The sequence below is a fragment of the Vulpes vulpes genome, chromosome 8, assembly GCF_048418805.1.
Source record: "Vulpes vulpes isolate BD-2025 chromosome 8, VulVul3, whole genome shotgun sequence".
Classification (NCBI taxonomy): Eukaryota; Metazoa; Chordata; class Mammalia; order Carnivora; family Canidae; genus Vulpes; species Vulpes vulpes.
In genome coordinates, this window is record NC_132787.1 from 51,180,429 (window position 1) to 51,297,982 (window position 117,554).

The 117,554-nt window shown below is 43.0% G+C and overlaps 2 protein-coding genes and 1 pseudogene across 14 annotated transcripts; 2 read left to right on the forward strand and 1 right to left on the reverse strand.

The window, feature by feature from the left end:
- Positions 1-4,480: 4,480 nt before the first annotated feature.
- Positions 4,481-18,881, forward strand: CELF3 (CUGBP Elav-like family member 3). Of its 13 annotated transcripts, none has more exons than XR_012003030.1 (14): positions 4,481-4,543; positions 5,249-5,354; positions 6,441-6,523; positions 11,731-11,779; positions 12,187-12,315; positions 12,456-12,535; positions 13,363-13,506; positions 13,669-13,810; positions 14,081-14,230; positions 14,585-14,650; positions 14,942-15,070; positions 15,333-15,476; positions 16,152-17,228; positions 17,888-18,881. XR_012003030.1 is itself a non-coding variant. In XM_072766508.1 (14 exons), the coding sequence occupies exons 4-13, from the start codon at positions 11,731-11,733 to the stop codon at positions 16,277-16,279; spliced, it is 1,158 nt and encodes a 385-aa protein (XP_072622609.1). In that variant the 5' UTR covers positions 4,484-4,543; positions 5,249-5,354; positions 6,441-6,523; the 3' UTR covers positions 16,280-16,290; positions 17,888-18,881. The 13 variants fall into 13 exon arrangements, 9 of the variants coding, with proteins under 9 accessions (XP_072622609.1, XP_072622610.1, XP_072622611.1 ...); XR_012003031.1 differs by having other exon boundaries at positions 4,484-4,543; positions 12,190-12,315; XM_072766508.1 differs by having other exon boundaries at positions 4,484-4,543; positions 14,945-15,070; positions 16,152-16,290.
- A 5,086-nt stretch (positions 18,882-23,967) lies between these two features.
- SNX27 (sorting nexin 27) lies at positions 23,968-100,507 on the reverse strand. The gene is made up of 12 exons (XM_072766512.1): positions 96,808-100,507; positions 69,987-70,218; positions 51,092-51,284; positions 48,879-48,943; positions 46,441-46,545; positions 41,017-41,095; positions 39,239-39,402; positions 36,615-36,704; positions 29,696-29,845; positions 29,257-29,385; positions 28,762-28,821; positions 23,968-27,847 (listed from the first exon to the last, which is right to left on the reverse strand). The coding sequence occupies exons 1-12, from the start codon at positions 97,119-97,121 to the stop codon at positions 27,800-27,802; spliced, it is 1,629 nt and encodes a 542-aa protein (XP_072622613.1). The 5' UTR covers positions 97,122-100,507; the 3' UTR covers positions 23,968-27,799.
- On the forward strand, positions 60,431-61,226 carry LOC112907790 (calcyclin-binding protein pseudogene; annotated as a pseudogene).
- Positions 100,508-117,554: the final 17,047 nt, after the last annotated feature.

The window sequence follows — 117,554 nt, forward strand, 5'->3', positions numbered from 1 at the left end:
CCCTTGGATGGAGGGGAGTTCTGCAAAGGAAGAAAGGTCCTTGCACTGACCAAACGGGAAAGGACTTAGGGGACATTCTGCCAAAGGTTCTCCCTCTTGAACTGACTATATATAGGTTCACTTGCTCCTCATAAACTCAATTCTCTCTCCCACTCCCAGTGGAACAGAGGCGGGGAAGGACAGTTGGTCTTCAAGGTATGTTCTTTGAGTTTCTAACTAAGAAAGGGAAGTTAACTAAGAAAGGGAACTGAAAATAGGCCTGGAAAGGGCAGGAGCCTGTCTGTCCACACACACACACACACCAGACCATGCCCAGCAGAGGCCCCCTGGGACAGGGACCAGACCTCCCAAGGGAGGCAGGTCCTTCAGATTTGAGAACAACTGCCCAAGGAGAAACAAACCTAGCATTTAGACCATGGTTTGGAGGGGGTCTCTCACTGGTATAGCTCTATCCTCCGCAAACACTGAGGAGAACAGAAAATGTTGGCAGTACCCACACCAGGAAAACACCACGGAAGATAGATTATGCAGTGAGCTACAGGACTCTTCCCAGAAATCGCATCCAAGTTAGTAATCATTGTGGCTGTTTGGTTTTTTAGGAGGAAGGGTTAATAGAGAGGTAGATAAGCTGCCATCTGTCACAAGTGATTTTTTTCAGGCAGGAGCAAAGGTTAATTGGAGGTGATAGTTCCTGTTGGCCAGACTTCTTTCTTCGCACCCCTCCACCCACAGAAAAGCTACTGGGGCAACCCAACTAGCTTAGGAGCTGCACCATCGGGGCAGCCCCAGTGGTGCAGCGGTTTGGTGCCACCTGCAGCTCAGGGTGTGATCCTGGAGAGACCCCGGATAGAGTCCTGCATTGGACTCCCTGCATGGAGCCTGCTTCTGCCTCAATCTCTCTCTGTGTTGTGTCTCTCATGAATAAATAAATAAAATATTTTTTAAAAATCTAAAAAAAAAAAAAAAGAGCTGCACCATCTTGGGATGCCTGGGTGGCTCAGTGGTTGGGCGCCTGCCTTTGGCCCAGTAGGTGATCCTGGAAACCCAGGATCAAGTCCCGCATCAGGTTCCCTGCATGGAGCCTGCTTCTTCCTCTGCCTGTGTCTCTGCCTCTCTCTATCTCTCTGTGTGTATCTCATGAATAAATAAATAAAATCTTTTTAAAAAAGTGTAAAATACACGTTGGATTTTGAACGTATAGTTAAAAAAAAGTAAAATATCTTATTCATCTTTATGTTGATGATGTTGAATATTTTGGATATATCATATAAACACGTTGAGTAATATTTGGGATATATCAGTTAAATAAAATCTATCAGTAAAAGTAATTTCACTTCTTTTTTATTGTGGCTACTAGAAATTTAAATTATATCTATGTCTTGCCTTATATTAAACACTGCTGGTCTGGACTGGCAAATCTATACACACACACACATGCATAAATATGTAAAATTTCTCCATCTTCCCATCCCTGTGCATAAAATAAGTAATGTCCTTCTTCTGCTAGTCTGTGGTCTTACACTTTGAGAATCAACCAAGCCTTTCTTGACTGAGCACTTCCCATGACACAAATACCACTATGTGTAAATAAGAGAGGCTACTTCTAACTTACTTTTGTTTTCTTACAGCACCTCAGTCCTCACTATCCCACATGGTATTGGCCTGTCTTACTTGCTATCTGAGGCAGAAGCCACTTAAGGAAAAGAAGACCATAGAGTAGATTCTTTATGTAGTCTCATGGTTTCTGCTGCATGTGGCTTCACTATGCTTTCAGTTGGTGAGGCCAGCAAGTGTTTGGGTACTAGCCACTCTGCCCACATAAACCACCACTACATTTTGCCTTTCTGAAAAAGATCCCAATTATTCATTTTCTAAGAATCTAAATTAGGAGTAGAGCTCTGCCTTCATAAAGTCAATCTTTTTATGTAGGGCAGCTTAGCATTGAGTGCAGAAGAGTAAGAAAGAAGGTGAGCTTGGGGATGGCAGAAAGAGAAAGGACCTTGGGAGAACTAGGGCTTGGAATCCTCATTTCCTCCTGGAGAGCATCCCCCAGAATGGGCCTTTGAGTTATAAGGCTCCCCTAACCCCACCCCGGAGTTACAGCACAGGACAGAGATGTGCCCCCAGTCCCCAGCAAGGATGGCCTGCCACAAGCTCCCACTCTTCCCTTAGCCCTGCCTCTCCTTTTAGATGGAAGCCTCCATCTGGGGACCACAAAGTAAGCAAAGGGTTGGAAGCATGTTGCTGCCTGCAGCTGTCTCCCCACCCCACCCCCATTGCTGATTGGGAGGAAGAACGAGGAGAGTTCATTATAATTCATTTTTGTAAATGTTTAATATCTCAATTAATGTGATTAGCCTCAAGCCTGAATGAGCAGCAGGGCAGCAGATCTGCTGACAAGACACAGAGTAACAAGATCAACAGGGCTGTGGGGTCTTCCTGGACTCCATCCTCAGAGGGTACGATCTGTTTAGCATCTCCATAAATACTAAGATCAGATTAGGAGGGAAGAAAAGGAGCAGTGAGGGTGGAGTAGGGAGTAGAAAGTTACTTTCCAGATGTGTTTGCACTCCTGGTTCCCTGGCACTGCCATCACGTGTTCTGACCACCCAGTACTGGGTCCTCTACCATCTCCCACCCCACCCCCATCTTAGTGGCCCAACTGGGGGGACCTGGGCATCCATATCATGAAGTGTAATTGTATTTACACACACACACACTCAAACCCAGACTAAGGAGGGATGGAAGGTGGTTCAACAGAGAAACAAGCAGTTGAAAGGCCATCTCTCACACAGGGCTCAAATGAAGACATAAGAGGAAGAAAGCCAGGCTTAACAACTCCTCCCATTCCCACAGGGAGCATTTGGTGTGGGGGTTAAAGTCAGGACTCAGGAACCAGCCTCCCAGGGACCCCAGTCTCACGGGACCTCAGCCTCATTGAGACCTCTTTCTAGCTGTGTGGCATTAGGCAAGCCATTTTATCTCTTGGTGCCCTGGTTCCCTTGTCTTTATTTGGAGGTAATGGTAGAACCTACATCATAGGGTGGTGCTGAGGGTTAAACAAATTAGTAAATATAAAGCACTTGGAACAATGTGCCTGGGACACCCTAAGTGTCATCTAAGGGCTATTACTATTACTTTTCTTCCTGAAGCTTGCTTGCTGTGATAGCTGAGGAATGGCGGCTGCTGGGATCCAGTTGGGATGCATTTCAGAGACACCAGTGGCACTGTGGAGACATCAGCCCCACTCTGGGGTGAAGAAGGAATGACGAGAGACAGGGCATCCCACAAGGACTGTCCTGTTCAGGAAAGTTGATGGCAGCAGGTACTCCCTGCCTGGAAGGGTACTGTGAGTGGGTCCAGTGCCTGGAGGAATTAAGCTCCCTTGGGATTAGGGGCGAAACAGATTTTCCATAAAAGGAATAGTTGTTCAGGATAATAATGGCCCCCAAATGTGCTCCCCCCACCGCTCTTGGCTACCTGACTCACTTTGAGAGTCCCACTCAAGGAACCTAACTGGGAGAGGGGGGGAAAGGGAAGAGAAATTGGGTTTCCTCTGCCCTAAACAGGAGCTTGCCAACTGTGGTTCCTTCCCCTAAAGGAATCAGGAATCTGCTCTTATCAGAGGTTCTTTGCATCAACCGTTTACTCAAGAAATAATTGTTGAGCAGCTACGTATGAGCAAGACACTGTGCTAGACCCCAAACAGTGAAATGTTGAATTAACCAGTGCCCTGGGCTTCAAGGAGCTTAGAAGTGCTAGCTCTGGAAGTCGTCACCACCGCCGCCTCCCTGCCCACGCACTTAAACACACAAACCACCCAGAGGGAGAGAAGGGGGCGTTGGCAAATGCCAGCAAGACATAGTTTTACTTGGATCCTTTTCTGGAAAATACACAGTTCTCTTTCTGTGCTCGTTTCACCCGCTCTCTCCTTCCCCGCCCCCCTTTCCACCTCTCCTCTCCGGGTCCTCTTCTGCCCTTTCCCCCAGGCTCTGAGACCTGTTCCCGCCCCATCTACATCTCCCTCCTCTCCCCACCCCCAACCTGCCCAACCGTTTCTCTGCTATTTTCTTGTCCCTGGATTCTTTCCCTGGCTCCCCACACTCAGTCTCCCCAGATGCCGGCTCCCCTCTCCTCCCCCTGCTCCCCTCTCCTGGGTCTTCGCTTCCAGCACCGGGGACAGCTCCAGCCCCCGGAACAATGGACCCCACCTTAGGGCTCCTCTATAAATTCTCCATCTTAGTGTTTTGCCCAACTCGTGATTGGGGAGTAAGATGGGGGAAGGGTTATTATCAACAGGACCAGCTGCTCTTCTGGGGGCGGGGGCGGGGGCGGGAAAGGAGTCAGAGAGGAAGGAGATAGAAAGAGGGCGTGGCTCTCGTCTGGATTGTGCGTCCCTCTCCAGGGTAGAGAATTTGTATTCCACCCCTGAGACTGACATCACTGATGTCAGGGGAAAGGAGGTGGGAGTGGGAGGGGGGTGTGGAGGGGGGAGGTTTTTGTTGAGGAGAGCGCGGCCGGAGAGCAGAGCTCCGGGACCCAGGTGACCGGGAAAGCAGGCAGCCCCAGCAGCGGGAGCAGCCAGCAGCAGCACAGGCCCGGGGACCAGGGTGGGGTGGGAGGGGGGCTGAGGGGAGGACCCGAAGGGGGGCGGCAGGGCGAAAGGGAACCCTAGAGCCCTGCCGCCATCAGAGACCAAGCATCTGGCATCAGGGATCTTCGGACCCAGCAGAAGGATCGGCCACAGGGGAGGTGTCTTCCCGGGAAAGCCGACGAGAGCTCCACCTGCCCCACATCAGGAGTGCCCCCCCCCACGCTGCTGGCCACCCCCAGCCCCCTTCTCCATCACCCTCCTCAGGCCCTTTCCCCGACTCCAGCTGTTCACCCCAGCTCCCAGCGTCCCTGATACCCCTCTGGCCCCCCAGATCTTGAGCACACTGACCCCCATCCTGGGATATTTCCAGATCTCGGGGAGGAAGATCATTTGTTTGGGCTATGCCCCCTGGTGGCATGACAGTGTCTGCCTAGACCCCTGACCCCTAGCCCTCAACTCCCTGGGCCTCCTTTGTGTGAAGCGCTGCCCCTCTGCTCAGCACTGTGGTTGGGGCCAAAGGGAAAGCCAGCCCCGGCTGGGCTCCGGCCCCCGCCACTTGCCTCCTCGCTGGGCAGCTCCCCCAGGCCTTTGGGCCCCTCCTCCTGGGCCGCCCCAATGAAGGAGCCGGATGCCATCAAGCTGTTTGTGGGGCAGATCCCGAGGCATCTGGAGGAAAAGGACCTGAAGCCCATCTTCGAACAGTTTGGTCGGATCTTCGAGCTGACTGTCATCAAGGACAAGTACACCGGGCTGCACAAGGGTGAGGGGTCAGGCCAGGCTGCGGAGGCAGCAGGGCTGGGAGAGGAGACTGGGAGGAAGGGAAGCCAGCTTGCAGGGCTGGAGCGGCTGGGAAGGGCTGATGTGGATGGGAAGAGTTCAGGGATAAGGAGTGGATGGAGGAGCCATAAGAGAGCAGCAGGGTGAGCAAGCGAGGACTCTGATGCAGGCCTCAGGGGGGCCTCCTGGGGGACACAGAGATGTTAGATCCCAGGGATGAGGGGGTGATGTTGTGGGTGAACTCAAAGGAGGATGGGGGACCAAGAGATCTGGCTTGGGAGATAAGGAGCCAGGCAGGGGTGTGTGTGTGTGTGTGTGTGTGTGCACATGCGTGTGTGCACACACGCCTGAGATTATTAGTAGCCTTAGACACTATTGGGGTGGGGGTCAACCTGGCAAGAATGGACGTGGACTTTGCAGGGAAGCTCCAGGGTGTGGATCTGGAAGTGTGGGGCAGGAAGTTCAGAGAGCCAGCCAGAGGCACTCCTTGGGCCTGTCCAGGGCTGTGTGCTCCTGCTAAGCCAGGTCAGGCCCTGGTCAGGACTTGGAGAGCTGGGGGGAGGGGCTGGGGGGCACTGCCTCCCCCTCCACTGGCCTGGGAACATGCAGGGAACTGCTCTTCCCTTTCCTTCCCCTCTCTCCCATGCTTCACCCTGTACCTGCCTCCTGAGGAGTTGGAGAGAGATGAAGAAATAGGGAAAATGGGAGAGGAGAGGGGTGACAGGGAGCAAGATGGAGGGAGGTGGAGGCAAAGGCGAAACGGAAGAGGCCAGCTAAGGAGGAAAGAAGTCACAGGGCACACATGCTTGTCTGGCAACCACAGGCCCCTTCTGCCCCCACACGAAGCCCCCTCTCCCAGTGCCACCACCACACAAACCTCCCAGCTCTGGGTCTCTGCCCTGAGCTCAGTAACCCAGAGACTCCCTCTCAGACACCTCCCAACTCCAGCAGGCAGAAGGCGGCAAGAAGAAACAATCCGTCCTCAGTCTCATGGTGGAGGGAATCTTCTAGAGAGGGGACACTGGGGACTCATCCCAACCCCATCTCCTCTGCCCCTGCTCCTCCTCAGGATGTGCCTTCCTGACATACTGTGCCCGCGATTCAGCCCTGAAGGCCCAGAGTGCCCTGCACGAACAGAAGACGCTTCCAGGGGTGAGTCCTATACTTATAAGGCAAGAGGGCTGAGAAGGACCCTGGAAGGGGTCAGGGGCTCACCACCTTCCTGAGACATGGAGCTTGTTTTCTACCTCCTCTCATCACTAGGAAGCCCCCTCTCCTTCTAACATTCCTCTTTCTTGCTGGAGATCCATTCTTCTTTTACCTGGAGAGAAGAAAGGCAGTGGTTAGCAGAGCAAATGTGACCTTTGTAAGGAGCAGATGCAGCCCCTTCCCCACTTCCCAACCTGCTCATGGGGCAACACTTAGGGAACGGAGCTGGTTGGGAGGCGTGGGGACAGACTCTGAACACCAAGTGTGTGGCAAAGTAAGCAGGAGGCACCCAGGCACTCTTGAAGGTGGGATGTCTGGTTGTGACAGGGGCGGCTGGTGCCTGCTGGACTAGCATCTCTGTGCTGGCTGCTGGGCTCTGATGGACTCACCTGGTGCCTCCCAGGGAGAGCTTTGGGCATCAGGGTGGAGCAGGGCCTGGGCCGGCCCGGGCTGGGGGTGCGAGCAACGGCATGGGTGGACATCATTGCGGAGGATCAGGCCTGACCCGCAAAGGTGTCCAAGGTGGCAGAGGTGCCCTCTGACATGGCCTCTCTCCTGTAGAGTCTGAGCTCTGTTGCTTTTCTTCTGGGACAGCCTTGCTGATTGCCCCAGGCCTGGGCTGACAGAGAGAGAGAGAGAGAGAGAGAGAATCTCGAGATGCCTCCAGCCATGCAGCCAGGGGGGGAAGGCTGTCCTGTTCTATTCCACTGTCTACCTGCTTCTGTTGTCTCCTGCCCCTGAGGCCCAGGAAGTAGTCCTGAGAGCTAACCCCATCCGGCCCTTCAGCAAACGTTTCCTGAGCCCAGCCTGGGTGCTGGAGACACATGTGTCACAACCTCTACCCCTTCCCCTGTGTGGGAAATGGGAAAAAGGGCTGATTCTCCTTTATTTCCTGGGAGGGAAATAGACCAAACAGATGGGCAACAAGGGTGGGGGCATCCAGGAAAATCGAGACCACTTCAGCTGTTCCCAACTTCAAGCCTTCGGTAGGTCTGTGACACCCACCCTGTGGCCCTCAGCCCTCGCAGTTCATCCTGTCCTAGCCGGTGGCAGGGTAGCTGAAGGGTCCTTGCCCACGGAACCGAGGACCCTCGGTGTGTGTGAGTAGGCTCAGGATCTGGGGAGCCTGCGTGTGCGCGTGCGTGTGCACGTGGCCCGGGTGTGTGGGTGTGGGCACACGCAGCCCTGGGAAGCCTGGTTTCGATCACGTCACATCTCAACTTTCCTTGCTTTCCTGTTCTCTGTGGAGACCCTGACAAATCGGTAGTTTTCATCTCCATGGCCTCATCCCGGCTTTTCCTGGTCTTGCTAGCAGGGGTGCCGCCTTGGCCTCCCCCCAGCTGTACCCGCGCTTGGGCAGGGCTCTGGTTGTGGTCGGCAGCGGCAGGCCTGGTGATGTGGAAAGGCTCTGCCTCCCGTTCCTGGGGGAAAAAAAAAAAAAAATATATATATATATATATATATATATACATATATATATATATATATATATATATGGGCCCAGGGAGAAGGATGCCTGGTTAATGATCAGCCAGCGAGCTCCCAGGTGACACCAAGGCCTGGGGGCAGGATCCAGAGTGGTCTGACAGGACCTCCAGCAGGGGATGGAGCTCCTGTCCTCCAGGAGCCTAGGGGAGCAGACCAGCCGTTTTGGGGAGCAGATGTCAGCGCCCACTCTCCCTGACCCTTTGTATGCCCCAGGTCTTTTCTCTGCCACCTGCCCTCCTGGCAGCGTTATTTCCTCAATTGTTCAGTGTGTGTGTGTGTGTGTGTGTGTGTGTGTGTGTGTGTGCCAGCCCTGTGGGAAGTTCTTCCTGCTATCTAATCTCCAAACCCTCCTAATATAGTATAGGCCTTCTTCTTCTTTTTTTTTTTTTAGATTTTAAGTCATCTCTACACTCAACGTGGGGCTCAAACTCATGACCCCAAGCTCAAGAATCACCCACCCCACTGACTGCGCCAAGCAGCTGCCCTAATACAGGCTTTTTTTTTAGTGGAGGCATTTAGCCCTCTCTCCTTTCTCCCCGTCTCTGTCACCAGTGCCACCATATCAGGATGATGCTTCCACAGCAGAAAGGAAGAATGGAGGCTGGGCCTGTGGCTGTCAAGCCCCATTTCCTTTTCTCCCTGGAGCATTCCCAGGAGGGGCTATGCCACAGGCCCCTGGATTCTTCCTGTCCCAAGGGTGTGGCCTCCTTGAGGTGGTGGTGGGAGGGACCTCTGCCTAGCCTGCCCGATGTGCTCTTCTTGGGCCAAAATCCCACTCTGGGGAATGGGCTGCATCCGCTTACTGTTGGTCAGTGAATTCTGACCCCGTGGAAAGGACTCTGTGTGTGTCTGGGACACTGGGCGGAAGGAAGCCTGAAGCCAGGGAGGCAGGCAGCAGACCTGTGACCTCAGGAGAATTAGATTTTTTGGAAATGTGAGCTCTTCCTTACAGGAAGAGCAGTGGGGTCTTTGCTATTGGTGAGAAGGATGAGGGCCTTATGAATGACCAGTCTGGCGGTGGGGAGCGGTCTCAGTGATACGTGGAATATAAATAGCCTCTTCTTTGGGAGGCCCTGGGGAGGGCTTATCACCTGGCTGGTGGTGGCTAGGGAGCAGAGGTGCCCGACTCCATGTTGCCAGGTAAACAGGGCCCAGCTGGACTCAGGGGAGGGGGCAGGTGTGCCGAGCTGAGCTAACAAAGACCGAGCTCCCCACAGGAAGTGCCAGGCCAAGGGGGAGAGCCTGGGCCTGGGTCACTAGGGGCCACAGAGGGAGGCTGGCTGTGAGGGAGTGAGGGGAGCCTTCTGTCACTGTGGTCTGCACTGCGGCCTATGCACTTGTGTGTGTCTTTGTGCAAATTCCCATCAGCTGTGGATATTTATTGAGGTGCTATTTTTGTGCCTGGGAGCCCGCCATGCAGCAAGGGAATGGCATTGATTCTCTCTGGACCTCAGGGTCCCCACCCGGACTAGAATAGCAAATACCTAGGGGCATCTGGGGAAGGGTTTAGGGTCAAGTAAGGAATTCCCTGAGGCTGTGGACAGACCCTAATTCAGTCTACCTCTGCTGTAGGGGTTATGGCTGGTGCTGAGTGCCCAGGGGCACTTCTTGATTGCTTTAGGGAGAATACAGAGAGGAGAAGGGTTCAAGACTGAGGGCCCTGGGCTTCACACACACACACACACACACACACACATACACACACACACAGAGGCTCCTGAGGAGATTGAACCTCCATGGGATAATCCCAGATTGCTGGAGGATAAAGCTGGGGGCGGATTGGTTGGAGGATTTGGGTGACTCTTCCCCACCTCCCCCAGCCAGCTGCTCTCAGATCCCTAAGTGGGGGTGGGTCAGGACAGGAGTGTCCGCGGAGGTGGGGCTTAGGTTGGATCCAGGGCTGGGAATACCTCACCACAGAGTCCAGTCAGTCACACTGACTGGAATGGTCCGTACCAGAGAAAAGGGTTGGTGTGAGAAAGGGCAGGGGGCATTTCTCTGTGTGAAGCAGACACACAAGACCCACAGCTGGAACTCTAGAACTGAAGGGAACCTGACTCGCCACCACCTGATTTGCCCCATGGTTGTTGTTGTTGTTTTTTTTAATTTAGATTTTATTTATTTATTCATGAGAGACAGAGAGGCAGAGGGAGAAGCAGGCTCCATGCAGGGAGCCCGATGTGGGACTCGATCCTAGGACTCCAGGATCATGCCCTGAGCCGAAGGCAGGCGCTAAATCGCTGAGCCACCCAGGGATCCCACCCCCACGGTTTTACAGATGAGAAAATTGAGGCCCCAGGAGAGAAGTGACTTGGCCAAGGTCACCTAGCTAGAGAGTGGCAGAGCCAGTTCTTGAAGCAGGGTCTCCTGACCCGCAACCCAGTGCTTTTCCTGAGGATGCCCGTAGCCCCCCTCAGAATGTAGATAAATGGTTGCTTTTGTTTAATATCTATTTTTGGTCACTGGAGCTCGGACTGCCCCCCGTCAAATGAGAGGGTGGAGTGACCATGTGCGGCCCCCATGGTCCTAGTCCTCAAAAGCCAAGTATTCTCAGACGCGAAATGCTGAGTCGTTCCCCTCCCTCCAGTTCGGAAGATGTCCCCTGCCCTAGTTAAGGAAATCAACCTGCTGGAGTCATTGCTGAGCCCTCTCACCAGACAAGAACAGAGAGTGGAACTGGGGGGTGTCTGCATTTCCACTGGAGACTGAACAAAGGGAGATGCTGCAGGAGCAAAGAGAAGGGAGAGCTCTAGAGAACTTGAGGGTACAGGGAGAATGTCAAAGGAGCATGGGACAGCAGCTCCTCCTTCAGAGCCCTCTCAGCTGCCAGACTCCAAGGATTTGATCTGGAGCAGGAAGGCAGGGAGGGGACAGTGTGGCCCTGCAGAGCCTGCTCAACACGAATCAGGAAGCTTGTCCTGAGCCCCTCCCCCACCTCCCAGTCCTACCGAATCCACCCCCAGCATACCCTGTTCCCACCACCCCCCCACTCCTTCTCCTGGTGTGTGGAGCAACAGAAGTGATGACGTCACCACGGTCGCCAGGGCGACGGGAGGGATAAATCAGGCTGAGTGGGCGGTTGCCATGGCGCGCATTCTCCCGTTGCCACGGAGACTGGGCATCTGCTCCCTTTGTGCTGCCCGAGTAAGCCTTCCCCCTGGGGTCACGGGGTGTAGGGGGGCAGATAGAGAAGCAGACACACCTCTGGGGGTCAGAAGGAAGTCGGGGCATCTGTGCAGTGGTTGAGAGTCTTCTTTGGGGCTCCTTCATGGAGTGGCCTCTGCTGCCCCTACTTTGTAAAATTGAGGCAGCTCTTGCTGAATAGCCCCTCAGTTGGGCTCTGCCTCAGGACCCATGTCCTATAGGAAGTTCCGTTCTCCCCCTAAAGAAAACATCACTTACCCTGGCCAAGTCACCTGGGGCCTCACAGCCTGGAGCTGGCCCCAGGAGCATCCTCCCTACATCCTCACCTTCCAATGCCTCTAATCCCCTCAGGTCCTAATCCTAAACAAGATGAAACCCCGATCCCTTCCTTCCCATCAGCAATTTAGGGCCTGGGGTTCACTCTCTCTAGCCCCTCTGCAGCTCCGGGCCTAGGGAGGGCTCTTGGGGGGGGTGTTCAGGGGAGATCCCCAGCAGTGCCTTCTCTTCTTTCCTTTTAGATGAACAGGCCGATCCAGGTCAAGCCAGCCGACAGCGAGAGCCGAGGAGGTAGGTTCTGTACCTTTGGACTTTGAACCCAGGCCCAGGGCTTGGAGCAGTGAGGTGCAGCCTCTCTTGAAAAAGAAAATCTGAGAGTTCCAAAGGGTTCCCAGTCAAGGTGGGGATTGAAGTCAGTGTGGTCAGAGGGGATGTCATCCAGCCCATTGTAGGGAAGCTGGAGTGCAAGTGCAAGTCCCTCAGAACTGGGCTGAGGACTCTGTAACTGTACCCCATTTCCCCCAACATCACAGATTTTACACGCTGGAAGCATGAGTCCCGGGGGAGGGGAATATTTGGAGCTCCAGGGAGTTGCTGAGGGTAAAGGGCAGGATTTCAGCCTGTCCCAGGGGGAATGGAGTTGGGAAAGCAGCCAGGGGACCCTGAATGTCCCCCTCATCCTGTGCCCTACCCCCCAGAAGACCGGAAGCTCTTTGTGGGGATGCTAGGGAAGCAGCAGACAGATGAGGACGTCAGGAAGATGTTCGAGCCTTTTGGGACCATAGACGAGTGCACTGTGCTCCGGGGGCCAGATGGCACCAGCAAAGGTACCTGGCTGCTGCCCCTTCCTCAACAGGCCTTCTGGCCCTCCTGCCCCTTCTCCACTGGCTTCTGGGCAACAGGACGTGGGGGCCCTTGACGGGGAGCACTCACCCTTTCCTTCTTGCTCTTGGATGCTCTACTCTAGGCTGCGCCTTTGTGAAGTTCCAGACCCATGCTGAGGCCCAGGCGGCCATCAACACCCTTCACAGCAGCCGGACCCTGCCGGTGAGCCCCACTCACATCCATGTTTTAGATGCCCGCTCCCCACCTCCGACCCCTACCTCACCCATCCCCTCCAGCCCACATACCCTGCACTCCTCTCTGGCCACTCTGTCTCCTGTCTCTTCTCTCATCTTCCCACCCCACCCTCCCTGGCTGGGCATCTGAACACTTATGCTCTCTGCACATTAGCAGATTGCACTGTGGAAGGGCTTTCCCGCAGAATAAATTTCTCCTACGGAGCTAGCCGACTCTGAAGCTCCCTCAGCAGATGCCCAGCAAGCATTTAGCAGGAACTTGGGCAAAGGGATGCAACACTGAATGGAGAGCTGCATTCTAGACTCTAGGATTCTACAACAATCCCTGTGCTTCGGTTTGGTTTTTATTTAGTGCAGGGTGGTATTGCAATTTAAGGCTTCTCCTCTGAGCACACTGTGAGGTTTGGGGTGTGGGGATAGAAGTCACGGTACAGGTCTAGGGCAGCTTCCTGGCAGACCAGCCTGAGACGAAACGTTTGCTGTGGCTTGATCCTCTTTGGAGGTAACTTCCAGCTCAGAATCCTCACAGAGAAGCCAGGGATGCCCTCTGGATTCCAGTAGGCCTTTCCCTTTTCAAGCACACGCCTTCAAGCTTCTCAACTTTTTCTAGTCTCTCACACATCCTGGCACAGGAGGAGGTTGGGATTAAAATCCTCCCGGTGACAGAGGTGCAATGTGGCTGTCCTCCCAAAGAAGCTGGGCCAGGAAGGGTAGAACTGAGGCCAGGCCCTGAGGGCTGTTGGGAGGAGAGATCCTGATCCTGTCCCTCTGACCACATGCGTGGCCCATGCCCAGGGTGCCTCATCCAGCCTGGTGGTGAAGTTTGCTGACACGGAGAAGGAGCGAGGTCTCCGCCGAATGCAGCAGGTGGCTACCCAGCTGGGCATGTTCAGCCCCATCGCACTGCAGTTTGGAGCCTACAGCGCCTACACCCAGGCCGTGAGCACTGACCCCTGGGGTGCTGGGCCTGGCCCATCCCTGTTTCCTCCTGGCATCCAGGACCAGTCCCCACTCTCCCAAGGCCAACACCCAGAGTTGGGAGGGGAACCAGATTGGGTGTGGGATACCTGGCCCCACCCTCCTCTCCTCCCCTTCCCCCAGTTGATGCAGCAGCAGGCGGCCCTGGTAGCGGCTCACAGTGCCTACCTCAGCCCCATGGCCACCATGGCTGCCGTGCAGATGCAGCACATGGCTGCCATCAATGCCAATGGCCTCATCGCCACTCCCATCACCCCATCCTCAGGTAAGACCCAGGCAAGGCAGGCTGGGTTGGGTGTGAACAGGACAGGTGAGATGAACTACCACATAGTGTGTGTGTGTGGGGGGCACATTGCTCAGGGAAGCCACAGGGTCTGGAAGGGACTCAGGGGTGAGAGTGGCCTGCTTCCTCCCTTCTGCCCTCAGACTTGCTGACTGGTCCTCTGCATTTGTGTGTGTGTGTGTGTGTGTGTGTGTGTGTGTGTGCATGTCTGCCTGCTTCTTTGCTCTGTCTTTGTCGCCTTCTCCTCCTTAGGAACCAGCACCCCTCCTGCCATCGCTGCCACGCCCGTGTCTGCAATCCCTGCTGCCCTGGGCGTCAACGGCTACAGCCCCGTGCCTACCCAGCCCACCGGGCAGCCTGCCCCTGATGCTCTGTATCCCAACGGGGTTCACCCCTACCCAGGTGGGGGTCTCTGCCTGCCCCCCCTCATCCAGCAACTATCCCAGCCTCCGCTCCCATTGCCGGTGGGCAGCCGTGACACAGCCTCCCTCTCCAGGCCTCTGGGTCATCAGGTCTTTCTCCTGCCCTGTCATCCTAGGGCAGGGATGCTCCTGCCCGCCATCAAGCTGAGGCTGAGTGAAGTCCGCAGTTGCATAGCCAATCACACACTCCACGCTCTGCCTTCTCCTCCCTGTGGCTCTGTGCATTTGCATGCTCTCCTGTCACCCCCGGGCCCTGGGAGGCAGTACCCACCCTCTCCGCCTGGCCTTTGCTCTGCATCCTGCCCCCCCTCACAGTCGGTGCTGCTCTCCCCAGCCCAGAGCCCCGCGGCCCCCGTGGACCCCCTGCAGCAGGCCTACGCAGGGATGCAGCACTACACAGGTGAGGAGCCCAAGCCCTGATGGGAGGGACTGTGTGGGACAGGCTGGCTTTCCAGGCTCCCTGCCAGCTGCCCCTGGCACCAGCTACCCCCTGGGGCTTCCTTCCTGGTCCTAAGGGACCTACTGTTAGGGGCCAGTGCCCAGAGTCCAAGTGGCTCCTTCTGTGGCACCTCTCTGCCCATCCCCCTTGCTGGCCTGGGCTGGATGTTGTGGGACTGGTCAGGGGTTCCTGGGGGCCAGGTTAGGAATCTCAAGACCACCCCCCCACTAGTTCTCTGTTCTCCCACCCCAGCAGCCTACCCAGCAGCCTACAGCTTGGTGGCACCCGCGTTCCCGCAGCCTCCTGCCCTGGTCGCCCAGCAACCCCCTCCTCCTCCCCAGCAGCAGCAGCAGCAGCAGCAGCAGCAGCAGCAACGGGAAGGTGTGACCTGAGCGCTCCTCCCAGACTGCTCCTCCTGGCCGGGAGCCCCCAGGGATAGGAGCGCCCTTGTCATGGGCTGTGGGCTCCCTGTCGCTCGCTCCACACCTGGAAAGAAAGCGAGTGGGGATGAGGTGTCTGGTGCCCCGGCCTGCATGCCATGGGCTGGGTTTGGAGGGTCCTCCCGGCCCATTCCCTGTGGGGCCCAGGCCCCAGGAGTGTTGCCCAATCACTGAGCTCTTCCTCTGTCTCTGCTGCCACCCAGGCCCTGACGGCTGCAACATCTTCATCTACCACCTGCCCCAGGAGTTCACAGACTCAGAGATCCTCCAGATGTTTGTCCCCTTCGGCCACGTCATCTCAGCCAAAGTCTTTGTTGACCGGGCCACCAATCAGAGCAAGTGTTTTGGTAAGAACATGACGATCCAAAAGATAAACTATAGCACATTTTTGCCAAACTCCAAATGTGGACAAGGTCCAAGACATCTGAAGGCATTTTTGGTCACAGTGGGCCCAAACTTTGAAATCCAGATGATCAAGAGTGGGAAAGAACCTTTCTTATCCTCTTGGCATCACATACTGCTGCTGCCCAGGCCCAGCTTCTCCCAAAATTGCAGCCTCACTCTTCTCTATGAGCACTGGTCAAATTCATGCTCCATGAGGCCTGGGAGAAGCTCAGGAATGAGAGGTCTGGCTTCCGAGAGGAAGGCCTAGGGAGCATAGTATTTTGCCTCGTCTTGAAAGGTTGCTTCAGGGGAGAGGAGCCTTGGTCTTCCCTGTGTGGGAAGTCGTGAAGGGCCACAAGGGGTGTTTTCAAAAGGCAGGTTCACAGTTCTCTGGGCTGAGAAGGGCTGCCCCTCAAAGAGTGCCGGAAAGAATGTCCCAGTGCATGTGAGTGGCTGCACTGCATTCATTCACTCAACCTACCCATCAGCAGCTACCCACCAAATGCCTGCTGTGGGCCAGCCATTCAAGATCCTGAGAGGAAGTTGGGCAGTGCCGGGGAACCAAAAAGCAGGTTCTGGCCCTAAGCACAGGCGAGTCAGGTGGGGTTGGGCTGGGCCTTATGCCCCTTTCATCTCAGGCTTTGTGAGTTTCGACAATCCGGCCAGTGCCCAGGCTGCCATCCAGGCCATGAACGGTTTCCAGATTGGCATGAAACGCCTCAAAGTCCAGCTAAAGCGGCCTAAGGATGCCAACCGGCCCTACTGAGGGCCCCCCAGGTGGGTCCTGTTCCCATCCTGTGACCTCTTCATCTCCCTCACACTGAAGCCAGGGCTCTCACTTGGACTGTCCCTTACCCCACGTCCCCCCAGCATCAGGGATGCCCACCCCACCCCTGACTCTGGGCACTTGAAGGGATCTGGTATAGCTCCTTCTGCTCTTTCAGTCACCCACGTCAGTCTCTCTCTCAGACACACATGTACATGTTTCAGTCACCAGAGTCAGTCTCTCTCTCACACACACATGTGTGCACACTCACACACACACACAGTGACCCCAGAGAGAGCCGAGTCTGTCTATATCTGTGTCCACTCCCCAGGTCTTCCTCAGTATCTGGTCTTGTTTGTCTGGTCAGTGTCCATGTGTTTGTGTGTCTCTCTTTTTCTGGTTTTCCTTTGGGTTGGAGTGGAATTAGGGGAGTAGGTTGGGGAAGTAAGGAGGCTGGTTTCTAGAATCATAGCTCCTGGACTGTCTATCCTCCTCAGAGGTGGGGACATCGGGCCCTCAGTGCCCTGGACTCCGGGGAGCATAGCCCGTGGACTCTTCTGTAGTGTAGACCCATGGGACAGTGGAGAGTGCACAGGATAGACTGGGGAAGTCCAAGCTTCAGGCCTCCTGGGAGCAGCTTCCAGTTAGGTGGAGAAGGCCAAAATGCTAGACGGCCTGCATTTCACTAACTGGGTCCCCTCTACCCATTACCCACACGACCCTGGCCTCATGGCCACAGAGCTGTGAGCTTTGGTGACTTTTGTGTTTGATCTCCTTTGGACCAAACCCCTGAAAAAACACAACCCAAGAACAATACCCACATTTTGTTTCTCCCCCTTTCCCCCCAATCCTGGCTGCTTAATCCCCCCCACCCTGGGGGCCCCCCTGCCCAGGGCCCGTGTCTATTGTCGGCCGAAGCCCCCACCCCGGACCCCCGCTCCGGGCCCCTGTAAGTCGCATGGAACGAGCGTGTTGTCTTTGCAGCCGATTGTTCGTTACTTGGGGAGGGGGCCGCGGAGGGAAGCGCCCCTCAGCCCAGGGTCAGGGCCGGGGGCAGCTCGCGGGATGTGCTTGGTCAACAGTGGTTGGTGACTGTGCTCTGTGTTCTGTGCGTTTCTCTCTTGCTTTCTTTGTTCCTTTCCGAAAAGGAATGAGAGCACGGTCTAGGGGCTGGGGATCCCAGCCCTCAAGTCTGCGGCCCCAAGCCCAGCCCCAGGTCCCAGCCTGGCTGCCCTGCTCTTCCTCCAGGTGTCCGTCTGTCTGCTGCCCCTTCTCCTTTCTCTTTGCTCTCTCTGCCTGCCTGCCTGTTGTCTCACTCCTTTGCTTCGTCCCCTCCAGTCCCTGTCACCATACCTTCCAGCTCTTCTCCTTCTCCTGGGCTGTGTGAATATCTCCTCTGGATATCCTTGGGTTTCTCATATGGTGGGCCGCTCCCTCCCATCCCCGCCAGCCACCACTGCCCCCGTCCAGCAGCTGAGGCCTTTCTGCCGCCGCCCTGCCTTCTCTGGGCGGTCCCCTTCCCTCCTGGTGGCTGCGTCCACCAGCCCAGCCACTCTTCCCCACCGGGGACTGTGGCCACAGCGTCACCCGTGTCTCCTTCCTTCACAGGTCTGGAGACACCAGAGGAAGGGGCACCAAACCCCTCGCCCCACGTGGTCCCAGCCCTTTCTGCACACCTGCTCGGGCCTCGATGGGGCTCTGGGGCAAAAGCTGCTTCACAGCCCTGGGGGAACAGGGCCGTGGCCCACTCCCACCACCCCGCCCTCCTGAAGGGCCTGTTTGCTCCCAGGTGCCCTTTTGGCCTTTGTGAGGGAGCGTGGGACAGGCCCGAAGGCTCCGGGGTATCTGCCTTCTGCTGGGGCTCCTGCGGTGACCTCCTGTGCCCAGCTTTCACACTCACCTCCCCACCAGCGGGCTTGTGGCCCTGGAAGGGTAGAGGGGCCTCCACAAACTCCCCACCTCACCCTTGCCCTAGCCTCTTCCCCATACTAGGGGTTTCTCAGAAGCTGGTTCTCAAACTCCCTACCACCCTCAGTTAGAGGTAGGATATCCCTGAACCCTGGGCTCCCAGCCCTAAAACTCACTGCCTCCCCCATGGGCCCCCTCTAAGGAGGGTGTGGGGGAGCCCTGAGGGCTGCCTTGCCACCAGTCAGCCACAGAGACCCTCCTCCTTTCATATGAGGAAAAGACCTCCCCAAACCCTTAAAAATGTTTACAGTCTCTGCTGGTCCCCTCCGTGTAAATACCACTACCACCCGTGCGTTATCCAGCCCGGCCCGGCCCGGACGCTGCCATCTCTCTTTCTGGGAGTTTAGACAATGTTTCCCTTGGATTTTTTCTCTCTTGATTTCTCCCTTTGGTTTGGGGGTAATTGGGTATTTGGGAGGATGGGTGTGGGGAGGGTTACAAGGGTTTATTACCTGATCATTTTCTTTAGGAAAAGGTTTTAGGGGACATAAATGGGTGGGGGGGGTGGGAGTGGTAAGGGGAGACTGGGGAGTCTGTTTCAGACACTTCTCTATGCTTAACTTATTTATTTATTGCATTTTACTTTTAAAGAGTTGGTCTTTTCTGTCTAAATAAAGAAAAAAGTTTAAAAGCATCAACTGAGTCTTGGGAGAGTTGAGGGTAGGGACTTTTGCGTGCTGGGAAGGGGAGGGGAGAGATTTGGGAGAGAGACCTTAACCATGGCTCATGATGACACTCTTTCACCCTTCCTTGGGGTTTAGTTCCACATGCTCTGCAACGCCAGGCACAGGAAGGAAACAGGGCAGCAGGCCTCTCCCATATCCAGCCCTGCCCCTCTGAAGGCTTGGGACTGGACTCTCTTGTTCCTGATCTCCAGGTCTCCCTTGTTCATGGGGGTGAGCTGCCCCTGCACCTACCAGTGGGGATACAGGGAGCTAAGTTTTTGCTCTGTGATTCTGTTACAGGCTGTCAGTGTGCATTTCCTCATTTAATCTTGCCACAACTCTGGGAGGCAGGATACAATTTTACAGACAGGTTAATAAGGTCTTTGGAGGGTAACCAACTTCCCCAGAGTCCTAGAATTACAAAGGGATGGGCGGCAGGAAGGAGGCCCAGTACGTTAGACTCCAGAGCCCATGATGGTCTTGTCCAGCAGGTGTTGTCAACAACCTGTTTTTTTGACCCAAGGCAAAGATCCCAACAAGTATCAAGCAGGCTGTGGCAGTGAGTCCCACCAAGTGGAAAGTGGATTGCATAAACCCTAAGGTCCCTCCAGTTCGGTTCTTAAATTCTTCTCTGTAAACTACTCTGGGGTTAGGCTCAGGGGCTCACCGGGGGGGCCAGCACCTGGGCCATTTGCTTTTTGCAACAATCTGCTACCCCCACCCTTATTAAGCACCCCCCCCCCCCCACCTGCTTACCTTCCAGCCCGGCCAGCCTTAGGCCAGAGCTGTTCCACCAGAGCACAAAGCTGTGTAAATCCTCACTGCTCACCTGCACCTCAGACCTGTACCTTGACCTCTTAAATTGCCCCAAACTGAGAGTAGTAAAAAGAGAAGCAACATGTGAAGTGCACTAGAAACATATCTGTGGACATTGTTTCAGGAAAAAAAGTCTCTTAGATTGGCAGAGATTAGGGATGGGGCCTTACTCAGAAGGAAGAAAATCCAGCTTGGAGAATCTGAAATCTCAAATACAGATGTGTGTGTGTGTGTGTGTGTGTGTGTGTGTGTGTGGTCACAAACAGGCAAAAATGTTTGCAAGGATAGCAGGAGTTGGTATCAAACACTAGAATTTTCCCTTGAACTGTTTTGCCATGGGGCCTTACTCGGAAGAAAATGTGGCTAGAAGAATCTGAAATCTCAAATACGTGTGTGTGTGTGTGTGTGTGTGTGTGTGTGTGTGTGTGGTCACAGACAGGCAAAAATGTTTGCAAGGATAGCAGGTGTTGGTGTCAACACTAGAATTTTCCCTTGAACTGTCTTGCCATGGCCTCACTGCAGTTTCTGGGTCAGGACAGAAAGATAGAAGGTGAATATTAGACTGAAGAGCATCTCCCAAGTGGCATACTGACTGATGGGTTCTCAAGGATGTGGGAGTTGGGAGGCAAAAGGACTCAGAAGTCTCCTCCTCCTGGCATCCTCCCTGCTCTCAGGCAGCTCTCCCCAAACACTGGAAACTACTTATTGTCTCACTGCTCACTGCTGCACCCCTCTCTGCAACACACTTTAGCCAGATTTTCTCCAGAGAAGCAGGAGAGAAAAGCAGGAGAGAAAATCCTAGTCTTTGAATGATGAAGATGGAGACACAGAGGGGTTTTTTGGGGAAAAGAAAACATTTTGGGGGCAGGGATTCTCCAGGTCCTTTTTAAAAATTATTTTAATTCCAGTATATTCACAGTGTTATATAGTTTCTGGTATACAATATAGTAGTTCAATAATTCCATACGTCATCCAGTGCCCATCATCTCCAGGTACTTTAATGGCAAAACGTAGGGCACCTGCAGACAGAAATGGAAACTTCGAACTTGTATTCTGAATAAACCAATTTCTCAGGCATCATATTAGCTTCAAATAGAGTAGGAAGGGTATAAAGTAGGGTAGTTCTGTTAGCTCTCAAAGCTCACTACCATCTCTTCTGAGCAGTAATGAAATGGGGCAGCAGTAGAAATAAGAAATGAGGACAATAGGATCCCCTAAGTCAGACCAAGCAGCATGAAACTTAGCTACTTCTAAAATGCTCAATGGCAGCAAAAAAAAAGAAGGGAAACGGAAAAGAATTTAAGGCAAGAAGAGTGGAGCTGACAGATTCATAGCAGGGATTGGGAGAAACCTTCCAATTTATAGAAATGAAAAGAGACATTTAAAAAAATATCCTCCTGAGTCAGGGGGGCTCCAGGGATGAGAGTGTGGCCAGGAAAAGCCCTGGATAATTCCTCCAATGCAGCCCCATGCCCTGGCCAGAGTTTGAGAGCTGAGAAATGCACAAACGTCAGGCAAGGTGTTTCCATTTCCTCTGGCAGAGACCCTGCAGGACCAGCCCAACTTGGAGGGTTTCCTTTGTCTTCTTACTCTCCTGCTAAAATGTCAAAGCCTTCACAGCCTTGGCTTCTAGTATTGCGACTGTAGGCGTTTCCACTTGTGGCCAAGACTCACTTTCTTCTCCAAGTCTGACAACTTGAGTCACCCTGAGCCAAGCATCTGGTCCTTTCAAGATTCCCATCCTCTGGGCCTCCTTCTTCCCTGAGTAATGAGGCAGCTTCCTCTTGCCCTCCATGGATGGGGTCTCCCTCCCAATACACTGCATCCTCTCATCCACTGATGAGGACTCCCACCAGTGCGTTTCTAACTGAACTTCTGTCCTGAACCCAGTCAGAGTAGTGCCTTTCTCCCTTAGTATTCCTCACAGGTATCCAGCACTACTGCTTACCCTCTCACACCTCCTAGGCAACCCAGGTGCAAAGCCCTATTTGTCCTCTCTCTCAAATATATTGTTGACCTTCGCACATCTGTCTATCTCCATGGCCACAGAGTCCAAAGTCACCCCAGAGCCCTGTGGTATCCTCATGTTTCTGTCGTTTCCCTCCTGCCGTCCTACAACCTGTTTTCTACATGGGAGTCTTCTATAGATCCGTTCACGGATGGATACTGAGTCCATCCTCCACCTTGTTTACAACTGTATCTGCATCACCCTCAACGGTGCCCAGAGCATTAGAAGGCCCTCAGCAAATAACTGAGAAGTAACTTCTGGATAGATATATCTATATATCTATATACCTATATATCTGTATTTCTATATCTATATAGATTTCTCACCCATGCCTAAATCATAATAGGTCCAAAGCTAAAATATTTTCTCCCTATTTCCAACTCTTAAATACTTCTATTTTTTAGCCATCTAGACATGAAACCTTGGGAGTGTTTTGCTCCTGACACATTCATTCAATGTTATTAAATCACAAAAGATTTTACTTCCACAATTTTTTTCTCACATCCAATGTCCCTCCTTTCAATTATTACTGCCTCCACTTATCAACTAATCATAGCAGTGTCCTAATTGATCCTTTGTATGTATTCTGAAGCACTAATGTTTCTAAAGTGCAGCTGATTAAAAAAAAACAATGCTGTTTTTAAAAAATGTAGAACACTGGGATCCCTGGGTGGCGCAGCGGTTTGGCGCCTGCCTTTGGCCCAGGGCGTGATCCTGGAGACCCGGGATCGAATCCCACGTCAGGCTCCCGGTGCATGGAGCCTGCTTCTCCCTCTGCCTGTATCTCTGCCTCTCTCTCTCTCTCTGTGTGACTATCATAAATAAATAAAAATTAAAAAAATAAAAATAAAAAAAAAATAAAAAATGTAGAACACTTCACTCTAGCATTCAAGGCTCTTCAAAGCCTCATCTTCCATCTTATTATTCCTACACATCCCTAAGGTCTAATCAAATAGGACTATTCATTGTTCATTTGGACATGTTTGATCCTTCCCCTCCCCACCACGGCTCTTCATTCCCAATTACAAGTGTTAGGCACCTAACAGCTCAACAAAGTTTGCAGAAAACCTTTTTGTTGGAATTCTGCTTAAATGCCACCTTCTTCATGAAGATTTCCTTAGTTTCTTTCATCCATAGGTCTTTTTTTCCCTCTCTTTTTCCTAGTCTTATGGCACTTCAACCTTCCACTGCTGCGTATTGTGTCATTCCATAAATCTCTCATTTCTCTGCTGGGCTGAAAGCTGGAACAATGGCTCTTACTTCGCCTTTGTATCTGCTGTGCTATGGAACATGAGGCCCTACGCGTGGCAGATAGCCAATAAGTAAATGTCTGTTGACTTAAACTTCTGTAATCCAACTCTGGGATTCCACTTTCTATTTCTCTACAGATTTTTTCCTTGTTAAAGAAAAAAAAATTATTTCATCATTATCAGATTCCAATTATTTAATGCTGATGGCTGAGTAAATGAGACCCAGAACAAATTTCTCTCCCTAAACTGCCAAAAGAAATGTCAAACTAGTTCATGCTTTTACAGTCTTCAATCAAGAAGCAAAAACGTATGGTCAGGGGTTATAAAAATAAAAAACGTTTACAAAAATAACAAAAATATCTGACCTTACACAACTGCTAAGCTTTCCAGAGCAGATTCGGCCCATGAGCTAATGTAAAGAGAGGAGCAGGTACTCTTTGGAGTAGGTCATTAGGCCACAGCACCTGAGATTTCTCTGTAAAATAAAAGTACATTCAGGACTACCTTCATTCTCAGGGTGTGGGCAGAGGAAGGACTATGAACCACCCAGAATACCTGTTATAATGCCGGCACTCACAAGGTTCAGATTCGGGAGACCAGCCTCCTGAGGTACTTGAATAATAGTATATATCATGTTGCTGGGGAAGGGGGTCAGTACTAAGATCTGTCCCAAAGACTCTGCCAGGCTGAGGAAGAGGAGTCCTGTGAGTCTTACCATGGATTTGGAGGCTCTGGCACAATCAACTCTGACATCTGGAGGAGGAGAAGGCATTTTCAAAGGAGCCACAGGAAACTGAACTTTAGGCGAGGGACCTCCCAGGTTCTTCTTCTGCCCTCAAAAAACTGCCCCTCTAGCTACTTGGAGAACCAGTCAGGTGTTCCTTCCCATTTTCAGACTGACGTTTCTAACTCCAATCTCAAAGGTCCCTCTTCACTGTTTCCCATGCAACCCAAAGGATTGTAGTCTAGGAAGGCATAGACTAGTTTCATCAATAAATCAATTTATTTAAAAGAATATGTTACAATTAATTACACTAAGTGACATTACCAAACAATTTTAGAGTGGTTAGCTCTAGAACAAGGAATGAAAGAAACACTGTTAGCCATTATGTGTCTGTGTATTTTCTCTTCACATTTCTTAAATCACAAATAAAAAATACAAGATACTGCAGTGAAAATACAATTAAGAGTTTCTCAAATAAATTAAAAGTATGCATGGCCTGGGGGAAACTGAAGCCCAGCTCACCGGCTTAAAAAGGGGGCATGATATAAAACTGGTGTTCAATTTAGCAGTTGGCCAAGTGCCTCGAACCCACAGAACTCCCCTCTTTCTCCTGTCCTTTCCCATAACCCTAAGCATTCCCCACACTTGAGGTTATTGCTGAGGAGTGAGCTGCTGTCTTGGTAGAAGTGAGGCCTGGCATGACATGCTCAGGTTAGGGGAAAGGAAGGCAGGAGGTGGAACTGGAAGACAGGAGTTGAAGAAGCAAATCCACTGCCTCTCTCCTGAGTATCAACTGCATTGTCCTCCCTTCAAAAGGAAGCCAATGGGACACAATCAGCCTGGCAAGGAAACCTAGCAATGTACTGGGCTCCAACAGCCCAAACGGTCTCTATGCTGAACTGATCTAGCCAGAAAGCACAATGAAGAGAAAAAGGGGGCACAGTAGTCCTTCTAGGTCTGAAGACTCCAGGTCAGCCAGGATGCAGTTCCCCTCAAACTGCCTCCTAGGAGCCAGGCCATAGGTTGGCAACTTCTGAGAGAGAGGTGTCCTCCTGTCAATGCCCTGTACTGCTGCTCTAAGCACTAGGTTTGGAGCTACAAGAGGGGATAACCTAGCTACCGGCCTGGGTGATGACAGAATGAAACTAGATGGGCCAGGCCTAAGAGCTGCCCTGAGCACACACCTGGGCTGAGCTTAGGTGAAGGGCTAGGGGAGGGCAAGAAAATGGAAGAGTAGAACAAAAATATAAAGAGCAGAGAGCCCAAAGAATGACCCAAGGGAACCTTTCTGCAGGGACAGGTTTCTCAGGGCCTGCATTTTCTCCTGATCTATACAAAACTGGGAGCTTTTACCAAAAAGGATAGAAACTGGGTGCAGAAGGGAAGGACAACAGATCAGGAAGATCCTGCTGGCTCTGCAAGGGCAAAGCAGAGGGGCATGGAAGTCCCTCTATTCACCAGAGACAAACTGAAAAGAAAACTGGGCAGATGGCTCCCTGGACAGAACCCAGGACAAAGAAAGATAGCAGGGATTAGGAAAAGAAGTACAGAGCAAGGTGGGAAAGGAGTGTCACACTAACACTGCTTCATGCAAAAAAAGATGTTGACCCTATGGAGCCACAGGGACCTCTGCCCTGGTCCAGGAGGCCTGCTGTGGGTAGAAGAAGAGAAGGTGCTGTCCTAGGGGCTCCCTCCTTCCCCCTCCTTGCTGCAAATGGGTGCTTTGCTAGTGGTACAGCCACAGTAGGGGCTGTTCCTAAACAGATTCTGCCAACAAGCCAATACCCACAGGGCTCTCGCCCAGTCTCCAAAGCACGAAGTGAATGAATGCTCTGCCATGAAGGGACCAGAGCAGCATCCACCTACCCCAAGGACATCCATCCTAACGGCATTCCCCCACATCTCACATCTCACAATAGGAGGTCAGTAACTGGGATACTGCATGGCCTCCAGATTTGTTTATTCTTCTCCTACTATGAGGAAATAGGGGCAAACTGCTGCTATGTTTACCGTCTAAACAAAACTGGTGCCAAAAACTTCTTTTAGCATCTTGGAGTGAGAATCAGCATATCTTTTTTCTAGGGCTCTTTGACTCATTATTAAATTTATTTAAGCCAAAAGAACTTAATCCTGTATCAAAACTTTCAAATCAAGGATCGTTCTCTGTAACTTTAAACATTCAGCATCCCTACGTTCTGCATTCTGTGATTCTACCTAGATTTGGAGAAGGAAAGGGAAGACAAGTGTCCTGTACGATCCCACACTGTCCTGGGGCAAGCAGCTGCCAGGATAACAGAGTGAGAGAAAAATAAAAGTGGCCTCACAACAATCTGCAAAAACAAATTACCAAAAAAGAAACTTCAAACCACCCTACCACTGCTCAATGGAGTGGTTAAACCAAGCATGGTTGCCTCCCAGTTAGACAAAAGCTGCCACCCAATGAGGTTTTTGTTTAGAAGGTAGAGAAGAGAAAAGAAGGCTCACAGATGTGTTTCTGTTGCATCAGAGCCCAATTTCAGCTCACAACGCAGTATCTACAGAGCCTGGGGCTGAGAGTACTGCCCCGCCTGGTCAGCCCGGCCCTCGGGTCCTAGAATGCAACTCTCAGGTCTCAAAAGCTCAAACTGCAAGGTGAGATGAGGAGCTCTTTGAGGGACAAAAAGGCTTCCCTTCAGTTTCCTATTCATTCAAAGCTGAGATCCAATTCACATCAATCATATTCCTACTGGTCCTTCCTGGGTCCTCAGCTGGCTTGGATGGGCACCGGTTTGGTTGGCACAGACTACTGACTCATTCCAAGTTTCCCCAAGGCCTTGAGGGATATTGTCAGATCCCTCCGCAACATGGTTGTTTAAGGAAACCATGGAAAATGTAATGGTTATGGGTGGTTATTGGTCAGGAATGGATAGGGAAGAGCTTAGGTACTTGAGGCGTTTCTTCCTTCCTTTCCCCTACCCAAGTCCAATCTCTGTGCCTAAACTACCTAAGTCCAATCTTTGTGCCTAAAGGTATTGGCTTTAACTCTGGTCCCTAGTACTCAGCCTGCTTCAGAAATGGCAGGGAAATGGGAAATTACAACCACAAAATGTTTCAGCTTCCTGTGGCATCCACCTCCTGAGCTGGCCTTCCCTTCCATTCTAGGCCAGTGGAGGCCCAGGAGTGGGGCCCTCAGGAAGTGAGGAGATGTGGAATGTGGCTAGAAAGCCATGAGTGGAAGAGAGAGAGAGAGAGAGAGAGAGAGAGAGAGAGAGAGAGAGAGAGAGATGGACCAGGAAAGTTGTCTTGGAATCAAGGACCACACCAAGTCTTTAGACTCTCCCTGCAGATCTGTAAGCCTTGCTGCCCTTGAGAGACACTCCTCTTTCTCCTCCTCAGCAGCCTCTTGGAAGATAAAGAAACTATGCTCCTTGCTCCTCAGACTCTATGGCAACCCATGAGCCAGAATTTTCACTCAATACAAAAAAGGGGGGAAAAAACCCAAGCAGGTTGTAAACTTTTTGAGTCCTTCATGAGGAGAGGTATTTTCCTGGTAAAATTTTTTTTTTTCCTTTTTAAAGTTTGTTTCAAAATAAAGAGAGCAAGAGAGAAGTCATGAATTCTAGTGAAAGGTGTGTAAAAACACAAGCTAAAAAAGGTACTGCCATCAATATGAAATTTAAAAAGAAATATATATATGTATATACGTGCAGCTAATTTGTGTATATATAATTTTTACATACATACATATATATGTCTGAACAGTGCAAATGGATGGAGTTCATAGTTCCAGTTTTAAAAATATAGTACAAGGAGAGTCTGTTGGTATGAGGCCCAGGTGAAAGGACAAAGATACCTTTGGCGCGTTGTTGGGCTTATTTTCCTGTCTTAACTCAGCTGAGTCCTGGTGCTGACCAATTTGTTGTTCTCTACCAGCTCAATTCCAGAGACATGACATTCAGAGGGATTATTAATAGTATTTAGTTTAGGGCTTTTGAACATAATGACTTTTTTCCTTTTCTCTCTTCTTTTATGTTAATGGTTACTCTGTCTGACATAGAAGACGAAAGGGGTGAGAGGATGAAGGTGAAGAGAAGGGGGGGTGAGGAAAGGCTAGGTGGCCACATCTCTCTGCTGTGACCTCGCCATCTGGAAAATGTTCTGAAAGGAAAACAGAGAACAGTTACTGGGAAGCCTGAGGTGTCTGCATCTCCTCCCACCTGGAGGCCAGCCTCAGACAGAAAGAGAAAAATGTATGGCTAGATTACTCAATCTGATTGGCCTCTCCTCTAAGTTCCCATCTACAAACACAGCCTTTTAGACCCAGAAAGGAGCTTAGATATTAATTATCTGGATCAGCTTTCCCATTTTATAGATGAGAAAAGACAAGAAAATAGATCTAGGGAGGCTCATTTGCCCCATGTTGCAGGGAAGAAAAAAGCTGGGAGAGAATCCTGATCTGATTCTCAGAGACCAGTGTGGTTCCTACTATACCAAAAAAATAAATTTTCATAATCCTGACTTTACCTTCTGAACTTCAGAAACACTGTCTTTGAGAATAAGTAGCAATTATTCAGAATCTTCCAAATTCTGCTCTGCCACTGGCATATATGGGCAACAGTAAAACAGGAGCAGAAACTTTCCCACGCATATGCGTTCTTGATTAGCCCAGACAGGTTCTATCATGACTCCGTTCTAGTCAGAACAGCTAACATTGAGGACAGCTGCCCTTTTGGGTCAGGAACAACAAGGCAGTGATTTGATTTAAAAAACAAAACAAAACAAAACAAAACACAAAAAAAACCCAGCAGAGAAGGGTCCATGAAATCACAGGAGATAGAACAGCCTGCAGCCAATGGCTACCCATTAGATGAGGGAAGAAGCAGGGCTTCTTTTGCACAGTCTATTCAGCATCCAAAGGCTAGAAGAATAATCTCTCTAGAAGAATAAACAGTCTCTAGCTAATATTCCTAAAAAGACTGAGATGAGGTGAAGGTTCCAGGTATTTGGCCATAGGCCTATTATTTTAAACAAACAAAACAATGAAAAGTCAATTCAAGATTGCTTACAATTACCTCTTTTCTCCACTTGAGTTCACAGAACACCCTCTCGAAGCATTCATGCATATAATTAAACTGAAAAACAAAAACAAAAACAGCATAGCAACACTGACTTCTCAAGACCAGGCATCACAGGGCCATGCCTTTGAACTCTTGCCCACAGTAACCCCACCTTCCAAACTTGCTCAGCCTAGAGAAAAACCCTGACAAGCACCACAAAAAAAAAAACAAAAACAAAAACAACAACAACCAAAAAACCAAAACCAACCAACCAACCAACCAACCAACCAACCAACCAACCAAAACAAGCCTGGTTCATCTACTATTCTCTGGCTCCTTCTAGTGGTAGTTGTGAGTCAAATCGGTCCTCCAGGAAAGGCAGGAAGATACCTGGGGGTTCTAGGGTTCAAAACACAATTGCCATCTCTACAGCTCTCATTTATGCATTAGGCCTGAGAACTTCAAACCCAATCTACCTTCCCCAAGAGTATCTCCCTGTCTACCACTCACGTATGGTGTGAAGATTTTAACCCATCGAGGCTTCTTCTCTCCTCGTGCATATTCAAAGCAGAAGGCCATTCCTTCTTCATCTGTATCCCATCGCTGCATCTCATCCCATTCAAATGCTATTACCTGGTTCTAAACAAATGAAGAACAAGAGTGTGAGTCTGAGAATGCTGGAAGCTTAGCTAGGATGGTTCTGAACCAGACAGCAGAAGAGAAATGAGTGACTTGTCTGCATCATTCCAATGAAAAGACTTTGAAGAGTAAGAGTCAGTGTGAGTAGCCAGAAAGATAAGAATTAGTGTGGATCCAGTATGGTTTTACCTACCCCATCAAAATAGCTTTGATTTAATCTCCCCTCGCATTAGGAACAAAAATCTCAGCAAGTTAAGTGAGCAAGAGTGTCCCTAGTGCTCCCAGTCCCAGCCCCATGCTGAACTGTCACCTCCAGCTGTCCTTCTTCAGTGCAGGCATGCAGTTTAAAGTGCGTGATACTGATGGCTGTGATGACGTGCCCCTTCCTCCTGGAGTCGCAGGCACAGTGGGGGAAGATGATTTCATTGTAGCCCTCACAAGTTCTTAGCATGTTGAGGTACTAAAAAAAAAAAAAAAAAAAGGTGAAACAGGTTACTGTGGTATTAAACCACCATGGAGGGCTGCTGGTATGGCAACAGAGAAAGAAAAAAGAGAATCCTCCCACCCAGTAACCTGAAGACCATGCTCTGGTCTCAGCCCTAAGAAGAACCAGGACTCTGAGCTGATCCTTTGTTCCACTTCCAGCTTCTATCTTCAGACTTCCAACCCCACCTCTTTTCTCTACCTCAAAAAGTACACAAACGAAGCCAGAAGAGGTGCTCTGTCTAGAGGAACTCACAAGGCCTTTAGGTCTGTCTCTTCTTTCACTTGCTTCCCAGATGGGAATCAAACCAATCTGCATGTTTAAGGAAAGGGAACTCATGTCTCCTCCCAAATCAAAAGTTACAAGGATCTCTGTGACAAGGCATAGGTTACCCCAAATCTCCTACTCATAACATGTTTAAGTTGAAAAAAACTGTTAAAGCTAGACCCAGAGTCACAAGAGACTTGCTTAAGGTCACAGGTAATAATAAATGGTGCAATCAGGATTAGAAGCCGGGTTTAACTCCTTGGCCACTAAAAAAAAAAAAGGAAAAAAGAAAAGAAAAGAAAATCTTGGTCCCCAAATCAGCACCACCATCCCATGGCCTCTAAATACATGTGCCTCCTTAAAAGCATGTGGACCAAACTGAGTGGCATATACAGCCCTCAGAGGTAAAATGCTACAAGACTGATTCAGAAAGGGCTCTAATTCAGCTTCGTCCTTTCCCCTCTACAGTGAAGACTGGCCTGTCTTTCACTCAACTTACTATTTTGAGTTAAGAGGAGAGAGTAAAAGATGAGTGGGAAGGAGAGCAGAAGAGAAATAGGGAAAAGATGATTTAAAAAAAAAAAAAAAGACGCATGGACTCTGACCCGGTTTCCTCTCAGGGACTGACTATGAAATAAGCAAAGAGCCTTGAGTCCCCACACCCCCAGCTGCCCAGCACACAGGAGAACAGAGCACTCAGGACATGTGGGAAGTGCTGGAGAGAAGACAGAGGCACAGCACACTAGCTGATTTGCACTAGATGGAAGGGAGACTGGAACACACTAGAGAGTCACCTGCCTAGGAGAGAAGAGACAAAGGGACTGAGGCACAAAAAGGACCCTGGGCAACTTGTAGCTCTGGTACCAATGAATGGTACCCAAGACCACTGCTACTGCCCTGGAGATTATCTGGACTTTTTTTTTTTTTAAAGATTTTATTTATTCATGAGAGACACACGCAGAGAGAGAGAGAGAGAGAGAGAGAGAGAGGGGGGCAGAGACATAGGCAGAGGAAGAAGCAGGCTCCATGCAGGGAGCCCAACGTCGGACTTGATCCTGGGTCTCCAGGATCAGGCCCCGGGCTGAAGGCGGCGCTAAACCACTGCACCACCCAGGCTGCCCTATCTGGACTTTAAAAAAAAGATTTTATTTATTTACTCATGAGAGACACAGAGAGAGAGAGAGACATAGGCAAAGGGAGAAACAGGCTCCATGTGAGGAGCCCAATGTGGAACTTGATCCCGGGACCCCGAGATCATGCCCTGAGCCAAACGCAGCCGCTCAACCACTGAGACACCCAGGCGTCCCTATCTGGAAAGACTTAAAGGCCCATGGGGGGGAAAAAAATCACACCACATGCTCCCTTCCCTATTTTGTATTTATTTCTGTTTAAGTAAAATAATGGCATCTTTGAAGGGGAAAAATTATAAAATGATAGCAAGAACATAGCAACAGAGTCGATTCAAAAGTGCCACAATACCTGATTTGCATCATTTCTTTTCTCATTTCTCCTTCCATCACCCCAACTCCAACCCCATATCTCATCATCCTTCCTGTACTAGGGTTAAAAGTAGATGCTGCTTGGCCCTTCCATTAGCATTATGAGCAAAAAGATATCCCTGGCCCCTAAATTTTGGTATATAGAACAGGTATGCCATGGAACTGAACTCTTCTGGGGTTATAAGCAGAAACAAAAGTTGAGATAGGTGGCAGGATAAAGAGTGGTCAAGGGCCTGGACTCAGACTACCCTGGGCTTGAATCCTGGCTGCATCACTTCCTAACTATGTAACCTTGGGCAAGGTACTTGTGCTTCAGCAAATTACCAAATCCCAGGAGCCTTGGCTTCCTCTCCTGTGAAAAGGGAAATAATAAAACCTATATCACAGTTATTTGTGACCAGTATTTAGCATAGTACTTAGTACATAATTAGGTATTCAATAAATGATAGCTTTAAAAAATAATTTTAAAGGCTCCATTATCCTTAGCCAGAGGGCTCAACTATTTTCTCTCTCAGGAATGCCCTGTGAAGTGATGTGTATGGAAATTACTCTTCAAAACTCCAAGGGAAAAAAAGCATGCGTGTGAAACAGATGAAACATGAATGGCAGAAAAGTGGAAGGTTGCTGAAACTAGGTAATGAGTACATAGGGGCTAAATGTACTATTATTCCAACTTCTTTACATATTTGAAATTTTCTACAATAAAGTATTAAAGAGAAAAAGAAGAGTGTCCTGCAAGCAGCCCTCCAGTGCTCAATCCAAGGCATTCCCCTAACAGTCATGGGAAAGTTTTTGCATCCTCAGTAAGCAGCAAATTCTGCTCAAAGGTGCTTAGGATCTCTGCAAATGCTGGGGAGGTATCATCACATAGCCTTGGAATTGGTTCTGCTTGAGTCCTTTACCAAAACAACCTCACATATGACACATTTGCTGAGAGTTCTCCTCTCTGAAAGGCACCAATACTGTTTAAAAAATATTTCTGCCATATTCCTAATAGGGAGCTTTATTTTATTTCTCAAAACGAGAAACATGTAGACAAAGGGAGGGATTAGGAAAAGACATCAGATGAGGCATGAAGCTATGCATACCCTGAACTCTATCTCTGTGACCTTGTGTAAGTTACTCTGCCTGGGGGCTTCCCCTCTACCATCTGGAAATGAAGGACACTGCTGCCAACTTCGTTTCCCTGCTAGAGGGAAAAACATATGCCATGCATGGTTGTTCTAAGGAGGAAATGAGAATGTACATATTGTGCCTAGAACAGTATCAGGCACACAGTATGTGCCCCTCTCTCTTGCCTTTGAATCAAAATCCTGATTTATCCCTCTATATTCAAGAATGTAGTCCCTGAAAGCAAAGGACCTTCAAGGGACTTTCTAACGGTGTTAAGTTCAAAAAATAACCTGAGTGGAAACTAAGGTTTCCAATGTGGTGGAAAACAGGTTTCACCTGTGGCCTTGGTCAGATGACAGAGGTAAAGTCTCGTATGGGAAATGTAAGGTTTTCACGTAGTATTTCTCAGCTTTCAGTAAATCTCTATATTCCTAGATACGCTCAAAGGATAAAGATATAAGCTGTCCTCTATATTTGGAAAACAGGGAACTTACAGAATGTTTCAGAATTTTGGAGTATTTTGTCAAGTCTACTTGATATATTGCTGGCAATCTGAACATTCCCATTTTATAGAAAAAAAAAAAACTTAAAACTGAGAAGTGGACTGAATTGAAGGTCTCACGGTGATTTGGCAACTAATAGTAGTGATTTGGCCTGATCTTAGGCCTATCAACCATATTAAGTTGCCACAGATAATAGTATCAAGATGCATGGGCTCAGAAGGGTCCATCTGTATGGGAAGTTTCAATGTACTGAACATGACCACTGCGTAGGCTAACGTCTTGAACACTAATACTTGAATACATGAGATTATACTTGAATGAAATTCAAGCTTTTCAAACTTTGGTAGGATTTTATTTAAAATCTAATTGCAATATTATAGGGCTAGTACACACTTGTCACTAGGTTTTCAAGACAACAGAATTCCATAAATGTTTAAGCATATCTTATACTCAATTCCAATGATCTAAGGGGGATACATCAATTGTACACAAGTTTTGTTTTTTTTTTTTTAATTCATTTTTTTATTTTTGAGAGAGAGAGGAAGCGTACATGCATGAGCTTGGTGAAGGAAGGGGCAGAGGGAGAGGGAGTGAGAGCTTAAGCAGAGGCACCCATTCAGAGCTCATGACCTTTAGATACGGACTCTGAGACCACGACCTGAGCTGAAACCAAGAGCTGGATGCTCAACCAACTGTACCACCCAAGCGCTCTTGTACTTAAATTCTCAGTTGAGTGATTACAGGATATAAATTTGAGCTTAAAAGTAATTTTCTAGTAGATTACCATACTTGTTAAATTCAGATCTTCTATATTTTGCCATAGAACAACCCAAACCTACTTATATTTTTTAAACATTTTCCACTATGCCTAGCACACACTTAGTAGTCAACAAATATTCGTTGTTGAATGCATATATGAAAGATAGTGTCTAGAGTACCACGTGTGCAAAAAAACAATTTATATTCCATACTGCTGTTATCAAATGCCCTTATGAAATATTTGTTGCCTTTGGCAAAGGCAAAGTATTTCAGAGGCTGATGGTCCTTTAGGATTTGGTCCTTTTCACCAAAAAGATGCAGATGTGCTGGTCAGAATCATGTGTTAATATACAGAAGACAATGCCATGATCTTAAAGAACAGGTGGAAATCAATTTTTTTTTAAATAAAGATTTTATTTATTTGAAAGATGGGGGGGTAGTTCAGAGGGAGAGGGAAAAGCAGACTCCCCCCTAAGCATGGGACCTGACACAGGGGCTCAACCCCAGGATCCTGAGATTATGACCTGAGTGGAAATCAGATGCTCAACTGACTGAGCCATCCCAAAATGGGTTTTAAAATCCTATTTCTCACATAGTAAAATTCTCTTTACCAAAATTCTGCCAAGAATTAATTCTGTTTAAAAGATTTTTGTGTTGTCTACTTTAGCCTATTGGTATGAACAGTGGTAAATGGTTCCATGATCTCTGGCAGTTTTCTAAGACAAACAGATTTATTACTTGTTGTCAGATAAGTGATAAAATAACTATCCCAGCTAGACATAAGATTATGGGCTGAGTTCAATGAGTGACTTATTTGCATTCTTATTCCAAACCAATTAATTTAGAAAGAGAATATTTCCTCAAAAAAAAAGTGCTCACACAGAGGGTACAAAAGAAATTCAAGTGACCTATTAGTAGCTGCCTTGTGTGAAATCATGAAAAACTGTAACTGGAAAACTTTCCACTATATGTGAATTTGTCAAGAAAGAAATTTTAAAATGTTATGAGTGAAAGTTTGTGTTTTTCTTAAGGATTTTATTTATTCATGAGAGACACAGAACAAGAGGCAGAGACATAGGCCGAGGGAGAAGCAGGCTCCCCAGAGGGAGCCTGATGCGGGACTCAGTCTCTGGACTCCGGGATCACGACCTGAGCCAAAGGCAGATGCTCAATCACTGAGCAACCCAGGCATTCCTACATAAGTGTTCTTTACAAATTTTACTTTTGACAATTATCCTTGTATTTATGGCAAGTGCAACTGAATACTCATTTTAAAACATTTAAGGACTATTGTCTACTGCCCTCTCCAACAGAACTTTCTATGATGATGAAAATATTCTGTATCTGAGCTGTCCAACATGGTAGGTACTAGCAATATGTGGCTACTCAACACTTGAAATGAGGCTAGTGCACCTGAGGAATTGAATTTTAAATTTTATTTAATTTAAATGAATTTAAAATTAAATTTAAATAGCCACATAAGGCCAGCAGCTATCAAATCAAACAGAACAGCTCTAAGATATCACACTAACCAAAAACACCATTGAGTATACATGTTTTAAGCAACTGCAGAGAAGGAAGTTGTAAAGACACATAATTTTGCAATTGCTAAACCACAAATAACTTTTTCCCCAAAGATCTGAGAGAGAGAGAGACAGAGAAAGAGAACAAGCGCATAAGCACACACATGCATGCAGGGGGTCGGGGAAGCAGAGGAGAGAGGGAGAGAGAATCTCAAGCTGTTTCTCCAATGAGCATGGAGCCCTATGTAGGGATCTATCTCATGATCCTGAAACCATGACCTGAGCCAAAATAAAAGCATTTCTAATGTTAAAAATCTAAATCTCAACTCTTAGGGGCTCCTGGGTGGCTCAGTTGGTTAAGCATCTGCTTTGAGCTCTGGTCATGATCTCAGGGTTCTGGGATCTAGTCCCAAGTCAGGCTCTCTGCTCAGCAGGGAGCTTGCTTCTCTCTCTCCCTCCACCAGCTACTCCCTTTGCTTGTGTTCTGTGTGTCAAGTAAATAAATAAAATCTTAAAAAAGTCAAAAATAAAATAAAATCTTAAAAAAAAGGCAAACTAAAAAAAAATCAACTCTTAAGAGAATTGATATTAAATGTTTTGCACTTCTTTGTTTTAGAACTTTTTTCTTTTTTATAGATTTTTATTTATTTATGATAGACACAGAGAGAGAGAGAGAGAGAGAGAGAGAGAGAGAGAGGCAGAGACACAGGCAGAGGGAGAAGCAGGCCCCATGCCAGGAGCCCGATGCGGTACTGGATCCCTGGGCCAAAGGCAGGCACGAAACCGCTGAGCCACCCAGGGATCCCCTGTTTTAGAACTTTTTTAATCAAAAAATAATGCTGTTTGATTATTGTCCATAATAAAGTTCTATATCTATATATAGGAAAATATCCTCTTATATGCTAAATGGAGGAACATAGGGGGCTACTACATGAAGGTCTATATCCCCCTCCTTTTTTTTTTTTTTTTAAATTAATTAAGCCACTGACCAGTTGTAACATCTTTCAAAAATGACTGGAACAACAGGTTTAAGAGATAAGAAGTGGGATTTTATAAAGAGATTATGGAGACATAAACCTACCATGACCATTTTCCTTTGTTCATACAGCTTCTGTAATTGGTAGGACTTTTCCTCTGCCTTGATGTAACCTTTCTTCACATCATCAACAGCCTATCACCAAAACAAGGGCAGGGAAGAAAGGAACATTAAAGTCATCATCAAGCACATTCTTGATAAAAATAAAGAGATACAGATTCATTTTCAGAACAACTCTTAACCATTTGGACCATGATCATCATCACCAGTGAACTCTGCCACAAGGATATATTTTTTGGAATAAGTAGCATTTAAAGAGTGCCTTAAATGTACTCAAGAATTGTTCTAGATACATCAGGGATCTTGTTTCTCCTGTTAAGAGATTTAAATTCCAGTTAATTTATACAGGTTGAAACAATGAGAGAACACTGAGAAACAGTATATAATTGTTAAAGGTAACAATGAGGTAGCAAAGATGTATGGTTTAGATAGTAAGTAATACACTCAATAAGAACAGCAGAGTTTTTTTGCTAATTATATGTATCAGGGAAGCCTTAGTTGGACCCCAAAGGTTAGGCTGAACAGAAGAAACTGCAAACCGGAAGTCAGTAAACAGGAATGCCAACTGAGCTTATATACACTCAGAAGACAGATCTGCCTGATTTAAATAAAAGGTACGTGTCAGGGGACAACAAAATATAATGCTGGGTGGGTAAATTAACAGATCATGAAGGATCCCAGAAAACAGGCACAGAAATTTAGACTTAAGGATAGCACTAAGGACTACTAGAGGTAAAATAAGCAATAAAAACTTGTGTTATTTTTAAAAGACAGACTGATTTATACATGAGTGCCAAATGAATCAAGCTATAGAGAGAATAAAATAAGGGAGACTGATGATGCTATGGTGCTTTAAGTATGAAGTGTAGGGTGGTAGCAATTGGAAGAGAGTCAATAAATCTGAGATCGCACAAGAACAAAAATCCCCAACAGGACTTGATATAGGCATGAAGGTACCTAGATATAGTATGTTAATTCTAAACTACTCCTGACTTAGCTACATCCCCTTCCCCACCTCACTCTACCCCAAGAAAAACTTTTGAATTCTAATAGAAGGGAAAACTCCTCTGTAGGAGAGAGAAAAAAGGAAGGGAAAGAACAAATGGAATCATTTGTCCAGGGCATTTCAGAATCCAATCGCAGTGATTTACTACAAGGACAACTTTTGCAAGCAATAGGCAGGGGCCACTTGAACTTTTTTTTTTTTAATTTTTTTTTAAAGATTTTATTTATTTATTCATGAGAGACACAGAGAGAGAGAGAGAGAGGCAGAGACACAGGTAGAGGGAGAAGCAGGCTCCATGCAGGGAGCCCGACGTGGGACTCGATCCTGGGATTCCAGGATCATGCCCTGGGCTGAAGGCAGGCGCTAAACCACTGAGCCACCCAGGCATCCCCGCCACTTGAACTTTTACCAGAAGACTGGTAAGGTAGAAATCATTCCCCAAAGCCTTTTTAAGGGAAAATATTTACATAATAGAATAAATTCAGAGTTGAAGTCAAGAAACTAGTTCAACGTTCTAGCTCTATGATCTAGCAAAGTACACTTCAGTATGGGTATGGTATGTAGTGGGAATGGAGAAAGAAATGGAGCTAGAGTACATCTTTGATAGTGGGAAATTAAGAGATACTGCTTGAATCTGAAAATTCAAGTAGGATCAATATAACCAAGTTATAAAAGAGACATGGGAATAAATATAAAACAAACAACAAACAAAAGCTAAGGGAGGTGAAAAATGTTTGCCTAAGGGGAGGGGAGATAAAGATAAGTGGGGTAACTAATACATAATAACCTGTGTAGAACTCTTTGAGGCTTTAAACTCTATGTATAATTTTGATGAAAAATTTTTAATAGGTACATAGCCATATGCTCATTTCCTGTTTAAAAAGTAATAACAAATTAATTTTTTTAAAGATTTTATTTATCTATTCATGAGAGACACAGAGAGACAGAGAGAGAGAGAGAGAGAAGCAGGCTCCATGCAGGGAGCCCAATGTGGGACTTGATCTCGGGACTCCAGGATCACACCCTGGGCCAAAGGGAGGCACTCAACCACTGAGCCATTCTAATAAATTTATTCTTAACTCCAGGACATCTTTACTTCTTAAACTTATTTATCTTCCATAAATAGGATAGAACATTTTTAATTTTATTTATTTTTTTAAAGATTTTATTTTTGGGCACCTGGGTGGCTCAGTTGGTTGAGCGTCTGCCTTCGCCTTGGGTCATGATCCCATGATCCTGGGATCGAGTCCCACATCGGGCTCCCTGCTCAACGGGGAGCTTCTCCCTCTGCCTCTCCTCCCCACCTCCATGTACACATGCGTTCTCTCTCTGAAATAAGTAAAATATTTTTTAAAAAAAGATTTTAAGTAATCTCTACACCCAACATGGGGCTCAAATATACAAACCCAACACCAAGAGTTACATATTCTACTGACTGAGCCAACCAGTCGCCCCATGATAGAATATTTTTAAAATGCAACTTAACTACGATCCAGGAGGCAAAGCAGTTTTATCTAAGCATTCACACTATATTGGCAAATTATTCGCTACATATAAACAGAAAAAAGAAATCAAGCCTTTCCAGGAAGATCAATTCACCCACCTGATGAAAAAAGTAGGTAACAGCAAGGTCATTGTCATTTAGGAGGATTTCTTCTTCTGTGGTAAAGAGCCACTTTCGAATGGCCAGGCAGGTGCCTGGCACTGCTGACGTGTAGTTCTGGACGTAGAGTTTATGAGGAAATTCATTAGGTGCCAGCTTACGTACTGAAGGGAAGACATTAAAAAAAAAAAGAAAGAAAGAAAAGAATGAAAGAAAGAAAGCTAGAGTGAAAAGATACATAAGGAATTAGCTCAGCACAAATTGTGTGAGGCAGATCAAGAATGACAGGCTATCCTTAACCAGAACATCAGCTTGGGAGTCACCAAGGAGCTCTGCTATGGGACCACAAAATAACTATTTCTCTAGCCAAATATATCCCTTCTAACTATAACTATGGCCAACTGAGCCTCAAAGTGACAGAAATCTATCACCTGTATGACACACCCTTCAGTTAACATGCTGACTGTGCTGACAGCATCTATTCCAAAGTCAATTAAGATATCTTACCCATTATCTGGTAAATTACAGCAATTTCCACTGGACATCTTTAAAGCAAGCCTCTCCTCTTACCCACCCAGGTATGGTTCATTCAGAGTCTCTCACGTGGCAATTCTCAATGAACTGCTTCTACTGTTAAGAGCCAAAAGGCTCTTCCCATTCCCCACCCCCAACTCTAAGACATTCATCAAAGAGAAAAGTATTTTTCCACTAATGTTTCTTCTTCTTCCTAACAATGCACAAGCACGATAAAACACTACCACGTTTAATTTCTATGTTACTTCACTTTGGAAAGGCTCAGAGTTTTCTTCTCTTAATGTTTACTTGACTTTGTCACACTGCAAAAAGGTTTAGTATTTCCCATTTTATTTCTTAACTAAAGCTTAGAAAAAAAGGATAAGATTAGAATCCAAGTGTCCTGGTTTAGCAATCTTCTGCACATTTCTATCTGCCTAGTTAGACCACAGGGAGTTGGGAAGATGAAGAATAATGAGATGGCTGCTTCAGAGGAAATCGACCTTGTTCTACCCTGACCAGGGATGGCAAGATGACCCAAACCTACCAAACTTTCCCCCTTTCTGGATGAGGAAGGTGTGATCAATCAATATTATCTGTTATTTCTGGACTTAGCCCCATATATATATATATGATGTGGAAAAGACCCATAAACGATAGGAAATCTACAACATTCACAGCAAGCACTCAGACATCCTTCTCTTTGTGATCTCAATGCAACCAATGTCACCACTGTTTCTAGTTTTTATAAAATAACATGAGAAACTTCCTGTCACTATGCAATAAAATTTCCTAGAAAAAGAATATCTATTTACATGGAAACTTCAATACATGCATTAAAGCAAAGGCTTTTTCTAACTCCTGAAAATAAAAAGCTATTCTTAATTACCTACAAAAAGCATAAAAGCACACTAAACCAAGTTGTGGCTAAACAAAACATCCCTCTTTTTGGCTATTTCATTGAAATATGTTAATTTTGAAACTCTGATTTTTAAAAAACTATGAAGTATCTGTTTTAGTACTAGGTGTAAGTAAGTTGGACTTATAAAAGAAGAAAAAGGATTGACAGTGATCAGACACCCTTTTGACTTGGGCTTAATAGGATTTGCCTGGTCCACTTGTGGGAGATAGTCCTAATAAGTGGGATCTCCCCTTCTGCAAGCTCTTCTTCTCTAGGCAAATAGTTTCAATCTGGGTGCTTCATACTGATGTATTAGAATAAAATACCCACAGACAAAACTTAAAATTGGCTGACCGGCACTTACCAAAGGAATGATTGATCACTTCAAATAAAGCAAAGTAATTCACTGTCGTACTGTCCATGCCAACCTCTGCTGCAATAGCCTATTGTATAAACAGGATAGATGCATTTCAGGGTAAATAAATCAGACAATGCTGTGGGAAAAGACAGGTGTGTGCATGTGTGTGTGTGGGGGGGGAGGGTTGGGGGAGAGGAAGGACTTCTGCCATCTTACTTTCAAATGAACTAAATTCATGACCGATAGCTATTCTTTGTATGTATGTGTACATGTACTCATGCACGCATACATATGAAATACAAGGGGAAAAAAATACCTGTATTTGACCCAAACAGCTATCATCTCTAAATAGGAGTTTCCCCTCCAATTCAAGCTGATAGTAATCTCTTCTTAAATATCATCTTTCCTCTCTGAAATATGACTTCATCCAACAAAGGTCTTTTTTAACAACACTTTTAAGTCATCTGCTTGATAAAAACAGATCTTAAGGGATCCCTGGATGGCTCAGTGTTTTAGTGCCTGCCTTCCGCCCAGGGTGTGATCCTGGAGTCTCGGGATCAAGTCCCACATCAGGCTCCCTGCATGGAGCCTGCTTCTCCCTCTGCCTGTGTCTCTGTCTCTCTCTCACTCTGTGTCTCTCATGAATGAATGAATGAATGAATAAATAAATAAATAAATAAATAAATAAAATCTTTAAAAAAATTTTGTTTAAGAACTGATCTTAAGAAGAAAATAAATTCTTAAATATCCACTCTCACACGTATAGCCTACATTTAATACAGTCTGTTAACATACAAAGTCTATGTCTTTGGTTCTTGAGTTTAAAATAGTTTGTCAGTTTTGTTCATGCTTCACAAATTATTCTCATTTATTTTTTGGATGATCCATGCCTCAGGTTAGGGACCTCCATTTCCTAAGAATTATCATCATGAACATCTACATGAAAACAGCAAAATGTTAGGACAACAGAGCATATTAAACAAGTATTAGTCCTTCTTTCTAAGGAGCTCATATGACAAAAAGCAATTGAAAGAGACTATGTAAATAAATGAAAACTGAGATTACAAACAACAGCAAAACTCAAAAAACACAAAATAGTACAATTCTTCTTCAAGATCAATTGCAATATACATAAGGTATTAATTGAACAAGATAAAATTGTTAAATATTAGTGTCTCAGTAAATCAAACACAATTATACCCTGCTTCCCAGATCTGCTCACATATCAAACCTAAGTTCATCCCTAATGTGAGGTAGAAACTAGAGATTTTTATAAATATTCTAAGTCATCATTCTATACTGAACAGAAACTGAAATGCTTTCAAGATTTGGAAAATGGCTTATAACTACAAGTCTCAGGGAAAGGAGAAAAGTGCCAAAAAATTAAGTAACTGGCCTTGCTAGAGAAATACTGGGAGAAAAAAAAGAATACAAAACAAAACATCAGCAACCTACAAAATTAACATTTTCCTTACAATCATCATAGCATTTTGTAATTTCAAAAATACCTCACATTCTGCATATATCCTTTGCCATGGTATACAGTACAAGAGTAAATGTATGGGGAACAGGGACGCCTGGGTGGCTCAGTGGTTGAGTGTCTGCCTCCAGCTCAGGGCGTGATCCCAGAGTTCTGGGATCAAGTCCCACATCGGGCTCCCTGCAGCGAGCCTGTTTTTCCCTCTGCCTCTGTTTCTGCCTCTCTATTTGTGTCTCTCAGGAATAAATAAATAAAATCTTTTTAAAAATGAATGGGTAACATTGTTTGGTACAAAGGAAAAATAAACATTAATATCCAGAAACCTGTTAGTCCCACTGAAAGTCTTAATCAAATCAAGTTAAAGATAAATAAAAAGGCCTAAAAGCAAGGATTTTATCCAGCACCCAGATTATGACCTTTAAATATAATTTCTCAGAATAGAGAACCCAGAAATGTACCCTCAACACTATGGCCAACTAATCTTCAAAAAAGCAGGAAAGAATAACCAATAGAAAAAAGACAAAAGAAAAAAAAACAGTCCTCAACAAATGGTTGTTGGGATTATTGGACAGCACATGCAGAAGAATGAAACTGGACCAATCTCTTACACCATACACAAAGATAAACTCAAAATGGTTGAAAGACTTAAATGTGAGATAGGAATCCACCAAAATCCTAGAGGAGAACACAGGCAGCAACCTCTTTGACCTCTGCTGCAGCAACTTCTTGCTAGACACATCTCCAAAGGCAAGGGCAACAAAAGCAAAAATGAACTATTGGGACTTCATCAAGATAAAAAGCTTTTGCACAGCAAAGAAAACAAGTCGACAAAACCAAAAGACAACCGACAGAATGGGAGAAAATATTTGCAAATGTCTTATCAGCTAAAAGGCTAGTATACAAAATCTCTAAAGAACTTATCAAACTCAATACCCAAAGAACAAAAAATCCAATCAAGAAATGAGAAGACATGAACAGACATTTCTCCAAAGACATACAAACAACCAACAGACACATGAAAAAATACTCCACATCACTTGCCATCAGGGAAGGACAAATCAAAACCACAATGAGAAACTGCCTCACACCAGTCAGAATGGCTAAAATTAGCAAGTAAGGAAAGAACAAATGTTGGTGAGGATGCAGAGAAAGGGGATTTCTCTTACACTGCTGGTGGGAATGCAAGTTGGTGAAGCCACTCTGGAAGACAGTATGGAGGTTCCTCAAAAAGTTAAAAATAGAGCTACCCTACAACCCAGCAATTGCACTACTGGGTATTTCCCCCAAAGATACAAATGTAGTGATCTAAAGGAGCACCCCCGAAGATACAAATGTAGTGATCTAAAGGAGCACCTGCACCCCAATGTTTATAGCAGGAATGTCCACAATAGCCAAAGTATAGAAAGAGCTCAGATGTCCACTGACAATGAATGGATAAAAAAGAGGTGGTAGAGGGTGCCTAGGTGGCTCAGTTGGTTAGGTGTCTGCCTTGGACTCAGATCAAGATCCTGGGGTTTTGGGATCAAGTTCCACGTCAGGCTCCCTGCTCAACAGGGAGCCTGCTTCTCCCTCTCCCACCTACCCCACTAGCGCTATCTCTGTCAAATAAATATATACAATCTTAAAAAAAAGGTGGTGTGTGTACACACACACACACACTAGAATATTACTCAGCATCAAACAGGATGAAATCTTACCATTTGCAATGCTGTGGATGGAACTATTATACTAAATTAAATAAGTCAGTCAGAGAAAGACAATTATCATATGATTTCACTCATATGCAGAATTTAAAAAACAAAATAGAGGATCACAGGGGAAGGGAGGGAAAAACAAGACCAAGTCAGAGAGAGACTCTTCATCATAAGAAACAAACTGAGAGGGGATCCCTGGGTGGCTCAGCGGTTCAGCTCCTGCCTTTGGCCCAGGGCGTGATCCTGGAGACCTGGGATCGAGTCGAGTCCCACATTGGGCTCCTGGCATGGAGCCTGCTTCTCCCTTTGCCTGTGTCTCTGCCTCTCTCTCTCTCTCTCTCTCTGTCTATCATGAATAAATAAATAAAATCTTTAAAAAAAAAAAAAGAAACAAACTGAGGGTTGCAAACAGGGTTGGGGTAACTGGGTGATGGGCATGACGTAGGGTGAGCACTGGGTGTTATAAACTATGGATGAATCACTGAATTCTACCTCTGAAACTAATAATACATTATATGTTAATTAACTGCATTTAAATAAAATTAACTTTAAAAAGAAAGAAACCAGGACTCCTTGAGTAAAGTGGCTGGTTCTAGAACTAGGATGGGAAATATACAAAGGTGAGGGCAGAACATCTTGTACCAAAAAGCAAGAATGCTATATCACAAACAAATAAGTTGCATCAGAAAAATACAGAAGCAGACATGAAGGAGCTTCCACTGGCCAAAAATGGAACAATGTGAGCATCAAAGATAATATATGCTATTGATTAAATCACACGGAATATCTAAAAACCCACAATATTAAAATAATATAAAACAAAACAAAAATAATTATCTCATTGGACATCACTGGAATCAACAAGGACACTAATTCTTTACTCTGAAATTGGCAATAAGAAAATTAAATATTTATCCTCCCTTTCCTACAAACTGCATTTTTGGATAACTACATAGTCTTAGTTAGTAAGGAAAAGTTCTTTACAGAAGAATTCTACCTAACCAATATGAATAAATGACAGAATTAGACAATCAGTATTTTGCAACCCTTAATGAAATCACTGGTTAAGGCAGCAACCATCAATGATACACTCACCTGATTACAGATAAATGGGGAATTTTACAATCAAGAGTCCATGTTATCACCACCTAAATCCACTGATTAATCTTAGAATCATTAAAAGTGGGATATCTCCTGTTGAGAAGCAATAGGATGTACATATATATCACCAATTATGAAGTAGTCTATTTAAAAAAACTGAATTTGAATCTAATCGAGCCTCTAGAGCAAATTTCCATTTATGCAAAATGTAAGAAGATGGACGTATTAAATGACATAGATAAGAGAAACAGATACATTCAGAATGTGTGACATTGTGCAACACAGACCTAATTTCCACAACAAACCAATAACATGGAAATAAAAAGCTGGGGAAGAGAAGGGAGATTACTTTATATTAAAACAAACATAAAAACCAAGCCTCGTTTAGATCTAGATTTTAACAAATCAACTATAAAAAATCATTTTCAGACAGCTGGGAAAATTTGACAATGGATTAGTTAATGCCAAGGAAATACTGTTAACTTTTTTTTTAAGATTTTATTTATTTATTCATGAGAGACAGAGAGAGAGAGAGAGAGAATGAGAGAGAGAGGCAGAGACACAGGCAGAGGGAGAAGCAGGCTCCATGCAGGGAGCCCGACGTGGGACTCGATCCCGGATCTCCAGGATCCCATCCTGGGCTGAAGGCAGCGCTAAACTGCTGAGCCACCCGGGCTACTGTCAATTTTTTAGGTCTGATCATGGCTTTGTGTTTATATAAGAATGTCCTTATTTTTTTTAGAGATTTATACTGAAATATACACAGGCCCAATAAAAATGGAATCTGCTTTAAAATATTTAAACAAAGGAAAAGGAAAAAAGAAGATATAATGCAAATGTGGCAAAATCTTGATGATTATTAAATATGAATGATGCAAAAATGGAGGTTCTGTTCTGTTTTCATGTATGTTAAAACTTTTTACAATTAAAATGAGGGCTAATCACAACCACTCTGGCCCAGGATATATACTGTATCTTTCTTTCAAGGAGAGCAAAGTACTTTCACATTAATAATAACATCAGTGATAGTAGCTAACATTTAATAAACTTATTACATAGACAGTCTAAGCATTTTGTATGTACTAACTCATGTAATCCATCTTCCGTAGCTTTAAGCCATCTAATGATGAGTCTACTTGTTCAAGTCTAATTTACCTGGTATACTTGGTCTGTAGTACTGTTCTTTTTAACCCTGACCGTAACAGTCGTTCCATCTGGTAGTGCTACTCTCAGCTCTACGTCGGAGACACCATTGTAGTTCTGGGGGAAAAGACAGACAGAATTTATGAGCCAGCATATCCTCATTCTCCTTGTAACATGCTAGCTAAGCAATAATCTAAACATGTTCCAATGAAAAGGGGGGGAAGAAGACACCTTAAAGTCAATATATTTTATAAATCAAAGAGCTGAATTCAGGCTACAGCAGATGTTGTTAACCTTTAAAAAGAAGACGGAGGAAAGAAATGTTAAAGCCAATGTGTTCACATTCTATTTATTTATTTATTTATTTATTTATTTATTTATTTATTTATGATTTTATTTATTTATTTATGATTTTATTTATTTATTCATAGACACACACACAGAGAGGCAGAGACACAGGCAGAGGGAGAAGCAGGCTCCATGCAGGGATCCTGATGTGGGACTTGATCCCTGGTCTTCAGGATCACACCCCAGGCTGCAGGCGGCGCCAAACTGCTGCACCACTGGGGCTGCCCGTGTTCACATTTTAAACAGAACACTTGTGTAAAGCAGTTTAGGTCAAACACCCAGGGAGAGATTTTTTACTTACTTCCAAACACTGGGAACTTGCAAATGAGAAAAGGATACAACTGAAAGCAGTAGTTTTGACAAATAATTCTCTGGGTTTAAATGGTTACACATGCTAAACTGGTTCAAGTAGTAACCCAAGCTCCTTTCTGAACCCTGAAGTCATCATGACACCTCTGACAGGAAAAATTGATGAAATGCAGGAAATCTGAGTTAATGTAACGCCCAATTTTCTTCCAGGGAAGAGTAAACAAGTCTTATCCCTTAATTCAAAAGATCCTTCTTTCTTATTGCTTTTGATGATTAACAGAATTTTTTTAAAGATTTTATTTATTTGATGAGAGAGAGCACAAGCAGGCAGAGAGAGAGAGGGAGAAGCAGACTTCCTGCTGAGTTAGGATCATGATCTGAGCCAAAGGCAGACACTTAAATGACTGAGTCACTCAGGCACCCCCCAGACTTCTTTTAAGTAGGCTCCATGCCCAGCATAGAGCCCAATTTGGGGCTTGAACTCATGACTCTGAGAACAAGACCTGAGCTGGAAGAAAAAAAAAAAAGACCTGAGCTGAGGTCAAGAACTGGATGCTTAACCAACTGACCCATCCAGGTGCCCTTCTTCTAACGGATATTTGACCTTCTAAGTTTTATTAGCAAGAAACAACTATTTAAGAGCAAGTCCACCTTCATTTACCACTTAAAAAATTTTTATCATCTAAAACCTAGATTAGTTGTCCTAAGCATTACTCATTATATACCCTTGTCTGAAAGAAACTTATAATCTAGCTGGGAAAATAAGACATATACATATAAACTAATTAGCAGATTACACATTATTTAATATAGCAGCATTACATATTCATTCTTCTACTTAATAAATATTTATTAAGCACCTACAATATGCTTGTCATTGTGGTAAGGCATTGGGAATATAAAGATGACCAAGATTTAGCTCTTGTTCTTGAGTCTAATGTATAAGAGCACAGTGACCAGAGTTAACAATACTATACTATATACTTGAATTTTGCTAGGAGGGTAGATCTTAAGTGTTCTCACCAGACACAGACACACACGCACACACACACACACAGAAAAGAAAGAAAGAAAACAATAACTATGAGGTAATGGATATGTTCGCTAGCATGATTGTGGTGATCTTTCACAACGTATACATATATCATACAATGTATATACATACAACACCAAGTTGTATGCCTCAAATATAGATATTTTTTTAAGATTTTTAATTTATTTATTCATGAGAGACACACAGAGAGAGAGAGAGAGAGAGAGAGAGACAGAGGCAAAGGGAGAAGCAGGCTCCATGCAGAGAGCCCGATATGGGACTTGATCCCCTGTCTCCAAGATCACACCCTGGGCTGAAGGCAGCACTAAACCGCTGAGCCACCTAGGATGCCCAATATAGATGATTCTTATTTGTCAATTCTACCTGAATAAGAATGAAAAAAAAAAAAAAAGACTTAGCTCTTATCTATAGGTAATTCACAGTCTAGTGAACTAAAAATATAAAGTGATAATTTGATTAAATGTATAAAAAATTAGAGAATGAGAGAGCAACAAAGTGATGATTGAGTAGTCCTGACTATATAAGTTCTTGGTGGAATGGAAAACCAATGACTTGAGTATCAGAGAAGGCTTCAAAGAAAAGGTGAACCTAGCATTGGTCTTGAAAGACAAGCAAGATACAGAAGAAAGGGAAAGTTGAAAAAACAATCATATGGGGAATTTATGGCAATTCCATCTATAATTGATCTTATTTTCCTGCACTTGAAACCAAAGTGTAAACAGTCACTGAAGGGACTTACCTCATCGGATTCTGATAGGAATTCCTGCATGATGTCACTCTCACCAATGACTCGTATTGAGCACACTGTAGAAAATAAAAATAGAATCTGGCATGAGGCCCTAGAATCAAGACTTTAAAGTCAAGAACATATCAAGGTTTAAGTGTAAATCATTAGTAGCAGGCAATGCAGAGGTGGTATGCCATTCCTGACATATGACATGATAAGGCACAAGATTCTTATAAATATGAACTAGAAGAGGGGAATAAGAGGATGTTTAAAGATGAAGCTTCCTAAAAATATTTTTTAAAAGATTTATTTATTTACTTATGATAGACACACAGAGAGAGAGAGAGAGAGAGGCAGAGACACAGGCAGAGGGAGAAGCAGGCTCCATGCCAGGAGCCCGATGCGGCACTCGATCCCGGGACTCCAGGATCGCACCCTGGGCCAAAGGCAGATGTCAAACCACTGAGCCACCCAGGGATCCCCAAGCTTCCTAAAAATATTAAACATAGCCAAAGGAAGTTACCCCCAAAAAACAACACTAGAGTAAATCTAACTTTGTGATCTCATGTTAAGAACAAATCAGACAATAGAGCAAGGGTAAGGTCAATTAGGAATAAAGCAGGGACACCTGGGTGGCTTAGCAGTTTAGCGCCCTGCCTTCAGCCCAGGGCGTGATCTGGAGTCCTGGGATCGAATCCCACATCGGGCTCCCTGCATGGAGCCTGCTTCTCCCTCTGCCTGTGTCTCTGTCTCTCTCTCTGTGGTCTCTCATGAATAAATAAAATATTAAAAAAAAGTAATAAAGCAAACACAAAACTAAAATACAAAAGGAAAAATGTCTACTTGGCTTAGGAACCGGGACAGTCAGAGAACCATAAGCAGTTAAAACTACTTTGGAAAAAAAATGGATGGTTAATTAAGCACTAAGCTCAGCACATCTTCTCACCTCACTAACTTTAGCTTCAAAACAACAGGAAGGAAGGAAGGAAGGAAGGAAGGAAGGAAGGAAGGAAGGAAGGAAGGAAGGAAACAAGAAGGAAGGAAAGTAAGTAGGTAATTGTTTAAATTTAAGAAAATTAATTTCCTGACACTCTCATGTAGATATTGAGTTATACTGATGATTTTACTTCATTTTATTTAAAAATTTATATCCTTTTTCATTTCTCAAGGGCTATGTTTAGAGGCCATCCCATGTTAGAAGAAAGCTAAAAACACATAAAGTCTTACTACCTTCTACAGGGGAAATAGTTTTTCTTCAGGGATAAGGCTCTCTACTAAAGTTTAAAAAAAAATTCAGGGGCACCTGGGTGGCTCAGTCAGCTGAGCATCTTTGGCTCGGGTCCCCAGGACAGAGTCCCGCATTGGGCTCCCTGCTCAGCAGGGAGTCTCCTTCTCCCTCTCCCCTCCCCCCACTCATGCTCCCTCTTTCCCAAATAAATAAATAAAATCTTTAAAAAAAAACTCAACTAGGTCAATTAGTTCTTATACAAGGACATAATAAATATCACAAAGGACCATTATTCTATTAAATTAGTATTTTAAAGAAAAGCCTACTGCACAGATGACAAATTATATAACTCTGTAATATAGTGAAGCAAGATCTCTTCTCTGAGCCACAAAATGGACTATCTTATTCTGGAAATCTGGGTCATTTCTCCTTGCCTTTCAGATAAGCAAATGTTTCAGCATCCACATTCCAGACCTCTGATGTACTATCTGGAAGTCCTAAGATAACAAGTGAGTTTTAATACTTCAACCTATAACCTGCTTATATCAATGGGACCTTAGGTTACTTACAACTTGGCACCTGTAGGAGGAAAAACGAGTTTTCAAGTAGGATAGGCTAGTGAACTGAGAATCATTTTAATAAAAATGTTTTAAATACTGCCCACTTAGTTCCCATCAATTTAGCATGTTGATGAGTCTGTATGTGTCTGCTGGCAAATAATATAACCCTATAAATAATTAGGTCCCTAATGCACCAAAAACTACACATTTTTCTGTTGTTGTTAAGTGCTCAACAAGTCAGTGAAATAGGCTATTAATCCTTGTACTGGACATTTCAGTCTTGGCTTCAAAGCTCAGATCATTCAACACTGATGGTCAGATATATGATTGGCTTTCACTACTGAGTTTCAGGAAATTTAGCAAAGAAGTTTAGGAGTTGCAACACATACCTAGACTCTATGTCTATTTAAAATAGTAGAGTTTAATAGCCAGCTTACCTTTTTCTAGATATTCCTCCAACCCCCGACGTCGGGCATCTAGTTGCTGTTCTGATAAAGAAAATGGCCACTTCCCTGGAAGTCGGGGAAATGTAAAGTTGGCAAACTCTCTCTTCAGGTTCTGATGTAGGATGGCAAACTCCCGGTACCGCTTAGAACACAGCTGCCTCCCTGCCATATAAACATTGTATACCTGGTGAGGGGAAAGAACAAAAAAAAAAAAAAAAAGAAAGAAAGAAAGAAAGAAAAGAAAAGAAAAAAAAAGCCTACTTACTACAAATTAAATCACAGAATCATCTAAAATAAAACACAGACCGGTAACTGGTGAGGTATATTCTGCTATGTACTTAACAGACAATGTGTTCAAGATCATTGTAAAATAAGGCTAACTTTTAATTAACATGCCAGAAATGATATATGTACAAAAGAGTGCTACTCCTTTCAAGTGGCCCATAATCTTATTTTTGCTATTAAAGTCACCTCCGATACATTGTTTTAAATATCTTCAAAGGCAATTATCAGCTCTTAAGAGTGGACTTTTATTAGTGAGGACGTACTATAAAGCAATGTGACTGATACTTGTGTATAGCCCAAACATCCAGAGGAAGGTCTAAAAATGATCTAAGTAACAGTAGTATTTCGTTAGCAAAGTGTCTTTGTTGCAAAAACTCCTTTCCTGGGATCCCTGGGTGGCGCAGCAGTTTAGCGCCTGCCTTTGGCCCAGGGCGTGATCCTGGAGACCCGGGATCAAACCCCACGTCGAGCTCCCTGCATGGAGCTTGCTTCTCCCTCTGCCTATGTCTCTGCCTCTCTCTCTATGACTATCATGAATAAATAAATAAAATCTTAAAAAAAAAAAACAACTCCTTTCCTGAAGTCAGATATCTTTAGTTTTGTTCTTCCTTCCATCATTAAAACGGGGTTAACAAAAAGTTGAAGAATAAATGTATTATAAGGACCACCTTGTAATTACAAAGAATTAATAATCCTCATGAAGAAATGGTTAGAGATTTTTGTCTATTGTTCATAGATACATGCCAAGCTTCCAGAACAGGGTGTGGAACATAGCAGACACTCAGGAAATATTTGATGAAGAAATAAACGGATATACGTGAAATTCTTGAATATGTACCCTCATAAAGGAAAGTGAGAGAATGTGTAATCCAAAAACATCTAATAATTCCTCTGTATTCTTAGAACATAACAAATGAGGCAGAGATGGAAAAACAGGCCCCGAATCATATTTACTGGTTTTGCAAAAGTCATTCCAAATTTCAAATGTGCAAAAAACAGATCATCTACTCATGGAATCAAGAGTTAATCACCGAGAATGCATAGGCCAAAGCCTTTCCTTCAACGCTCAAGAAGTTATCTTTCCCATGCTTCTGTGATTTAGGAAGCATGAATTAAATGCAAACATAAAATAATTTATTCATTCAAGACTCCTCTCCCCTAATACCCCACCTATGATTCCTTCCTCAATTAAAAGCAGAGCCTCAAAAAAAAAAAAAAATAAAAAAAATAAAAAAAATAAAAGCAGAGCCTCTAATCACTATGCAACAGTCTCCAGAGAAGAGTATGATCCTGATCAATGAGCTTTCTTCCTGTGATTATCACTCAAAGTTGTAATTGTCATGGATCACATATATTATAAAGCATTCCAATCACTGCCTCCTGAAGTACAAATGCATAAAATGAAGAAGAGCATCCCCCTTAGAACAATACCACAGTTCTCTTCAGGGCCAGAAGTCTTAGAAAGTCTTATTCAGCCAACCTGGTCTTGTATACTTCCTTCTCAAACTAAGCTATCCAAATTTCTCAATAACAGCGTCATTCCTTTGCTTAAAAAGAAGTCTATAACACTAAGGGTGATATATATCAGCCTGAGTTCCTCATACTAGGAAGGAAGGGAGGGAGGTAAAACTAGTTAATGACACTTCAGTTCAAAGATATTCCTCAATGTCTTTTTCCAAAGAAGAGTAGAGTTAAGTCTTTGATAATGCACATGAAGACTATGACTGCATTTCTTCAAAGGTGATCATATGAGTGATCTCAAGTCCAGTAAAACATTTCCTTAGGGCAAAAAGAACCCTACAGCCTGAGAGGCCTTTGTGATAATTTCAACAAGAAACCTGAAAAGTTGATTCAACTTTCAATTTCTTATAAAGTGAGAAGAGTAACATCAAATAGACTTTCACTTAAGTCCTCACCAATCTCAATTTAAATGTGGCATCAAAGGGTACAGAAATATAAATAGTATGCCCTGATAGTCTTTTTTTTTTTTCTTTAAGATTTACTTATTTATTTGACACAGAGAGAAAGAGCACACAGAGGGAGAGGAAGAAGCAGACTCCCCAGTGAGCACGGAGCTCAACTGGGGCTTGATCCCAGGACCTCAAGATCATGACCCGAGCCAAAGGCAGATGCCCAACCGACTGAGCCACCCAGGCATCTGACAATTCTGTAGTACTTTGATGTAAATAGGAATGGCTTCCACAGGAGCCAAACCATTTTTAAATTAACTGTGCTTAGCAAATGAAAAACATACTAAAATAGGTACCAACAGAGACTGCATTGTTCTTCACTGGTCCTTAAAATTAACCAAGATCTATTAGTATTCCTATTTCCCTGGTTTGGACACACTCATTTGCAAAAAAAAAAAAAAAAGACTGGTTCACTTAATGCATTCTGGGATCTTTCCACTTGCATTTTTTTAAAAAAAGATTTTATTGGGGATCCCTGGGTGGCGCAGCGGTTTGGCGCCTGCCTTTGGCCCAGGGCGCGATCCTGGAGACCCGGGATCGAATCCCACGTCGGGCTCCCGGTGCATGGAGCCTGCTTCTCCCTCTGCCTGTGTCTCTGCCTCTCTCTCTCTGACTATCATAAATAAATAAAAATTAAAAAAAAATTAAAAAAAAAAAGATTTTATTTATTTATTCATGAGAGACCAGAGAGGCAGAGACACAGGCAGAGGGAGAAGCAAGCTCCCCACAGGGAGCCTGATGTGGGACTCCAGCCCAGGACCCCAGGATCACGATCTGAGCCAAAGACAGATGCTCAACCACTGAGCCACCTGGGTGCTTCCACCTTAATTTAAACCCTAAGACTGGCTGGCTTATAAATGGAATAGATGAAGTTAGTCTAGCTTGTGACAGTACACTGAATTTAATGATCACTGGTCACTTTCTGATCTGACTATATCCTATAAGACTTCAAAAGTCGGGGTGTTCACACTACAATGCCAGCTGTCTGAAGTAACAAATTTCTTTTTAATTTTTTTTGTTTCATACTAGTTTGTTTAGGGGTGCCATTTTCACTGCTAATAGATTTTATGTATTTCTCATATGCTTCTTCACTCATTAATTCATCCAATTCTTAAAGGTTACTGACTATTATCTTGACCACCCAATCATCTTCATAAAAGGGTATGTTGACAAGTACTGGGATTTCTGCAAGAGTTTCATTAATTTCAGTTGCTTCTCCTGATAGAGAATAGAGTTCACTAGCATTTTCCACACTTTCCAAAGCACCAAATTCATCATTTGTTCAATTTTGTCCCAACTTCAGGTTAAGACTACATTAAGCAACATCTACCAGAGTTTTCTGTGCAAAACTGCTGAATCTCACCCTTCCAATACCATTATCTGTTGCTACCCATTCATGTTTGTCTGTGAATATACACATGGAGAGCAGGCAGGACGTGGTGAGCTGGGAGGCAGCCCACAAGCTGAACCCAGCATGCTCAGCACCGCTCCTAGTGCCATCAACAAGTTTCAGTCCTCTTGAGTTCCTCTTTGCTTAGTAAGAACCCAAAAGGAAAATGGCATGAAGTATAGGTGGGGAAAGTGTAAAACTCATCTATCAGTGGTCTAATCTTGTTTCTCTGGATTCTGCAAGTCTAAGATTCAAAATTCATGGGATGCCTCGGTGGCTTAGCTGTTAAGTGTCTGCTTTTGACTCAGGGCGTGATCCTGGAGTCCTGGGATAGAGTCCCACATCGGGCTCCCTGCATGGAGCCTGCTTCTCCCTCTGCCTATGTCTCTGCCTCTCTTTCTGTGTCTCTTATGAATAAATAAAAATTTTTTAAAATTCAGCTTCAAAATAATTTCTAATATGTAAATGCTGAAAATTCATGCCATGCTGTTTCTCTCTCTAGCCTCACGATTTAATTCTATGTAATGAATGACAGAAGATGGTAACTGATACATTCTTTTCTTTCTCTTTTTTTTTTTTTTCTTTTCTTTCTTTCTCTTTTTCTTAAATAGGCTTCATGCCTAATGTGGGGCTTGAATTCACAACCTTGAGATCAAGTCTCGTGCTCTACTGAGCCAGTCAGGAGCCCTGTAACTGATAAAATCTTACAATGAGCACAACCCTAGTAACAGGGAAAGCAATTCTAGTAATATCTGGATTCTATTCCTCTGCATTCAGTAGGAAAACCAAAATCCCAGATATCAGAGATCTTCATTTTGTTAGTTCCTTAACCCCCACCTATAGATTTCTTAAGGCTTTTAAATGATAATGCCTCATCCTATATAGGTTCTGATATTCAAAAAGTTCTTATTTTCTCAAATCTCTAGTAACTGACAGGAATTGTGCTACTGAACACAAAAAGAGAATCTCCTTATATAATGCAAAAGTTATTAGGGAAAAAAAATAGCATGACGACATTTTGGCCATGGCAATACCACCACTCAGGTTCAGCTTCCAGAAGTAAAATATAAGCTGTCCTGGTTCCTACTATTGATCTGGATGAATCTTCAATGAACATTATGACCAACAAATTGTTTCCAACACCACCCTGCCATTTAATCTTATTTTTAGCTGAAAATTCATCTTTAAAAAGACTACATTATTTGCCATTCACAAGCTGCTTATTAAGCAAAAGGAAATACAGTACTCTTAGTTGATTTCTGGGTAAATCAGGGGAGATTTCTTAACTCAGGGATTTTTCCCAAAGGCTCCTTCTTGGAAATAAAAAAGCATAAAGGCCATGATATGCTCTTAAATAACTTAGGTTCCTTGTTTGTGCACACATGCACGCGAATGTGTTTTTCCCTAAGAAGGATTATAAATGGTCTCTGTTACTTTTTTTCTTTATTTGGACCGAACTGGATTAATCATAATCCTTGGTTCACAATACAGTCTCATTATGGCAAGCTCTTTATTTGGATATTTAATTAGTTATTCTTGGCCTTGTAAAAAGTGAACTGTAAGCTAAGACCCTGATAATTTCTAACCATAGTCTCCACCAACTTCATCATCCCCTCTCCCTGGTCCCCTGACCCCCTAAACTCAACCATGTTTATCATTCTCTTGCTTTTCTTTTTATTGTACTTTCCTGTATTTATATGTAATTCTTAAATTTGTACTTTATTTTAATTTTTAAGAGGTATTTTAGTTTTAATGCAATATTACAAAAAAAATTCTTGCCATTTGCAAAGACATGGATGGAACTAGAAGGTATTATGCTAAGCGAAATAAGTCAGAGAAAAATGTCATATGATTTCACTCTATATGGAATTTAAGAAACAAAACAGATGAACATGGGGGAAGGGAAGAAAAAATAAAGATAAAAATTGGGGGGGAGGCAAATTATAAGACACTGAACTCTAGGAAATAAACAGGGTTGCTGGGGGGGATAATAATGGGATAATTGGGTGAAGGGCAACAAGGAGGGCACTTGATGTAATGAGCACTGCGTGTTATATGCAACTGATGAATCACTAAATTCTACCTCTGAAACTAATTTTTTACAAAGGGGGTATTTTAGTTTTATAAAAAGGTTATCATGCAGAGTGAGACCTTCCATGGATTATCTTTTCCCTTAATCTCATCCACAATGTTACATACCTGTGTGGTTTATTCTGTTGTATGTAACAGCTTGTTGTTTTGTTATATAACAGCTTGTTGTTTTGTTATATATATATATATATATATATATTTAAAGATTTTATTTATTCACTCATGAGAGACACAGAGAGAAAGGCAAACACAGGCAGAGGGAGAAGCAGGCTCCAAGCAGGAAGCCCGATGTGGGACGGGATCCTGGGACCCCGGATCACACCCTGAGCCAAAGGTAGACACTCAACAGCTGAGCCACCCAGGTGTCCCTGTTGTTTTGCTTTTTAAGTCTCTGTTATCCCGCTGATGGCACTTCAGTTGTTGCCGGATTTTTGCGATCTTGAACAAATATTGCTATGAAATTGTACACATGCCCTCTGCTGTACATCTGTAAGAGATTCTCTTGGGTATACTCAAAGTAGAACTGCAAGGTTATAAAGTATGTGAATAACCAACCTAAAGAGATAATGTCAAACTATAAGCTAAAATGGTTACATCAGTTTATACTCCTTTCAGTAAACCATAAAAAGGTCCTGTTATTCTTGCCAATGGGGAATGAGTGTGAAAAGATTTCTCACTGTGGTCCTAATTTACATTTCTCTAACGTTTCATCTCATCATGTTGATCATCTCTTCACATATTTGGTCATGTAAGTGTCCTCTTCTGCAAAATACACATTCATATATGTTGCCCAGTACTACACCAAGTTTTTGTGCTTTTCTCATTGATTTGTAGAGTTCTTTATAAATTCTTGACAATCTTTTTCATGTGTGTATATTGTATCTTCTCCTGCGTCATTTGTCATCTCACTTTATTAAGTGACTTGATTTTTAAAAATTTCTCAGTTTTATGGAGTCTCATTTATCAATATTTTTAGTGCCATTGTTTTCTGTATTAAATTCTTATACCCAGAATCAATAACCTATTCACTTATACTTTCTACTACGAGATTCTAATTTTTTTATTTTGTCACTTAAGTCCTTAATCCATCTGGAATCAATTTTTCTAAATAGTATGAAGCAGGCTTCTATTGGTATTTCTTTTAAAATCAAGAATACTGAAAATCAAATTTAAATTGAATTACCTATAAATAAAAATATTCTGCTTTTATAGGATAATCTGGGAATTTTGAATGATCTGGAATTAACCTCCCACAGTAAACACCTAGAAAACTGGGGGAAAACATAGGAAACATCTATTTTTGGATACTGGATAACAGGCAACTAAGAACTGTGATTCCCTGAGAAAAGAGAAACAAACAGGATGAGCCGTAACCATAACCCAGGCTTTCTGTCTAGAGGTAACGCCTGCACTGCAGCTCAGACAGGGGCATCCAAACTGTGGCAACTTCACTGAGTTGTGGAGAAAAGAGTCTAGGTAGAGTTCAGAGAGGCCAAAGCAGGTAGGATTTGTAGGATAGAATACACAAGAGGAGGCAGCTAGAGACAAGAGTTCTAGAAACCTGCATAGGATCCCCTTGAATTCTGGTTAAATAGTAATTTGAACAAAGAACTATTAAGGGTGAGCTATAAAAATAACAATTACTGGAGTTCAAAGAGCATCTGGAATCATTTGACTTCCCTCCAGCTAGAATAAAGAGAACTCCCTTGAATCTCCAGGGCATTCAAAAGAATTCAAAAGGGTCGTGCTTTACAAGTAGAGGTGAATTAGCTCTGGAGTAAAAGCTACTCTATGCTCACCCTAAAAGAGCTTAAAAACAAACCTGAAAAGGGATCAAAGTAATCTGTAGGTAATTTAACTGCATGCCAGAATAAAAGAAAGAAAGAAAGAGAGAGAGAGAGAGAGAGAGAGAGAGAGAGAGAGAGAGAGAGAGAAGAAAGAAAGAAAGAAAGAAAGAAAGAAAGAAAGAAACATTCTTTTAAAGGAATATAACAAAATCTAATGCAGAATAACATTAAATTAACAGGGTCCAATATCACATCAAAAATTATCAGACATATAAAGAAGCATGAAAATTTGACCTATAAGCAGGAGAAAACTCCAGGCAGTAGAAACAGACTCAGAACAGACAGAAACAAAAGTAGTAGCAGACAAATATATCAAGCAGTTATCTTTGGCTGCTTCTATCTAGGATTTAGGAAACTGCAAGAACAGTAATCCCACACCAGATATAAGAGATTTCCCATGCACGTGCAAGTCTTCCCCCTGGGCCTCTTGTGCTCACAATAAAGACTAGGGACAGAGCAGGACACTAGAAATGGGCTACTGTGGCAGCCTAGGCATGAGAGAGGTGATTGGCAATTGTTGGGGGACAGACACAATGCCCTACCTATCTCCCCTAGACCCTTCTCTTCTATTAAGCAAAGCCTTAAGCCTTAAGGTGATGGGCAGCAAATCTTTTCATACAGAGGGCAACTGGCAAAGATCCACTGCTTCTGGAAAAAAGTAAAGCAAAACCCCTCTACTCCTTACTCCTGGTGAGAGGCAGGAAATTATTGTAGGCTCAAGTTCCTATACTGATACTAAGTAGAGGTCTGCTATAGCTGGGGAGGGACAAGCAAAAATTCCAAGACTAACCACAGACACACGGCAGAGTTTCACTGTGATAAGGAAGAAGGGCAGAAAAATGAAAAAAGCCTCACTCCCAAGACATAGGCAGAGAGTATCTGTAGACCTGTCTAAAATGGAAGCTGGCCCAGACAACAGAGAACCCCTACTACAAATCTGGTCTAAATAAAAAGCAAGAACAGTCCACCAGTGACGGAGAGGCAAAGACGGAGAGAACTTGTCTGTGGTGCAGGCATGCAGGCGTGGCTAAAAGCTGGGAGGGAAAGGTGAGCAGAACACAGAAAAACAGAGCCTCTAATCCCAGCCCCTACTCTAAGCACAAAGCAGCCTATTATTAAAGGGATTTGAAGCCTATGGCACAATAAAGGTACCAAAAGCCAAACAATACTCAAATTGAACCTACTGACTCAATCCCCTAACAGAAGACATATGCATATTTTTGGGTTTAAATACTATTTACTTCAGTCTCTACTTTTCTACACATGATGCCTGGAACTCAATCATATTTTATAGGACAAAAAAGGAAGACAAAAAAACCCCACTTATGTCAAGAGACAGGCAATCTCAGAGATAGTTAGGTGTCAAATCCATCAGACAGGGACCTTAAAATAACTATGATTCATACATTAGAAAATCTAATGGAAAAAGCAGACAACATGTATAAATAGATGGAGAATTTCAGAGGAAATGATAGAAGTAAAAAACTCAACATCAGAACTGAAGAATTTCTCTGACAAGCTCAACAGTAGATTAGACATAGCTGAGGAAATAATCAGTGAACTTGAAAATAGGGTAATAGGCCTGGGGGGAGGCAAGCCGGGTCTTGCTAGGTTGGGTGTGCATGCAAGTTTGGGCAATGTGACTCGTGCAGCTGGGGCCTATGTCCGGGTGAGCATGTTCTGTGCAGTGTTTACAGTTCTCTCCCCTGTGTGGTTGCAGCTTGGGCCTTGCCTGATCAGCTCAATCATGGCTTCAGCTTTGGAAGAGCTACAGAAGGATCTAGAAGAGGTGAAGGTACTTCTAGAAAAGGCCAATAGAAAAAGAGTATGTGATGCCCTTAAAGCTGAAAAATCCAAGATCAAGATAGAAATCAAGAACAAGATGCAGCAGAAATCACAGAGAAAGGCAGAACTTCTTGACAATGAGAAGCCAGCTGCTATGGTTGCTCCCGTTACAATAGGATATACAGTGGAAATTAGTAATTACAGATAGGATCAATCAGATAAATTTGTGAAAATTTAAATTACCTTAACTGGAGTTCAAGTCCCCACTGAGAATGTGCAAGTGCATCTCACAGAGAGGTGATTTGATCTTTTGGTAAAGAATCTAAATGGGAAGAGAGTTATTCCATGATAGTGAACAATTTCTTAAAACCCATCTCTGTGGAAGGCAGTTCAAAAAAAGTCAGGACAGATACAGTTCTTCTTTTATGTAGAAAGAAAGCAGAAAACACATAGTGGGACTATCTGACTCAGATTGAAAAAGAATGCAAAAAGAAAGAAAAGCCCTCCTATGACACTGAAACAGATCCTAGTGAGGGACTGATGAACCTGCTAAAAGAAATTTATGAAGATGGAAATGATCATATGAAGTGAACATCAAGAGAGAAGCAAGCCAAAGGAGACACAGAATTTTAAGACTCTTAAAGTCATTTTGGGAACTGTGATGTGGAAATATTGATGTTTCCAAAAAAGAAATGTTGGTGAGCTGCACGGATAAATTTGACAGATAACTACTTAACAGCTGCCTTCTAAGTAAAGACAGTGAATTCTCCCATTTCCTCCTGGAGGATTTATTTAAATAAAATATGCTTATTAAACATTTCCTCTAAAGATGGTTTCCTTAGTAATCTGGACATTTGTATTCTTGTGTGAAATGTAAAAAAGCATGTCTTGCCTAATGATAATGCCACATTGTGCATGTTTTTGTTCAGCTAAGAGGTAGAAAAGTTCTTGTTTGCCTATAAGTTCCTGAAAATCAGCTCCCACCAACGTAAGAGTAAGTAAAAATAAAACCTGAATTTTTGCATTAAAAAAAAACAAGGTAGGGACATCTGGGTGGCTCAGAGGTTGGGTGTCTGCCTTTGGCTCTGGTGTTATCCCAGGCCTCGGGATTGGGTTCCACATCGGCCTCTTTGCAAGGAGCCTGCTTCTCCCTCTGCCCATGTCTCTGCTCTCACACTCTCTCTCTCTGTATCTCTCATAAATAAATAAATAGGATCCTTTTTAAAAAAAGAAAACAAAACAGGGTAATAAAAATAAAGCAAAAAAAGAAAAAAAGAAAAAATAAATAAAGCATCCAAAAGCTGTAGGACAATATTGAACAGCCTAACATACATGTAATTGGAATCTCAGAAGGACAAGAGAAAAAGAACACAGTTTAAGAAATATCTGGTGAGGGCAGTCCTGGTGGCTCAGCGGTTTAGCGCCACCTTCAGCCCAGGGCATGATCCTGGAGACCCAAGATTGAGTCCCACGTCGGGCTCCCTGCATGGAGCCTGCTTCTCCCTCTGCCTGTGTCTCTGCCTCCCTCTCTCTCTCTCTGTGTGTGTGTCTCTCATGAATGAATAAAATCTTAAAAAAAAAAAAAAGAAATATCTGATGACATACTGAGAATTTTTGAAAAATAGTAAGATATCAAACCACAGATCTATAAAATTTAGGAAACTCCAAGCAGGATAAATACCAAGAAAGACTTGGTTTTGAAGTTTAAAAACTTTGAAGGTAACTAAAAGGGGCTAAAGCATTACATAGAGAGGAACAAAAACTAAAACAAGCAGGCCTCTCACTTCTCGTCAGACACTATGCAGGCCAGAACAACAGAGTCACATTTTTGACGTATTGACAGAAAAAAATCATCAACTCAGAATCTTATATCAGGTAAAAATAACTTTCAAACATAAATGCAAAATAAAGACTTTTTCAGACCAACAAAAGCTAAGAGAATTCATTGCCAGCAAATCTGTACCATGAGAATATTAATGGAAATTCTTCAGGCAGAAGGAATAGGCAACCAGATGGAAACTGAATTTACACAAAGGAATGAAGGGCACCAGAAATGGTAAATATGTGGTTAAATATAAAAGAACTCTTTCCTCATTTTTAATCTCTTGAATTGTTTAAAGCAATAATAAGTAACATGGAATTTATAATACACATGGAAGTAAAATATATGACAACAACTGAACAAAGGATGAGAGAAGGAAATGATATATACTGTTGTAAAAGTCTTTTATTATATGAGAAGTAATACTGTATTATTTAAAGGTAATACTTATAAAGACGAATACCATAAACCTGAAACAACCACTAATAAAATAAAACAAGTTTATCTGTAATATAATATTGGAGATAAATAGAATCATTAAAAAAATACCCCAGGGGTTCATGGGTGGCTGAGTCAGTTAAGTGTCTGACTTTGATTCTGGTTCAGGTCACCTCCAGGTTGTGAGATCGAGCCATGCATCAGGCTCTGTGCTGGGCATGGAGCCTGCTTGGGATTCTCTTTCACTCTGCCCCTCCTCATGTGCTCTCTCTCTCTCTCAAAAACAAAACAAAACAAACCACACAGGGACGCCTGGGTGGCTCAGCGGCTGAGCATCTGCCTTTGGCTCAGGATGTGATCCCGGAGTTCCAGGATGGAGTCCCACATCAGGCTCCTTGCATGGAGCCTGCTTCTCCTGCCTCTGCCTGTGTCTCTGCCTCTCTGTGTGTCTCTCATGAATAAATAAATATTGAAAAAACAAAAAACAACAAAAATGAAAACAAAAAAAAAATCTCCACTGGGGGGACTGCCTGGCTCAGTTGGTAGTGCCATGTGACCTTGATCTCAAGGTTGTAGATTTAAGCCCCATGTTGGATGTGGAGATTATTAAAAAAAAAAAAAAAAATCTAAAAAAATACTCCACTAATCAAAAAGAAGGCTGGAAAGAAGGAAAAAAGGAATAAAGAACATAAGATATAGTTAATAAAGAGTAATATGGTAGACTTAAAGCTGACTATACAATAATTAAATGAAATTATAAGTAGACTATACATTCCAAATAATTATTGTTTTCATTGGATATCTTTTCCATTCACTTAATTTTAACTTATCTATATAGATGTACTTAAGGTGAGTGTCTTAGGACAGCATATACTGTGTCTTGCTTCTTTATCCAATTTGGCAATGAAAATAATAGCTACAAGAAAGGTGAGGGGCACCTGGGTGGCTCAGTCGGTTAAGTGGCAGACTCTTGATTTCAGCTCATGATTTTGGGGTCTTAGGATGGAGCCCTGTGTTGGGAATCCATGCTCAGTGGGGAGTTTGCTGGGGGGGGGGGGGGGGGGGAAGAATCTCCCTCTCCCTCTGCCCCTCCCCCGACCCCACTCATGCTATTTCTCTCTCAGATGAATTTTTGTTTGTTTGTTTTTTGTTAGAGACACACACAGAGAAAGAGAGACAGGCAGAGGGAGAAGCAGGCTGGGAGCCTGACGTGGGACTCGATCCCGGGTCTCCAGGATCACACCCTGGGCTGAAGACGGCACTAAACCGCTAAGTCACCAGGGCTGCTCCTGAATAAATTAAAAAAAAAAAAAAAAAGGTGAGGTTAGTGGCTAATATGATAATATCAGAGAGATTTCAGAACAAAGAGTATTACAAAAACTAAAGAGATGTTTTGTAACATTAAAGGGGCCAATTCATCAAGAAGGCAAGTTTCTTATACATTTAAAAAAAAAAAATTGATAGAACTAAAGATTCCTCTACAGAACAACCTTCCAGTAACAGTAACTACAAACTCTGGACAAAATGCAAAATCAATTACTTAAGAATTCTGAATACTACACTTAAATGCAGGCAGGCTGCAGAGGGTTGGAGACCCCCACAGAGCTGGGTGGGGTGGGGGGAGTTCCTGTTTTCAGGGCCTTTGTCCTGATAGTAGGCATCAGTCACAAAGTAACCTAAGTTCAGAAACTAAAATTCCAGCAGAAATTCTGACATTTGTTGACTGAAGGGAAGAGAAAAAAGATTCTAGGCAACTGTGACTGCCACCAGAATGAATAGGGAATTCCAGAGGAGAGAAATAGAGAAAAGGATGCCTTAATTTTGTGAATGAACACCACATCCTTCTAACACTGATCTCTCTCTGAATAATACACATGCAGAATTGACTCAAACTAGCACAGAAAAGTCTGAAAGAGTTGAACTAGGGGCATAGCTTACAGTTAATCGCCAGGTAAAATAAAACATCAACATTTCCCAGGGGACCACCATAGAACTCTGGGCCTACACAATGCAACATTCACAATATCCAAGACACAATCCAAAGTCACTCTCTGTACAAAGAACCAGGAGGCTATTACTCATTTTTAAGTGAAAAGACACTAAACAGAGGACAATCTCAAAATAACATAAACATTCAAATGTTCACATATAGAGACGCGTGGGTGGCTCAGCAGTTGAATGTCTGCCTTCAGCTCAGGGCGTGATCCTTGAGTCCTGAGATCGAGTCCCACATCGGCTCTCTGCATGGAGCCTGTTCTCCCTCTGCCTGTGTCTCTGCCTCTCTGTGTCTCTCATGAATAAATAAATAAAATCTTTAAAAAAAAAAGTTCAGATATAACCACTGGAACAGAATACAGAAATAGAACCACATATATATATATATGTTCAACTGATTTTCAACAATAAAGTCAAGGTATTTCAATGAGGAAAGGATATTCTTTTTTCAGCAAAGGTTGCTGAAACAGCTAGATATATATATGGGGGAAAAAAATCTTAACCTTTATATATCATACAGTATTGATACACGAATCAACTCTGAATGGACCTCAGACCTAAACATAATAGTGAAAACTCTGACAGAGCCACTTTTTGGAGAACAGTTTGCCATTTCCTCAGAAGGTTAAAACAAGAGTTACCATATGACCCAGTAATTTCACTTCTATGTAATATACAAGAGAAATGAAAACATGTATCCACATAAAAAATTGTATATACATACTCCAAACAGCATTATTCCTAACAGTCAAAAAGTAGAAATAACTGTTCATCAACTGGAGATAAATTAAATGTGGTATGTCCAGACAATGGAATGTTACTTGGCTGATACATCCTACAACATGGATAAACTCTGAGAACACAAATGATTTCATTACATGGAATGTCCAGAATAAGCAGATCTATAGAGACAGAAAGATTTATAGGGAGCAGATGGGAGGTTTGGAGGATTGTGGCTAAAAAGTATAGTGTTTCATTTTGAGGTGATGAAAATGTTCTAAAATTGACTATGGTAAATGGCTGCACTATTCTAACAAAGGGAGAACCACTGAATTATATACACTCAAGGTATACAATTGCTAGTATGTATCACATCTCAGTAAAGCTATTACAAAAACAAAAATAAAACTATAAAACTTTTGGGATGTCTGGTTGGCTCAGTGGCTGAGCATCTGCCTTTGGCTCAGGGCGTGATCCCTAAGTCCTGGGATTGAGTCCCACATCGGGCTCCCCTAGGGGAGCTGGCTCTTCCCTCTGCCTGTGTCTCTGCCTCTTTCTCTGTGTCTCTCATGAATAAATAAATGAAATCTTAAAAAAAAACAAAAACAAAAAAACTATAAAACTTTTACAAGATAGTGTCCCTGGGTTAGACAGATGTCTTGGAACATGAATTATCCATAAATGAACAAAACAGACAAACTGGACTTCATCAAAATTTAAAATTTCTGTTCTTTGAAAGATACTGTTAAACAGAAAATAAAAAGGGGATGCCTGAGTGGTTCAGTGGTTGAGCATCTGCCTTCAGCTGAGGGCGTGATCCTGGAGTCCTGGGATCGAATCCCACATCAGGCTTCCTGCATGGAGCCTGCTTCTCCCTTTGCCTGTGTCTCTGCCTCTCTCTGTGTGTCTCATGAGTAAATAAAGAATATCTCTCTGATAAAGGACTCCAGGGACGCCTGGGTGGCTCAGTGGTTGAGCATCTGCCTTTAGCTCAGGGTGTGATCCCAGGATCGAGTCCCACATCAGGCTTCCTGCATGGAGACGGTTTCTCCCTCTGCCTGGGTCTCTGCCTCTCTCTCTGTGTCTCTGAATAAATAAATAAAATCTTAAAGAAAAAAAAAAAGACTCCAAATATATAAAGAACTCTTAACAACAAAATAAGAAGATAAACAATTTAAATTTTAAACTGGGAGGAGCACCTGTGTGGCTCAGATGGTTAAGAGATGAATCGTCTGACTTCAGCTCAGTTCATGTTTTCAGAGTCCTGGGATCCAGCCCTGCCATCAGTTCCACACTCAGTGGGAAGTCCACTTCTCCCTTTTCCCCTGCCCTTCCCCCCACTCATTCTTTCACTCTCGCTATCTCTCAAATAAATAAAATCTTTTTTTTTTTTTTTTTTTTTTTTTTAATGGGGTAAAGGAATGCCTGGGTGACATAGTGGTTGAGTGTCTGCCTTTAGCTCAGGGCGTGATCCCAGAGTTGCAGGATCAGGTCTCACATTGGGCTCCCTGCGTGGGGCCTGCTTCTCCCTCTGCCTGTGCCTCTGCCTTTCTTTGTCTCTCATGAATAAATAGATAGGAGCTTTAAAAATAAATTAATTAAAATTAATTAAAACGGGAAAAAAAAGTTGAACTCTTCAACCAGTGAAAATATAAGGATGGCTACTAAGTACATGAAAATAAACTCTGGGGTGCCTCGGTGGCTCGTTCTATTAAGCATCTGCCTTCCGGTCAGGTCATGATCCTGGGGTCATGGGATTGAGCCCCAAGTCAGGCTCCCTCCTCAGTACAGAGTCTGCTTATCTCCCTCTTCCTCTGCCTCTTCCCACCACTTGTGCTCTTTCCCTCTCTCTCTCTCTCTCAAATAAATAAATAAAATCTTAAAAAAAAAAAAAAGAAGAAAAACTCATCATCATGAGTCATTAGGCAAATGCAAATTAAAACTAGAAAGAGGGGGATGCCTGGGTGGCTCAGTGGTTGGGCATCTGCCTTTGGCTCAGGTCACGATTCCAGGGTCCTAGATTGAGTTCCGCATTGGGCTCCCTATGGGGAGCCTGCTTGTCCCTCTGCCTGTGCCTGTGCCTCTCTCTCTCTGTGACTCTCATGAATAAATAAAATCTTAAAAAAAAAAAAAAAAAACTAGAAAGAGATACCACTAGAATGCCTAGAATTTAAAAAACTGATATTACCAAGTGTTGAAGAGGTTATGGAACAACTGGAACTCCAACTGGAACTCCACTGCAGATGAGAATGTTAAGATGGTAAAGCCTCTTTGGAAAAGTTTGACAAGTGGTATTTATAAAGTTAAAGTTCCATTTGCCATAGGATCCTGCAATTCCACTTCTAGCTATGCAAGAGAAATGAAAACAGACATCTATGTAAAGCCCCATGTATTAATGTTATTTCATGTCACCTTCAGTCATAATAAAACTGGAAACAACCAAAACATGCATCAACAAGTCACTGGATAAACAAATTGCAGTAAAGTTTATCCAATTAAAAATTAACTGCAATTAAAGGAACAAACTACTGATATATGCAACACATATCAATCTTAAAAAAACTACACTAAATGAACAAAGCCAGACACCAAAAACCACTTATGTGATTCTGTTGATCTAACATTCTAGAAAAGGCAAAATATACTAACAGGAACTTGATAGTGGTCAATAGAGGTAGTATTATGGGGAGAGGACTGACTGCAAAAGGTCAAGAGGGAACTTCCTGCGGTGGTGAAAATATTCTGTATCTGGATTGTGGTGATGGTGATTAAAAACTATGTACAGGGACGCCTGGGTGGCTCAGCAGTTGAGTGTCTGCCTTCAGCCCATGGCATGATCCTGGGGACCTGGGATCGAGTCCCGCATTGGGCTCCCTGCGTGGGGCCTGCTTCTCCCTCTGCCTGTGCCTGAGTCTCTGCCTCTCTCTGTATGTCTCTCGTGAATAAATAAATAAAATCTTTAAAAAAAGAAAATAAAATAAAGCTATGTACATTTATCCAAATTCATGAAACTGGACATTTAATGTAGGTGAAGGTTTTTTTTTTTTTTTTAAGATTTTATTTATTCATGATAGTCACACAGAGAGAGACAGAGAGGCAGAGACACAGGCAGAGGGAGAAGCAGGCTCCATGCAGGGAGCCCGACGTGGGATTCGATCCCGGGTCCCCAGAATCACGCCCCAGGCCAAATGCAGGCGCCAAACCGCTGCGCCACCCAGGGATCCCCTATGTAGGTGAATGTTAATGCAGATACATTATGCTCAATAATGCTGATTTTCTTAAAAGGGATAATTCCTTTTCTCAAGTCTACATACATTCCCAAGGTCTCAGCATCTAATCTGTTCTTTTAGGTGCTGACCTTGGTTTCTATGTTTTACATGCCTTATGGTTCAAAGTATAGCACCTCCAAAACACAAAACTCTAAACTTTGGGTATATGGCTTTGGGAATCCATAGACTAAGCTGGAGAACACTGTGCTACATGCTATTATCACCAGCTAAATTACAAATGCAGTCGAACATTTTTACATCCTTCTGAACATTTCTGGCTTCTTTGCTCGCTTTTCTCATCTCCCCACTAAGAATTTACCATAAATGTCCTGCGGCTCATTCCTATATGGGAAACAAATCTCAGTTTCCAAGACTGCAACTTCAATCAGTAGTTCAGCTTGAAACACATGTAGTCTGTCTGCCAATATCCAACAGAACTCACTGCACTGTCTACAAAGAATAATGAATTTCTCATTATATCAACACTCCTCAAATAATCAAAGGCAAATAAAGCATACTTCAGTCAAGAGAAAAAGTTTAAAAAGAGAGAGAGAAAGGGAAAAAGTAAGTAGATTAGGTTACCGGCAGCTATTAGGTTTTGAGGAACAAGCAAAGGCACTCAAAAAAGGGGCTGGCACATATCACCCAGAACTCAGGGTGGACTTTCCTGCATATCTACAATAGCAACAGGTTGGAAATATATAGAATAGTTCATGTGAACTGTATTCAGAGTATAATGAGGAGCTTGGGGAAAACTCAAATTAATCATTCACACAGGTATCTTGAAAGAAAATGAAAAAGAACAAGATGTGGTGGAGAGGAGTGTAGGGCACCTGTAGATTCTGATGTGGACAAACTCCATATTACCCAAATGTTTTGGGAGACACCATCTTCTAAAACTAGCTCTATAGCTCTAGAGAGTCAACAGTTAGCGAGAGACTGCTATTAGCAAATAGATATGGTGACCAAATAAAAACAAACAAAACCAACTTGCGTGTTTACAAAAGACCAGAATGCAAACATAAAACTGTCTGGAAAGAAAACGAATTTATATTTAAGCAGAAATAGAAATCGTTTCCATTAGTGTACTTTACCCCTTGCAAAAAATCATGGTCGGTGTCTTTTATTTATGTGTGAACCCACCTTCCTGGTAGATGAGCTGACCTAGGTTGTGGTGATTACTTTTAGCACTCTAATATATATTATAAATGACAAGACTGGGTGGGGGGGAATAAAGCTCAATGTTTTGAGGATTGAGTTGGGCTGACACTCACCACAAACTTCTCACCATTCTGCTCCACATGTTTGTATGTGGGGACCGATATGGGCACTGCTTGCTTTTCTGTGTAATCATAAAATGATTGTCCCAACGAGTCGTCACTGGGATCTAGGTTATCTGCCTCATGTGGAGGTACAGATAACACTGTCAAGATCAATTCCTTCTCGCCTGCTCGGATCAGGTCCACCACCTGCTTGTGTGTCGCCCCCTCAACATTCACGCCGTTCCTAAGGGGAAAAAGGGAAAAAAACAATCCCATAAACCAGAAGGGTCCAAACACCTTATATCTCCACCCTCCTGCCCCCACTCTAGTGTCACACAATATGAACTATAAAATCAAGATTAATTTGGTTCCAGAAAAGCTGTTTATATTTTTATAGATCATAATGTAAAAAAGTGTCTGTGAATTTATGGCAGGGAGAAAAAATGGAAACAGGTGAGAGGACCTGCCCTTCCTCTATGCTAGAATCCCACACATAGCTTCAGGAAAGCACATGGTGAAGCTGCAGAGGAAACAAAGCTTTCAAAGCTAATTTCCTCATCCTAACCAAGCATGTATACAATACAAAGTGGCTTTTAACAATGCTATTTGAACTGTACTTAAGTTCTTTTTAAACCTCCTGAAATTTCTGTTAGAAGAAATTTTTTACAAAATGCATTCCTATAATCTGTAAAGACTCAAAAAGTATGACTTAAGATCATTCTTATATTTAGATCTGATTTCACCCTATCTCCAAATCAGTCAACTTAATTTACCTTCATACCAAGTCTCATCACCTTGGGAGTTAAATGTTATCTATCTTCATACACACAATTTCTTCTATCACTTGGTTTTTAAAAAGGCAATTTTGAAATGTCATTATCTGAATCAACTTCCTTTGTCCTCTCAATCACATCTCTCAGCATTTTACCTTCTTCTCAGCATTTTACTCTTCTTTCTGCTCTGTGCTATCTCACTTAAAGCCCTGTGTCATCAGTTTAAACCAAAAAAAAATCTACATCTTAAATTATATAGTAAATCAACCTACTCATTGTCTTCCCTGTTTCACTGGATAAAAGGCGGCAACTAGGAAAAGTACAAGGTTTAAGAAAGGTAATTCTGTCAAGAAAGATGCTGAGTCTCACAAAACTCACTTAGCAAACTGAACTACTTTCCTATAATGCTGCCCCTTCCTGCTGTCTCAGCAAAAACCATTAGGCAGCTAGCTGGCCTGCAGGTTCCCTCCATGGCTATCCCATGAGAGTTAGGAAACACACACCTGGCCTTTAGTCAATTTGATAAAAGCTTATCTACCCTTTAGAGTTAAGCTCTTTTCAATTCCAAACCATTAGGATTTTTCCTTCCTGAAAATGATGCTAAGTTTAGTAACAAGTTTTCCACAGACTTTTCAGTCACTAGAATTGTCTCTATCAGACTCTGGTATCTGACACATCCATTTATATAAACAGAACAGGCAGGAGATCACTCAGCTAAGCCTCCTTCTACTTGGGTTTAACAATCTAATCAATAAATTCAGCACTCTAGACATTTCACAACCTAACGTCTAACACAAAAATATTCAGTAATTTTACAATTGGCTAGCTATAGAAGAAAATAGAAGCACCCCTTCCACTGATGGAAATTTGAATATTTAAAATTTGTATCAGGTCAAACTAAAAATCAGAAAAAAATGGTCAACTCTGATCACAGAGCCAGATGATGAGAGAGAAAATGGGCTTTGAAGCTATGGGTTCAAATTCTGGCCTTGCCTTTAGAACAGGCACTGGTCTTGACTAAGTCATTTAAAATTTCTTATAGGGCAGCCCCAGTGGCACAGCGGTTTGGCGCTGCATGCAGCCTGGGGTGTGATCCTCGAGACCTGGGATCAAGTCCCACATTGGGCTCCCTGCATGGAGCCTGCTTCTCCCTCTGCCTGTGTCTCTGCCTCTCTCTGTCTATGAATAAGTAAATAAAATCTTAAAAAATAAAATTTCTTATAATTGTTTTCTGCATTTGTAATATGGGGACAATAATAAGCCCCTACAAGGACTGCTGTGAGGATTAATGTAATGAAACATGTTAACTCGCTGGGAACAATACCTGAACATTTACATCAGAAGGTATAATAAGGAAGTACTGTGAAGCTGTTGAAGAAATTTTAGCTGAAGAAGAAATGGAAACCTGAAGTTGGGGATTGCCAAAGGATTTCATCTAAATCTTTAGCCTTATTAGTTCTGAGAAAATATTTTGCTGGTAGAAGTAATAAACTGAAAAAGCAAAAATTAGAAATCAACACAGAGAACTTCGTCCAACCCTAAAAATCTTAGCTTACACATGAATATCTTCAATATTTTTTCAACAAAGCGGGGAAAACTCGCTTTAGAAACTGAACATCAGGGGATCCCTGGGTGGCTCAGTGGTTTAGCACCTGCCTTCCGCCTAGGGCGTGGTCCTGGAGTCCCAGGATCAAGTCCCGCATCAGGCTCCCTACATGGAGCCTGCTTCTCTCTCTGCCTGTGTCTCTGCCTCTCTCTGTGTGTCTTCAATGAATAAATGAATAAAATCTTAAAAAAAAAAAAAAGAAACTGAACATCTTGGATACTAAAACAAGATTTTTATGTTAGTACAATTAATTTTATGAAATGCACATTTATGAAAAAAAAGTTTATGCTCAAATCTTCTTTTCCAGCTCCCCAATTTTTCCCTTTAAAGGATCTTTAATCTGGGTACTCTGTCAATAGGTCAGGGATTGGTGAACACCTATAGCATTTGTATGTAAAACTGTATTTGTACATATACATATTTTTTTCCCCTGAGGATGGGGTCCACAGCTTCCACTGACTTCAAAAGAGAGCATATAACCTCCAGAAAGGTGAAGAACTACTGCTTTCAACGCACATTTCCTTCACCCATTCAGTTAAGTTAGAAAAATACACTGTTCTTACAGTCACTCACAAAAACAAGCCATGAAAGTCATCAGAGAAACTTAAGTGAGTCTTATTCCAAGAGCCAGGGAGCAAGGGAGCTTGCTTAGTTTCACTTCTTTATCAGTAAGACCAAGCTTCAAATTGGCTATCATCCCAAGAACCTCTTTACAAACGGGAAAAGAAAGAGAGAGAAAGAGAGAGAGAGAAAGGTAACTACCAGTGTCACATTCTAAGCACATTTGCTAATGTTTATATGGTTCAACTACAGAAGGAATGCTATACATTCCACAATTTCACAGAAGGCTAGAAATGCCTTCATTCTTCAGAGAATGAAATGAGGTCAGTAAAAACCCCAGGATGTCTAATTTCAAAAAAGGTCCTCCCTCCTCAAGAATTAAGAGGCCTTCACAATCATAAAAATGTTTCTGTGATATCTTTTCCACAAGAATGCCACTATACCAAGCTCAAATTAAGTGTGGTCCAATTTGGACAATTCTAAAGACATAAATGTAAACTATAAGTTCTGCAATAAAGTTCTGCAATAAACTTTCAGCAGTAGACTTCTGGTTCAAAGCACAGGTTTTAGACAGGCTTGGGTTTGAGTATCACTTGTGCCATTTAACAGATATTATTCAATCTCACTAACATAGTTTCCCAAACCATAAAATGGTGCTAATAATACCTATGACTAACAGAATGAGAACTAAAATGTGATAAAGCTCTAGAAGGTAACCACTCAATAAATGATAGCTACTCATATATCAGTTAAGCAAGCAGGTCAGTAGTATGTTGGCCTCATGATGACACAAATCCTTTCTACCACCAACCTCCTTTGCCTTTCTTCTGTTTTTGTAATATAATCTAGCTGGAATTCATTTGAAAATAAATGATTGAGGGACGCCTGGGTGGCTCAGCAGTTGAGCGTCTGCCTTTGTCTCAGGGCATGATCCTGGAGTTCCAGAATCGAGTCCCACATTGGGCTTCCTGCATGGAGCCTGCTTCTCCCTCTGCCTTTGTCTCTGCCAATGTCTCTGCCTCTCATGAATAAATAAATAAAATGTTGTGGTTTTTTTTTTTTTTAAAAAGGAAATGATTGAGTTCTCAACTTATGCTGATCCATTACAAGAAGGGAATCACCTTCATAAGACCACTGCATCAGGGAATCAGCTAACCATACACCACACAAAAAGTAACTACTGCCCAATGGGTCCTACTCATTTATGTTCTTCCATAAAGAAAGGGCATGGTTTAAACACACTATCAAAACATTTTCAGCAAATATGTGATTAAACAAAAACAGCAAAATGTTAATTATAAAATCTAGGTGGTAGTTATGCAAGTATTCACTGTGCATTTCCTTCAACTTTTCTATGTTTGAGATTTTTCATAATAAAATGTGAGGGAAAAAAAGAAGGCTAGTAAAAAAACTCCCAACAATCCACAAATAAGACTCCCCCAAAATTGTTTTAAGATTTGCTTATTTATTCATGAGAAACACAAAGAGAGAGGCAGAGACACACAGACAGAGGGAGAAGCAGGCTCTGGGCAGGGAGCCCGATGTGGGACTCAAACTCGGGACTGCGGGATCACACCTGAGCCAAAGGCAGATGCTCGACTGCTGAGCCACCCAGGTGTTGCAAAACCAAAAATCTTGTTTATGTAAGTAGATGATACCCAAAATTTTCTTTGTGTCTTCAGCATTATAAAAATATACCTAATAATTTTAATAAAATTCTCATTTTTTATATAAGACCAAAATCTGGCCCAATCAGGGGCCTTTAGCTAGCTAATGGGAGTGGCTTTAGATTAAGACTTTTACTCAACTAAAAGTTAGACAGCTGGGGAAATTGTAAAGCTAATATAAACACCCTAAAACGCAGGGGGAAAAAGTTCTAAATAGTCAGGATTTGTATACTGTGAAGGAAGCTGCATACACTAAAACTATGGATGGAAATATGACAGAGCTAATCACTTAATGTACCACAGCAAGGAGCCATTCTGGATGGTAAGCAGAAATATTATCTTGACCCCCTGTGACATTCAAGAAAGTAAATTTTTTTAAAAGACTTATTTATTCATGAGAGACACAGACAGAGGCAGAGACAATGCAGGGACTTGATCCCTGGACCGGGATCACACCCTGAGCTAAGGGCAGATGCTCAACCGCTGAGCCACCCCAGGTGTCCCAAAGAAAGTAAATTAAAGGGCAATTAGTCCCTCAAAGGCAGTCCATCAAAAAAATAGACAATAAATTCCTATAAATGCAAACAATATGATTTGTTTTCAATTATGTAGTTTAAAACACTGTGGCTACATGCCCACAAGAATGGCTAAAATAAAAAAAGAGGACAAAATCAAGTTTTGCCAAAGATGTGGAAGAACTGGAATTCTCATACATTGCTGATGGGAGCATAAAGCAAAAACAATCTGGCAATTTCTTATAAAATTAAACACATATTTACTATATGACCTAATAATGCCATTCCTAGGTATTTATCCAAGAGAAATGAAAACATATCCACACAAACAATTGCAGTTGAATATTCACTGAGGCTTTATTCATAAAAGTCCAAAACTGAAAATAGCCCAATATCTCTCAAAAGGTGAACAGATTAAAAAAAAATTGTGACATATTTATGCAATGGACTATTACTCAGCAATAAAAAGGACCAACTACTGGTATCCACAACAACCTGGATGAATCTCAAAAACTGAGCAAAAGAAGCGAGACAGAAAAGGGTCTGATTTATTTGATTCCACTTATTTGAAGTTCCAGAATAGGCAAAACTATTCTACAGTGGTAAAAATCAAATCAGTGGCTGTCTGGGAGACAGGGGTAAATACTGAATGCAAAAGAACACAAGGAAGCTTTCAAAAACTATAGAAGAGTTCTATATCTTGATTGGGTGGTGGTTAAATGGGTCTATACCTTTGTCAAAACTCAAACTCTGCATTCAAGATGTGTGCATCTGACTGTATGTAAATTAAACCTCAATGAAGTAGATATAAAAATAAAAATTACTGGAGCACCTGGCTGGCTCAGTCGGTGGGGCATATGACACTTTTTTTTTTCTTCAAGATTTACTTATTTGAGAGAGAGTGAGAGAGAACAAGCACAAGCTGGGGAAGAGGGAGAAGCAGGCTCCTTGCTGAGCAGGGAACCCAAAAGACGCTTAACTGAGCCATCCAAGTGCCCCAAGCGACTCTTGATATCACGGTTGGGAGTTCAAGCTCCACACTGGGTGTACAGATTACTTAAAAGTAAAATCCTTAAAAATAAATAAATAAAATCTTTAAGCCTGTGATTCTTTTTTTTTTTTTTAAAGCATGTAATTCTTGATCTCAGGGTCGTGAGTTCAAGCCCCACACTGGGTATAGAGATTACTTAACAAATATAATCTTAAAAAATTAAAAATTATTCTACAATATCCTCATTTATAAATGTGAAACAGTAGTCCATCATAATCCCTCTACTACTTTAGATTACTCTGAATAAAGACACTGAAGTACATCAAGCAAATGGACCATACAATTCTTTTTCTGGCTTTTTATTTTGTTTATTTTGTTTGTTTTTTTTAAGATTTTATTTATTTATTGAGAGAGAACATGCGAGCATGGGGGAGAACAGAGTGGGAGGGAGAGGGAGAGAGAATCTCTAGCATACTCTGCACTTGGTGCAAGCTCAATCTCATAACCCTGAGATCACAACCTGAACCCTGAGTCAGTCATTTAACTGACTGAGCTACCCAGGCACCCTTGACCAGTTATTCTTAAAAAACATCTATAAAGACTATGTGCAATATAACATGGAAAAATCCTTACATTATGTTAAATGCAAAATATTGTCTGTAGTGATTATAAGCATGTAATATATTTTTGCCCAAGAAAAGGCACAATGTGTAAAATAAGAAAATAGTTGAGTTAGAGTGACTAGAACTATGGGTAATTCTTAAAAATTCTTAAATAATGGGTAATTCTTAAAAATTTTACATACCTGTTATATCTTCAATTACACAAAACTTTTTAAATAACCTTCTACTTTCTCCACAATATATCTTTTTGGAAATTGGGTGAAGACTCACAAGTTGGAGAAAAATAGACTCCTGACACATCAGAAGAGTGACATTTCCTTTGACTTTTCACTGGTTCATTGTCAGTTAGTGGGTACACAGCAATACTAGACACCAGACCATATAAAAATAAGGAACTACTCTACTGAAATGTGAAAATCTGTCCTTTCCAATTTTGCAGTTAAGTCATCTGACTGGCTTAGATTGGCTCCTTTTCAACTAAGTCGGCCTCCTTGCTATATTACTTAGGCAAACAATAAAGTCAGAGAATATTTTTATTGACTAATTGTCTTAGCAATCATGCTGTACTTTGCCCTTAACTCTTGGGATAAGATATTCAAACAAGCGCATATGCCAAAAACATAGTCACAAGAAGTGAAGCTTGGATATGTCTATGCAAAATTACTATTCTGGACCACTAAAGAAATTTTTTGGAATCTGTTTCAAAAATAATAACATTTTGCATCCTACATTTTAAAACAATTTATTGATGGGAAAAGAGAATGTAAATGGCCAAAGGTTTCTAAAATGTTTGAGCTTTTTCTAATAAACAGCAAATCTTATCAACAACTTAAAAAGTTCAAAATTATTATCTCAGTACTTTTACTGTTAACTTACATGGAAAATAAAACGATAACTACATAAATAGGTAAAATTCTTCTGGAAAGCAATTTTACTGGTTATATGCATCTGAAGTCATAAAGATGTTCTTATCTTTTCAACTAAAATGGCATTACTGAAAATTTATATTAAGGAAAACATCAAAATAGGAGCTCTAAAAGGGCAAGAACTTTACCTTGGCATGTAGACCACTCTCAAATATATGTTGAAAGAATGAAATAATACTCAACAACAACAAAAAAAAAGAAATAATACTCAACAAAGAAAAGTTGGACTGTTTCCAAATTTCTGTTCTAATAAAAAGTCAATAATACAGGGATGAATGGTTAAGAAAATTATAGCACAAATGAACCATAAAGCAATCACTTAAAATTACAGAAATGAAGAAAATAATCTAGAAATATGTTTGAGCCAATATTATGCTAAAAACAGATTATAGGGGTTCCTGGTAGTTCAGTGGTTAACTATCTGCCTTCAGCTCAGGCCATGCTCCCAGGGTCCCAGGGCCCCAGGGTCCCAGGATTGAGCCCTGCATCAGGATTCCTGCTCAACAGGGAGCCTGCTTCTCCTTCTTCCTCTCCCTCTGATGCTGCTCTATCACTCTGTGTCAAATAAATAAAATATTTTTTAAAAAGTGGATTATAGGGGATCCCTGGGTGGCTCAGTGGTTTAGCGCCTGCCTTCAGCCCAGGGCGTGATCCTGGAGTCCTGAGATCGAGTCCTGCATCAGGCTCCCTGCATGGAGCCTGCTTCTCCCTCTGCCTGTTATCTCTCATGAATAAATAAATAAAAATTTTTTTAAAAAAGTAGATGGGCAGCCCCGGTGGCGCAGCGGTTTAGCACCGCCTGCAGCCCAGGGCGTGATCTTGGAGACCCTGGATCGAGTCCCACGTCAGGCTCTCTGTATGATGGCTGTTTCTCCCTCTGCCTGTGTCTCTGCCTCTCTCTCTGTCTCTATGAATAAATAAATAAAATCTTTTAAAAAAAAAAGTAGATTATAATAAAATGCAACTTCTAAAAGGTAACAAGGAGAATATCTAGGATATGGCAAAGAGATTTTATATACAACAACAATAACATGATCTATGAAAAAGAAAATTGCTATGTTGAACTTCATTAAAATTAAAAACTTGGGACGCTTGGTGGCTCAGCAGTTGAGCCTCTGGCTTCAGCTCAGGGCGTGATCCCAAGATCCAGGATTGAGTCCCACATCAGGCTCCCTGTCCTCTGCCTATATCTCTGCCTCTGTGTGTGTCTCTCATGAATAAATAAATAAATCTTTTTAAAAAATTAAACACTTTTGCTCTGTGACAGATACTATTAGGAGAATGAAAAGCCACAGCCTGGGGAAAAACATGGAAAATGCATATTTGATAAAGGACTCTTATCCAAAATACAGAAAGAACTCTTAAAACTCAACAATTAAAAAAAACAACCCAACTACAAACTGGACAAAAGATATGAACAGACACACCTCACCAACGAAGATACATAGATGGCAAATAAGAATATGAAAATTTATTGAACTTCATTCATCATTAGAGAATTGCAAATCAAAACGATATACCACTACACACCTATTTGAATAGCTACAATAAAAAAAATTTAAGGACACCAAATACTAATGAGGATGTGGAACAAGAGCACCTGCACACAGATGTTTCACTGTTGGTGGGAATGCAAAATGGTATGGCCATTCTGGAAAACAAATTGACAGTTTCTTAAAAAGCTAAACATAGTCTCAACCATAAGATCCAGCTATCACACTACTAGGTATTCACTCAATTGACTTGAAAGCTTATATTTACACAAAAACCTGCACATAAGTATTTATACCACCTTTATTCATAATTGCCAAAAACTGAAAGCAACCATAAGTGAATGGATTTACTTTATAAGTGAATGGATAAACAAAACTGTGGTACATCCAGACAATGGAATATTATTCAGTTATAAAAAGAAATAAGTTATCAAGTCACAGAAAGATATGGTATAGGGAAAGAGACCTTAAATGCATATTGCTAAGGGAAAGAAGATAATCTGAAAAGGCTATATACTGTATGATTCCAGTTATAAGACATTCTGGAAAACACGAAGATGACTGTGTTGCCAGGGAGGGGGAAGATGAATAAGTGAAGCACAGGGGATTTTTAGGACAGTGAACTATTTTGTATGACAGTATAACAGCACAAACATGACATAATGCATTTCTCAAAACTTACAGAACTTTACAACACAAAGAGTAAACCTTAATGTACACAAATTTTTAAAAAATCAGCTAGGAGGTTGAGAGAATCCCAGACTGTAAAAAAGAATCTAACTGTATTTCAAACGCATTTCAAACAACCTCATTGATGGAGGTAGGTACAGACCTAAGTAACTGAAATGAAGGGATTGCACATAAGTACTATTCTCTAGTCGATAAAACTGCTTCCCCAGGGTACATATTAACAATTGCTATACATGTATACTGGAATTGAACAATTAGGTAAATGAATGGTGAATGTGGGGAGCCAAATTTCTAACTGTTGAATTGGTACAGATCTACAAGGGAGAGTGACAAAAAGATCCATATGGTAATGGAATAAGAAGTCATGTTTAACTTAATTATAGATACAGAAGGTTACATATAGAAATATTTATAGATATGTGATATACAGGGGTTAATATATACACATATATTTTTTGCTGTCAGCTGAGAGGACCTGAAAGAAGTTATCCCCTAGCAGCAACCACCACACCTAGTGCCCAGATCTTGGTTTCTAATACCATTCCCCAATAAAAAGAACTATGACCCTTTGGAGAAATGGTTGATTCTGGGACTAGGAAAGAAAATATACAAGATGAGCCTGGAGCTTTTGTAGTGCCACAGAGTAAATAAGTACTCAAAAACAAAACATTAATGGGGGTTGTGGCAAAAATGCACAGGGGCCAACTGAAAGGAGCTACCAATGGACAAAGCTGGAACAACTAGAGCAATAAAATAAAGCAATATCAGATTATATAGCCCATATTATAAAATAAGTATCATGAGCCCATAATGATGTAAATGACTGAATAAATTAATACATAGGCGAGAAGACACATCCTTCTCCTACACAGAACAATTCTAAATAAATTATACAGGTACTACACTCTAGAGTAGGGGAGCATAACTCCCCACTCCTCAAGTGTAGGCTGTACAAAGCGTGACTCTTGTCCAAAGGGTACAGTAGGGCAGAGGGGATGAGAATAACTTTGCAGTGTAGAAACCAGTCAGACGATCAGCATCACAAATCATGATAGTATGAACTAATGAAAATGGTACTTCACTTCTGTAATATTCCTCCCCCCCCAAAAAAAAAACCTCAGTGTAATTGTGAAAAAAAAAAAATCAGACAAATCCAATAGTCAGGCATCCTATAATCCTATAATACACCTGACCAATACTCCTCAAGACTGTCAGTCATCAAAAACACACTGAGAAATTGTCACAGTCAAAACAAGTCTAAAAAGACATGACAAGTAAATGTACTATGGTATTCTGGATGGGATCCTGGAACAGAGAGACATTAGACTAGACACCAAAGAAATGTGAATAAATTATGGGCATAAGTTAGTAATAACATGTCGGCATTGGTTCATTAACTTAAACAAATGGACTTACTCATGTAAGATGTTCACAAAAGGAGAAATTATATGGCAGAGGTGGGAGAAGGATATATGGGACCTGTTTGATTTTTTTTGTAAATCAAACTGTTCTGGAAAATAAAGTATTAATTTTAAAAATTAGATTACAGATTATACATGATGTATGATTTCAACTTCATATAAAATGCATAAATAAAACAGCCAAAATACCCAAAGTAGTTTTGTTAGGATGATGAAGTGGGGGATTATTTTTCTTTTCCTTAGTCTCCAAATTTTCTCCTACATATTTACAATACTTTTATAATTTAGAGAATGAATTTTATACCACTACACACCTATTAGAATGACCAAAATCCAGACCACTGACAACTCCAAAATGATGGCAAGAACATGGATTAACAGAAATGCTCCTTCATTGCTGGTGGGGATGCAAAATGGTACAGCCACTTCGGAAGACAGTCTGGCAGTTTCTTACAAAACTAACTTACTCTTACCATCTGAACCAGCAATTATGCTCCTGGGTATTACCCAAGGGAGTTGAAAACTTATGTCTACACAAAAACCTGCACACAGATGTTTATAGAAGCTTTAGTCATAATTACCATAACTTGGAAACAACCAAATGTTCTTCATTAGAGGAATGGATAAACTGTGGTACATCCAGACAATGGAGTATTATTCAGCACTAGAAATAAATGAGCCATCAAGCCATGAAAAGACACGAAGGAAACTTAAATGTATAATATTAAATGAAAGAAGACAGTCTAAAAAGGTTGCATACTGTATGATTCCAACTATATAAAAACTCTGGAAGCAGCAAAACTACAGAGATAGTAAAGATCAGTAGTCACCAGGCCTCAGGGGAAGAGAGGAATGAATAAACAGAGCACAGAGATTTTAAGGGTAGTGAAACCACCCTGTATATTATAATGGTAGATATATGTCATTATAAATGTGTCCAAATCCATAGAATATACAACACCAAGAATAAACCCTAAGGTAAACTATGGACTCCAGGTAACAATGATGTTTCAATCAATGTAGGTTCGTCAACTATAACAAATGAACCCCTCTAGTGGGATGTTTATAATGGAGGCTATGCATATGTAGGGGTAGGAGGTATACAGAAATCTCTATATTCTCTCAGTTTTGCTGTGAACCTAAAACTACTCTAAAACAAAAAACCTACTAAGTGTTTTAAATTTTAAAAAATCAAGAATGAAATCTCAAAAGAATGTATACCAAACTGGGTCTAACCTCAGGTGTCAAACACTAAAATTCTAAACGAAAAGACTAGGACTTTATCATGACTCCTTAGTAAATAAATAATTCAATAACAAGATGGAGTGAGCTAGTCCATTTTGTGTTATGAAAATCAAACAAAGATCTGAAATCTTCAAATCAGAGAAATGCCACAGCTTAGGGGGGTGCCTGGCTGGTTAATTAGGAAAGCACAGGACCTGATCTTGGGGTTGACCTTAAGCCCCACACTCTGCATAGAGATTACTTAAAACATAAAATAAAAAGCTAGAAAAGAAAAATGCCACAGCTTAAAAGAGTTAAATGGTATTTCACTTCCACTTAGGAAGCATTCTTTAGGGACGCCTGGGTGGCTCAGCAGTTTAGTGCCTGCCTTTGGCCCAGGGCGCGATCCTGGAGTCCTGGGATTGAGTCCCACATCAGGCTTCCTGCATGGAGCCTGCTTCTCCCTCTGCCTGTGTCTCTGACTCTCTTTCTCTCTCTGTGTCTCTCATGAATAAATAAATAAAATCTTAAAAAAAAAAAAAAAAAAGGAAGCGTTCTATATTTAAATCATTAAAGTTATACAGACCTGTGTTCCAGATTGCCAGGACACACCTATTTTATATCTGTTGTCCTGGCAAAATTCACAGTCCTCTGTCATTTTCAAGTGTCTTGGTTTGGGTGATAAACTATATATAGTCCTTATAATTTTAGTACATTTTGTCTGGGAGCCTTCTGTTAAAATGCACATGGTTCTTGGGCACTTGCATTTACTAGTTCAGATAACTTGGGGCAAAAAAGTACTTATTAGGAACCGAAGGAATTAGGTTTGTTCATCCCATTGGGAGGAGAGTGGAGAGGAGGTTTGAGACATCAGGTCAATTGGGCTTTAAAAATGTCCTGGGGTGGGGGATGACCTGAGGCTTCTATCTTACCTTTCCTGCCAACCCCAGTCTGGTCAGGTGCCATCTCTATTTCCTCAGCCTCCCCAGGGTTTACTCCAACAACAAATTGTCTGTTCTGCCCATTCCCCACCAGACCATAAATATCCTAAGGGCATGGACTACATGTTATTCAGCTTTCTATCCCCAGTGTCTAATCCCATGTTCATTATGTAGTAAGCATTCATTCAAACTTTTCCCTGAATGTATGAAAAAATTATTAAGGCTAGCAAAAAAAAAAACCATCCAATAATGGTTCTCCTTCATGCACTTTCTTAATTCCACTCCTTATTTTTAACTTTTATACTGGTTTCACTGTTTAGGGGGAAGTACTAAAAACATTATGCAAGCTCTACATTTTTCAAATTTTAGTACTAGTGATCATTTTGCTTTCTATTATGGGAAGGTAGTAGAAATAATGCTTCAGTAAAATATGGCATTCAATTACTTAAGCGATTTCAAAGTGAAGCTGTTTTCTTTTACTCAAAGATGTTGAAAATAAAAGTAACTTAATTGCTATTAATTTTTAAATATAAATACTAACTCCAAGGATAGTCAAATGAGGTGAAAAGGAGTAAGAAATAAACATGTTGACATTTAAAAAGCTCAAGTCTTAGGACACCTGGGTGGCTCAGAGGTTGAGCATCTGCCTTGGCCTCAGGGCGTGATCCCACCATCCCAGGATGGAGTCCAACATGGGGCTAGGAGCCTGCTTCTCCCTCTGCCTATGTCTCTGCCTCTATGTCTCTCATGAATAAATAAAATCTTAAAATAAAATAAAATTATAACATTGACTTATTTTGTTTTGATAGGATTTTGTTTTTCAATTTTTGTCTTTAAACATTTGATCAGCATGTAGCAATTCATGGTTTTATTTAAATGTAAGGCTGGATATGAAAATGGGTTCCTTCTTTACACTGTGGGATAATGAATGCTAGATAAAAGAAAGTTGCTACTAGCCATATGGTTTCCCTAAACTGACACTGCCTCCTACATATACTACTGTTGCTGAGAACCCCTCCTTCAGTTATTCACCAGAAAACAATCAGTTCTAAATCATTTCCCAACACCAACTCAAAGAGTTTGAAATCTGCTCTATTTTGAACCACTGCCTACATGGCTAAGTTAAATACAATCCCCAAAATGTTTTTAATTTGGTATACTGATCACAGTGAAAGTTAATTAAAGAATAAAATCTACCAGTTTTATCAACAACCTTAGCTTGCAACTGACATAAATTACCAAAGAAGGAATCTTAATTTTTTAAAAGTTCTATTTCACTACTATTTCTGGGTTACTACATAATGTAATTAAAAGCATAACTACTCCTGTGATCTGGTAAGTTTGTTCTAAGATAACAGCCTACACCCTGAATCCTAATACCTATTTCCTAGTCAATTACTCTCAAGAGGTACTATACATAAGTATACAGAAAGAAGTGTAGATCAATACTACTGGAAAAAAAAAAAAAAAAGCTCAAAAATGCCTTCATCTATGATAGCCAGCCTTTAAGAATTCATAACAACTACAATTAATATCAACAGATATACTTTTGGGGATCCCTGGGTGGCTCAGTGGTTTGGCGCCTTGCCTTCGGCCTGGGGCGTGATCCTGGAGTCCTGGGATCGAGTTCCACATCGGGCTCCCTGTGTCTCTGCCTCTCTCTCTGTCTCTCATGAATAAATAAATAAAATCTTAAAAAAAAAAAGATATACTTTTGAAGGGATACAGTCCTTTAGTAACCAAATACTACCCTTTAATCCAAATTAAATATGGGCAATTTTCTCCTGGAAGCTGAGGAACACAGACTACAGTTTAAGTTGTGGTCTATTTTTTTTTAAAATTTTATTTATTTATGATAGTCACAGAGAGAGAGAGAGAGAGAGGCAGAGACACAGGCAGAGGGAGAAGCAGGCTCCATGCACCGGGAGCCCGATGTGGGATTCGATCCCGGGTCTCCAGGATCGCGCCCTGGGCCAAAGGCAGGCGCCAAACCGCTGCACCACCCAGGGATCCCAGTTGTGGTCTATTTTAACACACTGAACAAGAAGAAAGGTATAGTAAGAACTTTTCTGAATCAGCAATATAAAGGATAACTGGGTAGGGTAGGGAAATCTAAAATAATCTACCAGCACATAACTCATAAAAGTGTCACATTTCCTTGGGTTCAAAATACCAGCCAGAGAACAAAACTCATTGCTAAGACAGACGCAGGTTACATACCTTGAGAAAATGGATTCAGAAAGTTGTTTTTAACCCTACCAAAATCAGGGATCCCTGGGTGGCGCAGTGGTTTGGCGCCTGCCTTTGGCCCAGGGCGCGATCCTGGAAACCCGAAATCGAATCCCACATCGGGCTCCCGGTGCGTGGAGCCTGCTTCTCCCTCTGCCTGTGTCTCTGCCTCTCTCTCTCTCTCTCTCTCTGTGACTATCACAAATAAATAAATTAAAAAAAAAAAAATAACCCTACCAAAATCAAAATGACAATAATATTGGGTAAAAAAAATTTTAAGTAATCCATGGTACATTCAGTAGACAACACACTTTACAAGTTACAGAATTTATAGATGATTAAACTGATCAGCAAAGTGGAAGAAGTTTCCAAAACTTTGACATTTTCAAGATCACCAAAAATTAATTTAATCAATCACCCAATTTTTAAAACATACTATATAAACATAACTAAAACTAGACAGACATATAAATATAAAAGTACTGCAGTATTTGGGGGGAAAAAAAGACAACTTCCGGGTTAATCTCCTTGAATAGTTCTCGGAGAGTAATCAGCTGCCCGAACACAGCTGGGAGAATACCCACATAAGCAGCTGACTCTCTACAGACACTCTGTACTTTTCCAAAGAGAAGGAAACTCATTACTTGTTTCAAGTCCACAGAATACATAAATCTCATTCTAGTTTTGCTCTGAGGTCTGACATAAGAAGCTACGGTTTTAGATAACTTAAGCAAAAATAAGTCATTGTTTTAAAAGATTTTATTTATTTATTCATGAGAGAGAGAGAGGCAGAGACATAGGCAGAGGGAGAGGCGGATTCCATGCAGGGAGCCCAATGTGGGACTCGGTCCCAGGACCCCAGGATTATGCCCTGAGCCGAAGGCAGACGCTCAACCACTAAGGCACCCAGGCGTCCCAATAAATCATTTTTTAAAAGATGTTTTCATAATAACATTAAGTTCATGGAATAAAGTATACATAAGAGTACTCAAATACAGTTCCTTACTCTGCAACTTTAATACCTTGCAGATAGGTATATTTCCTCAATAGGAGAACCTTACTTGGCTAGCAGGGAGTGCATTAAGTAATAAACAAAAGAGACTACATACATACTACCTATTATTTGACTAATACCATATCACACAATTTAATCCTGAAGTACCCCTCACACTTCTGAGAGAAAGCAAAAATTGACTTTGTGGTCATCACTGATTCTTATTTTAAGGACCTTCATATGGATTTTCATTCTGAAGGGAGACAGCAGGTATAAACCTTAGTACTATCTTAAGTTGCCTGTCTTCAGTCCCCTCAAATCCCAACAATATACTGTATGCAGAAACAAAAGCTTTAAATTAAAGGAGGCATCTTCAAATCAGAGGAGCAGAGTAGGAATTCTTAGAACAGCTAAAACAGAACATCATAGGGCAGAGCACAGTGGGCCTGCAGCACATAAGGATCAAACTTATCAACTGTGAACACAACAGTAAGTATGCTCATTTAAAACTTAAAGAGGGGGATCCCTGGGTGGCTCAGCGGTTTAGCACCTGCCTTCTGCCTAGGGCACGGTCCTGGAGTCCCAGGATCAAGTCCCACATCAGGCTTCCTGCATGGAGCCTGCTTCTCCCTCTGCCTGTGTCTCTGCCTCTGTCTCTCATAAATTAATTAATTAATTAATTAATTAAAAATAAATAAATAAAATAAAACTTAAAGAGAAGTGCCTACATGGCTCCGTGGGTTAAGCATTTGACTCTTGATCTGGACTCCGGTCATGATCTCAGGGTCATGAGATCTGGGGGGAGCCCGGTGTGGAGCCCTGCACCCAGCAGGGAGTCTGCTTGAAGATCCTCTCCCTCTGCCCTTCCTACCCTGCGCCTCTCTCTCAAATAAACCTAAAAAAAACAAAACAAAACAAAAAAGCCAAAAAACCTGAGGAGTGGATATTCAACAAGCTGGACTAGATTGTGAGGTAAAACATACACAAATTAAAGGCAACCAGCTCTTTAGCAGCTGTTCCCAGCTCTGGGTGTTAAGAGCTTAGTTGTTCTTAGTTCCCTTCTTTATATAGTACAAGACAGCCCAAGAGACTTGATGCTCTGAAATTCTTCTAATAGTGATTTTCCTTTTTGGCCTTGGAAGTTATTCAACCTCTTCAGGTAAATAAATAAAAACTAAATTCACAGGGAGTCCTAGGTATTAATGCACATGTAATTATATTCTGACCTCAAAAACAGAACAGAATCCAAACTTGACAGTATTGCACTCAAAACCCTATTTAACTTCAAGCACAATTGTCTACAAATAACTTTAGATTCTTTGTTATCCCAGGAACTTTTCATGTCTTCCTCCCTTCAATCAGTTCCCTCAGCCTATGGAATCTTTCCCCCTTCTCTGCCTCCTGAAATTACACTTGTCCTTTCAATCAGTTTAAAAGTCTTTTATGACCTATCTATCCACCAATCATCTCAACTATATTCACTCTTTAAACTCCAATGTGGAGACACCTGAGTGGCTCAGCAGTTGAGTGTCTGCCTTAAGCTCAGGATGTGATCCCGGGGTCTGGAATCCAGTCCCACATTGAGTCCTGTGGGGAGCCTGCTTCTCCCTCTGCCTGTGTCTCTGCCTCCATGTCTCTCATGAATAAATAAACAAAATCTTAAAAATAAATAAATAAATGCCTTAAGTTTGAACCAGAAATGTTTTAAAAACTAATAAGGGATCCCTGGGTGGCGCAGCGGTTTGGCGCCTGCCTTTGGCCCAGGGCGCGATCCTGGAGACCCGGGATCGAATCCCACATCAGGCTCCCGGTGCATGGAGCTTGCTTCTCCCTCCGCCTGTGTCTCTGCCTCTCTCTCTCTCTCTGTGACTATCATAAATAAATAAAAAAAAAAAATTTAAAAAAAAAAATAAAAATTAAAATTAAAAAAAAACTAAAACTCCCATTGTTTTTCTTTTATGTTCATCAATTCATTTGCTTTACACACAGTAAATTGTACACTTCCCTACTGCAGTGTAAGCTTCTCAAGGGCAGAGATGCAGAGACTCTGTGACTCATACAAGCCTAACAGTAATTTACACATAGTTTGTACTTAATTTCGAAACCAGACTGAATATGAAGTGATAGTGGGCGAACACCAGATAAGTGATGTTCTGTATGTTTTTCAAACAATGGATCATAACCTAATAGTCATGAAATTAATGTAGACCACCATCAAGCTTCAAATCACAAAACAAAAAACTCCAAAATACTGAACAGACTAAAAAAATGGTAGGAAGCAAGATACCACTACATATGGTTTTGTGAAACTTGCTTCAGGTGGGGTTTTTTTGCATTTATATTGGTTCTAATATAAAATGTATCTCTTACAGAGAGTTGCCAAGTTTTTAAAAAATATTTTACAGCTGCCTATTTTGGGGGTACCTGGCTGGTTTAGTTGGTAGAGCATGCAACTCTTAATCTCAGGATCATGGAGTTGAAGCCCCATATTGAGCATGGAGCCTACTTTGAAAAAAAATTCTAAATATTTTTTTCCATGTGTGGGGCTGGAACTGCACCACCCATACATAGGTTTTTAGAGGATTGCCCAAGTAAAGCACAGAAATCATCTATACAGCTGATAGTCAAAAGGAATGATCTCAACTGGCTCTAACCTAAACCACCACAATATCCACTGTGTCAGTAATGCCATCATCTAACAAACTCACCACAGGTCATGCTCCCAAAGCATAGGACAGCTGATCATAAATTTTAAGTTTCTGCATGTCAACTGAGTCTTTTTGCTTATCATAAGAATTACTCCCAACGGGATTTATCTTAAAAAATAATTATCTTTGGGATCCCTGGGTGGCGCAGCGGTTTGGCGCCTGCCTTTGGCCCAGGGCGCGATCCTGGAGACCCAGGATCGAATCCCACGTCGGGCTCCCGGTGCATGGAGCCTGCTTCTCCCTCTGCCTGTGTCTCTGCCTCTCTCTCTCTCTCTCTCTCTCTCTCTCTGTGTGTGTGTGTGACTATCATAAATTAAAAAAAAAAATTAAAAAAAAAATTATCTTTGAGAGCATGGTAACAAACCCTCACCTAAAACAAACCAGTCTGTGGGGGCTAAAGAGAACCCTTCTTCACAATAATTTATATGACCTAGCCACATCTTCATGGTACTAACAACATCTTTTCCTGGTAACAGCAATGTTGTGGGAAGTGATTTCCAAGGGGAATATAATGCTATTTTCAAATTTAGTTTTGTTTGCTACCTCAACTACTTAGGGAATTAAAAGTAATTCCTGGGGCTGCAATTATGTCAGGCTCTCTTTACTGATAACCAATAAAGGTATCAACAAACAAGGGCAAAGAATAGCCGATTTGGTTCCCTGTCACCCACCCAATTTAATAATCAGAGAGACCAGGTTAATAAAGATATGAGACAGTTACATTTTACATTAGAACCAAAGCTCAGGGCAGCCCAGGTGGCGCAGCAGTTTAGCACCGCCTGCAGCCCAGGGCATGATCCTGGAGACCCTGGATGGAGTCCCACATCAGGCTCTCTGTATGATGCCTGCTTCTCCCTCTGCCTGTGTCTCTGCCTTTCTCTCTATCTATGAATAAATAAAATCTTTAAAAAACAAAGAAACAAACAAACAAAAAAAACCCAAAGCTCAACTGCTATCCAAGTTTATAGGGATGCGACTGAATTTTAAGTGACTATTCAGTCAAGAATAGTTGACTATTAACAGTCAACAAAAGCTGAGAAAACAAAGATATACAAAATATACTGGATTCAGAATCCAAAGACATGGGTTTAATTCTGGTTAACATTCGCTACTACAACACCAGTTTCTTTTCTTATGAAAAAGGGACAAATAATACTCATACATTCATTCAGTAAGTATTTATTGACTAATACTCCGTATGGGCCACTAGATGTTTGCCTGGGAAAACAACATAGATGTATGTAGCTCCTATCCTCAAGGAATTTATATTTTCCCAATCTCACAAAACTGTTGTGAAAATCAAATGTAAAAATACCGTGTAAATTTTAACACACTACATAAAGTGCAAAGTGAGGGCGCTAGGTGGATCAGTTGGTTGAATATCCCACTCTTGATTTTCAATGTCCAATTCTTGATTTTGGCTCAGGTCATGATCTCAGGGTGGTAAGATCAAAACCTGAGTTGGGCTTTGTGCTTAGCAGAGTCTGCTTGATGTTCTCTCCCTCTGCACCATCACCCCCACCTCGAGCTCACACCCACTCTCTCATGCACTCTCTAAAATAAATAAATAAATAAATAAATAAATAAATAAATAAATAAATAAATCTTTAACCAAAAAAATTGCAAAGTGATACAATGATTTTTATTACCTTGTTCTACCTCTTCACCATACATCTTTATTACATTAAGGAAGATTCAATAAAATCTAGATGAGCACATATAAATAGTCCACTATCATACTGAAATGATTTTGTTAAGGGCTAGAGTTCAAGAGCCTAACAAATTACTCTCGGTTAGTACAGTCTTAGCCCATGACTCTCAATATAACCACAAAGATAAAATGGACTAAGAATTCAAGGCCTAGACTGCAGGGTCGCTCCAGGTACAGGTTGGGTACACAGGTTGCAAAGGGAGTAAAAAAGACTTTTAGGAGGCGCCTCGGTGACTCAGTCAGTTAAGAGTTTGCCTTTGGCTTAGGTCATGATCCCAGGGTCCATGGATCGGTGTCCAGATCCCTGCTCAGAGGAGATTCTGCTTCTCCCTCTGCCCCTCCCTCTGCTTGTGTACGCTCTCTCTCTCTCTCTCTAATAAATAAATAAAATCTTTAAAAAAATAATAAATAGGGATCCCTGGGTGGCGCAGCGGTTTGGCGCCTGCCTTTGGCCCAGGGCGCGATCCTGGAGACCCGGGATCGAATCCCACGTCGGGCTCCCGGTGCATGGAGCCTGCTTCTCCCTCTGCCTGTGTCTCTGCCTCTCTCTCTCTCTCTGTGTGACTATCATAAATAAATTAAAAAAAAATTAAAAAAAAATTTTTTTAAATAATAAATAAGGACTTCTAGGTCCCGTCCAAGACCTACTGAATCATATATAAACAGTGAGCCCAAGAAACTATGCTTTTGACAAACATACTTAGTAATTCTTATACTCCCTAAAGCTTAAGAATCACTACCATACACTTTTCCTTTGACCAATAACCATGATTTCAAACACCATTTCTAAAACCTACCTGGAAAATCTGGGCCAAACAGAATTCATCTACAATTGAGAATGCTTTCTCCTGAGAAGGTACTTAGCAGTCAGTATTAAATGACTTACACTTAACTTGTAAAAATGCTTCTTGTGGCACCACGCTCTTTATCTCAAACTTCACATTAAATGAAGCCAAAAAAAAAAAAAAAAAAAAAGACCATGAGATATTCCTGTTATTAAATTGAAATCCCAATAAACATATACATACATACATATACATAGCATTAATTTTTCTTATGGATTACTTTAACAAGAGAATTGCTTCTTGGCCTTTTGGCTAAGAGCCAAGTGTAACTTTAACAAGGGAAAGTTGATGGGTATATTATCTTGTAGCTATCAAGAGGGAAAGCACATACTCTACCCTGCACAAATATAGGATGATTTTAAATGCTTGCAAGCCAATCTTACTGGCTTGTTAAAGACCACACTACCCAAATACCAAAGAGATAAAACAAACTAGCCAACACACAAACCTAATCCCTTAAAAATATAGATGGTACCACAACCATATCTACTGCATGTTAAACCCTACTAAGGGCACCCAAGAAATCAATCAAGAGCCCTTGGAAATACTTTACCTTAAGAAAATTAACCTGAAGTTAAATGTTACTTCATATACTATATAATTAGTACAAAGACATATTTATTTTGGTTCTACTTTTTGAAAGCATACCTCCAGGTATATACACATCAAAGGGAAACCTTCTCGATGTGTTATACTGGGAAAAATTACAAGGTGGAGATTAACATTCCTAGTACAAAACTTTCCATCTGCAGTAAAACTTAGAGCCCAGAGGGCTTGTTCATACCCTACTAACCAGCCCTGCAACATCTCTCTTTCCCAAACCAGTTAAAGTCTAGTCAGTTTTGAAGGGAGAAAGGACAAACAGAACCATACTCAATTTAGTTTAATGACTGTTTGTTTTGTTTTGTTTTGTTTTTTATTCATGAGAGACACACACACACACACAGAGGCAGAGACACAGAGGGAGAAGCAGGCTCTATGCAGGGAGCCTGATGCGGGACTCAATCCCAGGACTTGATCCCAGGACTCCATGATCACACCCTGGGCCGAAGGCAGGCTCCAAACCGCTGAGCCACCTGGGGAGTCCCCCTTTAATGACTGTTCTAAGATTCAATGAGGACAAGGCCTTTGTAGGCAGACTTTAAAAGAAATACAAGCTCTGACTTTTGTCCAAGATTTTAGTCTCTTAAATCTCAAAGTTACTCTATTCTTTTCATATCTCAATCAGCTGTCCAAAGGACCACAATATAAAAAAGTTGGAATAATTTGTGTACAGGAGGAAAGTGTCTAAAATAGGGACAAGTCTTAAACAGCAATCATCAAGGACCAGACATCCACCTATGACTTCATGCAAACTATGTCTACACAATAATAATCTACCTATGCCTAACCCTGACCCCACTTAGCACTTCAATTAACATGCAAAACTTTCCTGAGACAACAGAGAGATTAATTTACGAATTTGTGGGAGACAGAAAAGCCCTAAGGAGTGCTGACTAAAGAATGCTTTAGGAAAATTAGCATCAAGCTAACCAAAATCAAAACAAGTAGCAGACCCAGATACCTCTGAAGAATCATGTTTGATCACGGATTTCCTCCTCTCACTTGAAAACCTAAGGAGGGGACGCGTGGGTGGCTCAGCAGTTGAGCGTCTGCAGCTCAGGGCATGATCCTGGAGTCCTGGGATGGAGTCCCACATCGGGCTCCCTGCATGGAGCCTGCTTCTCCCTCTGCCTATGTCTCTGCCTCTCTGTGTGTGTGTGTCTATCATGAATAAATAAAATCTTTCTAAAATTAATTTAAAAAAAAAGAAAAGAAAACCTAAGGAGAAGATGCAGACTTTGGAAAAAGGAAAGAGACTATATAGCTGAGGTCTCAGAGAATTTGCCAACTTTTTTTTTTTTTTTTTTTTGAGAATTTGCCAACTTGCTTGACTCTATACTGTAACCACCACCATTTCCACTATAGTAGCAAAGAAGCTTCATAGAATTTGGAATCAAAATACAGTTGGAAGGTGAGAAACCACTGTTAGGAAGAAGTCTGATCATCACAACCTTCCAGAGTAAGGTTCTCTAAGCAGAGTATTCTTTTGTCCTGGCCACTCTGTTGTCTTTTTCAAGACAGTCTCTGCTCACCACCAAGTATGTGCCAAAACTCACTATTTTCTCCCCTGAAGGAAGAATGGGCCTGAACTGGAACATGGGCCTGACACAAGTCCTTCCATCTGTCCTAGGGGAACATCTGCGGTCTCCCTTACAATACCTAATTTATATCTAGACTTCACTACAAAATTATAATAAAAGCAAGAAGCTACTATGTTAGTTGATATATAAACATAAATATATATTTGAAATGGTTGATGTTAGTTGTAGTCATCTACAGAATTGTTTTCTTTTTTTTTTTTTTTAAGATTTTATTTATTTATTCATGAGAGACACAGAGAGAAAGAGAGGCAGAGACACAGGCAGAGGGAGAAGCAGGCTCCATGCAGGGAGCCTGACATGGGACTCGATCCCAGGTCTCCAGGATCATGGCCTGGGCTGAAGGTGGCACTAAACCGCTGAGCCACCCGGGCTGTCCCTAAAGAATTGTTTTCATTTAGTTCTTTTAACTCTTATAAAGAGTAAATTATTTATAATTTTATGATAAATTTATAATTTCAAATAAATACTTGAATTTTAAATTTAAAAATAAACAGCTGGATCCAAAGTTAACTTGCAAAAGAAAAGGAAAATGACAATTCCAAGAGCTTCTATCTGAAGGAAATAGCCACAGATTTTGAGTTATCTAGCAAAAAAAGAATTATATGCCCAGGTACAGAGCAAAATTTTGGTCACTACTGCATTCTAGTCTGAATACCCTGGCTCTCAAAGATTAAGAACATATTACCAGAGAAAAAAGAGCATGTAGAACATTAAAGGAAAAAAAAGGCATAAACGGAAGTTTTAATAGCTCCAAACTTACTTTAGTGAGCTACTCTTTCTTCAGGTGAAAGGTAAGAGGAAAGAGAATGAGTGAATATCATTGAGTAAGAAGGTCAAATGGGCACCTGGGTAGCTCAGTACTTAGGCGTCTGCCTTCAGCTTAGGTCACGATCCCCCGGGGTCCTGGGATCAAGCCCCAAGCTCAGAGCTCCCTGCTCAGTGAAGAGGCTGCTTCTCCCTCTTCCTCTGCCTGCTATTCTCCCTGCTTGTGCACACACTCTCTCAGATAGATAGATAGATAGATAGATAGATAGATAGATAGATAGATAGATAATCTTTAAAAAAACAGAATGTCAGGATCCCTGGGTGGCTCAGCGGTTTGGTGCCTGCCTTTGGCCCAGGGCGCGATCCTCGAGACCCGGGATCAAATCCCCCATCGGGCTCCCGGTGCATGGAGCCTGCTTCTCCCTCTGCATATGTCTCTGCCTCTCTCTCTCTCTGTATGACTATCATAAGTAAATAAAATTTAAAAAAAAAGAAAGAAAATTAAAAAAAAAAAAAAAAAAAGAATGTCAAGGTAAGGGCAGGGGGAATAAGGTAAATAAAAAGGGATGGACTCCTCTATAGGCCAGATGTTCAAGATACTAACCTTGTTGAAACCTTGAGCAAACTTACTATTTTATTGGAGACTGGAGGTTGTAGAAATTATAACTAAAATAACATTTACAAAAAATAAGAAAGACTTCATGAGGGCAAATCCAAGTACTGAGGGAGAGGGCAAAAGTGTGAAAAAATAAGGTTCAGTAAAAAGGCAAGAGATACAAGATTGAGGGCTGCTGAGGAGAATGGAGGTAATGAGGGCATATGCCACCTACCAGCCACCACTATACAAATTTTAATACAAAGTACAAATCCACAAAGGTAACACCGGTAAGAGAGTAGCGGAGGTGTGCACAGAAACTGCAAGACAAGGCAGCATCCTGCTAGAGCTTCAGGATGCTGGGGGGAAGGAAGGATGAAGGAGTATGGGAGGGAGGGGCTGCAGTAAGGAAGGGGATGGGTTGCAGCAGGAGCCTAAGAAGAGCAAGGAAAGCAGCCCGGAGGGGATAAAGAATAGGATAAAGAAAGTCGAGCGTGGGAGCACAAGAGGACAGAGTGAAACAGAGAATAGAGGGGCATGCCCTGAAAAAATGAGGAGGTCAAAGACCCAAAAGACGGGTCTAGTTTCGGGGGGAAGTCGGTACGAAGGAGAGCTCCACCACAAATCTCACTAAAAAGAAGTAGGAGTTAGTGCAGAAGTGAAGATGGGCCAGGGCAGAGATGCTCTCAGAGGAACGTGGAGACAGGCGACGCTGGGTGCAAAATCCCGGTATAATACGGTACAACGGGGCAAAGAAACCAGCGGCCAGACACCCTCCCCAACCAGCAAAGCAAAACAAACATAAAGGCATGCCTTCACAAAGGGTCAGAGAAGAAGGTGCGCTCTCAGGAGCGTGGCTCCAAGAGGGAGGGGAAAGGACACTCCGCAGGGCATAAAAATGCAGGGGTGCTTAACCCCGAGCGAGGGTAACCGAGGAGAGCAAAAGGAGTGAAGTGGAGGCGCAGGCCCTGGCTGCTTGGTGTAGAAGCCAGACGGACGGTCCGCGGCGCGGACGGCAGCGGTGGACAAGAAACTACGACGTTGAAGATGGGAACTTGGGGAGGAGGCCAGGAGCGGACTCAGAAGAGCCGCTGTCAGCGAGGGCAGAAAGGGGCAGAGGGCAGCGTGCGGGGGGGGGGGGGCAGGAAGGTAAGAGCAGCGGGGGAGCTCTGACCGGTCACAGGGAGGGAGGCGGGGTCCCCAGCGTGCGGGGAGGCGGAAGGGCCTGAGTGGGACCCAGCCGGCTCAGGGGCGCGTGGGGAGGGGAGGGGAGGGGGAGGGGACGGTGCGGCCAGCGGGCGGCAGGGGCTGCGGGCGGAGGGGGCGGGGCGGCGGGCAGCCGGATACTCACACCTCCAGGATGCGGTCCCCCTTGCGCACCCCGGCCCGGTCGGCCGCCCCCCCGGGCAGCACGGCGCTCACATGCTGCAGCGGCGCGTACAGCTCCCCGTTGATGCTCCGCAGCTGCCCGCCCTCGCTCACTTGGCCCCGAACGTTGAAGCCGTAGCCGGACTCGGACTTGACGATGCGTACGACCCGCGGGCCGCCGCCTCCCCCGCCGCCGTTCCCCGCGCAGTGAAGCCCGGACCCCCCGCCGCCGCCGCCTCCGCCTCCGTTTCTGTGAGGGGCTGAAGGGTGAATCCCTTCCCCGTCCTCGTCCGCCATCTTGCGAGCGAGCGAGCCGTACCCCCGCCCTCCTACGCCTCCACTCCCTCCTCGAGCGCGCTCGCCCCGCTCAGCAGCCGTGCGACCCCCAGGCGCGCGCCCGCTCCGCCGCCCGCGGGACCGGAGTCGGCCACAGAGCTGCTGGCGGGGGGAAAGGGGAGACTGACGGTTGCGCCCAGTGGAGCCTCCTGGGAGTTGGAGTTCTGGACGGTGGGGGCGGGGGAGAGGGCAGGGCCCGGGCCCGAGCGGAGATTACGTGACGAATTGAGGAACAAAGCCTGCCGGGAGTTGTAGTTTGAGCCGCTGAGCCAGCACCGATTGTAGCCGACTGATGAACCTGTTGACCTGGGGCGAGTTTTTGCTTCTTTCATTTTCTAACTCATTTCTTAGCCTCTAAAACAATAATATGTGCATAAACTGATGTTTGTGACGACAGCTTTAAGTTGCAGCCTTAAATTATAACAACTCATTTGTTTAATAGCTTGTGTTCACATGAATCCATTATTTTATTCCATGGCCCCAACAACCCCAACAACCCCAACAACCTTGTGAGCTGGCAGAATCATGAATTCGTTTCTCTACTTCAGTTATTTGGAAACTGAACCATAGAGAGCCCAAAGTCATCCTGCTGTTAGGTAACAGGAACTAAGGCCCGGTTATTTTTTCGCAACTTTCTTTTTTTTAAGATTTTATTTATTCATGAGAGACACAGAGAGAGAGAGAGCGAGGCAGAGACACAGGCAGAGGGAGAAGCAGGCTCCATGCAGGGAGCTCGACCTGGGACTCAATCCCGGGGCTCCAGGGTAACGCCCTGAGCTGAAGGCGGCACTAAACCGCTGAGCCACCGGGCTGCTTTTTTCGCAACTTTCTTGTATTGCAACTACATAAAAACTATGTTCCAACTATACAAAAAATATGTATATGTGTGTGTATATGCAAAGAAGACTATGGCCTTAGTGATGCAGAACTGGATATTAGAGGAGTCCAGTAATTTAAATTGGGCAACGATTTTGAAGTGTTTTTTTTTTAAGATTTTATTTATTTATTTGAGACAGAACCCAAGCAGGGGGAGCAGCAGAGGGAGAAGCAGGCTCCCCACTGAGCAGAGAGCCTGATGTGGGGCTATATCCCAGGACCCTGAGATTACGACCTGAGCAGAGGGCAGATGCTCAACCAACTGAGCCACCCAGGTGCCCCAGGTTACCTTTATTTCTAATTCATTTTGTTTCCCACAACAGTAGAAATCTTTGGCAATGGCTGCAGTTAATGTTTGTCAGCTACCTACCCAAACACACACTCACAGATAGTGTGTGTAGGATGCCTAGCAAAGACAAGAAGAGCTAGAGCAAAAATAATGAAAATAGCTTACTGAAGCATGTAGTACTCAAGTCTGGTATTTCATTTTACCCTCCTGACTGGCTAGTGAGTTAGTCTGTTACTGTTTTGTGGATGCTAACAAAAGACAGAATTCCTGGGTGAGAGACAAAGGACTATTATGACACAGCAAGCGACATGAGCTTCAGCAGGTTGGTGTCAATTCCTCTTCCCCCACGTTTTATGGGGATGACAGGGAGGGCTCACATGAATGTGCACTTACTTGGTGGATTTACGTCGCAGTTGAAGAACACTGGGTTTGGGGAACCTGTCCTCTATAGGAAGCAGTGAGCAAACCTATTCTTTGTGCTGGAGAGAGACATTACCTTATTCCTTAAAGTTGCTCACTATAAACACAATCTTGAGAAATGACCCTGGTAAAAAGCAGTCAGGGTCTTGCATTTTGGCATACCCAGGAAGATGGGTAGAAGCATGACAGACCCATGAAGGACTGTTTCTCTCAACATTACTGTGTGCCAAACATTATTCTGAGCACTTTACATCTATAATTTCATTTAGTCTTCACAACTCAGTAATGTGCCCTATTTTATAGATGAATAAACCAGGCGTAGAGAAGCCACACAGCTAGTAAACAATCCAGGAGAAGTAACAGGGATTCGTAGTTTAAAAAAGTCAGTAAAAGTGGGCCACCTGGGTGGTTCAGTCGGTTAAGTGTCTAACTCTTGATTTCAGTTGCGGTCCTGATCTTGAGGTCATTAGTCTCAAGCCCCAGGTGGGTGTCCTTCCTCAGTGCAGAAGTCTGCTTCAGATTCTCTCCCTCTCTTCCTTTGTTTCTCTCTGCCCTCTAAACTGAATAAATAAAGTCATAAAAAAAAAAAAAAAGAAAAGTAAAGTTACCTTGCACAGAGAGGTCTGGTGACTTATAAAAGCAACAAGCAACCCCCTGGAAGAATTCATGGACTGTGTATGGGTTTCTAGTAATTGCTTGGAATGTGGGGGAAGAGAGTAGTAGAATAATTAAGACATGTCTTAAAATGTGGAATGAGGATTCCATTATTGGAACATAAAAGTTAGTATAACCTTATTTTGTAAGCAACCTAATGAAGAAGGGTCTCAATTGCACAAATAGGGAAATTAATACAAATTGGAATAAGGATTTTGCTGTACAATAATACTCTGCAGTCATTTGATTTGAACTGAGCTCTGAGTGGGATGGAATTTATCCACTAAAGGCCTCAAAGAAAAGAAAAAGGGAGCTTCCACTGAAAGAGCTATTTTTTTCATTTGTTTATTTGAAAAAAATGTAGTGAATGCCTGCTCTGTTCTAGACTCTGCAATGGTGGCTAGAGATACAAAGATAAAGAAGATGTTATCTACAAACTCGATGAGGAGCAATAGGACATGGTGAAACTCATAAATACCACATACTTCTTGATCTGGCGCAGCTCCACTTCTAGAATTCATTCTACTGTCACACTTGTACATGTGTGAAGTGTGACATTTTTGTGAAGATAGTCATTGAAGTATTTTCTGTATTTGCAAAGGACTGGAAATAAACCTAATGCTCATTGGTTAACTTGGAATGCAACCACAATGGAAGACTGAAAATAAAGAATAAGGAAGCTCTTTATGTGCTAAAGTGGAATGATCCCATAGATACAGTACATATGTGAGAACAAGGTACAGCACAGTCTGTAGAACATCATAGCATTTTTGTATAAAAGGGGAATGATATGTTTTTATCTCTAAAGTATTTCTATCTCTAGTATTCACAAGAAACTGATCATTTTGATTGCTCCTGGGGAGAGGAACTGGACAGCTGGAGTGGGAACAGTGGTTGGAAGGAGACTTTTCATTCTGTAACTTTTTGTAACTTCTGAATTTTTAGACAGATGAATGTGTTACCTATTCAAAAAATAAATGCGTAAAATATGTAGAAAGGATCAGCTTGGAAGAAAAGGTGATCAGAGCATCAAAAAAGAAACTAAAATAAGATACCATTACTGCTCTTGAGAACTCAGTCTAGCAAGAGAGCAAAAGCAAAAAAAAAAAAAAAACATTACAACACAGGCCTTGGGTCTCCAGAGTAATGAGAGCTGTGATGGAGGCCCACACAAGCTGGCAAGAGTGTCCACAGGAGGGGCCTTGAACACGGAACAGCAAATAGGCTGAGTAATCATGGATGAAAATGGAAAGAAAGAAAGAAAGAAAGAAAGAAAGAAAGAAAGAAAGAAAGAAGGAAGGAAGGAAAAGAAAGAAAGGAAGGAAGGAAGGAAGGAAGGAAGGAAGAGAGAAAGAGAGAAAGAAAAAGAAAGAAAGAAAGAAAGAAAGAAAGAAAGAAAGTAAGAGAAAGGAAAGAAAGAAAGAAGAAAGAAAGAAAGAAAGAAAGAAAGAAAAAAAAAAAGAAAAAAGGTTGGCAAGGCAGAGAAGAATGGTGTGGTCCTGTATTTCTGACAAGGGGAGCAGTGCATGCAAACGAAGAGATTTGAAAGAACATACAATGTGAGAACTGCCAGCACTTCAGTAGAACTGAAGCAGCAGGGACAGAGGAGGTGGGCAAGAATCAGATCTTTTTACTTTTTAAATTTTGTTTATTTATTCATTAGAGACACAGAGAGAGGCAGAGACATAGGCAGAGAGAGAAGCAGGCTACCCAAGAGAAGCCTGATGTGGAACCTGACCCAGGACCCTGGGATCATGACCTGAGCCAAAGGCAGACACTCAACTGCTGAGCCACCCAGGTGCCCCCAAGAATCAGATCTGAGAGGATTTCAGATATTGAATATAGTGTCCAGAAGTTTGAATTTTATTCTCAAGTATTTAGGGGCCTCTGAATGTTTTTTTTTTTTTTTAAGATTTTATTTATTTATTCATGAGAGATACAGAGAGAGAGGCAGAGACAGGCAGAGGGAGAAGCAGGCTCCATGCAGGGAGCCCGATGTGGGACCGGATCCCAGATCCCAGGATCATGCCGTGAGCCGAAGGCAGACACCCAACTGCTGAGCCACACAGGCATCCCCTTCTGAATGATTTTTTTTTTTCAAAATTTACTTTATTTATTCATGGGAGACACAGAGAGAGAGAGAGAGAATGTTTTTAAGCAGAACAGACATTAAATTTGTTCTTGAGGAAGTTCATCCTGCAGGAAGTGTGGACCAGAAGATCAGTTAAGACCGAAGTGCTGTGATTTCCGGGAATTGATGAGAATGAGGCTTGGCAGTTGTGGTGGGAGAGGCCTCACTGGTCAGAGAGGACTTGGCACCAGTTGGAGCTCAGGTGTGAGGGCAGGGCAGAAAAGAATGGCCTAAGGGCCCAGATTCTGTGGTGTGATTTCCCAAGACCAGGCGAAAGCAGAAGAGGAAGAGACTTGTGGGGAGGACAATGAGTTTAGTTCTTGGTACAAAGGATTTGAGGGGTCTTGGGGGCATCCAGGAGGGATGGATTGAATAATGGTTTGGACTTGTGAGGCTGGCCCTGGGGAAGGGGGTGGCTAGGGCATGCATTGGTGAGCGTGGACTCCAGGTGGTCGGTGGTGGAAGTGGAGTGCACCAAGGCAGAGCAGGTAACAAAGTGACTGGGGTGCCAAGGCCAGAACCTGGAAAGTGCCTCCCTGGAGACATTCAGGAGACCTCAAGAGAAACCTGGTGACAGAGTGATAAAGAAGATTCCAAGAGTGAGAGCCTTGGGGAGACTGGGGTTTTGGAACTCACTGAAGCTGCCTTTGGAAATGGGACCCAGGATGTTTGCAGAGCACTTCCCACCCTAGAGCTTACTTACATAGTCCTCACAATAGACGTGTTAATAGAATCATCCACAGGGAACTACCTTAGCTAACCAGAAGGCCCCAGTCATACTGCTGGTTTATAGCATAACCGAACCATGAACCCAAATTTTCTGACACTATGGCCAGTACTCTCTTCACTACGCAGTTTCTTTTCGGTTAAAGAGAAAAAAAAGTTCTGGGGCACCTGGGTGGCTAAGTCCATTACACATTCCACTCTTGATTTTGGCTCAGGTTGTGATCTCAGGGTCATGAGATGAAGCCCTGCCTGGGCTGTGTGCTCAGCATGAGTCTGCTTAAGACTCTGTTTCCCTCTCCCTCTGCCCTTCCCTCCCCCCACCACCCCTGGCTCACTGTCTCTCAAATAAATAAACACATAAATCAATCAATCTTTTTTTTTTTAATTCATGATAAATATATATATAGAGAGAGAGAGAGGCAGAGACACAGGAGGAGGGAGAAGCAGGCTCCATGCCAGGAGCCTGATGTGGGACTCAATCCCGGGACTCCAGGATCGAGCCCGGGGCCAAAGGCAGGCTCCAAAACACTGAGCCACCCAGGGATCCCTGTATATGCATTAACTTAAATGAGTACCTGACCTTCACACCTTTGCTCATATGTATATAGTCCTTTGATCCTGGGTGGTCAGCCTCTTCTCTTTTCCTCTTTCTGGGTCTAAATTCTACTTATCCTTTAAGCTCTAGCTTAAGGCCCTCCATAAAGCCTCCCTTGAGGATTCTAATTCACTCTGACTTATCTTTTTTTCTAAATTCCTGTGGCAAACACACCTTCCAGTGACACCCCCCACCACCACCACCTCCCAGTGAGTCACGAGCTTGTGTAATCTCCCCTTGCCTGTGGGCAGGACTTGTGACTTTCTTCTACGAAATAGAATGTGGCAAAGGTGATGTGTGTCACTCTTATGCTGAAGTTACGTTATATAACTTCTTTTTAGCAGACTAGGATGAAAGAGTCTCCTGTTGGCTCTGAAGAAGAAAGCTGCCTATGGAGAAGGCCCACGGCAGGGAGCTACAGGAGACTCTAGAAGCTGAGATTTGCCCCCAGCTGACAACAAGAAAATAGGACCCTCAGTCCAGTGCCTGCAAGAAATTCTGCCAATGACCACATAAGCTTGGAAGGGGATCCTGGGTTCCTTTAAGGAACACAGCCCAGCCAATACCTTGGTTGTAGGCTTGTGAGACTCTACAGAAGACCCAGCTAAGCTGAGTCCAGACTCCTGGCCCACAAAAACTATGAAATAATAAATGTGTGGTGTGTTGTTTTAAGCTGCTAAGTTTGTGGTCATCTGTTACATGGCAGGAGATAACAAATGTAACTCTGGTTGTATTTATGGTGTGCCACTCAATTTAGACCAAAATAATTTAATATCTAGTCTAGCTTTACCTTTCAGTTTCTGGAAAACAAGGAATGTGTCACATGTGACTTGTGTCCTCAGAGGGTAGGAGAGTGAGAGGCACAAGAGGAATATTGATGGAGTCTTGTCTAGAGAAGAACCAGAAAGTGGCTAATAACAGCTGCTGTATAGGAGTAAAATGAGTGATATGTGGAAAACACCTGACATAATGCTTAGTACATTGTTATCTTTGATACATATACTAATAGATATCACATCTAGCCCCATTCCCTCATTTTGCTGATGAAGAAATAGCTCTCTCCACTACCACCCTCTAAAAACAGAAACAGACTCAGCAATGTATCATGACATCAAAGGTCACTCAGCAGATCGGTGGCTAGAACTCAACAGTAAGAAGAAAAATTAAATTGCTTACGTGAGGCAATAAGGCTGTGTCATTACCCACGGATTCATGGGTTGAAGAAAACAAAAAGAGGGCCCTTTTTTCAGACTAATTCTGACTCTTCTATCCTCCTCACTGTTTTACAGAGTATTTTTTCCATGAAGAAAGACCATATGAAAATTATTTATTTTTTGGTAAATTGAGTAACTGATTTGCAAGTGAATAACATCTACAGACTAGAGGGCTTATGAATCAAATTTATTTTAGTTGCAAGTGACAGAAACTTAATTCAAACCAGCTTAAGCAAAAAAGAGAATTTTTTGCACATAACTAAGAAGGACACTGGGTATTCATGTTAACTGTAGCTGCATAGCAAACCATCCCAAAACTTAGTGGCATATAAAACCATCATTTTATTATGCTTATGGACCCTATGAGTCAGGAATTCAGATAGGAATTCAGAGAGCCATAGGGATGACTGATTTCTGCCCCCACAGTTCCTGGGGCCTCAGCTGGGAAGACTCAAAAGCTAAGGGTGACTGGATGGCTGAGGTCATCTGGGAATCTCTTATTCCTGGCAATTGAGACTGGTTGGCTTCTGGGACTTCAGCTGGAGCTGTTGACCTGACTCCTACACATGGCCTCTTCATGTGATTTCTTCTTGGCTTCTTCAAGCATGGTGTCTGGGTTCCAAAATCAAATGTTCCAGAATAAAACAATAGTGCATGAAATTTTTATGACTCAGCATTGAAAGTCACATGACATCATTCTACCATATTATTTTGGTCCAAGTGGTCACAAAGTTCTGCCCAAGTACAATGAAGGGGACACAGACACAACCACCACTAGATGAGAAGAGTGTCAATTTTGCAGCTTAATCAGAGTATGGCTGCTGGGATATATCAGCATGGCCATCCCTGAAAAATATAATCTTCCACATTGGGATGGCTCTTGGATTCAAGCCAAGTGCCATAGGAACCAATGCCTCAGGGTCAGACAGAACTCAGGGCGACCTAATTCTTTTTCATCTGCTTTTCATTTTTGTTCATCTCTGCTTCTATTTATCTATTAGCAAAAAACACCTTATTTTTCTCAGAATTCATATATTAATCTCAGGGCAGGACTTTGGCCCTCCATTGAGTCATGTGCCCATCACCTGGAACAATTAAAGTTGCCAGGAGAATGGAAAACTATATCCAAACCTGGATCCCATACCAAGAGCACATGCCAAAAGAAAGCTTTTGGGTAAACTATAAAAAGTAGCTAGTACAATCTACCACAGGCTTAAGTGAGCACTGGTGTCAGCTTGGTATGTAGTTATGTTACTTCTCTCTTAGCGTTCTGTAGTTGTGGTGGTTCATGCCCTTCACCTGGCCATCTTCTTATCATGCCTTGTCCAGTTTGCTACATACCACCTCTCCCAGATTTGCTGGGCTTCCCATTGGAAAGAAAAGCTCCATGGCTCTTACAGCCACACTGGCTGGCTTTTTTCTGTCATCCCCTCTCACCACACCCGACCGCTATGTTTCAGAGGGTCATTCCCACATAACACTTTACACCATCCTTCCAGTTGTAACTCCTTAGGCAGTTGTCACTCTGTTATCTGTGTCTCTCTTAATTTTCTCCAGTGCCCCCCACTCTTTCCTCAAAATGAAACTTAATTTTCCAGGGGTCCTTTTCCCCAGTAAACACTTCCTAGAGCCAACAGTTCAGAAATAATACAATGGGTCGGGAGATTGCATAGTAAAAAGACCAATCCTGAGTCATTAGCATCAACCAGTGGAAAAGGGGAGTGAGACTTGGGTCCTCTGCATTCCTGTTTAGCTGTAATCCTTAACATGTCATTCAGTATGTTTTCGGTTGCAAGTAGAGAAAATTTAAAAGTGCTTTAAACAAGGGGCACCTGGGTGACTCAGTCCCCTAAGCGTCTGCCTTTGGCTTGGGTATTGATCCCAGAGTCCCATGATCACTCGGTGTTGGTGTCAAGCTCCCTGCTCAGAGAGGAGTCTGCTTCTGCCTCTGAACCTCCCCCACCTTGTGCTCTCTCTCTCTCTCTTTCTCTCTCTCTCTCAAATAAATAAAATCTTTAAAAAAGTAAAGTGCTTTAAATAGGAAATTTATGACCTCAAACAAATAGCAAGATTAAGGTAGGGAGTTCCATGTTGATTAATTCAGCAGCTTATTCATTTCATCAAAGATCAGATTCCTCCCATCTCTCTCTGCCACTTCAACATTTGGCTAACTCCTCCCATGGTGGCAAGGTAGCTGCTGAGCTCCAAGCATCACGCAGGCACACGGCCACTTTGAGAAGCAGAAAATAGGAAATTTCTTCTTGTGTCTATCTGTAAAAGCAAAGAAATTCTAAAAGTCTTGCATCAGCTTTCTCTCATGTCTCATTGGCCGAAGGTGTATCCTCTAAACCAATCATTGGCAAAGGACCTAAAATTAGATTGATCCAAACTAATCAGGAGTTACTCATGGAGCTAAGAATAGTCCCTAGCATGGCTTGCCAGTAAATATGATAACACAATTGGGGCTCTGCTGAAAGAAAGAAGGGTATGAGGGAGAGAGTACATGGGAATATGGATTCAGAGAAGCAGCCAGTTGTACTTCTCTGATGCACTTCTCTTCAACTTGATTTCTCTGACTGTAAACTAGAGATGATGCTACCCACAATCTACACATGGAGATGCTTTAAGAAATAGGATTTTGCAGGGTACACTTAAAAAACAGTGGTGGTTCAGTCATTTAAGCATCCGACTCTTGATTGCGGCTCAGGTCATGATCTCAGGGTTGTGAGATCGAGCCTTGCATGGGGCTCTGCACTGGACATTGAGCCTGCTTAAGATTCTCTCTCTCCCTCTCCCTCCACCTCTCCCTCTTCTCTAAAAATAATAATAATAATAAGTAATAAACAGTGAGGCACATGCTACAACATGGATGAATCTCAAAGAAGAGCCAAAGAAGGGAACCCTGGGTGGCGCAGCGGTTTAGCGCCTGCCTTTGGCCCAGGGCGCGATCCTGGAGACCCGGGATCGAATCCCACGTCGGGCTCCCGGTGCATGGGGCCTGCTTCTCCCTCTGCCTGTGTCTCTGCCTCTCTCTCTCTCTGTGTGACTATCATAAATAAATAAAAATATTTAATAAAAAAAAAAAAAAAAAAGAAGAGCCAAAGAAACCAACAAGTCACAAAAGAACAAATATTGTATAATTCCAGTTATATGATTTCTAGAGTAGTCAAATTTATAAAGAAAGCAGAATGGTAGCTGCCAGTGGCTGGAGGAAGAGGATATGGGGGGTTAGTGTGTTTAATGGGTATGGACTTTCAATTGGGAAGTTGAAGAAGTTCAACTTCTTCAACTTGGATGGTGGTGATGGTCGCACAACAATGAAAATATACTTATCCCCACAGAATCATACACTTAAAAGTCGTTAGCATGGTAAGTTTGGGGGCGCCTGGGTGGCCCAGTAGGTTAAGCATCTGCCTTTGCTCAGGTCATGATTGCAGGGTCCTGGAATGGAGCCCCATGTTGGGCTCCCTGCTCAATGGGGAGTCTGCTTCCCCCTCTGCCCCTCCCTCTGCTTGTGCTCTCTTGCTCTCTGTCAAATAAATAAAATCTTAAAAAAAAAAAAGAATGGTAAGTTTTATGTCTATTTTATCACAATAAAAAATTTAATATGCTCTTTAAGATATACAATGAAGGAATTGCACTAAAATTGAAAAAGCCTATAATGAAAAGCGATATAAATTCATGGTTCTCTCTGATACCATTATGTTGAACTCTTGCCCACTTTGTGGGTGAGAATAATTTCCTTTTTTTTTTTTTTTAAGATTTTATTTATTTATTCATGACAAACACACAGAGAGAGGCAGAGACACAGGCAGAGGGAGAAGCAGGCTCCATGCAGGTTGCCCATCGTGGGACTTGATCCTGGACTCCAGGACCATGACCTGGGCTGAAGGCAGGTGCCAAACAGCTGAGCCATCCAGAGATCCCCAAGAATCATTTCTTAGTCTCAGCAATCACTTCTTTCCCTTTCGTGTGTCATCCTTCCCTCTTTTCTCAAACACACCGTTGTTTTGACTGACATACAGATCAAGAAATTCCATGCCCCAAAAGCTTCCTGCAAGGGAATCCCCTGCACAGAATGTAACCAACTGCAATACCCACTTACTTTCCCCTTGAGTTTACCTGCACCTTTCTTCCTTTGTCTCTCAGTCCTCTTTAGTACAGCTAAAGGATGTGTGGATCTCCCCACATCCATGCCAAGAGCCTTTGGGACAAGGAGGCAGAGAGAAAGACTCAGAGCCAGAGAGAAGCACACTTAGCACCAGCAGGTGTCGACAGCTCTAACAAAGTCTATTTACTGACAACACGTATCTACTAATATTTACTAATCTCTCAGATGTTTGCAAATGAGGCAAAGCTGTGAGGAGCTGTGCAGAGAAGTGACAATTTTGTTTCCAACCCCAACACCCATTCATGGAGGGCCACGTCATTCCACTGGAAGCTACCAAAGCCCCACCCCATGTCCAGTGCCCAGAGCTGGGCAATTCTGTTACATAAACTTGTAATCAGAAGTCTCTGTTCATATTTAACCTACTCACTCGTAAGTCTTTTCCAAAAAATATAGATTATGAATATCTTCAACAGGGGACCCGCCATTCCCTTAAATTCACATCCCAGAGCTTAATCACATGATCAGAAAACTTCTCCTTACATGTAATCTTCTTAAAATAGATTCTAGGCAAATGCCCTCCATTAAGCTTTGAATGCTGTGTGCCCTCCAAAGCACAAACATTGAATGTTAGCAGTTTTCTGCATTTAGTTCCTGATACCAGGCAAGTGCTCCAGGGCTCCCTTCAGGAATGATTTTGTTTTGTTCTATAATTCTGGTTAGTTATCTTGCAAAACACTCTGCCAGTTACAGGAAAGAGAATCCATTTCTGTTCAGCTGGCATTGACTGAGTATCCACAACATGTCAGGCACTGAGCCAGGGCTGGGGACATAGAGATAAATCATCAGCCCTACCCTTTAGGAATTCTCATGTCTGGGGGGAGAGGCAGACATGAAAACAATTACTGTACAATGGGATAAGTTTTGTGCCAGCTGCTATGGGAGTGCTGATTAACAGTCTGGGGATTCTCTGGGGAGTCAGGGAAGACTTCACCAAACAGTGTCATTTGAGTGAGGTTTTGAAGGTTGAATAGAAGCTTGTTAGAAGGATAAGGGGAGGGAAAGAATGACAGGTAGAGGGAACAGCATATGCAAAAGCAGAAATGGTGAAAGACACAGTGTGTTTTAGAAACTCACAGGGTAGTAGAGGTCCAGAAATGAGGCTGAATGAGTAAGGCAGTGGGCAGCTTAATCCCATCACCCCTTCATGGCCCTGGGGGTGGGGGCAAAAGAAATTGAAGCTCTACCTGTACTGCTGTTAATTAAGCAAGGTAATCTTTCCAGGTAAGTCTGTTCTATGGGTGGTCTAGAAGTTTTGCAAGATTATAATCTACAATGGGAACTCTCTTTTCAAGGAATCAAGGTCTTTTATACATTTGAAAAGGCCCTTGGGCAGGTCATCTGGAATCTACAGGCTTTTGTGGTGATCGAAATGTGAGGGCAGCCCGGGTGGCTCAGCGGTTTAGCACTGCCTTCAGCCCAGGGCCTGATCCTGGAGACCTGGTCCCACGCTGGGCTTCCTGCATGGAACCTGCTTCTCCCTCTGCCTTTCTCTTTCTCTCTGTGTCTGTCGTGAATAAATGAATAAAATTTTTAAAAAATGTATGAAATGTGATTATTGTTGATTGGAACTCTGGAGGATAAGCCAGGCCAGCACCCAGCTCTCCTCAACACCCTCACCAAACTTCCTCTCCTTTCCACACATTAATGTGTCCAGGCTGGTACTCTTCACCCAATGACACATGATAATCTGGGTTATTTAACCCTCTCAAGAAAAAAAAAAAAAAATAGTGGTGGCTTGGCTGAGCTCTTTGGAAACTTCCAGAACTAATTCTTTCCTGAGTAAGGCCTAACTAAACATGAGCAAAATAAACCAAAACTTCTCAAGTAGCTTTAGGAAATGTTGATCTAACCCATGAGCCTCACAAATAAGTTGTTAAAATCACCTTTTAGCCTGCCAAACTTTTTATCAGCCTGTAAAATGTTCCCAGCTCTTCTCAAAATTCTGCCTCTGATGATGTGAGCTTAGGCAACTTAAACTAGGACAGGGATGCATTTAAAATTTTTCACAAAATATTTACTTTCCTAGAATCCAATTTTTTTAGGACTGGTCTTTCATCTTTTTGGTGCTAGACTTAATTTGCAAAATTGCTCCCTCATCTTACCCCAACCTGGCTGGCTGCCCTTCGCTAAAGAAGTGAGTTTGGCCTTTACAACAGGGAAACTCTGGGGCCCTAGGCAAGGTCCAGGAGAAAGGCTGCTGCTTCTCTTCCTGTGGGGCCCACCATGGCCACCTGCCCAGGTACTGGAGGACCTGCTGCCCTCTGGTGCCTACAACCTGCGGTGCAGTGCTACCCTTCACTTAGCAAACAAAACATCCTCTATTTTTCAGGTTTACTGAGTGAATGTGCTGCTCTGAAAGCGTTCCCCACAAGATCCATGTCATTTTAGAGCTGAAAGGGACCTTAGTCCAACCCCAATTTTGTTGGCTTTTTTTTTTTTAAAGAGAAGGAGCCCAAGGATCAGAGAGATTGTGTTACTTGGTCAATGACACATCCCAGTTAGAGAAATAGTCTGGAATGAAACTCCCATCCTCACTGAAAGACAAGGAAGGAAGAGAAGAGTAGCCATTTGAAGTTTAGAAAGACACGATGATACTAAAAATTTGCAGACTTGGTGAGCCAGATGAACAGAGAAGATCTAATGGATTTCTCTCCACCTGTCAGTGACACCCCCACCCCGTCTTCTGCTCCCCAAGGGAAATTGCTTTGTAAGTGCACACAGGCCTTGGATAAGGACCATCTCCTACTTTTTTTTTTTTTTAACCTTTTCTTATGCCAAGGACACAGCATTCCAGTGTAGATCTAGACTGTTGTCCAAGCTTTCACCTTGAGTGACTCACCCCCACTCCCACCCCCACTTTGGGCCTCAATTTTCTCACCTGTAAAGTGAGGAAGTTCTATGGTTTTCTGCAGTTTCTTTGAGCAGTGATGGTTTATGATTGTCTGCCTCTTGGCCCACAAATAGTGGTGGCACTACTAAACTGGTGGCCACTTGAGGGCAGAGTCTGTATCTTTTCCTGTTCACATCCCAAAGCCCATGTCTCTACCTTTGACATATTAGATAGATGCTTAAAAATATTTATTTTATTTAGATTGACTTTTTTTAAAGATTTTATTTATTTGTTCATGAGAGACACACACAGAGAAAGAGAGAAGCACAGACACAGACAGTGGGAGAAGCAGGCTCCATGCAGGGAACCCGACATGGGACTTGATCCCGGGTCTCCAGGATCGCACCCCCCCCCCCCCCCCCGGACTGAAGGCGGCACTAAAACGCTGAGCCACCCGACCTGCCCAGATGCTCAAAAATATTAACAATAATGAGCATACTCAGTGTCTGCTGTGTGCCAGACACATGACATGTGATCCTCCCACATGGCTTTGTGTTGACCACTGCCACACCTGTGAGGTTATAAAGCACAGCACCAAAGCACAAGAGCTGTGGGATCAGATTGCCTATAACTGACCCCTGGTTCTACATCTCCTACCTATACATCCTTACTCTTTCTGTATATCCTCTTCCTTATCTGTAAAGTGGTAATTAATGGCAGTGCTGGGCACACTGTAAGCACTCAGTAAATGTTACTAGGTAGACATTATCATCTTGATTTTATGGATGAGGAAATTAAAGCTAAGAGAGGTTAAATAAGTTTTCCAAACCAACATGGCCAGTAAGTGATAGATCTAAGATTATAAGCAAGATCCAAAGCCCCCGCTGAGCTTAGATTCCATGCTACAATATTTCCCCTATAACTAACCCACTATAAGAACAAATGAATGAATGAAATTCTTCATTGCTGGTGGCAGTGCCAATAGCTGGCACTTGACTTTTCCATGGGGAAAGTATTAGGATGTGCCTCCTTCTCACTCCCTGGAGCCAACTAAGAGAGAAGATGAAAACAATTTAAAAAAAGAAAACACAAGGGAAGTAAAGCGCCCTCTTCAGCACAGATGAGAATACAGGTTTCTTCTAAATCAATAAAGACTTCTTGAGCATCTATCTACTTTGTGGCAGTAGTAGGTTCAGGCATTGAGGGGATTAGAGATACCTCTGACCTTTAAAAGCTTGCAGTCTGGGACGCCTAGGTGGCTCCGTGGTTGGGTGTCTACCCCAGGCTCAGAACATAATCCTGGAGTTCTGGGATCGAGTCCCGCATTGGGCTCCTGCATGGAGCCTGCTTCTCCTGTCTCTGTCACTCATGAATAAATAAAATCTTTAAAAAATAAATAAATAAAAGCTTGCAGTCTGGTTGGGGAAACAGACATATGCATACTCTGGATTATAATATCTACACCCTAAAACAGGGTGATACAGATTATTTGTGTTGAGTTCAGAAAGGGAATACACAGCACAGGCCTGAGAATTCTGGGAAGACTTTCTGGAAGAGGAACCCAGGCTCTCTTGAAGCATAAGTGACTTTCCTTGATGTTATCTTTCTTTTCTTGCCACGTCCTGCGTTCAGTTGATCAGTCACCAAGAACTATCTGATCTTTCCAAATGACTCTCACAGCAGTCCCTTACTTTCTAGCTCCATGGCCATTATTCCAGGTCAGTTTCATTACTTCATGCCTGGAGGGCCCTGACAGTCTGTTAACCTGTCTCTTTGCCACCAGCCTTTACTTTTTTTTTTTTTTTTAATTTTTTATTTATTTATGATAGTCACACACACAGAGAGAGAGGCAGAGACATAGGCAGAGGGAGAAGTAGGCTCCATGCACTGGGAGCCTGATGTGGGATCCGATCCCGGGTCTCCAGGATCGCGCCCTGGGCCAAAGGCAGGCGCTAAACCGCTGCGCCACCCAGGGATCCCCAGCCTTTACTTTTTCAATCTGTGTCATCCACTTCTTTGGGATTAGCCTTCATTCCCACTTCCCTTCAAGTAATCTTTATTGAGCATCTACTGTATGCCAGGTACTACTCTTCTATGCACTAGGGATTCAGTGCTGAACAAGACAGGCGAGGAAGATCCTTGCCCTCCCCCTACCTGAAACCTACATACTAGTTTTTGAAAAAACTCCATTGGAGACCTGTTGCTATGAAGTTAGAGTCCAGACTAGCCACTTCTCCCTCCTTCTAATCCTCCACTACTTTTCCAGCCAGACTCTTCAGCTATGCTCACCATCCCCCACACAGGCTGATTTTTTCTAACTCGGCTTTCTTTTTGCCCTTTCTCCTGGAACCTACCTGCTCAAATCCTTCAGGGTCTGTTTCTTTTTCTTTTTAAGACTTATTTATTTATTGGGATGCTTGGGTGGCTCAGTGGTTGAGCGTCTGCCTTCGGCTCATGATCCTGGGGTTCTGGGATCGAGTCCCCCCATCAGGTTCCTCGCAGGGAGGCTGCTTCTCCCTCTGCCTATGTCTCTGTCTCTCTGTAACTCTCATGAATAAATAAAATCTTAAAAAAAAAAAAAAAGATTTATTTGAAAGAGAGAGCACAGAGGGAGAGGGAGAAGCAGACTCCGAGCAGGAAGCCTGATGTGGGGCCTGAGCCCAGGCCCCTCGGATCATGACCTGAGCTAAAGGCAGATAGACGACGCTTAACCCACTGAGCCACCCAGGTGCCCCCAGGGTCTGCTTCTAACCCCACATCCTCCCTACCCTTCTCTCACAGCACTACTTGCCTCTCACATTAACATTCCACATGTTTCCACCCCCACCCTCACCCCACCGACCCCTGCATCCACCTGGCAAGATTGTAAGCTTCTGGATTTTTCCTTTCTGACCTCCCTTTTAGCACCTGGCACAATACTGTACAAATGATAGGTTTCTTTATCTTCCTCCCCCTCTTCTTTTTTAATTCCTAAAAAAACCTAAAATCTGTAAAGCACTTTATAAAGTTTTCATGTACATTATCTTCCAGATGCTAACACAATATTCTTGTGTCAGGAAATATCTAATGGGCTAACAGGTCAAAAGAGGAAGGCAGATCTGACTTCGGCTCAGGGTGTGATCCCCTGCAGGGAGCTTGCTTCTCCCTCTGCCTGTGTCTCTGCCTCTCTCAGGAATAAATAAATAAAATCTTAAAAAAAAAAAAAAAAAAAAAAAAAGAGGAAGGCATTCCAGGTGAAGGAAATAACACCAGAAAACGTACAGAGACAGGAATGGTCCCTGCATGAGCAGAGGCAGCATGGGAAGCAGCCTTGCTGGAGGGAGAAGAATGAAGGCCACAGGAAATTTGGAAAATGAAAGGTCAAGGTAATAGAAAGCAAACAGAAAAACCATGCTGCCCTAGCTTGGTGAGTGTTTCAGAGTATTTATTGCTAGCCCTTTGCAAAGCTGTAGTAAGTGCCCATACAATTTTGTGCCCTACTTTTTGTCACTTAACATTCTAAGCACTGTTCCCTGATGCAACATAGTTTTCATAAAGGCCATTTGTAGTGCATGCACAATATTCCAGGGGGGTGCATCCTCATGTACTTAACCTGTTTCTCTCTTGTCGGACACACTTCCCATTTTACACTGTTACAAGAAGCATGGCAATAAACCTCTTGTGTTGAGAGAGGATAGAGAACAACCCAGATCTTTTTATTTATTAATTTAATTTTATTTATTTATGATAGTCACAGAGAGAGAGGCAGAGACACAGGCAGAGGGAGAAGCAGGCTCCATGCAGGGAGCCCGACGTGGGATTCGATCCCCGGGGCCTCCAGGATTGCGCCCTGGGCCAAAGGCAGGCGCTAAACCGCTGTGCCACCCAGGTATCCCCCAGATCTTTAGTGAGACCTCAAAATACTCTGTGAACACTTGCCGGGGCCTAAAGCATCTCTGACTTTCCACCCCCTGTTACCTGAACCATAAGACTGATCCTTTATTGCTTAAGCCAACTGGACTTGCAACCCACATTATCCCACTTGACACACTTGTCTCACTGCTATCACCCTACCTGAATCCTCAGTCTGAGGCTAGGTGGCTTGCACAGAGTAGGAGCTTAATGTGTATGAACTATCCATTCTTATACTGACCAGTGGTCTAATGGGATCTTCGTATTTTTATCAATTTGTTTGAGCTTATCAATAAAAATCCTACATTTTCATCATCTTTGTCACTAATAATTCCTCATTCTTTTGGCTTTTTTTTCTTTTTTTAAGATTTTATTTATTTATTCATGAGAGACATAGAGAGAGAGAGGCACAGACACAGGCAGAGGGAGAAGCAGGCTCCATGCAGGGAGCCCAATGTGGGACTCGAAACCAGGTCTCCGCGATCACACCCTGAGCCTAAGGGAGACGCCTAACCGTTGAGCCACCCAGGCGTCCCTCTTTTGGCTTTCTTTAGTTTAATTAAGAATTCACATTTATATGAATTAAAATTTTTTTATTGAGGTGTAATTGACATATACCTTCACGACCTTTTAAAATTCTAAATTTTAAATCTGAGGATCTCCTCTCAGTTTTTTTTTTTCTAGTTAACTTGTAATATTTACTTTACTTGGAATTTATTTAGGTGTACTGTTCAAGAATAGAGCCTTTCCCCTTCCCCCCATCCCAATTTTTTTTTCTCATCCCCCAAATTTTAACCAACTGTTCAAATGCCTTTCTCCTGATTGTTCTTTTTAAATCCTAATATAAAATTGGGTCTTTTTGCCTAGCCAGTCTCTTTAATTGATGTGTAAGCTATATGTTTTACTATCTGCCAAGGCTCATACTCCTCCCAATTAAGTTCTGTTTTCAACGTTTTCTTTGCCATCTCCCCTGTTTATTCTTCCAGATAAATTATACCCAATTCTAAATAGGATTCTGTTGGGATTTTTCACTGTAATTACATGAAGCCTGAAAATAAGAAAGAATTGACATCTTTACAATTTTAACTATGCCACCCAGAGAACCTTTTCTTCATTGACCTTTCCCATATTTCTCAGCAAAATTTGGTCATTGTCTTCATATTGATAATTGACATTTCCAATAAAGACGATTTCTAGTTTTTTTTTTTTTTTTGTTAAGATTTATTTATTTGAGAGAGAGTGAGCACAGGGGTGGGGTGGGCAGAGAGAGAGAGAGAGAGAGAGAGAGAGAGAAAGGAACTCAAGTAGACTGTGCACTGAGCACAGAGCCCACTGTGGGGCTCAATCCCACGACCCTGAGCCGAAGTCAAGAGTCGGGACACTTTACCAACTGTGCCACAGAGGCACCCCAACTTCCAGGTATTTTATATTTCACGGTGTTTTCCGATTGGGCTGTTACTGGTGTCTATGGGGGAAACTTGCCAACTGGATATCACAGTCCAGTTGACTCTCTGTCAGTGCATCCTTTTGTTTCTTGGCTGTGTCCCACCAAAGCCACACACAGACCTGAGTTCTGCCCTCTGGAGCCAGGCGGGGAGGGGGGTGGGTAAAACTGCCCCTCTCCCTACAGACAAGATTTTCATCTTTGGAGACTGTCTTGTTTCCCAACAGCCTCTTTTTATCCGGACTGAATAACCTCAGCTAATAGGATGAAACTAGCATTTGGGAAAGATTCAAATGATAGTTGTAAGGAAGATGGGCTTGGGGTAGGAAAGACTGGAAATTAGAGGACTGGCAGGCGTTGCTTCTGAGGCAATCCAGCCTTCAAGACTGGCTGAGACAAGGCTGTAGACACAAGAAGAGGCAAGTCTGAGGGATTTTTCAAACTAGGAGACATTAGGACATGTTGACCAACTGGACACAAAGGACAAAGGAATGGAAAGAAGAATCAAAGATGGCTTTAAAGATGGCTCAGGGTATCTGGGTGGCTCAGGTCACGATCCCAGGTCATGATCCCAAGACCCCATCAGGCTGCCTGCTCAGGGAGTCGGCTTCTCCCTCTCCCTGACGCACCCCCTGCTTGTGCTCTGTCAAGTAAAAAAAACAAAAAAAAAAAAAACAAAAAAAAACTCAAGTCTCTAGCCTGAATCACTGAAGAGAGTGACTGTTTACAAAAGAAAGTATAGAATGGGGGAGATATTTTGGAAGGTAGTCAATTTCTGTCCTCCTTATCCTAAGATTACAATATATTCAAGGAGAGAGGTCAGCCCTCTAGACCAGTTGTGAGATAATAGAAAAATATATATATATTAGTCTCAGTTCCCAGTTCTGGCACAGAGCTCTGACAACCCTTGTAATTTCCTAAGTGATAAGAGCATGAGGAATATTTCTTGCTCTAATTACTTGGTCTTTGGCCCTGGCTCCTAACACAGGGCTCCTGGAAACCTTGTGAATTCCTAAGGGATAAGAGAACACCAGAAGCATCGTTGTTCTAGTGAGGCAACTCTGGGCAAGCTCATGGATGAGGGCTGGTCCTCAGAAAGACCAAGCCATGATTAGAAACTTAGCATTTGCAGCCTCATCCCCCATTCCTCAGA

What these genes read in the sequence shown, in the direction of transcription:
- SNX27 (XM_072766512.1), bottom strand. Translation starts at nt 97,121, where the DNA reads ATGGCGGACGAGGACGGGGAAGGGATTCACCCTTCAGCCCCTCACAGA. An exon ending in CTACAGACCAAGTATACCAG is followed by an intron (nt 41,096 to 46,440) that starts GTAAATTAGACT and finishes TTTATACAATAG; the next exon opens with GCTATTGCAGCAGAGGTTGG. An exon ending in AGTGATCAATCATTCCTTTG is followed by an intron (nt 39,403 to 41,016) that starts GTAAGTGCCGGT and finishes TCTTCCCTTCAG; the next exon opens with TACGTAAGCTGGCACCTAAT.
- CELF3 (XM_025982933.2), top strand. Translation starts at nt 5,210, where the DNA reads ATGAAGGAGCCGGATGCCATCAAGCTGTTTGTGGGGCAGATCCCGAGG. An exon ending in ACAGCGCCTACACCCAGGCC is followed by an intron (nt 13,507 to 13,668) that starts GTGAGCACTGAC and finishes CCCTTCCCCCAG; the next exon opens with TTGATGCAGCAGCAGGCGGC. An exon ending in CAATCAGAGCAAGTGTTTTG is followed by an intron (nt 15,477 to 16,151) that starts GTAAGAACATGA and finishes CTTTCATCTCAG; the next exon opens with GCTTTGTGAGTTTCGACAAT.